This window comes from Excalfactoria chinensis, chromosome 8, assembly GCF_039878825.1.
Source record: "Excalfactoria chinensis isolate bCotChi1 chromosome 8, bCotChi1.hap2, whole genome shotgun sequence".
NCBI classification, from domain to species: domain Eukaryota; kingdom Metazoa; phylum Chordata; class Aves; order Galliformes; family Phasianidae; genus Excalfactoria; species Excalfactoria chinensis.
The window spans coordinates 4,911,503-5,055,681 of NC_092832.1; the positions used below are offsets into that span (position 1 = coordinate 4,911,503).

General features: G+C 36.9%; 2 long non-coding RNA genes across 2 annotated transcripts; both read right to left on the reverse strand.

Annotated features, from left to right (window-relative positions):
- Positions 1-9,795: 9,795 nt before the first annotated feature.
- LOC140255394 (uncharacterized) lies at positions 9,796-15,990 on the reverse strand. The gene is made up of 3 exons (XR_011904477.1): positions 15,884-15,990; positions 12,356-12,498; positions 9,796-9,905 (listed from the first exon to the last, which is right to left on the reverse strand). It is a non-coding gene; the product is annotated as an uncharacterized lncRNA (long non-coding RNA).
- A 7,694-nt stretch (positions 15,991-23,684) lies between these two features.
- LOC140255263 (uncharacterized) lies at positions 23,685-80,253 on the reverse strand. Its single transcript, XR_011904444.1, has 3 exons — positions 80,157-80,253; positions 39,671-39,799; positions 23,685-23,815 (listed from the first exon to the last, which is right to left on the reverse strand). It is a non-coding gene; the product is annotated as an uncharacterized lncRNA (long non-coding RNA).
- Between the last annotated feature and the right edge of the window lie 63,926 nt (positions 80,254-144,179).

Sequence of the window (144,179 nt, forward strand, 5' to 3'; positions counted from 1 at the left end):
AACTATTGTGAGGGATTCAGACAGAAAAGGGCACAAGATCTGTGGCAGCTGAAGATGGAAAAGTGATTTTGTCTGCTGTCTGGACATCTAACGGCAGATGAATATCCAATAAGACACTTCAACTATGAGCTTTGTTAAGGAAACGGCATGCTGTTTGCTCAGATAGTCTTTCCATTAAAGACAGAAACAACTTATTCATTATTCACCCAGTTATTTCAATTCATAGCTATTGTATACCTAGATTCTTATAGATACCTCTTGCCAGCAATCCAAAGAAAATCAGATTTTAACACTAGTATTTGATAGCATTTCACTGGAAACTTAAACAAGTACCGCTTATGTCCTCAAAATGTCATTCACCATTAGCTGCAGGAAATACTGGATCTGGAATTATACCAAAGATCTGTCCCAGAGACATTTTTAAACAGGTAGTAAAGCACTTACTCTGTAATTCGTTTCCGTGAAGCTGCAGAAAGTCAAGTACAGACAGATCTGTGGAGGACTGCAGTGTGCTCTCATTGAAAGTTCCTCAGGAATAAAATCCTTTTCTTTTTGATCTTTAGAAAAAAATTTTAGAGACTGTCAGGATATAGAAAGACGTATTTTCTGATTTTGACACTTTCTTAAATACGCTCCTAAGCTACCGCTGTCCATTCTAGTGCTTAAAAATCCTAGTGTATTTATTCCAATCGAACCCAAGTATCTTTCACTTCATTTTAATCAGAGAGAAACAATTCAAATGTATATGAGAAAAAAAATCAGGTGTTAAAACATGTTTAGGTTCTCTAAAGAACAAATCTAAAAAACGCCTCCCTTTTCTAGTTATCAAGTTATCCAATCTAAAAATAAAATCTTATCCCTTCTGCACAGTGCCCACACCCACACCCACTGAAACTTTTGTTCAGTTAGTGGTGCTTCATAAGCATTTATTACTAGATATGGTACATACTGAAAAACACTAGAGGGGCATTACGCAGTGCCCTAAGCAGTATATGCCTGGTAATACATATTACCAAATTTGCAAAATACAACTATAGCTACTACTCCTCAGTGGAAATTATAGCAGATTTTTCAGTGAAAGGATACTTTTTTGTGTGTGTTAGAATGTTACTCACCTGAAGATGACATCCCTTCGGGGCAACAGTAGCACACTGTCACAGGTAATGCTGAAGAAGCACTGCCCGCAGCAGCAGAGCATCTTCCTAGCGCTGCCACCAGGAAGCCCAAGGAGGTGCTTGCTCATCGCGTTAACAGGTTCCTCAACAGCAGAACTGAAACTAAAACTTAAAGCAAAAGGGAACTGCTGTTAGTGGCTGTGAATGAACACAGTTCATCTCGAAGAACTTTGGTCATATTACCTGTAGGCAAACTTTATCTATCTTATGAACGGGCTTTCTATCTTCAGTCCAAAATGTAGTGCTCTTCATCTTGTACTGTGTCTTTTCTAAGTAAAAACTAATAAAAAGTGAGTTAAATGCAGGATAAAAACGCTAGATTTCAAGTTTATATGAAATACACAGATGCATTTAAACCAAAAATGAAAGATATATATTTTTTAATATCTGACACAGCACATTCAGAATACGAACAGAAATCCTGCAAGGGAGTAACAACTGTGACAGTGCATGAGGAAAAGCACTGATAACTCCCTCTGGTAAACACACATCTAGCACTGACCAAGTGCCTCTCAAATTCATCCCCACACGGAGGAAGACATTGTTTTCCAGATCTTAGTAAATTCATGTCTATTTATTAATGTATTTTTCAATACAGAATTCAACACACGTAGAAAGGCCTGATGTGAGGCCAGAGTGCATTACTGCGATCCACCCTTTTACTTTATGATGACCACAGCTTACTACCAAATATAAATCACTTCCATATTTTCAAAATCTGTTCTGCATTTCCACTCTCTGTCTTGTTTGAGACTACACATAAATATATACATATTCATAATAAGATAGAGACAGCAATATTCCTATTATTTTCAGTGTCTATTTTCAAATGTGTTCGAACTATCTAACACGTAATGTCTTTTGTTTGATATAATAACAATTGCATCTGCCAAACTGAATAAGAGAAGACAGTATTAGTATAAAACCATCTTGGATGAGGTTTCAAAATCTGAAATTAAAAACAAACCAACAAACAAACTCAATCTCATCCCATAATATCCAGCTTTGGTGCATCAGGAGTAATTTCTCTCTTAATGGAGGTTACTTAGAAACCAAAAACCTTTTCTTTATTCCACACAGTTTATTTTAGAGGGCCATACTTACTGAGATAAATACAGAATGGTAGAGCAGGGAAAAATAAGCAATGAACAGAAGTAGTCATATCTTCAGAAGTCACAAAAGCATTAATAGATACGTTGCAGAATTGCCCACACATCCTGGCCTAACAACCACAGCAGTGGCTTTTGAGCTTAATTTTCCTTTAGAGGAGCCTTGTAATACAGCTTCTTTCATTCAGCTCTTGAATCATGTGTTCCTGAAAGGCCACAATAGAAACGCAGGAATGAAAAAAGGGTCACTCTCCATCCCAAACAGATAGTGGCAGGACCCTGTCAGATACCAGACACACAGATAATGCTGGGTTGTTATACAAGGTAAGCAAAATGAGAAAAGGGAAGGGGAAAAATAAAACCAAATTGGCTCTGCCCGTTAAGAGTCATATCAAGAGCTTCTTATGAGAAGACACAGCATCTTCAGATGGAAATGTGATTTTCAAGTTGACAGTACTGCTTTAATTAGATGGGAGTCTAAGGAAGAACATATCACTGGGAAATAAATAGGCTATAAGAGAAGAAAGCCACCACTGGGGATAACCATGGAAATTAAAGGAGAGGAAAGGAAAGAGCAAAGGCCATATGAGACGTCTATTACAAAACGTCAAGGTCAGTGCTACAAGTGGAGGCACAGACAGGTAAATTGATAGAGATTACGGAAATGATCAAGGAAGCAAAGTTCAAACATAAAGGAAATGGGCACTCTCGTTCACGTGTGTTCTGCCTGACCGGCAGAAATAGATTTTCTTTTGTCTTGAAATATTGTACCTGAAAAAAATTACATTGAAATACACTGTGGGATTTAGTGAATATGTAAAAAACAAACAAACGAAAATACAGGCAGCTACAGAAAGCAATTTTAAAAGCACTTTACATAAAGTTGTAGACTCTTTGCTCCCTATTTTAAAGAACCAGATTAAAAAAACAAACAACATTTAAGAAGCTCCTAATTGGGAGCCAGCAATTCTCTCTGTGTAGGTCCATATCTGAATATTTCTGTCATCTTTTCTCAAAAGCCAATTTATGGAAAAATTACTCTGGAGTTAAGGTAAAGTGAAAGCAGGCACCATGGTGCAGCTGCAGCAAGATATTCCATGGCTTCCAGTGGGAGTCCAGACACCCCACGCAGACAGGATGCTTGGGAACTGGAACAGCCCAATAAACAAAACAACCTTCAGCGTCAAAGCTGCGTTGTGCTGAGATGTTACTAACTCACAATAGTTTCTGAGAGGTTGCTCCGTGTAATTCTGCTATATTTTGCCTTCATAATGGTAATGATTTCACTGCTAGTTGTGGTCAGAACTCCCTTCTGTGCTACTTCTGTTTTGTTCTGGTTGTTTAGATAACTTTCTGTTGCATCATGTTTTTTGTTTGTTGTTGTTACTTCACTCACCTACACCCAATCCAATGAGCCTCTACAAAAGACATGCAATATGCTGGAGAATTTGTACTCGATATGTCAGGTTAGTAGGCATGTTTCCACACTGTATTCAATATATCTAGCATTAACCTTCCACTTATTAACTCAGTCATTAGGACATCTTTTTAACAATAGTAATAATTGTATAAATAATATACACAGGTTCACAACTGCACACTCGAAAGAGATATTTTTTGACTCGCTGTTAGAATAATATCTATCAAATTCTAACAATTATCTTCACTCAGCCTAAGATCTATCTTTCTTTCCTTTTGCTCTTCAGATGTTTAGTTTCTCCTTTTGGCTCTCAAACTGTAGGCACAGCTACATGGCTATTGTATTTGACCCGACAATTTAACAAGAACTCCTCTTTGAGATAAAAATGAAACACATTAAAACTGACAAGTTTTGAGTCAGCCCATGGATTTTTTTTCTCTTCTATCCTAAGGAGACAGTTTCAAAAGAATAGCCATATCCTTGGTTCTATGATTATAATAATCATTTCCTAGGGAGGATAACTTTATCATATCTGCTGTTCACCATTTGGTGGAAATTTATAATGAAGAAAAGCCAGTAAGAGCAACTAAAGAATGTCTATTTTTAATTCCAGACAATTAACAAAGTCTATTCTTAAAAGATTTATAAACTCATGCTCTAGTTGCAGTTGACTCCAAATGTTAGATTCTGTAAGGTCTTAAAAACAGAGCTACTGCTTTTACCTTTGTGGTGAGGTGGGAAATACGAAATCATCCTGTGGGAGAGAGGACTGCTGAGTGCTAGAACCACTGAGATTCACAGCTAAAGGAGCAGAACTAGTCACTTGTCACTTAAATTTGTCTTCTGCTTTCCTTTTTTTCTCAGTTCTGTCATCATTCTGATGCTTCTAAGATTTATCAGATTCTGCCCACTTACTATTCTCTCTTTCATCTCTCCCATTTTGTCCTTCCCTCAACTTCCCCTTACTTTTTTATTCCATTCCTCATCTCCTCTTTTATTTGTATTTTTTTCCCTTCCCTTTTGCCCTTCTCCACTTGACACCACACATGAAGCACTCCCCGAGCCTTAGCAAAGAGTCGCCTATTTTTACTGCCATTTTATGGCTAAAAATTATTCCACAATTATTAGGTGTCTGGACAGGATCTTCACTGAAACAAACTGCCAAGCCGTTGCAATGATTTCAGGATACTTAATGCTTTGCATTCATTTCTTAAGCACATATAAGGCCTGTTCGGTCAGCACTAACACGTGCACAACTAAGTAACACAAGCAGTAAACTAAGTTTACAAAAATGATTCCTCATTTTAATTTACGTATATGAAATAAAAGGAACTATTTCAGCTGTTATCCATCCCAACAGTGAAAAATGTGGAGCAAAAATCTATTGAAAGAATATCTTACATTGAAATAAAGATAATACGTTTGTGCAGATTAGGACTCTAATTACACATTTTCACAGGATCATAGAATCTTCCGGATGGAAGGGACACCTACAAGTCATTTAGTCCAATTTACCTGCAATGAACAGGGACACCCATAGCTCCATCATGTGCTTAGAGCCCTGTCCAACCTGACTTTGAATGTCTCCAAGGACGAGGCATTCCACCACCTCTCTGGGCATCCTGTTCCAGTGCTTTACCACAACCCATCTTAACAAACTTCTTCCTCGTATCCAATCTAAATCTCCTCTCTTTTAGTTTGAAACCATTTCCTTTTGTCCTATCACAGCAGATCCAGCTAAAGAGTCTTTTCCTTCTTTGTTATAGTCCCCCTTCCCTTTAGGTTGCTATCAAGTCTCCTCAGAGCCTTCTTTTCTCCATGACAAACAGCCCCAGCTCTCAGCCTGTCCTTGTAGGGAAGGTGTTCCATCCCTTGGATCATTTTTGTGGCCCTATTTTATGTTGTTTTAGTTTGTTTCTACTAGCAGTTTTAAAATGATGTTAACAATATTGCCATGAAATGAGATATCTGTACTGTTTGTTTGTGTGTTATTTTAAGCAAGCGCTTATGGAGTAGCTTGCATTAAATTATCCAGATGTAATGTTTTGCAAACAGCCAATGAAAATTATAATGAGTGTTCCTAGTTAGCTGATCATAATGCTATAATCATTTCAAGATAGATTTAGCAATGGATAGTATAGAAAAGTACTGCAGTGCTTTTGACAAGGATTTTCTGCTGCTGCTATTTCTTATTTTGTCATGGTTTTGCATATTTTTTGTTTATTTTGTTGTTTTTTGTTGGTTTGTTACATGGTTCACTCAGACAAGAGGGCAGAATAGATGTTTTTTTGTTCTCAATCTCTTAGTGAGCAAAAACAAATTTACCAAAGCTCAGAAGAAAAATTCTGGTTTAAACCAAACACTTCATTACCAAATGGGTTTCTCAGTACCGGAGAAACATTTGCCTTGGTTATCTGTGACCCCACTTCATCAGGATTCATTGTCTTCATCAGGATTCTCTGTGAAAGAAGACCTCTCTTATTATTTTCTGCAACAACAAAAAATGATGTAGACTTAACTGACTCTGAATGGTGTTCTCTGAAGTTACATTGCTGTCCTGAAAAAGACTGATGAAGAAAGTAAAATGTTAAAAAATAAAATGAAATGTGGATATTCTAAAAGCACTTTTTACTTGTTGATACCCAAAGTAATTTAAGAAGGCCTTGCTTATGTGGCTTCTCCCTGATTAAATTCTCTGTTTATACCTGGACCATTGGCAACTTCAGTTTGTGTTTCACAGACATGGCCCTCAAAGCCTTCCTTAAGGTTTCAGCTCTAGAATAATTATATTTAAAACATATTTGGTCCCTCCAATTTGTATGAGGTTGGTATGGCAGTCTAGTACACACTGGAGTTGTTTCACAAATGGGCTGGACTTCCACTCTGGAATACTGCATAGAAAATTTTCACCCAGGATGAATTTAGAATTTCAGTACACTACAATTAATCTTTTGTCACTCTTTCCCTAACTGTGGATCTATGACACCTACCTTCCGTCCTAATTACAAGACTGGCTGTAACAGTCCAATTTCACATGCAAAACTGCTGCTTCTGGATCTACTGTTATACTAAACAAGGCAAGGATACTTTAGAAACAGGAAATGATGACACATAATAACATGCAATGCAGTCTTTTTTTCTCCTTCTTTTGTTAACATGGGCCTGAGACATGAAGAGGAAGAGTCATTATCCCCTTAGCTGCAGGTTCACACTTCTTCTTATCATTATGTACCAAAGACTTTGTTGCTATGTTATTTTTTTATAAGATATTTTGTAAAAAATCAAAATAGAAACAGGTAGACTGATTATTTAAACAATTAAGACTTATCAGATTGTAGCAAAAATAAAAGATGCATCATTAATCACATCTATCACCAACTAACCCTCATTAAAATCCCTCTGAGAAAGGAGAGTACTATCATCAGGCCACAATTAATCATCACGGAGTTCTTTTGGCACTCCACCTAGATCACAGATGGTGATGGGAAGTAGCAGGATGAGAAGAGGAGGTAGATCAAAAGCTAGACGGCATCACTGCCTAGGCTTTGCAGGACAATGCTACAGGACAAAACTTGAAGACTATGATAACTCTGGTAGATCACCATGTTTCATTTTAGCTCTAACTGGCAACCTGAGAGAGTATATCCGTACTTGAATTTCACTCTAAGCTCCATCGGAAATAATCAACTACAATGAAATAAACAAACAAAACCCCAAATAACTAAAATGCCTTCTTCAAGGCTTGCTGTGCTTGCTAGAAAGAAAACAGTTTATGCACTTAGCATTTTGGAAAACAGAACTTAAGCATCAACTTTTCTCAGAGGAAAGTTATCACAGATAATGTGTAATCAGCAAAAGTTTAAGCTTTCTTGGACGTAGTTTTGAGAAAGATGAGAAGCTGCAGCCTCTGCTACTTCAAACAAATTATGGCTCTAAAAATGCATCTCTGTAGAGTTTCAAATAGGACAGACAACAAAAGGTGGCTCTACACATTGCCTACAATGATGTGGAATGGTTTTTTGAGTTTTAATTACAATAAAACTTCTAATTTAAAAGTCAGCAATTTCTGCCAACGATTAAGAGTTTTAAATAAAATATGGAATGCTGAGGTGAAATGAACCATATACACAGGGATTAGTGTGTCATTTTGAAATGATTTATTCATTTCATCATTAATAGTCTCACTGAATCAAAAATTTTTCAGCTGGTATACACAGTTCTGTGGCCTACTGCACTCTTCATCTGAAAACAGGGAAAAAAAAATCAAACTAAGAATTATTGATGGTCCAACCTCTATCAGCTTAGTGCTGCTAACTACTCAAAAGTGTAATTCCTTACCCAAATTGACAGAACGTGTTGGAAACCTTACTGCAGAAAATTCAAATCTTTCTGAGGCAGGAATTCATTTGCAGCAGACTGATTTTCCTTACTGTCCTAGTTTGGTTTCAGTGACTGAGTCAAAGGATCCACTTTGGGCCCCAGACCTGGCTTAGTCACATACAAACAGTGCAAAGTAATCGAACAGTGCATCAACATCAGAACAAAAGCTTTTTCTTGGCATTTTATGCACATCTAACATATCACAGATGTAAGATAGATATGAGATTCACTACAAAACCAGTATCTTGATAGTGCTTACTATATGTGGAGATGGATTTTTTTTTTCATTAGTCTGAGAATAAGAAAAATAACTGATCTGAATTACTATATTAGCAATAAATAGAATGCTTGAGAAAACTGAATATTTGAAGAATTTTTTCTACTCTTAGAGAATATTCATTTGATATACACACACACACTATATATATATTAAACAAAACAGACTTCATTTAAGGCAGTTTCTGAAGAGATTCATCTAATATCGTGGTAGATAATAGATTCATCAGATCTTCAGAAATACTTCTACACTTTTCCTGGACTCCCAGTAAAGTTTCCTGTTGCATCTCAAGGTTTCCTATAATCATGTAGCCTCTCAGATAACTATGATACTTCATCGTTCAGCTCACATTAAGGTGCAGTACTCCATTTCCTAACACTACGGATCTAGACAAGATCACAGAGGTCACCAAATTTCAGTTGGGTCGATTTTAATCTCACTAAATCAATCCAAATTTGCATTTTATGACAACTTCATGTCTTACACCAGGAGAAGGGACAGAATATGCATGATCTAGTACTATACTGACTCATAAAAGCATGTCATTTCTTTTTGTGTCACATTGCTGGGATGCTCTATCAGGTAGTATGAACCCTGACACCAGATTTAGTGTATCACTGTCTACCATTGCTTGTTTAATTGCTTAGTCTGAGCTCGTGTTGAAATTACATTAGAATGTATGTTGAAACTGTATGTCTTAAGGAATATTTGTGCAGAAAGGAGGCAATCTTATGATTTAGTGAAATCTTGGCTGATTTTTCTTTCAATATACTGAATTAATTATCCACACTAATAATAAATGAAGCAGTTCTTCCGCTCACATTTTTGCTTGTGTTACCCCTCATACAATCTCAGATTTTACCTCAGTTTTAGTGAGAAGAAAGGCTTAGCTAAAAGAAAGAAGAGAAAGGATCAAGAGAGTTTCTGTTCTCTCGTTTACTCAGCACAGCTGGAATTTAAGAACATATTATAATATAGTACAAATGCATGAACAAAACAAAATAAGCCACAAAATTTCCAGAACAGCTCTGGTAAAGATAGATGTTATCCTGAGGTTACCTCTCAAAAAGCAAGAACATTGGTGGAAAGTTCTGACCAGCACAATCTCTGTTAGATTGCTCATGTTTGAAAGTCACAAATCATGATGAACAGGAACAGAAGACACATATATACACACATTTTGGTCAGAGATCCAAGCAAATCCTACAATGACAAAGAAGGAAAGCAAGCTTTGACTTCTCTTCTGTAGCAGCCCAGTAAGCGACAGCTTTTCGACAAGCAGTATTCACAGACTTCCAAAACTCTCCACAGGTTTGCACTGCATCTACTGCTAAATATCATTTTTCAGTTATTACAAGCAAAAGACTTAGCTTTGCAGTGAAATCTCACCAACCTCTTAGCCTACAGAGCAAGGAATCCTGTGAAGATTCTTTTTCTCTCGTCACAAGCCCCAGATCCAAACCTCAGGCTTCTGCATTTGTTGGTAAGAGGAGTGTGTCTCTATATCTCACAACAAGTTTCAGAAGCGGCTTCCTGGAAAGAGCCTTGGTATGTTAAGTCAAAGACAAAAGACAGAGAAAAAAATGAAATATTAGCTTTTCTTAAAATAATCTCTGTCAGTTTCAGAAAAGACTGGGTAGGAAAGGAAGTGACAGTTCCAAAATACTTGTAACCCATTCCCTCTTCTCCCCAGGGTTCAATTGGTTTCCTATTTAAGTTGTTCCAAAAAGACCTTTATTTGTACTTAGAGCTTCTATCTAACATGCATAACCCTGAGTGGGTGCAGGCTGCAGATACCCTGCCCTCCTGTGCTGCTGCTCTCACAACACAGATTGTGGCTTCTCAGCCTCCAGCTCCACCTCACACACCCAAAGTGTTAACGGAATCAATAGGACTGAGTTAACCACTGTCATACTGAAAAAGAATCCATCTTTCTATGGTCTTGGTTTTATTTATCAGGTATTTTCCTTGGCTAATATTTATTTACACCGCAGCTGGCATAGCTCAAACCTGTTAGAGCTCTGCCTACATCTGAGACCTCTCCATGCAAGAAATCAATATAACGGATTCATGAAAAACATCATTCATCAAAACCAGCCCTCGCACACACAATACGGCAGCTGACAAAATAATTTTCTTGTCTCATCCTTTAGCTAACTGCATCTTATGCTGTTTTCCTGTGCCCACCACATCCCTGTTTTCACTAACAACAAAATATTCTGAAGAGCTACATTCAGATATTTTAGCTAAAACAAAATGCTTAATGAAAATATGGCTTAATTTTGGATAATAATATGGCTATTAAAATAGCTTCAACTACTTCTCAGTGAATGATACAAGGTGAGGTAAAACTTAAAAACTGATGGAAAGTAACAATCACGGGCATGCACAAATGTAATAAAAATCTAAAATAATTTCACATTCAGTTAGTTTTATTAGCCTTTGACCACTAAAATGTTAATATAATGATAATCAATCTTGAATCAATTATTAGGTAATTGCTGAGTCAATAGGAGTGTAGTTAAATATTGATAAGTGTCTAAAAGCTCTACCAGGACATATTGACAACTTGAGAGATGACTGCAGGCCTGTGCAAAAGGAAAGCTTGACTTGCATCGCTTTGATGGAAAGCAGCACAAGGTTGAGTTTACATTCTTATTACCACTGTTAGATGAACCGATCGATAGAGGCCATCTCTGCCCTGTCAGCATGGAGCAGTGAAGGCATATAGGTGTTATTTCCAGTCTTTTCATCTACAAAACAGCGCAGAGATGACCAGCTAATGTCCTGTGTGACAGAGGGCAAAGGACTTAGCAATCCAAAGATTTCTAGAAGAAAATACTTATGATGTGATGAGGGGAAAAGGAGGGGGAAATTTCATCTCCAGAAGGGATGCTGCTGCTTCTGCTTAGTTCTGTGTCTGTTGGTCACAAAAGTAGCACAGCAGCCTGCAGTCACACTCACTGGCTAGGCTTATAAATTATGAATTAAGAGTCCTTCTCTTTTGACAGACACAAGAAAAATAGCTCCAAGAATTTATACCATATCCACAACTACATAAAAGTCAAGACACATTTTAATTGCACCCAGTTTGGTCTTGTGATAGCATTTATCAAAGAAGTCACAATTTTGTTCCATGAAAGTGAAGCACTCACACCTGTGCTGTTCTTCAGCTCACAAAAACTCTTTGTTTTAGTAATACTGAGCTATTTGTATTCCAGCTTGCTTAATGAAGTCATGTCGTTCAGCAAATCTCCTTTACTATTCTGTTTGTACCTACAAGTGGATGAATAATTGGTACCTAGATACTAATATTCTTTGAATGAAACATACTCAATTATATCTGTAGCCAGCAGCAAAATGCACAGGAAAAGAGAACAAAACTATTTGTTGTTGGATTTGGGTCAGATAAGATGCATTATTATAGCAAGCTCCAGGTAGCATGAGCTGTTAAGGTTATGTCAGGAACGTCATTATAACTTTCAGGTTCTTTTATTTAGACAACTTTCTGAAACAGTCTCCCTCTCTGGTGATATTTTCCTACTTTGTACCAGCCTAGGGGCAAACTGTTTTAGCAAGTTTCAGCTAGTCATTCTTACAGAAAGATTAACTTTCACCTCTTTTGCAATGCCCCCAAATAAATATGGAAGTGAGTTATCCTTCAGCTGCTGAATGGGGTTTTCAGATGGGCCCTCTGAGGGCTTGCACATGACCAGCAGAACTGGCTTCCTCCACCTGCCAAAGCCAGCAGTGGATGATGTGGAGCCCTTGACAAGCCCATTGGGCACAGAGCACACAAAGCCTTGCAGAACTCATCTCGGGAGTTTCTGACAAGAAGTCTCCTGCTACTACTCTAACTACATCTCCCAAAGTTTTAAATTCTGCTGCTGGAAACATGCTCTGAAATCCTGACCAGCTCTGTAGATCTTGCCAGGTGAGGAGCCCTCCTGAAGCCCCAGCAGCCCTCACCAGCTCATCGTGACGCAAGACTCACCATGTCACTGTTTTTTCCAGTATTTGTCTCAGGAACACACAGCTCCTCTGCTTCCAGCTCCGTTGTTGACGTGTTGTTCAGCAAGTAGGATGAGCAACCCTCAGTGACGACAGCTTTTCAGTTCGCAGAGTTTTGCAGAACCTCTGACAACAAGAGTGGTGAAGGAAAAAGCAATTTCAGTGAGAACAGGCTGATGCAGAATCAAATCCAAGTATGCTGCTCACTGTTTAGAAAAAACATATATTGATTTATAAGTATATAATCATCTGTTTATCCTGTTGAATTTACTTCTGAGAGGGGGAAAAAAGAGAAGAAAAAGCTGTTCTCCCTCCCCATCTGCTTTTTCTTTTTGTTCCATTTCGTTTCTATCATTTATCTCCAGTTGAAGCTTCAACAATGAGAAAGGCCATTTTTGACTAAAAGGCTGTTATTTCTGAAATAGGAACAACCAGCACCCCCATCAGGACAAAGCGCTAGCAGGCAAGCAGGCAGAGGCCAAAATGGAGCACATCTTTTTAAACAAAGAAGAATTATTTTTTGAGACTGCTGAATTCATACAGTTACTCTGTTGTACCACAAGCTGCAAAGTGTCTACCTCATTTCAAGAATACAAATTATAGTCTGATGCAGACAGTGTGCTCCTAAGCTGACAGGCAGAGCAAGACACACTCATGAAGTATTATTTTGCTTTATCTGTGCAGATAGGTGAAAGACATACACCTGCACAATAAAGACACCCATATCTTATTTAGATTCAGAATATTTATGGGATTATTTTCTATCTGGAATGGGCTCTCTGCAACCATTGCCATCAACAAAGAAGGCAGTGTAATAGGGAAGAATGTTACTACTGCTAACACACAGATATTTATGTAAAATGTCAAGGACTCTGCATGACTAAGTAAAATCTTAACCAGTGTCAGGCTGCAGTTCTTAAGAACTGTGTTTGAAAATCCACATGTTACATGATAGTTTATGTTCTAAGAACAATTTAGAAACACGAGAAATTATAGATTAATGTCTCTTCTACTTTAGCTTAAAGTAAAACAAAAACAAAAAACTATAAAACTCTGTAGTAGATGAAAAGGTCCCATTTTTTCCACTTTTCATTATATAACAACTGAGTTCAGTACGCTCAGTTCAGGCAATCCATTAAGTAGTAAATGAGAATGGGTTGAACTCAGCCTTCCGTGGAGGTACTACTTATATTTACAGATACTAAGAAAGATGTAAGTGACTTAGTGAGGACACAAATCATTAAGCCTGAGGGTGAGATGTGGGGCAGGTGTGCCCTGTTTCCTGCTGCAGTCCTGTCATCTGGGGGCTCAAGGGAGGTGGCCGGAAGGCTGCGTACCATCCCTGGTGGTGGCATGTGGGATCCAAGGAGATTAAATGCCAGGTCTCATGTCTCTATAATCTCCCAGATAACTTTCAGAGCCAGAGTGAGAAGCCATGCTTATTCAGTGAGAGAATAACAAGTTCAGGCTCAGGACTCTAGTTGATGTGAGTTGATCCTAAAAGTAGGCGTCAAGGTTAGCAACCAAAGAACGTTCTTTAAAGACCATGGGAGGGTCATGAAATTTCTGATGCACATCTTATCAAAATGGGGCTGAACTATTAATCTCAAACATCTACTGATGCTGCTTTACGTGTATCTAAATCAGGAGATGTTAAGATATGTGAAAACTTTAGTAATGCCAGATAGCACATCATGAACTAATAATATCGAAGCACCCACGAAACAAAGTCTGACATCAAAATAACATCCATTTCAAGCCTCTCATAAGATCAATTTGACACAGAATTTTCAATGGTAGTCTCAAACAAAGAGCATGAAACACCCCACAGCCATTTCTTTTCCCAATATACGCTTTGTGGGTTATGTAGTTGTGCGTGCTCTCAAAAATCTGTTGTTTTTCTTTTATTTATTTTTTTATATATATTTATAATTAAATTCAAGTCACATATATCCATCTCTCACTTAAGAAAAAACAAAACCAATAAAACAACCCACCACTTTAGTTCAGAGGTACTGACGTTATTTAAATAGCAAACTGATCAACTGTGAGAATATTGTTTATTTCATCTAGCATATTTACTGTGCGTTTAAATGAAAAATCTGACAGCCAAAAAGGACACGTGAAACTTGAGTTTGAAAATTCCTAACAACTGAAAAGATCACCTTCAAATCTGACTTTGTCTCACACTCTTCATTACCATAAGCTTCACATATCGAACAAGAAAGTGGTTTTTAAATGTAAGCTTTAATACATTTTTACTATTAAAATATGCCATATGTAATGTGGGATATGCAGCTTAGACACACTACTCTTAGAACAGCCTAACCTTCTAAAATATTCTGATTTTTGAGTGCCTGATACTAAAGTGCTAGCACTGCATTAATGTAGCATTTTGAAGCTCATAGTGTTTGTGTTTATTACAAATTTATAAATTTCTAGAAGCGGGTCTGTACTCCTTTAGAAGTGTGAAGAAGTATTCTATATATACCCCAATACTCTTGCTAGACCTTTGCTTTTTAAAGATGGGCTGCAAACCCAAAAGAGGCGTGATGCATCTTCACAAGCCTGACAGGGATTTTGTTCAATATTTATGACCTTCAGATGTAAAAATGCTCTCTATCAGCTCCTGTTTTGCATTCGATTCAGCTAAAGTCACACCACAGGTCAACTAAAAAAGACTATTACTCGTGCAAAATAAATGAGCAGCTACCATTATATAGGGAAAACTTAGTACCATGGCGGTTTAAATGGGTAAGGTATAGGATTGACTTTTATGGGAACAGAAAAAGTCTTTTAAAAATGATTAATATGAAGTGATTTCATCTATTATGCTTACTGTGTTTGTATTGATAGAGCTTTGCATAAAATATCTACTACAGTACAGAAAGGAACGTGCTTCATCTGTGTAGTATTTGATTAATAAGGAGTTTTAATATTGCATTCAAGAGTATAGTTTAGTCCATACATCAGACAGTTTTGCTTTCTCTTACTGGTGGCCCAGTAGGGTTCTAGCCTTCTGCATATATACCTCCAAAATTTCTGCATATTACTACTCTTTGATGAAAAACACAAAGCTTGCTGTTGTCCCAGCTGCCCTGCTGCAGGTTGGTAAGCACAGCACAGCTGAGGTGCATACCAGTAACAAAGGCCTGTGGACACATTACCTTTTTGCTAGGATGGAGCCAAGGCCCAGGGGGATCCATCTTCCATTGGAACAATCTTTCTTTAATGTCTTGTGCTGATCTGAATCGCTAGCAGCAAAATCACAGAAAGCCTATTTCCTGAAGCAATACAAGGTTTATAAAGATGACTTCTGGCTAGTTTCTTTTAATTTACTTTCTGCTAATTGTACAGAGTATAAAGAAATGTTCTGCTGCTAAACAACACTCCATTTTGAGAACTCTTGCTCAAAAAAGAAATTTTTGTCTGCCTATTTTGTTTGAAATTGCCTCTTCTATCAGTCCAGGAAATAAATATACATAAGGCTTGGCATTGCTGGGTCACTTACCTGCTGGTCAGAAAGCTGCCCAAAGCTATTGCAGAAGCCAAGAGGCACAAGAGAGTGGTTGGAGACCTTAAAGCTGCTCTGACAGAAGTGCAGGATTAGTCCCATGCTTTCCAACAACATGCTCAACAACAGTAATGTCCAGATAAATAAGAACCTTAATAAAACAAAAAGTGGAAGTACCTTCAGGTCCAAAAGGAGGCAGGAGACACTGGTCTGCACAGGTTTTGCTTAGTGAATTTCAAAAAGGTGTTCTTTCTATTTGCTGTTAAAGGGAATCATTTCCTACAGGTTTTAGTGATAAATTACTGAATACATTAATTATAGAGTACACTGGAGCCTCTCAAGAAATACATACTTAAATAAAGGGCCTAAAAGCTAGGTCTGGGTGGACGCTACTGTCTCTTTTTGCCACACATATATTATATATTACCTAATAGCACTCCTAAGGATTTCAGATCCATTCCTAAGTCTTCTCAAATCACAGGTCAAGTGACTGAAATGATTTTACAGTTTAACAGTTGGCCATAGGGAAATCAATGCAGCCTCTTTTCAGCTGGGAGCATCTGTCATAAGTTTCCTGCTGGCAGTGAACAGCTCCAATGTAGACATACAACTTCATAAAGTTAAAAGGAGAGGACAGTAGGGCTCAGAATGCAATACTATGCTAAGAAAGATTCTAAACACCCCAGGAAAAGTCTGGTTTAGCAAATCCCTCTGTTAATTGAAAATGAAAATTCAGATTATTACCCCATCATCACTCTGCTAATTTTTTTAACAAGATGGATCTTCTCCAGGTCTCAGCAGAACATGAAGTATCTGTCACCTTTCTATTCATCACACATATTCTCACAAGGCACATTCAATCATTTATTTCAAGCCTTAATCATTTAAGGCTGTAAAATTGATTCAAAATAGAGGTCAGTGTATGGGTATATTCTGACTTCTGTAGAATACTAATGCAATTCACTGCACAGAATTTTCCATTGTAAATTTTAACTCAACTTGGAGCACAGGCTAAGCACAGCATTCCCAACCAAGCTAATGCTAGGCTTCCACAGGTAAATCACAGCCACGAGGTACAGCCAAGGTTTAAACTGAGAAACGTATAGAAAAGTTCACTTCAGGAGGTTCTTTTTCATAGCAGCCAGCATCCATGGCAGCTGTTGCGTAAAGTTTGGCATGGCAGTATTCTCTTTGTATACTGCAACAGCCCTCAGCAAAAACAACAACAACAAAACCCCATTTCCAAAGGAGCCTCTGCTTATTTTCTCTAATACCATGCTAAATATGCGGAAAGCATGCTGCAAATTGGTACACTCAATGTCTTCCTGCACTCCATGTTTTCCTCTCTAAAAAACACTATATCTCTTTCACCAAACTGCTTCAGTATTGGTTGCAGATATATTTCCCAGTAAGGAATCCAAGCAAGTCCTCCTCTAAGACTCACAATGGAGATGACGTTTTTCACTGGGGTGGGCTCTGCTCCCATAGCCACAGCAGCCTGCACACCCAGCCTGTGCCCCTAATGGCACAGCATACAGATGGAGACAAAGTTCCCCACTTAGCATCTTTGCACTCTCAAGAGACAGTGTACCGTGCTCCAAACAAAGCCCCCTGCTGGGAGCAGGCTGCTCGCTCTGCATCCCATTTCACCTCTTACAGACTTATAGCATCCCCACAGTGCTGCCCCGCAAGTTTCCAGAGCATATGTGCAGATACACTCATCTGGCCACAAGTCACCTACCTGATCCTATCAGATGCACTGCTGCTGTGAAGACCTGATGCCTTAACAAAGGCAAGGTGCAATGGAAAAAGCAGGAATTAACAGTGGAAGGCAAGCAGCCAAACTTCTACTACACACTGAAGTCCTACGTTTAAATACACTGTAACAACCAAATCATCCTAGAGATTCATGCCCTACTCACAAACACTTTAAATGCCATCAGGAGAGGCTACTTCTGCAGGCTTTGCCTGTGGTACCTCAGGAGTAGATAAGATCCCCAACTAGGGAACTGAAGTGAAGTTGGAGAGAGTGAATTATGAGCCTTCAAAACCAGGCAGCCCTGTCTGCATTCTGGGAGTCAGTCCTGCACTGAGCTTCGCTGCTAGCATGAAAAAAAGAAAGCCTCCAACAAATTGCATGTTACTTTCCTATCTTACTGACCACTACAGGGAATCTGGGCCACAGTAAAACAACGAAAGAAAAAAGAAGAGGGAATTGCCTTTTTGAACCATTCTTTCAGGATGACAGCAATATCTTCCTCATATTAGATCTACTAGTTTGCTTCTGACAAGGCTGATGCAGTACCAAAGCCTATCACATCTATGGTTAATCACCTCATACTCACTGAACCAGTTGGCTTGCAAATTACACTAGGCAGATCCCACTTGGCAGCATGCAAGCCCTTTCTCATAACTTAGTGAGCTTGATATCTTTTTGATATGCAAGTCAGATGACTAGTCTATAACTCTATAGAACATTAGTTCCTTCATTTAAATATAGATGTTAGAGCTGCTTTTCTCTACTGTATCTCTCTTGTCCCTCAAGATTGCCTCAGTTAGTTTCGCGGCAGCTCTACAAGTTTTCTGTTCTTTCTCGACCCTGATGTCCGTAATTTCCCTCAAATTATCCTGTGATCTTATTTTTTCCCTTTACTTTGGAATAGCCTCATAACAAATTTATTTATTTATTTATTTGTTATTTTTAGTGCTACTAAACATCTGGTCACATTAAGACATTTTGTTAAGTCAGCAGGAAAACAGCATTAAATAAGCATTCAATATTTTCTGTTTCATCCATTATTGCTGCCTCTAAAGTGACAGACGTATATTTTCTCAAGTCCTTCCCCTGCTTCTAGTAAAATTATTCTCTTTGATTCATGGGCAGTATGTTACAGTTGATAACATTTATACAACAGCAATCCAAAAAGAACTGTACTTTCTTCTTTAAAAATCTGCTTGATTTGCAGCATTAGATAAGATTATCTAACATGCTATTATATTAAAAGTAGATTAAAGAACATAGGCTAAAATGTAGAAGTCTTAACTGTCACTTCCATGAGCTGTGTACTGTCACGTAAGCAAAAACTTTACCTTAATCTACTCCCAGACAGCTCTAGATGGTGGCATTTTCATAGGGATGCCCTTTTGCTCTACTTGAGCTTTGTATATCAGAGAGATTTCAGTATCACTGTTCACACTATTCATTTTTCAATACCCCATTTCCCTCTTCTTTTAGCAGTGACCCACAGCATTATTAAAGAAAGAAAGAAAATGTTCTCTATGACACTAGCAGAACGACTTTTCATCAAACCAGACAGCAACACATGACACTAATGATGAAGGCCTTGACAACACACGGAGGGCCAAATTGCACAGACTTACTTGCTTGCACTTCCATGTTCTATAGGCGATGTATCCTAATGCACTGCTCCCATGAAATAAAAGTGTTTAACAACACAATTGGATTTTCTTACATTGGCAGGCCTGATTTTGATTCTTCCACTGAAACTCATTCTTGAAAGGCAATTCCAGCTTGGTTTTTACTACCTGTGCACAGAGAAAAAGGGAATGACATCATGAGTTACTCTGATTTTCAATGCAGATAAAAATCGCTTGCATCATGTCTAGTAGGTAGAAACAGCAGCTTGAAGAGAGCAGTGTTTTTGAATCTTTTGCTTACACCTGTTTATCTATATCTGTTTAACAATACTAACCTAGGGAGAGGAAGAAAAAGATTTAAAAGTACAGTACAGACTGGTCAGAACTTTTCTCGTAAATACATATACGTGTACATACACAAAAAAAGACATTCACATGTCTGCAATTAGCTGTCATCACTTTTATGTTCAGTAGTACCCATCCATTAGGGATTACTCTAGGCTAAATGGAAAAAAACTTTGGCTCTAGGTTGCTAAAACACATATAAAGGAAAAGAAAGGATGATCAGCAGAGTTTATAGGTATTTTTAAAAGTAACCTAACAAGATAGAAAATGGAGGAATTCCAATGCTATGCTTGACGTTCCTGTTTTAGCCCAACTGGTTTGTAATCAACAAGGTGAGACAGAAACAATTTCCTTAGCCTTTCAGTTCCCTTTGAACTTGCTGGATGAGCTGTACGCCACCATCACTCTAATGCGAAAAGAGACATCATCTGGTGTGAGCATGCAGAGCATACTTGTCAGTGTTTATGATTACAGAAGTCAAGCTGCTTTCAAGTCACATTCAAAAACGTTGGAAGTGCGCATCTTTTGATAGTCTGCCAGCACTGTATAGATATATAACCAGTATGGCTACATCACATCATAAAATTTTATTTCCCGTAGATTTGTCTGCCACAGAACATTTACTTGCTGTCAAAAGGTAAAAAGTATGCTAACAGCCCCAGGTTTCTCTACACACGCTGGAATTGCTGAAACCATCCCTACAGCTGCTGTTTTTTCCTTCTTGCAAAATTTGATGTACTCTGCTTTTGAGGTGCGGGGAAAATTTATCTTTAGAACTGGATTATTTTCATATTGGTATCTAGGGAACTGCAGCTTCTGGAGGTATGATTTAATTTGGGCTCCTCAGTGACACTCAGCCATGAGCCTGCCGCACAGCACTGAACATTCTGATTTTATTGCACAGAATCTGCATGGGAGCAACGCTACTGCAGTTTGTTAGATCTATGTGCTGTTCCAGGGAAGCCTGTCTCTGCAGGCAGGAACACAGAGCAGGCCCACTGCCAGCTCAGCTATTTCACTGTCACCAAATGTACAGAGGCTAAGAAAGTACCTCCATGACTATCGAGATACCAGTGATATTCCTTCCACGCCTTGTGAAAAACTGACTTGGCAGTAGCTTCAGTAGCCAACAGGTAAAATCAGAGGACAGTCCTGCGCCACCAGCTTGTGTTTCAGCAGGGAACCAATGCTCAATGCCTGCAGGACAGCCAGATGATGGTAAGACTACATATTTTGAGGTTTACCAGGGTAACTGACAAAATAATGAAGAGAATGTTCTAGCGTGGAATTGTTCTTGTCATGCCAAAGCTTGCTGTTTTTTTGATGTACTGAGTCATTTGATGGTTTAGGATTCTTTTAATACATCACAGTCACTCAGCAGAGATACCGTGATCATTCAGATATAACAGAAATATTTGGTTTTATTTTCTGGATCTGTCAGTGGTTTCTTGAGCAACTCTGTCACTATCAAAATCTCTGCAAAGCTGAAGCTATAAAGGGGACAACTTTCTTACACATAAAATTGTTTGGGAAGACCATCTCACAACACTTCTTGCTTGCAAGCAGGGGTCAGAACCCCATTTCTCCTTCTGCGCATATCATACAGTAAGCAAGGCCTGACAGGGAAAGGTTTTCCACCTCCACATGTTGTCACACAAAGAGGAAATCCACAGGTCCAAAAAGCCTGAGCAGGCTAAGATCCCAAAATAATCCTTAACTGAAAGATCACAAAACTTTGCTCATAAAACATAAAAGGATGTTGTTGATTATTTCAAAATACTGTTTAAATTCCAGCATTTTAAATGTAACCAGTGTCATTATCTTATGTATTTCAATGAAAGTCAATCTAAGCTTACACATCTTGGAACATTCCATTTAGAAAACATTGCATCCAAACTAGATATAGTTTATGAATTTGAAACTACTTATTAAAATGCTTCCAAGTAGGCTGTTTTTTGAAAAAAAAAAAAGAAAAAAGGAATAGTTTTAATGAACAGATTCTAGCATTCTTTTTTTCTTCCTGAAAAAATATCCAAACAATTCTAATCAAGTAATAAAGAACAGTTGTGAACTCCATTTGTGTGTCTTTGCTTACTCCCACATCCGTGAATGCTCCCAAGATTTCCCGCATTTTGAAGTTATGCATAATAGAGATCATGCTGCATCCTCATAGGTGCATACACAAACACCCCTCTGTCACACACAGTGGCCAAATACAATACAATACAGTCCACTATCAGCAACTGCATCTAAATAAAATCAACCAGATTATAGTTTTTAAATGATGAGTGTGATACACAAACTACTGCCAAAGACTTCCAATGGAAACATTTTTCCCAGCTTTATGTGGACTACTTCCCCTCCCCCCCACAATATATATATATATATATCTGAGTATTGCATCAGAATAAGACTGGCACAAAGATAGCAGTGATTTGAGTCTGCTGCATCATTTGTTGCAATATTTTTATGTGCAAGAGCTTTGGATGCCTATTGCCAATCCTGCACAGTATTTATATTCAGTCTGGTGTTTTTTTCATCATAGAAGTACAATAGCATGTACGTTATTCCTGCTATAAAGTCCAGTTTAAACTCAAACCGTGGACAGTTACATTTGAGCTGAAATCAACCTGTGCATCCAGGGGTTTTTAACTAGTCAAAATATTTCTATTTTTATTGTCATTGTGTCTTCTTTTTACAAATTCCTAAGTACATGCAGTATAAATATAACCAACTCCCTGTAGAGGTTTTGAGTACAACAGACATTTATGACAAGTAAATTGCAGAGAAAACATTTACAATGCATATAATTTTCATGTTAAATCAGACCTTTAAAGTAGAAAGTTGGTCTCTTTATTTATTTATTTTTAAAGAGTTTCAGAAATTCTACAACAAAAGGATGAGACAAGAGTGTTTCCCTTAGGAGAAATAAAGTGATAAGGTAATTGCACGGCTGCTGTGAACCATTTGGCAAAAGCTGCTTGCCATCTTTGAGATTATCCCTATGGTAAGCTTTACTTTTTCTCATAAACCTTTAAGTAGCCATTAGAGGAATAAAAAAGAACAAGCTTGGAGAAATATCAGTATTTTGCCATGCAGCCAAAGGAAAATTGATATATTACTGATTTATTCTCAGAAACTAATGGAAAGGAAGAATAAGAAATTAACCAAAAAAAAGGAAAATTATTCAACTGTGCTCTCTGTGATTGTAATTCTTAGCCTGGGCATCAAATAAGGATGCCAGAATCTTTTAGAGAATTGTTCTATTGCATAGTTTAATAATGAGGTGTTCTCCCATCTTTCTAGCTGGTAAGTTCAAAGAAATTAAAAATTCAAGTGTAGGAATAGCAGAGTCACTTAACTGCACTGGTACTTCTCAAATATTTCCCCAAGTTTTCATCTGATGCAAGACCAGACGGTTGAAAATCTGGATGACCACAGGCAGCAGCAAGCAGAATGAAATACAGAGTAAATTATTCAAGAATGGGATTTGCTTTTTGTGAACCAGGAAATTAAAAATAAACAGATAGCTATAGGTACCGGATAGTATGGATTTCACATTCTCCAGCAGTGTATAACATGTATTCTTAGCTCCAGGAACTTATGACACCATGCTATATACTATAGCTGGTCGCTCTTCCAGGCAAAAGCAGAAGAGCACAATCTATTAGACAGATATACCAGAAAAGCTGTCAGCACCTACCCAGCATTTTAGCCACATTGCTGCAATAAGATAATTGCAAATATTAAGATCTGTAGCAAATACAGATACAAACCTTGAAGATATCTACTCTACAGAGCTCAAATATTTTGCTGACACACCTGAAGCCTGGAGGAAAACATCATCTGTATTTATGAACAACTGTTTTTGACTACGAGATGGAAATCCCATTATGTCTTCAGCTTGGACTTGTAACATCAATGACATTTGTAAATACATCACTCAACATGTTGTGCTGAAAATTTTTCTGAGAAAATAAGATCTCTGAAATATTAATCAACACACAGTCACCTCAGATAACAAAGAAGCATAAAAAACTCATAATTGAATTTAGCTTCCTACCTCAAATAGCAGCTTTGATGTCATGACGATTGAATGCTCACTCTGATGTTCACTGTGGTTTGTGAGACTGGCTTTTCAAGGCCTTTGAGATGCAAGCAGTTTCAAGAAAGTTTACTCAATGTTGGGTGCTCCTGGAGGCTCACCTATGAAAACACCAAACAGTTTCATCTTCACATTCAACAGCTTGATCATAAAGCGCGATTCATAAATTACATTTCTGAGTTACAAATGTGAGGCATGTAGCACTGCAGAATTGCTTGGAATTACTTTGTGTGAATCTGAACCAAAATATTTTAATCTCAGGATTTCATACAGCAGTTATGCAGGCTTTATGGTTTTTATGGTCTCTCCACTAATTTTGTTAACCTAGAAAATTATACTAATCACACTTTAGGTTTCAGTCTAGGCTTGAAGATATACCACTTGAAAAATGAATACATTGTAGAGCAATGTAGATTTACATGACACTTGGTATTAAACAGATTATGGCAATTATGGGCTACTGTGACCTATACTTACATCTCGAAGAGCTCTCAACAGCAGCTTGTGTTAGATAGTGACACTTTGCACTTATTCCTTAAAATAACATGTGGAAAAAAAAACCCACACAGAAAAACCCCACAAAACAACGGAAGAAATAATGAGTGGGATTCACAGTGGAACTGCAGAATGCAAACCTAGCCCACGATTAGACTCACAGCCTCATAAACCAATTCTAATCATCACATTGACAAGAAAATTGTATGCTCTTGGAGGTAATGCTAGCATGAGCAAAGGTTTGCCTCTGTACATCTTGTCTTATGTGAAAAAGAAATTACTGTTGAAGTTTGAAAAGCTATTTTAAAATAAAAATAAAATTCTTCTCCAGAAGAATTCTTCTAATGACTATGTTTGCATGGACAAACAACAGCATTTACACAGCGTACTAATAGGAATGGATTTACTTCTGTCTCACTGGATTGCCATTATACCATGATTTTAATCTTCACGAAGACACCAGAAAATAGTATTTTCAAGAATGACAGCACAGCTAACATTTGCTACCAGTCTAATCCAGAATTAATGTACCAGAATTGTGTACAATAATCAGAAGAAAAGCCTCATTATAATGAAACAGAAGCTAATTAATGAAGTCTGAAACTATATAGTGCTAGATTACTGTCATAGTAGATCCTTATGCATTCAAGGATGTTTAAGAGCAGAAAGTCTTTACCATCAAACTATTCTTTTATGAATCTGCATTGCTTATTAACGTGTTTGCAGTGTCACACTGTAAGCTGCTTTGTCATCCTCGTCTGAGAAACTGATTCAGGTTGAAAATAATAATGCTCAAAAGAAGGAAAAAAGGGAGAACACTTCCCTGCACAGCCGCATGTTTCTCAGGCAGCAGAGAACCTCTTCAAAGCAGCATTTACCCTGTGACCTGCAAAGCTCCATGCCCTGTTCATGGCTTAGCAAACTGAGGAAGGAACCATCCAGGAGGGGATAAGATTTGCTGTCAGACAGTAGCTCTGTGCAGCATCCTCACTCAGGGCAGTAGCCCAGGGAAGTTGTGCTGATCATGACTGTATTTCTGCTTTGCATCCAAGATGCTAACAAAGGCAAATTTAGCTCAAGGAACAGATAAAGTGCTCTTATGACTTAATGGCTTTTTGCAATGCCAGACTGAGGAATATTTCAGTAAATATCCTAAAAGGTCTATTTCTGATAAATGGCCTGGATCTCTGTTCATGTCTAGTACGCTGCTTTTGATCTTTAGTACTTGCTAACTCCAGTAAGAATCTATGCCTATTTCTCTTCTTGTAAACCACCCATATGCAAGTAAAGGAAACAATATAAAAGGAAATGATGGAAAGCAAACATCACAGATACAACTACAGAGTTTTTTGGTGATTTAGCTTCTGCTGAAAATACACACATACTCCTTTCTACTTTACCATCAGCGATTAGAAAACATGCAGGTCTAACAACTTTGAGTCCTCACTTCAAATTTTACAGAATGCTCTTTGATTTTGCTTCATAAAGACACTGACAGGCTGCTTTCATTTGTTTTGAGGAGAATTAGGTACAGTTAAAAATGAAGCTACATTAGTAGCTTGGGCAGACAAATTCATTCTATCTAGGACTGAAAAAAATGATGAGAGTATACAGACAGACCTTGAAAAATCACCAGGAAACAGTTTCATGCATCATCTTTAGAATAATCATCAGTTGTTACTAATTTTTTCTGGAGATTTTAAACTGCAAATGCGGAGGTTTATGTCCATTGACTCAGATCAGTCAAACTTCCTCGAGGATTTTCTACAAGGGCCACACTTTCCCTCACAGTCTGCTGATGTTAGCAAGAAAACATTTCATCTATGACAAAGGCGAAATATCTGCAGAGTGTGTGCCTTGAGAATTTTTGACAGAAATATTGAAAACCAGTAACAACAAACAAAATGAATGCAAGCTTGTTATTTCTGTATATCATACGTCTTAATATTTTTGAAGTACATGGTTTGAATTCAAACCATTTTATTTGCTCTCATCAGTTTAAAATAGATAATGATTTTTATCTTGCTTAAGATAGGATTTGTCTAAGAGCTGTTTGGAAAAGCTCTTAGGTAAAAAGAAAGCAAAATTGCTATATTCCTACTATTTTTCTTCCTTATATGCTTGCAAAGGGCAAAGATCACTGTTGCACATGATTATTGCAAAATGCACTTCGTGTTCAAGAGATTTTAGAGCACGTGAGTAAGAATTAAAACTTGAGTTCTTTGTAAAATGAATTTCAGAGACAGGACTGGCTTATTTTTGTGTTCAGAAATTTAGTTTGGTTTCACAGAACAATTCAGATCTGAATTTATACATCTGTTTTGTTTTCATTTTCCAATCCCACTTTAAAAATTAGGAAATCCATCTTTTTAAATCATATTCCTTTCAGATAATTCTTTTTTTCTTTGCTTTCTTTCCTTTTGTTACAGTACTTATGCTAGAAAATGTCCAGGTAATTAAACCTTTACCAAAAGAAAGTCTTTGCTATCCTGCTTCCAATTAGGGGTAATCCCATGTGTAGCTTTTTATAATGTATCTGCCATTACACACAGGGACATTTATTCAATGAAAAGTTTCTACCGGAGAGTTTTTTGGGGGTAGTCACTTCCTTCTATTAAAACCTGAGCATTTCTGTCCGGTTATTATGCTCTCATTTGCTTGCATGCTGCTTCTTAATCTCTCTGTCTGTGCACTCGAACTCACTTATAATAAACCATTTTAATTAAAGGTCTCTATCTCAGTATTAGGTCAAAAAGAGGGATTCAAGAGGTGATACAGGTTGGCTAAAAATAGATTCATTCCATTATATTACTGTAACGTGTGTGCTGAGAATCTATGCTAAATTCAGCTTTTACATGACATTGTTTAACCTGTCAACTGGAACCCTATTGCAATGCAGTTAGTTTTTTCTTTTCTTTTCTTTTGTAAAGAACAGCTCTTTCTGGTCCTACTTGGTGAATTTAGTTGTGTTCTGTTGCACACCACAGCACTGAAAAATGTTAGTTTCCAGAGGAAATGGTTCTGAGTTCTTTAGAACACTTCTCTCTTGTCTGTTCAACATCACAATACTGTAACTGTACTATTCAGCTCTGCCTCATTTCACATCAGTTTCAGGTGATAGACCCGTTTTAACCATTCTGAGCAAAATTTTGAATGCAAGATATGTGGGAAGTCTCCATTACTTTACATGGTCAGATACACAATAAATTAGCAGAAAAATACCTTTATTATATTTTGGGCTGCAGTGAGTATTAGAATGATTCACTGCCTTAAATAATCAGTAAATATCTGTGACAATTTTCCATAGAGACTTTCTTGATTGTACAATCAGAGACCTTTAATGGCTCCCCAACCAATCAATATAGTGCTTTGCTATCCATGAGCAGGATGCAATTTCTAATAGAAAATAAATTTTACATGTTCACAGTATCTCACTTCTGGACTGCTATAATTCCCAGAGGTGTGCAAATGCTATGGAAATAATAGACATAGGTGGGCTTAAATGACATAAACCAAATTCATGGTAAAGGTGGAGTGCAAGTCTTTTTTGAAGCTTGTTCAAAGGGTCAGCCTTTATATAGAGGACAGTTTTGTTTGCTGGTAATGAGGTAAATTGTTATTTTATCTGTTCCCATTTGAGATAAGTTAGAAATGCTCTCTGGCTTACAGGAAGACTTAACTGACTATCTTATATACTAGATAGCCCCCATTTCTGATATTCCTGTTCCCATACTATATTGCATACAGCCATCTGAATGTTTGCTGCCACTCTTAGCCACAGTTAACAAGTCTAGATATGAAGTGGATCACAAGACACCTGTGAAACGTAAAGACACTGTGAATAGGCAAATCAATTTAGAATAAGCAAAAGTGGGTGTAGTTCTAGATACTTCATCCAGAATTAGTTCTCCATAATTTGCATTTTTTCTTAATTTTTATTTTTTAATGAGATCTGGATCAAAAAGCATGTATATTATGATATTTCATTAGCAGCGCCACTTGCATGGAAAGTGCAGGTCTCTAGGAGAAAGCAAGTATTTTGTAACACTTCAAGTACAACAACGATCTCTCATCCTATGCATGCAAAGCAGTCATCATAATGCAGTTATAAACAATCCAAGAATAATGTGGTTAGATTAGAAAAAAAAATGTTATCAGACAGTGGAGTAGATGGCATCAGAATATCCAGCTGTAATCTCTGCATGAAGATGGCATCACTTTGCAGCCCAGTTCTCAAGGGCAGATGTTTTGATAAGCACATTGCAATTAATCAACGTGATTTTCCAGTGAGCCTAAGCAAAAAGCTTTTCTGGTTTAATTTTTCAGTGCAAAGATTCTGGTCTAAAGATTATTACTGAATTGGTGTTACCTTTTGAGGAACAGATTTACTGTTAATAACCTGTGCAGAACACTGACATGTAGTTGAAAGAAAACATTTTGAATTAATAAATGTTTTCAAACAAACAAACAACAAAGCAACAAATACTGAAAGATCTCAAATAGATCTTCTTTCTTGCCTGGAGAAAGATACAAACAATTTAATGAAAAAACATTTCTTAAAAAGCTTTGCAAAAGAGCGCAAAAAATGATATGAATAATCTGATCAGGTTATTAACAGTATAGGAAAAAAAAAAAACATGTCTGGATTTACTTGGTGTTGTGAAAATTTGAAACCAGGCTGTAGATGAAAAGTAAACAGAGATGAACAAAGTCAGGAAATACAAAAGATGATGATAGACAGATTAAGTGTGATAGCCACAGTCTTTTTGCAGCTTTGGCACAGAAGATGATGTAAAAGGCCCTCCACATGTCAGCAAGAACAATTCTCTTTGTAGATGAAAGTGATAAAATTTAGCTTTGCACAAAACAAGCAAGTCTTCCTATGGAGTCTCACTGATTGACTTTGACCAGTGTTTTAGACAACAAAGACGCTGAAGACTGCAAAACTAAAAACTCTGCTTTTAAACACAAACAATCAAACCCAAACCAACCGAGCAACAAAAAAATCCCCACAAAACTGTTATCCTTTTTTTCTGACACTTCCTTAAAGGGTATAGAAAGTTCCACTAACTTCATTCCTTCTTCAGCCCAACCAGCACAGTAAGAGAAAGTCCAAGCCAGGTAAAAACAAACAAACACACAAGGCAAAACAGAATAAAAACATCTAAGTGAAGAGTCACAACCAGAGCTCACTTCTGCTGACAAACAGACATAGAAAAACATTCACAGGGATTTTTTGCGATCAAATGACAAATCATTAAATCCTGAAAGGCACTAATAACTCTTGATTTTGAGCAATATTTTACTGTTTTATTCTATTTCAGAGGGTGTGGTAATAATGTGGGTGCCAGCTGAAGTCTGGGAATCTGTGCCAAACTTGTGTGCATCTGCTCATGTAAAAAAAAGGATGGAATTTGGTTTGCTTACTACTGATGTTTCTCCATTTGCTATAGAAATAACACTTCAGGAAACTTCTTGTAACTACAGAACTCACATCCACACAACCTTGGAACATCTCCAGACTGACTTCCACTCCTCAAAATTTTCAGTAGTTCCAGATGGATATTTCAGATGCCTAATGTCTGTAGGCCAACAACCATGTCTTTTCAATATATGTAATCAACACCACCAGAGTACTACATCAACATTTCTGGTCCAGACAATGCATCTTAACTGAAAATTATTCTAATCATAGAATGGTTTGGGTTGGAAGGGATGTTTAAGATGATCTAGTTCCAACCCACCTGCTACAGGAAGGGACACCAACCACTAGATAAGGTTGCTCAAAGCCCCTCCCAGCCTTGAATGCCTCCAGACTGGGGGCATCTGAAACCTCTCTGGGCAACCTGACAACCATTCTGAGCAGCCTGAACAACCATCCATAGAAAGATGCAGGGACTAGATTTCCAAGGTTGCTGTGTATTTTAGCTCCAGGTAAAGTCAGCAAAAATTCTGGGTGCTCAATATAATTCTGAGAGGAACAAAAAATTAACCTTCAATTCTGCCACACTGAATGGAAGTGACTGATAGTTCAATCTCTACCCTTACATAAGGGGAGATGGTTCATGATCTGCACCAACCCTGCTGGCTTCACTGTATCATTGACTTTTTTCTGCTAGTGCATAGTTTGTATTGTATACCTGGTCTATAGCATATATTATCAGTAGAGAGATGATAACAATATAAATGTTTTAAAGCTTCAGAAGTTACAACTAAATCTGAACAGGATGTGTTAAAAAAATTCATTTACAATAATCTTTTCATGGTGAAATGATGAGAGCAAAATGGAGATGATGAGACAAGACTGAAAGAAGCAGACGTTGAAAAGATGAACAGTCAATAGTAAAGCATTCTTCCAGAATAAAGCTGCTGATGAATACAGCCCATAGTTGTGCCAATGATGGCTTGGCTCACAGCACTGCACTGTGAGAAAACCAGCTGATCTCTTTCCTTTGTGACATTATTTAAGGCTCCTCTCTGGGTTTTTCTTATTTTGAAGGAATTCTTGGTAAACCACAATCAAAAGTTTAGTTAGGATGAAGTTTCCACGAGAGCTCGAGCCCAGGCATACCAGGAGGCCCCTCTGGCTATCCATCTGCATATTAGCCAACAGTATACTTTTCAAAATCTGACTTTGTGTTACCAGTTGTCAGTACAGGTTGAATTCCTGAGGGAATGGTGCAGTGTCAGGTAGACATGCAGAAAGCCAGATTTTTTTTTCCATGATCTTATTTCTTTACATCTCCTGATCAGAGTAAGGCAGAATTCCACAACAGACAGAATATTGTCCTAATGCTTGAAAACACCGTACTCTACAAAGCCACTGCATCCACCTTCTACATGAGTAATGCCACCACCTCCAGCAGCAAAGGAAAAAGAAGTTTCTGAAACAAAACACAGCAAAAAACCTTTGGCATGGCATCCAGATGTGAGGTCTGCTTTGACACATCAAAGCATACATGGCAGTAGTACCATCGTGATCTTTGCAAGTCTGACTTTGTAATCTCTTCTCATACATTCTGCCTCGAACAAAGCTGTTTCAATACTGAGTTGGTCTCTACTCCATCTGAACTAGACTCAGCCTTCAAATGAATAGTACTGCTGTTTCAGACTGTGTAGCCATTCTCCTGAATGTAACTGAAGATACATTAGCTGGCATCTGCAATGCTTTGTTTCCAATTCACTTAAACATCTCCTGATCTGAATAGCTAACTTTTGTAAAACTGAATGTGCTAAATCACTGCAGTATTTCTAAACCTTCCATTGATTCCATCACATTGCTTTTGATAATGCTATTGGTTACCACATTATCCATCTTGTTCAATAAGGTGGAGTCTGCTTTTAGTTGTTTGGTGGGTCATTTTGTTTCATATATTGCTAGCACTGAGATTTCACGGCCAACCTTATGACAAAGAACTACACTGCACCATATTGCAGAATTACAGGCTAGCAGGACACTTTCTGATGTGCAAATGATCAAATGTTTAGTTTAAAAGGAGCTGGAGGTAGTCACCTGCAGTCACAGATATTTCCATATGTTTATGATATGTGTGTATCACGCACTGCAGAGATTCGGATGTCATTGTTTCTCCACCACTTGGCACTACAAAAATTTTATATTTCCATGAAAGATGATCGAGTAAAACACTTCTGGCATTGACAGAAAATGTAGCTATAGTGAGGCATGCGAAATACAGCTTCCAGCAGAGACCAGCACAGCATGGTTCTCAAAAGCCTGGCCAGAAAGACCCTCTGCAGTAATTCAACAGACCCTCCCACTGCATTTTCCACACAACTGTACAAACATCAACTTCAATAAGGCACAAAAACAATACCAATTTCAAGATACTTCAGCAGCTACTTACTCTTTATGTTGTCGTAGTAGACTCACTGACTCCACTGGGATCATTCAAAGTCTGAACTTTTATGCATTCTGCACAAACACCAAGCATAAAACACAGACTGCATTTTACAAATAGATCAGAGCCTCAAGATAGATGCTGATTGTTGAATAAGTTTTCTCCAGTGCAAGACTACAGGCGATCCTATGGAAATAACAACTTCCTCATTTTCATGATTTGAATAAATGGGAAGAAACACTCACACTGCAGATGGGAAATGGATCAATGATGTAGCTTGGTTTTGCTTCGCTGAATTTAATAAGTAACAATTACAAAATTAAATCCTATCCCCCCCACTTAGTGTCTTATAACCTCAAGGTTCAATTACGTCTCAGCTGATCAGTACCCCTCTCTAGAAAACACCTCCAAGCCATTCATGTCATGAACTTGATGACATGCTGACGATGCTTGATCTCAGCAGAGTGATATTTAAGGTAGCGCTGTGTGTAGCTCACTGACAGAAAGAAGTAGATGAGAATCGATGATAAACATACCTGATGGTAAATGGGCAAGAATCTACTGAATTTAATGTCCTTTTTTAGTGATCTCAAATGGACAGCAACTTACACACACCAATACCCTTGACTGTTCAAAGCAGAAGAGGCATCGTATTTCCAAATCAAGAATCACACACAGCGATGTTGCTCGCAAAATCTCCAGCCCCGTGATTAATAAAATATACTGCGTGGTAAGATAGTTTCCAATTTTCTTGGCCACCAACCAGCACTGTTCAAAAAATAAATATTTAAAGCAATAATGTTCAGTATCATGCTCTACCAGCCCACACTGCAGTTTTCTTTTACTGCTGTCATTAATGTAGAGCTTTATTTTCAGCTTCAGGTAATCTATTTGTGTGCATGCTCACCACCAGCCAGCCACCATTTTTTTCTTTTACTTTTTACTGTTTTCATCTTGAATTACTTGGATGACTGTGTGTCATTAATCAACATTTTCCCTTCACGTATACCAGTTCTTCTTCCTTTAAAACACACTTTTTACATTACATTATGACATATTATTCTGATAAACCATTGCTAGTTCTGAGTAATTCAGCTTTATAGAAATAGTTTTGTCTTCTTTAATATCCCTGAAGTTGTAATTACATTTTAAAGAAGCATAAATGCATATAAAGATGCCCTACTTTTTCAGCATAACATACAGGGAATACATCTTCAATATCTCAACTAAGAAGTCTCAACAGTTGCCTACAAAATTCTCCATGTATCCCACAGAGACAATCCCCTTCCTATCAGAATACAACATATTCAACCCTTAGATAAGACTGTTCTTTTGGAGCAGAAATGCCTTTTTTACGTTTGACTTCTCCCTCTTTCAGGTTTACGTTCCCCCTTGAGGCAAGCTAGCAAATTACATAGGAAAATTTATGTGATAAGTCAGTCATTTCTTATGCAAATATTATGTTCTGCTTCAGGGTGTATCCATAAGCTGCATCAGATATTTACCTCAGTTTTTATAACTATTCCTTCTCCTAGAGCAAAACACTATGTCTTGTAGAAAGGAAATTTATACTAAAGTTTATGATGAAACAATCTGCAGGCATTTTAAAAGGCATTATTCCTGGAATTAGTGAAGAGTTCTCAAGACTTTGCTGCCTAGAATTGTCTACCTCTTTACAAGTCATATTTGGCCACTGTTAATTACTTGGAAGAAAGAAATCAAGGTAATTTGCTCCTCAGGTTACATTAGTTCTACAGAGTGGCAATATATTTGTTTAACCCTTTCTGACTTCATTCACATTTACTTTCCCATCAGCAATTACAATTTTCATGGCGTAAGGCAGTAGGAATAAATCTATTATCTCCTCATATGTCTTACTATGCCTTATATATTTTGTCTCGTTAGTAGCTGACATAGTTCCTTGACCACACGTTAAAATCTGAGAAAAGCATTCAAAATAATTTTTGAATGATTTTTATATTGAATATACTCATTATTAATGCTGAGCTCTTCTGAAATTAACCTGATTTTGAGTTCCTAAAGTTAATGCTATGACTCAGTTTCAGATACACTGGGCTAAATCTTCCCTACATCAGAGCACTAAAAACATCTCAAGGACACGGTTCAGAATGGTGTGAAAGCAAGCCTAACTGTACATACATCCTTCCTGGAAAAGAAACACATCTGAATTAAGAGGGGGACAGACAAGAAAGTTTTTCAGATGTTGGAATTTCATTATGCAGCTGTTCAGGCATAGCCACTACATTGACTAAAAATTCCAGGGATATTTTGACTTCAAGGCAGAAAATCAAGGTACTTGAGCATAGTTTTTTTTCAGTATTTGAGAATACCTACTTTGTGCTAAGGACAAATTAGTTTAGAACTTATCCTGCCTCACATTGCAATTATTTTTTTCATCAGTTAGAGTAGCTGCCAATTTACCACACTCTGTGACCTGTATTAGGTTGGTTTAAAAGCCAATCTAACAGTAATAAGTCTTTCTGAGCAGGAAGAGTCTCAGCATTCACTATTCGGGGAATGGAGAGAGATCAACAGTCCTTATCAGATACAAATGCAAACCATTCTGACTCAATTCTCTGAGAGCTGTGAATGGATTAGTTCCCCCACAACATTTTATCTGAAAACTCTGTAAAACAAATAACGTATCATGTGAATGAAAAAAAAAAAAACAACATTCTTTTTAGTTTCTAGTTTTCATCTATCTTTTCTTTATGGGTATATCATTAAGTATATCATTTTTGACAATAACTGCCCATAAATATATGTATGATAGTAATGAAGCCAATACTGTACATCTGCACATAATGCAAAAGCAAATATATGGGGAGCTGAATGCATAACTGCATTTACAAAAGATAACCATTACCAGCTGCTTCTTACAGAAATCAAGAAATGAGAAATATGTACCAAGAAACAAAGCTTATCCCTCAGAAAGAAGGGTAATGTTCACCACATTATCTAATTCAGCAATTAGATTTGACATTCCAGGAAATGTTATTACATCACAAGTTGGAATTTTTTTCTCTCAAGGTTGAACAGTAAAATACTGTGAACGGCATGCTTACTGAGCAGCCAAACGATGTATTTCTGTATTATCAGCATTAGTAATTATCATTATTATTTTAATAAAATTCAGGAGCCTGCCTTGCAAAAACTAGGCAACACCTATTTACTTGGGAATTGTTATTGAGATGAATATCCCTGGGAACAAAGAACTCAACACTTTGATACAAGTGCAAATCACAGGTCTTCCTTCCTTCTCTCTCTAGGACAAATACATAGATCTCACACTTAAAAATAACAACAGAGAGCAATACCAAAGGAAAATATTTCACTGCAAGTCTAAGGAAATGATATAAAAAGCAAATAACCTGTGACAGATTTGGTTACTTAATGTACTACTTGAAGGTGCTCAGATCCTGAGGTAATAAACACTTTACAAAAATTCATACACAACAAAATAGTCTAATTCTCATACAAAACACTGTGCCTAGAGCATCAAGTGCTCCCTGGAGTGCAATAATATGTTTAATATAATTGTGTGCCCCGGTGGCGCAGCGGTAGAATTGCCGCTTGCAACACTGGAGGCCCGGGGTTCGAATCCCCCCTGTGGCACAAGTGGTAGAAGTGCCGCTCTGCTATACAGAGGGCTCGAATCCTGGGAGTTGGACTCGATGATCTCTAAGGTCCCTTCCAACTCGCACAATACTATGATACTATGATGATAATATAGTGGTGAGGTGAATAACTTAAGAAAAGAAGAAAAAAAAATGCAAAATAACCACCAAGTCAGAATCACTGAAACTTCACATTGTAAATACCCATAGACAAGGATGTGGAAAAGACAATGGATAGCTGAAATTACCAAATATACGTCCAGTCTGAACTAGAATATCCCATGGGAGCTTCAGCTGTTTCTCAAGAGGAATACTTGAATGTTTGATCACACATTTTCCTTTAATCAAGAGCCTCCCTACATTATATAATAAAAGTCAAATAGTAGGCAGACAAGTTGATGTTTATCTTAAAAGACAGATAAATACTCTTTTTTCATAATTTGATTTTCAGTTTTTCCTGATGATAATTCATCAGTGATCAAATACAGCTTAGCATATAGGTTATCCATAGCTTGTCTTCATTGATTGTTATTACTCTGTATGATGCTTCTAATTTGCAGAGATCGGAGTTTTCTGGAAGACCGTACCTTACACACAGTGTTAATGAATTTATTCACATTAATACAAAGACAATTAATGCTTATTTAATATCTGAGTTGTAAGTGATCTAACAATTGGATGTAGTTTCACTAAGACGTGTCTTCTACTACCTAACGATATGAAGATTACATTAGGTTAGTTTTTTTAATAGCTCTTGTAAACATGAAAGCTATGCCTATAGACTCCTACAGCCTCTAGGTTGATAAAAACAGTTCTGAAAATACTATGGACTCCTTGCAACAGAGGATGTCATAGATGAAGAGAAAAGAGTAAGAAGAGTTCACTTTTTCTCCCAAGCCAGCTTTGTCTGCACACAGAAAAAGACAAGGCCAGCCCTGGTCTTAGAGCAATAACTACAGTGACCTAAGCTGTATTGCCATATCATCAATGGTACCATGCTGCTACCTTTTTAAGCATTTTCATTTGTGCTAGTATTGTTCTTGGTTGTCTGCAAGTGAATCAGTTCTTCTGCACAAAAACTTCATACATGAAAACCTCTTTCACTGCAAAGGTATGGTGTTCCTAAGAAGTTCTCAGTTTAGTTCAATGCCCAAATAGAATCTGATGCTTAAGGAAAGTTTTTCATTCCAATCGATGCTTTTACTTGGTGAAAAGCAGCAGTCTGACTCAGGTTACCTATATTATTCTTTAGGCAGTGCCACTGAAGCTTAACAATAAAAAAACCAGCTGCGTAAATTCACACGTGCCAGATTTAAGGACAGACGTTTTTCCTATAAATGTCTTTCTGTTTGAAAATACATGGAAGTTTCAAAAAAGCAATTTTTACTCATGAGACCAAGCTGCACTTCTGTCAGAAAAATTCCCATGCACACCCAAGGAACAGCATCTACAGGTATTAGTTAATTGATCAACCTTTTGAAAAAGCATTAAGGGTAAGTGCTAGAGCTCTTACAAAGTGGACTTACATTTATTATAGCCCCCCATTAAAATTCTCAACTTGCAAGCAGAAAGAAAAAGAATTAAGCTAAAGAAGTTTGAATGTATTTTAGGAGACATCTCACAAGAACACAATTTTGAGTAAAAAGAAACGTGTGGACATGATCTAATAAGTATCTAAAGGAAATATAAAAAAAATCCTTATACAAAAAGAAGTTGAATAGAAAAAGATGATTCTCTTGAGAAAGAATTTCTAATTCATAAGTCTAACACAATAAATCCTCTGTCAAAGAGTTTATCTCACTATCAATTTCAAGACATTTACTATAGTTCAAATATTTATATCCTCTGCACTCTTAAGACTATTTTTATAATCAGACTTGATTGAAGAACATAAAGAGAGGCAAGTGTGAATAAAGGTAATTTCATTTCAGGTAAAGCATAGGTTGTTAACTTCAGGTATCTTCAAGACATAATAAATCCAGTTATATTTGGGTGGGTCTGGTTTAAGTGGTTTTTTAAAAAAAAATAATCTACCATTTACTTGGTGAAAATTAAACTATTAGACAATATTAACTTTTACAGGATTGAAAGTTATAAGGAACTGAAACTAGGGGAAATCAATACAGAGAAAAGATACCATCTTTTGAAATACAGTGTGATACAGAAATTCAGAAATACAATGTGATACAAGCTTTTTACAGCTGCTGGAATTTCAATACCTTATCAATTTTTATGGACTAACATTTTAATTACTGGTCCAATGACATCCCTTTTTAGGCTCATTTTTCACATCATAAGTTTCTTCCTAAACATGACAGATGGATATTAATGAGAATTCTCTGAGTTATCATGTTAATTGATTCATAAAAGAAAATAAATCATGATGCTATATGATACAGGTATTGAACTATATGGGCAGAAACCCTTTATGATTTGACTTTATAGCGGTGAACAAATGGAGCATTGCATTTTACTAGCAAACGTGGGTATTTCATACTCTTCCATTAACAATTCTACACATTCATGTTATTTACAACGGTGTGACAGCATATTCAAGGGAAATCTTTTTTATCTTTCATCTGTTCACTTTTTAATTTCAAAATAAGAAACACAGGCAGCTGCACAAGTCATGACTATTTTTGAAGCTACATCTGTTTTCTGCTCTTCCTTACTTCTGAAACAGGGAGGAACTCCTGGCAATTCTGAGCATGACCCTTGAAGATAAGCTTACAGGTATCTTTCTGCTATCTCTCATGAATGAAACATAAACTACTCCATAACACTGATGAGACAAATGCTTGAATGTGGATGGTCAATATACTCAACAGGAAGATTAATTGCTACTAATACTCAGAAAATGCATGTAGGCAGATGACTGGTGTTTCATTCTTATGAATCGCTCCAGATTCTCACTACGACTAGCAAAATCCTCTACTGCTAGAGCAGGGATATAACACAAATAACTTTATTCTTCCTATCAGGTCTTTATCTTGCTGCCAGAACTGTCAGTTCAATCAATCCACATCACTGGATTGCTCACCCTTTATTATTTACTGTAACTGAAAAACAGGTGGAAAGCACAACGATTTCATTTTTGGTAATGTGGAAGCAAGTCCACTAAAACCCAGGTTGAGACTGAAAACCTCTTAGAGAAGGCTACTCAGTAGAGTTACACTGTCTTTCAGCCAAAGCACACTTAATTGAGGCTCGTGCATGTTGAACTAACCCAGCCCAAAACTGTACTGCATTCATACACTGTCAAGCATTTTCATTTCTCTACATATCTACCAATTTTTTTTTTATAACAATGGATGTCAATCAGTTCGAGGTTAGAATTGCTATTTGCAAAGCTAGTAGAGAATGTTCAACTTTACCACCGCCATATCTGAAATAATCATCTATAAAATAAAACAAGATAGAAAAAACAATTAATTGTATAAAAATATGGGTATTACAAAGAACTGCTTTCCACTGAGAGAGAAAAAAAAAACAACCTCCTGAAGGCTGCAGATCTGAAGGTTGTTTTCAAGTGCCTCTGCTTTTCCAATGTGATTATGCCCTTCTATAAGCACCCCAATAAGAGTTTACAACCTTCTCCCTGGGACTGTAAATCCACTGCTTTTCTTCTCTTCTAAATTTTGAGCAGATACCATTGTTTCCTCAAATTGCACACAAGGGGATTGGAGGAATCAAGATTATTCTCAAGTACATCAAATTCAGTTTCAAGGGCCTTTATGAGACACAAAACTGTACCAAGGGATGCTTAATAGGCACAACAAATTCAATCCTAAAAGGTGAGAGAGCACTGCGCCAGCAGATAAGCAATGATAAGCACAACTACAACTGAAAATAACTGAAACAAAGGTGTGCTGTCCAAGGAGACACTGCTTAACAACCACTCATCAATATTAATACAATATATAATAGTTATTTTTATTTACCCATCTTTAGGTAAAACACTGACCTGACTATCTTCCAGCAGTTGCAGAGCATAGATGCCGTCTGCCAGGACATGATGTTTACTTGCTGATCCCTCCACACAGACACCAGAAATGCAAAAACCTTTTCATTCAGCAGAGCAAATGGGGTGAATCTAGGGGTGCACAAACATGTTCTGGAGTAAATCAAGAGGTTGGAAATCCTTGGAGCAGCTCTACACAAGTACAGCAAACCTTGTAACAGAACCTATTAGAAAATAATTTTTGAAATGAATGCAGCCAATCACAGATAGACATTTTGACTTTCAACTACAATCTAAAGAGTAAGCTAAAGCATTACATTTATGACTATTTAATCTGGTCAGACGCATAAAGCGTAACTGGATTTTAAAGTGAAATGTAACATGAAAACTACAACTCAGATAGAAATACTGAAGTCTAGAGGCCTTTAATGTAGCATGGCCTTAGTTTTACACACGTGCAACAGGGATAAATTTTCTTCTTCAATAGAGAAAATAATTTCCTCATTGCCTAGAGGAATGCAGAAGACAGTAGGCTTTACTTTATTATTGCACCAAAAGCAAATACCAGGGAGACTGATCAAGCAGCAGGAGTACTGTGCTGCATCTACTTAGGTAACCTGTGTCCACAGCCCCATTGTATGGACTCAGTGTAATCAGTGTACACAGGCAAAAATAAAACTTGGTACCAGCTTAATCAAAAGCGATATGTACTACTCATTACCTTGATTTAATAATAAAAATAAAAAGAGAGAATAAAACAAAACTAAAACATAGAGTGGAACCACAGTATCGGTAGATAGGAAATATCAAATAAACCTCAGTAAGACTGGGAAAGGGCTGGTAATCTTTCATCCAATTCCCTATGCTGATGTGACTTCTGTGTATTCTGTTAGCTACTACAGGTTTCTCACCACTCCAACCTGAATTCAGTCTTCCATTTCCCACAGTATGTCAGGTAAGAAATTATCAGTAATTTGAACATTATCAGTGTTCATCATCAGTTCCATACTTTTGTTAGAAACAACATCAGACAAACAAGACAATCACAGGTGGCTTATTCACGGTCTTGGCACACTGAGAGATTGCAATACTCTGCAATGCATAAATATACATCCAGACAGGCAATCTGTCAAGTAGAACTGTTACAAAAATGAATAACCTTAAGTACCTGATCTTTAACTAGTGCTACTAAAATTAATTGTATTATAATAAATTAATACTAAATGTATTTCCATACTTTCACTCAATAATATATGTATATATATATATATATATATATATATATATATGGAGAACAATGAAGAACCAAGGAAAACAGGTCTTTTATTTTAACTAAGTATCCTAAGAGCAATTTCAGTTGTATCATCATGGACAGTTGTACAGTTGTGAATTGTAATTCATCCTCTCCTATCTGGGTATTGAAATGGGATACATCTCTGGTCAGCATCTGAGAATTTCTCTGTGCAGAACTAGAGCTGTTAGTGCAACCCCAAAAGTGACACCATGTATTATAAAGATGCACGGCAATGTCATTTCCATTAGAATGTGTTACTGTGGAATTTCCTTTAAATCTACTGGATTACCGCTGGGGCAAAGTAACATGCATGGACATCACATGTACACAGATCTCTCCAAAAATGTCTCCTATTTACACGCATGGAAACTCTAACAGATTCAAAGAACACAATAACTATTTGATAGAGCAAATTCTCAGCTATAAAATACAACTTTTCAACGTAGTCACCATCATTAGCCATGCATTTTTGCCAGTTGTGAACAAGGGCCTGCATGCCATGCTTGTTAAAATCTGCACCAGAGGAGGTGGCCCACTGTTGCTGTCACCACTGCTGAAATACAGCACTGCCTCACTGTGCTCACATCCACTGTTTGGCCTCCATAAAATTTCAGCAAGTGTCCATGAATGCCAATGGGTTTCATTTTTTTCTGCATAGAGGAATTTAGGTGACACACCCTTGTTTCATACACACTTCCATATCAGATACCATTTGTCAGACTGCCCCTCTGCTACCATCAGTCACACAGCAACAAAATGTATTGGAATATCACCAGTAAGGTTCAACTTCCACTGCCATACCACCAACATCTGCTTCTAACGTAATGGACAGACATAATGAAATAGGAAGTACTGCTTTTGGAGAAGCTCTTCTATATTGTGTTCCGTGACATAGCTGAGCACTGTACAAAGAAACTAAGCTAGTTTCAAGGCAAGTAGGACTAACCAAAAAATTGGTAGGGTATCAGTCTGACAGAATATGTGTCAACATCCTCACTGGAAAGATAAAACCTAATACTGTTTGCAACATGCAGACCCCTGACCTAACTCACGACATCTTTTCATATGTCATCCACATCCCATCTGAGCCCAGTGACCAATAGAAATATTGAAAGAAAAGCATACCATACAATTTTCTGAGCAAGCTCAGCTATGATGTAATTTCATAAGCCTGTATAGCTTTTCATTTTTTTTTAAGGAAAAAGAGGAGTAATTTTTTTCTGTGTATATGCAGTCGTCATTTTTTAAATAAGACTAATATAGTCTTAGATATTGTGTGTCAGAATACAATCAGCTGAAGATATGGTGATTAAGATTCCTCAGTGCAAAGAATACATATTACATGGTATGTCTCTACACCTCACATTCTTGAAAGGAATCATTTACACAGGTGGTCTTTGAGCTGAAATACTTAGGTATCAGATGAAGGGGATACACACAGCCAGATATTCTGAAAGCATAAGCCAGCTCACCATTCTTTCCTGGCTATTATTAGATTTGCAGCACTTTTTGTAGTAGCAGCCTGCTGCTTCACAGCCAGCTGGTTATCAGTTTCAAAGCTCTCTCAAATTCTTTCTGGAGTTTCTTTGGACCTCCCTCTGGAAAGATTCTGTTTTCTTTGGACTTAAAGGACATCAAAAGATTAGATTGCATCAGATTTTTTAAGAGCTAGCCTTATTCATCTCTGAGAAAAAGCAGAACATCAAGCTACATCTGACCATTCCAGACTTCAGAAAAAGCTTTTTGAAAGTACTGCTAAAAAAATATTACCCAAGCATGTTCATGACCCTTTTCTATATTTATCTTTCAATGTATTTTGAAGGCATATAGAAATCTGGAATTAGGATATGAAGTCCCCAAATTGGAGAAATCAAACTGAGAGGAATTACATTTTAGGGTTGTAGTTACCCTGAATTGTATGCTTTTAATTAAGTCAGGGAACAATAAATTCTTTTTAGCTGAACTAGCAGTTTCACTCTAGTCAAATGTCTAATACACTAAATATACAAAAGCTTATATAGAAACATCATAATCTCTTTATGAACAGGCTCCAATAAAGAAAGAATAGGATGAAAAGCTTTCATGTACAGAACTGAACACTTACATAAATCTGTGGCTGCATGCAATGTATTTTAGCACAAGTAAATTGTAGTAGTGTAGACTTGTAGTTAGAACACAAGTATGGGATTTGAGAGAGCTCAGTGCTTTACCATTGTCTGCTTGAGAATGGCACGTCACATGGAATATTTCCCATGTTTTCTATTCAAATGACAAGATGTTAAGAGGAGAAACTCTTGATCTCTATCAATATATCCACAATGTACTTCAAAGTGGAGGAACCCAGATGCATGTTGGGCAACAGAATGCAGCCGTGTAAGTGCAGTGCTTTATCCAGGCTGTGTTCTCAAATTCATGATCAGTTCAAAACTCAAACAGCTGAGCAAGCCTGTAACAATACTTTTGAGGTATTCTTGTATAGTACTGCATAGCATCACATAAATATACCCACTACATTCCCAGCTACATCTGAGACAGTAGGTTCTGACTTTAGCCTAAGCATCCACATATTACCATTGCATAAATGATGGTTCTCAGTTTCCTAAAATTAGCACGTACATTTTTATTCTAATGTATAGATGGAAAATAAAGCAAAAAAGATCTCAAGACAGGCTCGCATGCACACTACAGACTGGGAAACAAAAGGATCCTCAGCATGATAAAGGATAGGACCTGTGAAACCCTGCAACAAGAGGTCAGCTAGGGAAGGAGAGAAGAGTTTGGATTAGATATAGACAGTGGCTACACACCCTGAGTCTCTTTTTACACGAGCATTAAATGAAACACTAGAAACTCCTGTCTCTTTAAAAATCAAAGAAGAGCAAAATTGTCCTTCTGTCACTAAAAAGTAATAAAGTTACTATTTTTCAGTTAGACTTGGCTGTTCTTTATGTTCACCAACCTATCAAGCACCGTACTATTTCACTCATACATATTTAGGAGGTGATATTTTATACATTTATTTGCACAAAGTATAACCAAGGGCAAGATTCCTCTGGTTCCACTGGCTTGTATCTGATTTAAGGAGAAAGTAAAACTGCCTCATTTCACTTACTCAGAGAATGTGTGCATCTGCCCTTAAAATTTAGTAAGTATGTAATAAGCTAATTTGCATAGATAATTTCATAAATGAACGGCGCTGGGTTTTTTACATATTTAATATAATTTCTATCCATATTTGGAATAATAACAGGAAAAACTGCTAAGTATCTCTGCTGTTTTGAATCATGAGAAAACAATACCTTAAATTCCATTATTGGTTATGCACCATAAATACCTAATGCAGCATTCTCACTTTAAATGTTCAAACCTGTAAAGAGACATTCTTGCATTTCCATAGGTATAAAAATGCCATTGGTTGTTCATACTCTGTGAGATCCTCTTAATACAACAGATTCATATGGGTATCCCCTGTTAATGCTAAGTGGCACATAAATGTCCTATGTATTAATGAGAAAATAAAACTCCACAAAACCTTTCCTACTTGAAAATCTTAAGTATGCATAGGTTTCAAACCACAAGCATGTGCTCATTTCTAATCAACCAATATTTTACCTCTTCAGGCTTCTCTGTTTCTAATTTTAAAATATGCATCCAAATCTACACATACAGAAACATCCTCTGCCATCCCAAATGTTCAGTTCTTTGTATTGTCATTCCCTAATAACTGTCTTAAGCATAAAGCAGTTTTAAATTCTGTGCTACAGAAGGTAGGCTGACTTGCAGATAACTCATCTGATACAAACTTGGAAGTATAAACCAAGCAATACAAATCCATCCTGACTCTTCTGAATGCCATGACTTCAGTGGGTGACTAAGGTGGCAATCTGGCCTTCACACTTCCATTTCATTAGGAATTCTTCAAATAAATGTTTATGCACTTAAAACTGAACTAATCGAAAACACTAGTGAAGGGTGACATCCCTTAATCTCTCTTTAGCACAGTGATTCTGTCTCATGTTGCCAATTAAAAACTCCCTAGTTCCTGTGCTGCTGCTAAACAGAAAAGTACACAATAATACCTGAAGAGCAGTTTAAGTTTTTATAATATATTTGACATGATATGCAAATACAGTCAAGGAAGACAAGTATTCCCTAAGTGACTTTCCTCAGCGATAAATACTGAATGAGATAAAGCTGTGCTCCAATTAAATATATGAAAAAGTGTGATTATTAATAATCATATTTCGACTCTGACACTAGCTCTTTTTTTACTGATGGCTCTGTTCATCTCTTGCTTGGGAGGCAAAACTCAATCAATCCTGGGATGGTGTTGTATAAGAACTAGCTGATGTCTGCCCCGAACCATCATGAACACAAGTAATGTTCCCTCCCTAGCATCAAAATACACATTGCACTGAGTCATCTAAACATAGAACAGAAAAGTCACCCATATGAATTTGCGTATCATCCTTCTTTGTACCAAATAATAAATGGGCTTATTCCATAAATGTGTCATCTGCTGCCAACGTAGTTTTTCCAGAGAAGTTAGAGTATTTTTAACACTCTTACTGGTGACAAAACTCCCTTCTTAGTGGTATCGTGCTTCAGGATGCTAACAATGCCATAGATTAATCCTTTAATGAAAAAAAAAAAAAAGGAAAACTCATCCTCATAAAGCTCTAGCTGTAACATGCAATACATCAAAGAAAAATCTATCAGCGTCCCCTATCCTCTGACATGGTAGCATCCTAACATCTCCACAACAGCTGTCAAGGACTTTCCAAAGCACCAATCAGCTTGGAGGTGTTTCAAGCAATGACAGGAGACAGATTGGCAGAATACAAGGCAGGCATAAACACTGCTCCTTGCCCTCAAGCGTACAGTTGAAGTGAAGCTGCTCTCATGCTTGCACAGATATAACTAATAATTAAATAACTACACCTCCTCCTGCCTCCTAAGGATCACAAGAGCTTGATATCTGAAACTGAAATGCAGAACTGCCATCTGTGGACAAATCTGCTGCTCTGTTTCCAACAGTGGGCAACAGCAGATTCCTACATAGAACTCAAATAAGAAGTGGGATTAGCGTGTACTTAAAGCACAGACAGATGGTAATTCTAGTTAGCACGACCATTTTAATGTACACTAAAGAGACGTATGCCGTCTTGTACCACAAAATTCAGAGAGGCTCATGCAGAACACTTTCTCATTCTTCAAATGCTGCAACAGGAATGATACTCAGTGTACACATAAAGGATTCTCTTGGGAAGGGAGAAGCAACAGCAAGTATAAAGAGACATTTGACAGCCCATATCTGGCCCAGCATGGTATGCTAGCTATATTCCTATAAATCAGATAATGCAAAAAACATATTTCAAATTTGTCATGGACAAATTGAAAATTCTATTTTAAATCTTTTAACCATTAAGTGCTTATCAAATCCACTTTCATCACGAAGAGGCACTAGCTGCATTCCACAGTAGCAAAGGAGAGAAACTTAGGCTTGCTCAAACTTCAGCATCTGAAAAGCTGAAAATGGAGCAATAAGTGGTACATGCAAGAATGCTCAAGAAACAGCTCATACCATCTGATTTAATTGGGTTATAGAATTAAGTCGTGCCAAGAAAGAATTTCAAGCTTTGCAGTCATTTTAACAGCTATGGATAGATAGTTTAAAGGCCATCAAAGTGGAAGCTCATGATAAAATGAGTCATAGAAATGAAGCTGCCAAAAAATGTGAAGGGCATACATAATAAGCATCTACTAAAGGCTGCCTGGCTATTTGGTATGTACCGTATGATCGATTGCTGAATGCAGCACTCTAAAAATGTAGAACAGAAAGGATAAATAGACAGGTAGAATCCTCTCAAAAGCTTTTGTTCCACTGAAGCTAATTGTTACAAAAATGACACCATGCTCTTCTTTGTTCTCTCCATTATAGCAGTAGGATTGTCTGAAATTTTATCCTGTTTAATTGATTTTTTTTTATTCTTATATAACTTAGGATAATGTTTTAATTTGGTGAGCTTGAAAGGGAAAGTGAGGTTAATGGCCTACCAAAATATAATCAAGACACTAATAAATTTTTTAAATGGGGTGGGTTAAGGAAATAGCAACATAAAATATATGGCCTATTTTTAGCCCCCATATGATTAAAAATGTAACTGCTAAGGCTTTCCTCACTGCCTTAAAACATGGCATAACCTTGACCCACTATGAGAGAAAGACACAGTTTTGGAATTGTTCTATAACGCCTTGTGGGATGTTGGAGGTGGTGCTGGAAGTCTGAGAAAATCATGAAGGATCAATTTTCTTTGGTCATCCTTTTTAAAAGATAAATATGGGTGTCAAGTGTATTTGCTTGTGATTAGGGGGGAACTTCTGAACTCAGAAATATTTCTTCAGCTAGGTCCACATATGACTCAGCTAACAGGAAAGGTTGGCTACATGCAGCTATGCCTGGCGGCCTTTGTGATCCTCTCACTACTTACAGTTGTAAGCACACATGTATACTATGTATTTGATAAAGATTATGAATTATAAAAAGAATTATAAAAAATTCTTCCAGTGCAAGGACACTGCAAGAGACCTGGTTCTGGCAGAAAATGCTGGAAACTTGAGCCATCTGAGACAGAAAATGCAGTTGTGCGCTATGTCCATTTCTCTTTTTTTTTCTGGAGACAATTCAGAGTTCAAAGAGAAATATCGTTTTCCTTTGACCTAACTTTAAGCATACCAAAACAAGGTCTCACTCTCCCAAAGATTAAAACTGCAAAATCCTGCCTTTGAGCAACATGCCCTTATACGTTCTTCAGAGAACAAGGTTTTAAGCATTTCACAATTAAATCCGTACAGGTAATATTCAACTGTGGAAAAGTATCTACTGAGGATGTATTATTATTATTATTATTTTTTAGCACACAAGGATAAGCTAAGATCACTACCAGAAAGAATGAGAAAGGAAAGCCATGCACCACAAAATCATCTAGAGCTGTGCTTGGGGATTCACATGAGGAGACTCGGGAGGAAACAGATCTTAGTCATCATCTCCTAGCACATTAGGGGAAAGAGCAGCAATGAAGTTCCCATGTAGCCATGACATCACCTGGCTGAAAGCAGGGATGACAGACAGCAACCACTGCCCTACTGGAGGGGGTCCCAGAGCTAACGGGAGGAGTCAGTGCAGGAGGCTGCATTACTGACCACCCAAGGGACAGCATGTATATATGGTGATATGAGCCTTTTGAGAAGGGTGCATCCAAAACACACCATGCTCAGAGAGTCTAAACGAGCACTGCCCTTGGAGCACCGTATGGCTCACAGGCTGCCATTTGTAATATTTTACTGCATGCTCCATTTGTGTGGCAATGGGTCTCATACAGGGAGGGTGATCTGCTTTATGTAACTCTGCATTGTGGAGGATTACAACAAAACACTTGAATTTTGGAGGCACCACATGCAGATAATCAGAAAAAATGTCTCTATCATTCATAAACAAAGAAACCACCTTGTTATGTACTACAGATTTCAAATCTCTGTGGTTTGTATAATTGGATTTGAACTGTTCATGTAAACAAAGAGGGAAGGAAGAAAGATATCTGAAGAAATCAAACAAACAGATCAACTAACATGCCGCAGCAACCAAGTATTTCCCTTGATAGCAGATGAGTTCAATGCAATTTAGATCCCATTCAGTAAGTAAAACTTTGGCTTGTGGTATTAATGGTCTCATAATAGCTTCCTGTCGGATATATATTACTTCCACTTTCGTTAAAAGTTCCTTTGATAACTTATTCATCACTTTGCCTTTTAAGAGTTACAATGCATTTCTTAACACATTTAGTATGCAAGTCCTTTGGGAAAAAGGTTTCTGACCCTAGGTAATTTGAACTCTCATGATTTACTGCACCCAAACTAGAGAGGGTAATTTCAAATGCACTGTTCCAAAAGAACTAGAAGAAGACAGAATACAACCTCAAAATTATTTCACCATCACTGACAGAATATTCTATTTTGACTACAAATAGAGTGTAAAGAGAATAGATAAAGAATGCTAAAAATAGGAAGTTGTTGAAGTGATTAACAGGAATACAAAGTATAACACTACATTATGCAGCATTTTACAGTCTGCTATATAAATATTTACTTTATACTTAGTAATTTTGATATACAATTTTATTTTTTTTTTCAGGAAACATATGGCTGAAAAAAATGCTGACCATTCTTGCAGTATGACTCAGAGAAAATGAAGGCCAATAGAAAAGAAGTCAGATTGATTACAGAAATAAGAAGCAAGCTCAAATTAATGCATTAAATTAACATGTATCGCACTTTAATATATAAATCCGTAAAACGGTTATAATTTCGTCTGTTATGTCACTTTGAAAAGGCCTCCAAGGGCATACAAAAATGAAACAAAAACAAAGAAAACCCAGAAAGAGAGGTAAAGACATCAAGACAACCTAAATTCCAAAACACAGAGTTTCATAGATAAGATTTTATGTTTTGTATTTCACAAAATGAGAGACTGAATAAATAAGATACTTGATGGATATATAGGTAAAATTTAACTTAAAACACAAAAAACATCCACTCTGGGGCTTCCTCTTTGAGGAATACTCAGCGGGAACTTGAAGAGAGACATTTGCTTCACAGTAATGAGTAAGGCATTCCTTAAATATCAGGACAGACTTATTCTCCAAAAGAGTGGACAGGCACTGGAATGGGCTGCCCAGGAAGGTGGTTGAGTCCCATCCCTGGAAGTGTTCAAGAAACATTCAGATGTTTACTAAGGTACTTGGTTTACTAGGCATTATCAGTGATAGGTGGACAGTTGGACAAGAAGATTTTAGAGGTCTTTTCCAAGCTTAATGATTCTATAACTTCATCCCTACGTGAAATATGAAATAGCCTATGTCCCCTCCTGGACAAGTAGTCTCTTATGGAAGAAAAGGTTTACTTATAACAGAGAAGCTATCACAACAGAAACATGAATCATTCCATAGTTTACCCATTAGTGATTTTAAAATTTCAGAAACAACCTTCAAATATATCAAATCGCATGAAGAAGTTTAACAAAACCTTACCTCAAAAATAAAAGGATATGAAATGTCTACTATATTACTATCATTTCTTCTTTGCTTAGAGCATACTGTAAGTCTAATAAACACAGCATGCAACTAGGCATGGAAAAGGCAATATGTGGCTGCATACCAAGGTTTGATAAAAAAGCTCAGAGTAGCATGTCGAGAGCACTAGCAACACCTCTATCCTTAACATTCATTCCCCCCAGTGCACTTTATACACACTAAATTAGGCCAAAACCACTCTACATGAATAAAGCTTCTGAGGAGACGTATATAGAGCAGGCCTCTTGGACATTCTGAATGAAATACAACAGAAATGTATAAGATCAACCTCAAACTCCTGTTATTATCAGCAATCATTTTACAAAATCTTTGACACGTGATGCTTGAACTTGCAGTCACCTTAGTGACCTGGCCCATGGGAGAAATACCACTTCTGCCTCCACTGCAGGGTACCTCTACACGCACATTTACTCCTGATTCAAATAAATTATGGGGGCTCCTGTGCTTAAAAATACTCTTATGAACAAGAAGGACCACTGAAAAAAAAACTCTTTAATTTTCAAAATAAATATAGATTAAGTTTTGTTTAAGAACTTTCAGACTCCCAGCTCTTGCTTTGTTAGAATATTTCCAAAGGGATTTTCCACTGAAAGGCAGATATGAACAGAGGCTCAACTTTCCCTCCCCACCCTGGTAACAGAATTCATACAGTGGGAAAAGATGCAGTCCCTCACGCCCAGCGAGCAGCAGAACTTCTAAGCCAACCTCAAACCACAATCTCAGCAGTGGCGCTCCTGACACAATGTATAAGTTGCTGTTAATCAAGTAAATCCTCAAAGGCAGGTTTTTAACTTAACAGAGACCTTAGGTCCTACCTTCCTTTCCAGAGTTCAAGGACTCTCAAGACCTTCAGTTGCATCTGTCTCAGAACTCTTCTGCCTCACCTCTTCCAGCATCTTTCAAACATGCTTAACTGGCGCAGCATACAGTACTTTAAAACGGGCTGAAAAAAGTACAGCCGATACATCTGTTTTTCACAGCTGCAACTCACATCTGGCTTCCAGCCAGTCTCTAATTAATTAATGTTCTAAGGTTGTTCTGCTCCTGTGGCCTCTCCAGCTGAAGGGTTTCTAGCTTATTGCTGAAATTCTTGATTTTTTTGCTTCTTAAATGCACAGCGCTGCATTTTGCACAACTACCTTGTAGCTCATTTGTTGCATTCCGGGCCTCCAGAATTATGCTGTCTATAAGTTTTACTAGCACGTTTTCACTTTCTTTCAAAATCTGTCCAAACACTCTGCATACTCATTTGTATAGACAAAGATATATACAGTTGCAACACCAACATCACCTCCTGGCATACCTAGTTGTTTGTTTTTAATATCACATGTTTTACTTCCTCCAGATATGGTATCATCCCAATTTGAGTTCTAGAAGGAAAGTTATGCCCTGTCCTCTGAGACACTGACATCCACTACAAATGCCTTCGGCACATGTGACAGGGCATAGAGTTTCCATACTTGAGAGATTTTCTCTGGCCAGGGAGGATGCTACTACTACTTTCAGCCTTGTTTTCTTCTGTTTCACAAAGAGACACTGGTTTATAATCTAGAAGTGAAAGTTTCACAATTCTAGAGGCAGGATTAATTCTCTTTGACCAAGACAGTACACAGTATAGCACTTCAATGAAGCATTGGCCAGGTAAACTGCTTTCAGTGAATCTGTTAAGAAAATGGATTCATTCTTCAACAAGAGAGTCAATGTAGTTCACTAGAAAGTGCTATTTCACATTTCAGGCACACCAGAACCAAATAATAAGTAATAAATAATCAGAACACTGTTTTCCTAAATGCAGTAAGAATTAAGTCATTTTTTTTTCCAATGAGTTGTTTTAATATTATAAGAACTCCTTTCTTTTACTTTAATCCCTTACTTTATTGCCCTAGAAAATACTACTTGACCACAGATGGTTTAAGCAAGGTACATTTCAGCATACTTAGTCATCTGTCAAAGCCAAGTGCTACTGTCAAGCATGTTCAGTACTGAACTAAAGGCCTTCCACTTTGCTAACCAACCTGTAACTCTTCAGGCGTTAAGCATTGCTACAGCACTCACACAACAGCCTGCAAGTCATGAGTCTCCACGGAGAATGGTGTAGGCGAGACCCTAAATTCATAAGGGTCAGACTCTGGCTTTTGAGCCACTTGTGGCTCTTCAGCCAAGGGGCCATGTTTGTAGCACAAAATTATGACTGACAGCAGGACTGAGCTTCCTGCAGAGGTACCCATAAGCCCAGGTCCTGGCTGCGACATGCTGAAGCCAGTCCTTGTACCCAGTGATCGCCTTGGCCCTTCCCTGCCCACAGTGCGCCTCACGCCATCAGGACAGCCACTGCAAGAAATGCTGCAGAACTGCAGCTCTTCTCTTGCTTCAGAGCACCAACCTATCCACCACACATCTGGAGCAGTCAGACAGGTAAGAATTTCAAAGCTTATGATTCAAGAATTGTGTGCTCACAACACCAGCATTTGCATACTGAGAGTTGGAGTTAAGTAACCAGTGTGTAAGGTAAGCTCACAAAATTCAGGCATTAGAATGGTCAGACATAGATAACCACCGGTAGCAGCAAAGAATAAGCAAGCAGTGCTTGAACTGAAGCATGAATTTAGTTCTTGTACTGCCAAAAGATTTTTGTGATATCACAGACAAGACTGGCATCCCACTCCAAGTGCCGAAGTCTAATATTTCAATGCATTGATGCATTTACTTCAAATAAATTACTATTAGACGAATACAGCCTAATTAAATAAGAAATGAAGGAGCAACAAGATCTTAAGAACTTACTGATGCTCTGCACCAAGGATACTAAACTGCTGACATATACTTCATGATTCTCCCTTTGTCATTTATTTTGAAAAACATTAGCATAAAAAAAAGATCTTCTGCTTTCATTAATTCATCTGATCTACATCCTTATTTCTTACAGGAGATGAAAATTCTTTAATTATGACATCTTAATCATCTGAGCACAGATTGTTTGAGATAAGAATCAGGACCACTAAACAGAGAATTGGACAAAATGCACGTTAGCTTGTCGGGTGGCAAATCTTAATGTAGATCCAGGTAAGGCCTGCTGTTTTCTCCAGATCCTAAAGTCTTTGCTTTCAGACTAGCCCACATCCAAAAGCTCCCAAGAGTCTACCAAAAAATCACTAGCATTTGCAAAATTCATACGGCATATTCAAATATAGCATGATATCCAGGCAGAAAAGCCATTCCTCTGAAAATTACACTATCTTGGCTCACCTAAAAGCTAAAGAATGGCACAAAAGTGACAGGACCAATTGCACCTATTGACAGGCAATTTTCTTGCAAAATGATTAGATTTGCCAGAGACTGTTTTATAGAAACCAACTAGTACAAGAAGAAACAATGTGATATGGGTACAGAGTAAGGCTCTGGGCTCATAAGAGGCTAATGAACATTAAATACTATATTTTCCCATTGTTGTCTTATGATCTGGGGTCCTACACATGGGGTTACAGGCAATTATTAAGATTGCAGTTCTGGGGGCTTCTCCCTCCTTCTCCTTCTGTTATTGCTGTGGTAATGTATATGGATCCTCTTCCCCACTGCAGGAACCCCAGGGCAGGATGGAGAGGTTGGATCACTAAAGGTTAAAGGCTTCCCATTCTGTTTTGTTTTCAAAATTAAAATCTCCCATTGGTGATCCTTTCTATTTTTATTTTTTTCCTTCTTCAGAGATGTGGTAAATAACATCTGCAGCCTCCTTCAAGTTAAGTTACTCATCTGCTTACATCCCTTCCCCACTTTTTATTTCCTTTCACATTCTAACATCTTAACTACATTCTGTTTCCTCCTAATGCAGGTTACTTAGTTCTATCAGCTTAGGACAGTGGTAAAAAAGACCAACTCATTTAATTCCTCATAACAGGTTAAATAAAAGAGATCACCTAGAGGTATGTACACTTTAAAAATAACTCCTAAACAATCAAATATCTGTAAAACTACATTATGTAAGACAAAGACTCCAAAGCAGTTCTTTATAGAGAAAATACTGAACCACAGAAAGCCTTTTCTGGGTTATACTTGTTATTGTTCATGTGATGTTTCATGCTTTTGTTTATCTTTCATGTCAACTTACTCGGTGTCTTAGACTTCCTCATATCATGTCTTCAAGGCTCCTGAAATCAACATCAGATAATCTGACAGCTTTCGGGAACTGGATTACCACCTTGAAGGGCAAGAACCATTCTCAGAACTTGGGTTTTCTCTCAGCAAGAATGTGAGGCAGATATCTATGCATGTATAATTTTCAAAAGCAAATTTTTTCCCAAATAGAATTCGCTGTTTCATATTTTACCTGTGATTTCAATGATCTCCTAATTAGCTTTGATCCTTATGTACACAAGTATTTATTTGAAGTACTTTTATGAATGACCATGATTTCTTCACAGTTTCATGCTGTGGGCTTTCTATTGCTAGTAGGTAATGGGAATAGGGTTAGACAACTTTTATATTTCCAGATCCCCAGATAAAAGAAATTAAAAAACAAAAAGCCTCACCTCACCCCTTCCTTTAAATCTGCTGATTAAATTCAGGTGTTGCGCTTGGAAAAATACTTGGTTGCCTATAAATTCCCATCAGGTCCTTCACTGAGGAGTACTTGAGAAAATTAGCATCTGAAAGTAACCGTGATTTTCTTTACTATTTCACAATACTATAAAATGGGCAGATAATATTTGAGTAGTTTCTATTCTCACATGTTAATGCTCAACTTTATGCTACTTCATGAGGACATAAAACACACATTAAAGCAAGAAACAAAGCACCAGCGTATACTGTCAGGAATCTGTCAGCCATTCTGCAATTTTCTGTGAGCTGTTGCTTCCAGCTTGGCTCTTGTAAGCCCTTTCTTGTTTTCTCTGAAGGGTCTTTCTAATGCAATTTCTTGGAAGTAGAATAAGAAAAAGCCCTTATCTTTATAACACACCTATTTTAATCTTTTTGATGCGTGGTAATCCAATATGCATGTAACCTGGGGCTACTTTCAAAAGAGATCAGCAAACGATAAGAACCATGTAATTCAGCATGACAATTTTAAGAAGGCATTTGAAAAGCTGGTTACTAGAAGGGTAGAAACTATACTTTCATCTTGGTATTGATAGAATGGATCAAGCTGATTAGATATAGATAAGTAATTCTGCATTAGTGGACCAGCAGCTTCACTGTAGCTGCCTTGAATTTTTTATATCCTTGTTTGTGAGTGCTTAAAATGTAGGCAATAATAGCTTGTTCTATCAATGTACATATACATGACGTATGTCAACTAGAAGTTCCCTTGGATATGGAGACAAAAAGTCTGTTAATGACAACAAATGCATTTATTTCCTTACAGAAAATTAACTATTTAAATGAAGCTAGCTACACTGGTCAGCACCACTAACACCGCTGTGTTTTCTGAACACAATTTGAGTGTTAGGCAGTTGAAAGAGGTGAGAAAACGTGTCACAGCTGCCAACACAAAGGGAAGGCAAAGAGCAAATTCTAGGGCTGTCTTTCTCCCTTGAGGAAGAAAGTAAGCAGAGGCGTCTCTATCAGTTACAAGTATCTACAGTCTTTGACGTGGATTTAAATGACAAAACCATTGAAGTACAGAAGCATCAGCAAATCCTATAGCTCCCAGGACTCTAGAAAGCAGCTGGTTCAGATCTTCAACCATCAATTACTTTTTGTTTTTCCCAAAGTCAATGCATTTAAAAATGCCAGCAGGCTTTCTTTTCTAAGGTAGGTCTGGTTGCATAAAGTTCATCTTTGGTGAAACACATGCAGGAAGAATCCACCTTGAACTGTATATTCTAGTTTGATATTGAGAGATTTTTGGGGTGGAGAGAAGGTTAAAAACAAACAATTCTTGAAAGTTTTGCAATAATGCTAAAATCCGCTGCTTCCTTCTAAAGCATAGATATGACTTTCAGAATCATTTTCTGAAGTTCAGCAACCCAAGCAGCCTTTAATAGCAACCTACAACAGCACTAATAGACAATATTTTGCACTAAAGAGTAAAATGTTTCCTTTATTTGCTATTAATCTTAAGGTCCTAACAAGAATAAAGAAAACATGCTCAACAGCCTCCTCACACCAGGAGAAGAGCCTATTTAGAGGATAAGGACCTATGTTTGTGGAGGAAAGAGATTTTAAAGTGTTACCTTGACAGTAATTTGCTGTTATTTTGAACTAAACAATTTTTTTCTCCACTGCAGAAAGCTGAAGTTGTCATAAATAATGCAATTTTGCAAGTACTATAAAAAGGAATAAAATTAACTTTTCTATTTCATTAAAACATGTAAAATAAAGGATTAGCCATTGCTGTCCTCTTGATTCAAACACTTAAGCATATCCACATCCTTATTTAATGCAACCTGAACGGGTGCTCCAACTTCTTGCTGAGAAAAACAGCTTATACTGCATTGCATACTTCTCACTGCAACATTTTCCTGAGTGCTTGTTGAAACTGAACAGTTTTTGTAACAAGTGATGGAAGACTTAAAAACAACATCAACAACAACAACAACAAACAAAAGCCAACAAATCAGATGTACAGATTTTGATATTAACTGCAGATTTATTTTAAAAGATGAATGTGTGCTCTGATTCAGAGTTGTCCCAGGCACATACTTTAACCTGTGCAATAAACAGGAATGCGCCCCCCATTTGTACAGATCTAGTTTCATTATTTTACTGTTGCAATAACTGAGGTCATTTCTGGGAAAAGTTGCAGTGAGAAAGAGAGGATATAACAACTTTCAGATACCTTTAGGTTATGCCCAGATAAATACAAGGCAGGTGTACATAAACCTTTGATTAAAATTGCATTAATTACTGAAGGAATAGCTGAAATACTGAAGGAGAATGCACATGAAGAATCTATTTTCAGATGGCCTAGCTAGGATAAACTGCTCCATAGAGAACTATATTGTAGTCAAAATCAGAACATTATCGATGCTAACACACATGACAAAGGACAAATGAAGGTCTAGCCACAATTGTAACAGCTTCCTCCCAGTACAGCACAAATCAGACATTTAGGCAAATCCTCTCTTTGCTGAGAACCTTCATGAAGATTAAGGAGAAGCATTTCTAAACTATCTTGTAGATAACGACAAGCGAAACAATATTTTAAAATAACTTAATAGAGTCGGGGAAAACACCTTCTCACCAAAACAAGCAGTTGTATGATTGTCATTGAATATAGAAAGAACCTTTCCATCGTTATTATAACCCTCCTTTAATTATTAACAGGCTGTCGTATGTAGTAAGGCAGTCAGTGTTGTCACAGAACTTTTTCCCAGAAATCTAAGTGCTGCAGTAGCTCTCAACTACAGACATCTAAACCAGTTCTAACAGCTTTTACTGGTTTCAATCTGCAATTTTACTCAGAACAGTGCATCGGTAACATGAATTCCTACTGGCAGCTGTATTAAGTTTACTTTGTACTTCACTGATACTACTTTATATACTCCTCTTTCTTGCTCAAAACAGGATCAGGTAGGAATTCTTAACAAGGCAAAATGGGTTTATAAATATTGTATTGGCATCTACGTTCATGTTCTAAGTTGCATACAAAAAGTCTCTTTCAATGACACCAGTTAGAGTGAATTATTATTAGTAAAAAATCTTCTGCCTGTACATAAACAAGAAAAAAAAAAACCTTTTTAACTGTACTTGAGTTCTCAGTGGATCTTAACTTCGCATGACTTGCTCTTTACAAATACTGAGTCATTAATTACCAGCTGTTAAAGCAGTCATTTCAGTGGCAAAGAAAGGATCTAAATAGAAATCACTTCTACACAACACTGAGTTCTGCTGTCTGCAGTTTTCACAGACTTTAAAACTGAAAAAAAATAATTTTCTCTACAGTGTAAGTGAACAGACTTCCTACCAAACAACAGCTTGAAGAGTTTTAAGACTGTTTCAGAACAAGTGCATTGGGATATCCATTGGATTCCACTCATACATGAATTCACATGCTCACATGCAAACAGGAAGTCTCTCCTTGACTCCTTTGAAATAGTTTATACTTCAGTGTTTAACTCATACAACTACAACCTTCCCATACAAGAAGGAAACTTCTAAATTGAAGATTTGCTCTCCGCAACTAAGGCTTTAAGTATCCTACATTCACAGAACAATACTTTGGCGATACCTACAGATTCTTCAGCTAACTCGAGAATCCTTTGCAAGTCTGTTGGTATTTTTAAACCATAAATTACTTTTCCCTACACTCATGTCCCTCTGTAGAATTTATAAGTATTCCATTCTTTAAATTTGAGTCAACCTAAATTATAATGCTATATTAAACAAACTTCAACATTTACCACCTTGCTCAAGTTCAATTTTAGAGTGCTTTATTATTAAGAAATAAAGGCTTGAAGAAAAAACTTCACATGGGGCAATTTCTTTTTAACTAATGTTGAACACATAAGTAGTCTAACAATAGCCATTTTTTCTTGCTTTTGAGGGGACAATACTCAAAACGCATCCTAAACAATTGTTGCAGAGGTTCCCCCAAACCACCACCACCACAGTGGGAGATGTCTCCCCAGGAGAAAATAGACTGAGTTTCTGTTAAGTCACCAGTGGTACTCAGTGTTAAATGACTGAGAAGTTCCCACAAGGTTCAGGAAAAAAAAAAAAATTAAATAAATAAAAAGAAGACTAAATGGGAAAAAGGAGAAAAAAAAAAAACACACACACACAAGAAGAAACAACAACAAGAAGAAAAGCAAGCTCTCAAACTAGCCCTACAACAGATGGGAAAGCTCCCGGTTGCAACCAGAAGTGGATTAATCTACACTCCAGTAACAGTGAGCAACACAGCACACAGGTAGCTCCAGACTAGCAACAGCCAAGATATTTTTCCTAAGAGAAAAACTCTCACTGGCTGCCTTTCAAAGATTTGCTATTGATAGAGACAGGAGAAAGCCCAGCGCGGCATCAGACAACTCCATTGCTCCAGACTGCTGGCATAGAAACAGCTTCAGAAATACTGCAGCAATCTATTGTACAGATATCTCTCCAAGTATTGTAATAGAAACACCTTTATTTTCTGATTATCTGTTCCAAGTACAATAGAAAAAAAACGTACAACAACATTATTAAACATTATTACATTTTATGCTCAGAAGTTTTGTAGGGAGGCCTATAAATTTACAACGCAATCTGGTCTGCAGTTTGGATGTATTCGCCTTAGAAGAATACCTTTTTCCCCCCTTGAAGCATTTACAGTAGAAATGGACAGTCACATTGCAGCCATTCATGCTTGCCTGTACAATAGTTTTTACACTGTGAACACAGCTGCAGTCAGAATTAGGAATTTTAAAGCATGATTTTTTCACGGTGCATTCAAGGGCACATTCTCTGTACTCCTGACTGCTCTGCAATTGGAGCAATAAAACAAATAATGCTCTTACTGTGAAGTGCGGATCTCATTTCTCCTGTATATCAGAACAGTAAGGAATCTTTTAGGGTATATAAAACTTTCTCAGTGATATTACAGACTTCAAGTTTTGAAGTTTTATTTAGTTGCCATGCCTCAGCTGGAATATGCTCTGTACAATTGAAATGACATAAAATACAAAGAAGTCAGTGTTATTAATAGGCAAATGGAGATTTTAACCAATGCAATTGCTGATAACAAGCAGCTTAGACACGCACTAAATGCTGCAATGTGCAACAGCAAACTGTTTGAAGAATGACATAGCTCAACACAAAGAGAACAAACACAATTTATGGCCTAATATTTTACATGTTAACTAGGACTGCTCTGTGGTGCTACTTCCTTGAAAATAAAATGGTCATTCGAAATTATATATGTACAGTTGTGTGTGCATGTATACATAAATATAAGTGTGACTGCATGTAAAAAGGCTAATGAAGCTAACTAGATTTTGCTCCTTTAATATAAGAGTTCAGCATGTAGTCTCAAATAAGCTGATGACAAGACTTTCACAGGCAGTAGTGACATATTTCCTCTTTTCACAACCAAAAAAATCCATGTAATTTACTCACTGTTTAAGTGAAAACTGTTTATATCAGGCTACAAGGCAACTTTGGGACAGTCTTCAATATGTACTCTCTTGTCCTTCCATATGTATACACACACACAAACGCATACACTCATGTATCTTTGGTCTCCAAGTACAGGACCATTTTATACTGGACCAATGGCTATTATTTTCATTATAGATTGACATAAATTAGCATAAAACTAATGTATACTTATTATTATTATTAAAGTATGGTCTAACACCTAATGCCATAACATTTCCAGCCATAGCCAAGACAAGTGCTAAAGTATTTATGGAATACAAAGAGTAAATACTAAAGACAGAGAAAACAGCTTAAGGAATAGATTGGAGGGTACTTTGTAGAGCATGCTGTCAGAAGGGATTGCAGACAGTTTCTTTGAAGCTAATGTACTCAAATTTCCTGGGGCTGGTGCAGCCTAAGGCTGGAGCATCATGTGAATGAGACATATTTCTGTCTAATCCTGCTGAAGACAGATAAGTCCGCCAATTGAACCTGTGCAAGCTTGACAGCCAACGGCACCAGCTTTGTAATAGCAGAAGACTGATGCTGATACACCAAAAATGGAACAGCACTTTTTGACAGCAAGAAATCAACGTGTTTGACAATAAATGGGAGGCAAGATCTTTTCCAATCAAACAAGATGTCTCTTCATACAAAACATCAAATCCACCTTGCTAGCAAAGCTCAAGATTCATTTCATTACTGACATTTTATGTTTCTTCCTTTCAGAGGTGTGTTAAAATTTAGAGAAACTTGAGTGACACTCCAGTATTCTTCATGCTTCTCAACAAGGCAATGTTCTCTTTCATGTCCCCCTCAACAGGGAGCATTAAATACAAATTTGAACCATAGTTGACAAAAATCTTGTAAGGTGTTTCATGATATTCAATATCCTTACTGTTTTCAGAGTTATTTTTCAGAGATTTCCTTATTCATTGGTGTTTAAAATTAATTTAGATAGCCTGTATTCCTCACTTTTACATTTAATTTACTCAGTTTATGCTCAAAACTCTGCATAAACAGGTTAATGAACAGGTTTAAAGTTCTAGCTCATTTTGGTAAGAGACAAAACTTCCATCAACTTTGGACAGTACTTCATAACAACAACAACAACAAAGAAAGGAATAAGTCCAGTGTCTAGAGAGGTTGGAAAGGTCTGGAGGTTAGGGAGAAATTCTCTGAAAGGCAAATGAATGCCAGCTTGACTGGATTTAAAAAACAAACAAACAAACCAGTCATTTTGAAAGCATAAGGAGAAGAAAAAAGGAATGAAGTGATATCACTTTACAGAAGGAATGTTTAGTAACTAGAAGTAACCAACCTTGGGTTTCAAAGCTGATGTCATCTGCATATCCATTAGCTTATAAAACACATAATAAGACGTGGTTTGCTACAACAGTAGGATAATGAAATAAAGTAGCCAAGAGGTCCTTCTAATGCTATACAAAGATTCTCAAATCAATTAACCCTCGGAAATTTCACAACTCTCTGAATAATAACACAAGTCATGAAATTAAGAAAAAAACCATGACCTCAGAAACAATAAAAAATTAGCTGAACAACACTGAAAGAACTTAGAAATCATGTATCCTGTGCTCTTCTGTTCCCATGTTTCAGAACACTAAGCTGAGGCCTGATTTTTGAGGACTTTCTCACTCCAATAAGAAATTACCTGGAAACATCTATCCTCATATTCTTTTGACAAATAAACATGGATTTACATGCAATGACCTGAATAAGAAGCATTTCCTCGTGATTAAGGACTAGTTAGCAGTTACAGTCCATAGAGAAGCCGATTTTTATTTCAATTTTATCTTAAATATAATCTATTACTTGCTTCTTTAAAAAGAGTATGCTAAATTGGGCCATGTTTTAAACAGTAATTGTATTCCAGTCTTGTTTGACAGAAAACTAATATGATGCACATCTAATTCGTTAAAAATAGAATGAAGAAAGTCAGTACAATGCAAATATGTTAATAAACATAACTGCACCAGAAATAATTCATTAACATCTTATAACTCAATACCTCAAGACTTCTTTAGAGAAGAACTAGAGAAATAAGCACTGGAAGTTTCACTCTGCCAAATCCCACTGTTTACCAGTAGAACTCATGTTTGCTGGCAGTAAAAATCTATGACAGAGTTGGATATCCAAGAAACAGTTTGTGGTGGTTCTTTTTTGTTGTTGTTATTTGCTTTCTTTTCAGAAAATCAAAAATAATAATTGAAATATGAGAATAGATTCTTTTTTTTCAGTACCAATTATTAGAAAGAAAGAGAACTCCAGAATGCATTTATCTCAAAAACATCTGAAATAAACCACCCTAATCACAGAAAGACCTTGGAGATTGCAACACTTAGAAGAAAATCATGCCACTACCGTAGTTTACCTTGAGTCACATTTTAAATTGATCACACTATAGACATTAAAAAATCTAGATGTCAATATGCAAAGATTACTGGTTTTGGAGCAATTGCAAACACTACAATATTCTATTCAAATCCTTTATCATTTTTAGTGAAAGGAGTCATATGTGGAACACCTGAAAATTTTGCCTCCCAGTTATGCTCTCACTAAAGTTAACATGGGTCGAACTACCTTGTCTATATGAAAAGCTGACTTTCTTTTTTTAATGAGTAGTCATTAAAATCAAAACCTAAATGATGACAAAAATATATATATATTCAAATTTGCTAAAACGTCTTCATTATCCACTTTGCAATCCCTTCAAAGCAAACACATGACGGTAAGATCAGCTGTTCCCATTACAAGAGCCTGAGATCTCAGTTTATGGTAAACAAACAAACTTTTTACTAACATATCCACAGCATAAATATCTTTTTATTTGCAACAGAAAACACCATAAACTCTAGATACTGTGAAACCCTGATTAGCTTCTACCTAGCTGTGCAAAAGAAACATATAAACAGCAAATATCTATTTTAATCTCCACAGTCAATATCATGTCACACTCATAAGCAATTATTATAACACTATTGTTCAACCTAAAAGAATCTGTAAATCTAATACAAGTTCTAGAAAGTGTTTGAGATGTGCAAAACACTGCAGTATTTGATGGCACAGGCTGCCTCTGCAAGCATTACTGCACCCAATATTAGAGATGTCGTAAGTGTTCAAAAAATTCAGGTTTTTCCTGTCTCATTACATGAAAAGCTGCATTGTGAATGCCCAAATAAGGATAATTTAACATCCAATACTGAAAATACATCAGAATAGTTCAAGGAAATGCTCCACTGAAAATGTATTTTTGCTATCTCAGAGATCCTATTAAATATTAGAGATCTTTCAAACATCATTTATTAGGAAACTACCATTACAGATGCTATCAATAATCCATCTAGTGCCATGTCCTGTCTCCAAGAGGGACTATGCAGATATGCTTCACAAGACATATAATGCCCTTGCAAAGTTAACTAGTGACAGGTGAAGTTTCTTCCTCTAGAAAACTCTCCAACATGCAGAAAAAAAGCATCCAAGTAAATTCTGTCCTAAATAACTTCATAACGCCATTGTGCTTATTTACTCATTATAGGATAGGGGCATAGCATAACATTTAAAGCCTTTAGCATATAGTAAGGAGGATGGAATGTGTGGAAATACTAGGAAGTCAGCATAATTACAATCATTTTGCTTGGTTCTTTCCTTCCATAATATCTGGCAAAGTGAAATCGATAGGCAATGTTCATAACATGCACAGCCCAGTCTATAAATTACAGTTTCACAAAGAGATCCCATTTCTTCTGAAAAAATAAACTTTCAGGACATTTTCTGATGACAGCACAGCACACAAGGTAAGTGAGGATAAAGTGATGGTGGGAGGATGGTAGCAGGCCACAAAGCACAGGTACTTCTTTGAGGACAAATTAGGCAAGACACGAGCATGGAGCAAATAATAGGTACTAAAAATTTATGAAGAGCCCCAAATCATAACACGTTCAATTTCTATCACACTGATTTGTTTTCAAAGCACAATCTCACTATGAGTGCAATACATATTAGTGTATAAGAGCCTGGATTTTAATTAGTATTACCTTGTATAGTTCATAATTATTTTTGTATTTTATGACTAAGTAGTTCAATTCAGTATCATTGTGTTGTTTACCAAATCAAAAATCACTGAAGTGTGATTATACAAAACTGTGAGTAATGTTTAGTAGCAATTCTTATATCTTGCATCTCCCCATAGAAAATACTTGTTTGTTTTACTGGTTATGAAATATGATTTTTATTTGAATTATAAGTAGAAGGATTTATGTCTCCACAGCAACTGAATTGACTATGCTTGAGCTACAGTTTATACTTTGTAAAGTAGTACTCATACTAAAAATGCTTAAGTATGAGAATTAATCTGGCTTCCAGTATTTAAAAAAAACATTATGGCCAACGAAGCTTTCACATATAACCTATCTAACATTCTGTTTACGGATCTGAAATACTTATGCACAGGTTTACGTGGATTAGGATGAAAACATAGCAAACACCAGTTTGCCATGATAAGTCACAAAACAAATTAGTATGTATTTAAAGTCACATATGCAAAAAAAAAAAAAAAAATCAAGCTTGTTCACATCTGAATTTTAAAATAAAAAAGAAATTGGAGGCATGTTATTCTTACACATATATATATTTATGTTTTAGAGAGTATTCTTAGTATGCTACAGCAGGCAGTTTTAATAATTACCATGCTACAGCATTTCACAAATAGTTCATCCTTTCTGGGTTGTTGATTTTTTTGTTTTCGTTTAAGAGAAGAATGAAGTTATTAAATACAGCAAGTCATAAGGAGAACAATATTAGACTATATTGACCAGGCATAAATGTACTGTACCCAAGGTTTCACGTAATTATCAGAGCCGTAGATAATAGTCTACATGAAATCTGTGTTAACTAGAAACATACAAAGTCAATTCCAGTATATTTTCATCCAGTGAATAGTGCAATTTCATCACATGTGATCAATATACAGAGTTATTGAAAACATATGAATGAGAAGTGATGTGAATATGTTGTAGTGATAGAATGAAATGCCATAAAACAAATTTGGAATACAAGTGGATAGGCTGCACATTAAGAAAACCAAATCTGTTTCCTAAGTTAGGATACAATGGTGGGGGTTTTGCTGATCTTCTAAATATTATAGAGAGAGGTAGGCTTAGGGATGCATAACTAGGTGCATTTTCTGCATTTCATAAAATAGTTCTACAAAAACTCAAGTCAGAGTCTGCTAGTCAGAAAATGGTACTCAATTTCCTTACAGCCAAGTAAAGGCAAACTGTTGAGAAAGCTGTTAAAAAAAAAAAAAAAAAAAAAAAAAAGCATCTATTGACTATAATCAAAACTTGAAAATCTGCAGCTCTCTTGCATTCTCACTGAGAGTTTTCTCATATCTCACTAGGATGAGCTCAGGACCATTACAAGTACAGTGGATGCACAGAAGAAGGAAAGCCCCTGAGGCATTCTCCCTGGGTATGAGATGCAGGTTTATTTCAATCCATCAGCAATTCTGTGAAGATTGATGTTCCAGAACTCTGTCCTTATCAAAACTAATGTATAAATCTCTGCAACAAAGATTTGGTTTCAACAAATCAGCATTTATGAGAACAGAAACTCTGAACTTCTAGAAATTCTGCAATAACTTAGTAGTTCTGGTGATTGCCAAGACCTCTCCCTTCCCCAGTTATAGCTATATGAACTTAAAAACTAATAAACCCAAGCTTTTGAAGCACAATACTGAATAGATGTGAATGGGCATGCAGCAGCGGACAGTTCTATTTCAGCCCTGCATCAGAAGGCATCTAGTGGCAGAAACTAAAAGAGTGATTAAGTTATAGATGACGAACCTAGACTAAAATACCTTTCTAGCTTCCAATATGCAATTGAGGCATTATCTAGTTGGAGATTACAACTAGACTGTATTATTAATAGTTACTCATCCTGTAAATGTTCACCAAATACTTTTTTAATCAATTCATACTTAAAAAAATAATAATAATCCCTGTAATACAGGTTCAGTTCCACCACTGCAGCACTGACCTCCAACAAAATATCATGCCTTGGAAGATCATTTGTCACAAATCACAGCGCAATAGCAGACCTTAAGATCTTATAATGTCCTTTGTTAGAAATACACAGTTCTGTCTAAGCTCCATCAAATTACTAGAGAAAGAAAAGGTCAGAGATTGCTGTCCTTAAGAGGAAACCAACATATTAAGTACAAAGAAAAATATTATTTGACAATGCAGAATAGGATGGTCTGCACTTATTAATGTAATTTATGAACCCTTACCCTGTGTTATGTACCAGGTTTTTAACTTCATCAAAAAACAAAACAAAAATCAAACAAACAAAAACAACAAAAAAACCCCACAGCATTAACTTGAGAACACACCAGTTACTTAGAATGGTAGAATCACTAAGGCTGGAAAAGACCTCCAAGATATCTAGTTCAAACTTCCACATACTGCCCATATTGTCTCAGTAAACCATACCACTCAATACAATATGTAAACATTTCTTGGTGACTCAACCACCTCTGTGAGCAGCCCATTCCAGTGCCTGACAACTCATTTGGAGAAGAAATTCTTCCTAATATCCAACCTGAGCCTCCCCTGGTGCAACTTGCGGCCATTCACACTAGTCCTGTTCCTAAGTTAAGTGGGAAAAAAGGCTGGGTATCACCTAATCACAACCTCCTTTCAGATAGTTGTAGAGAGCTATATGGTTTTCCTTGAGTATTTGCATAGGAGGTAACCTGACAAAACATCACAGAGAGATGCCCTCATTTTCAAGAAACATAAGAAACATGATTTATAGACTGATTGGAAAAATCAGAGTTACAATGGAAGGTTTAATTTCTTTGTAGCCTTCATAAAAAAGTAATGTTGAATGCACCTTTCAAATAGACTTCCTATTCAAGATATTGAGTAGAATTCATTCACTCTAATTTGAACCCTGATATTTAGGATCAGACCCTTCTTGCCTTTGTCTTTAAGGAACAGAGCTTGCCAAGTAGCTTCAAAAGCAGTTTGATCCACCATTTGTCTTTAATTGGCTTGGTAGAACAGCACAGAAGGCCGTTAAATACTTGAATCAGTATACTAGAATAAGTAACATATCGCTAAAAAGATTTATCTGAAAAATTGCTCTTTAACAATATTCTTTTAATCATTCCAAGATAATATCTGGTAAATAAAATAACAGAATGGGGAAAAAACCACCAGTTTTTAAACACACCGAGATTATTTGACATATGTAAGAGGTTCAAAACTACTGACCTCATTCTTTTCTTCTAGACTGTGATATATTCCTACCAACCGTAGTCAATGTCAGATCAATGCTGTTTTATTCCCAAGCTTACATCATCATTATAACTAATCTTTGTTTCAGTTTCCATAAGCATCCTCTAAAGATCAGAGGGAAAAAATCTTGTAATAAAAAGGAAATTGATATATTGCATCAACGGTTAAAAAAAAAAAACAAACCACCAAAACACAAAGAACAGAATACTGGGAAAACCAATAGGTTGATAGACAGATGGCAGAGAGGAAGGAAGAGGGCAAAAATAACCAATGCAAGAAAAGATCTAATGATTTGTTTTGAATAATCTAAGCCATTTCTGCTGCAATGAGGAGGAAAAAACAACAGCCTTTTGTAGCTTCATTTCTGAAATCAAAACTGGAATTTCAGTTTATGAGTTACATCCTTAAACAGGGGTAAATACATATATATGCTGCACATCTATGTATAAGATGTGTTTATACTAGAGAAGAAACTTTATATATGCAAAATTCAGTTTATACGACTCCCCTTCTCTAAAATGAATGTGACAGTTATGAGTCCGTACGTTTCTAGGTAATGGATCAGGAACATAAAATGCAAACATTCACAACAAGAAGCTGTTTCTTGTTATATCCTCTTCCATCACTGTAGCCCCACTTAAGATACAGGAACAAGCTCTTGATTGAAAAAAAAAGGCTATGCTTAAAAGTAAGCAAGTGGCAGCACGTTTCCCATTCTAGAACTCAAATGTAGCTAGATATAGCTATTGCTCATTCCTCTGAAATAACAGTATTTCTGACTACACTGTTCAGATAAATTCTGCCAAAATAATTAGGATATTGCTTTGGTGTTTCATAGTTATAGTGATTATTTCCTTATACGTGCATTGTATATTCTGCATTATGTTTTGCTTAAGTTTCTCACAGCTTGTATTTTCCTGTTAAAACACTTAACATTTTCAGTTGAATCAGAGAATGAGGTTTACCACATTTTTTTATTTGAGCTATTTGTATGCATTTTCTTTTTATCTGTTCTCCTGGCATTTATCACCCATTTTTAATGACTACAGTGTCCAAGCAGTTCTAGCCAGATTCCAATCAACTTATTTAAAAAATAATAATAATAAATCCATTCCTCACAAATAAGTTTTCTGAAACCTTTAAAACGAGTTAGGATCTTGTTCTCTAAGACTATACTTAAACCTCCCTTGCCAGCTTTCCAACACTGTTGCTCAGGATTCTTTCCAATAGCAGTGGCTATGTAACAGATAAACTGTTTTCTGTTTTGTTCTCCCCACAAGCAGCAGAACAATTTTCTTTCCTAGCAAGCTTGTTCCCCACTATTTTTTATGTTCAAAATAAAAGGTTTTTATACATATATATACATATACATAGATAGATAGACAGATATCGATAGTATGTCTTAGATCAGAAGTATCATGGAAAAAAATCATGGGTACCATTGATTCATAAGAAAAATACTTAATAGAAAGCAGTGTAATTTATTTCCATCGATAAGAAATCCAGAAAGTTGTTTTCATCATGATTCCAAGAAGTAATCTGAAAGCACACAAAAGCTACCCTTGCATATTTGTAGAAGCATTATTTGTAGAAGCAATACAAAACACAAACACTGTGACTGGGGCTTCATCACCTCTGAATATCAGTTCAGCTAACGTGGCTGAATCAATCTGAAACGCCATTATTTGTGGCACACTGTAGGGGTCTGCAGAGTGCTATCATGCTGGCTTGCTTCACATCCACCTGCTAGGCAGCAGGAATATACAGCTAGCTAAATAACCTCTTCTCCTGTAAAGTGTTAGAGGCTGGTGTCCTGTCTTTGATCTATAGGCAATCACAGACATTAAAGTTGTAGTGTAGTTAGTATGCTCATCACTCAGCTAAATAAAAAGCCTGAAACAAAACAATTAAGCTTCTGTATGGAGTGAGATAACAACAATAATAAATATTACCATTAAGAACACTTCAACAAGAGGGCAAGAACTACTGGGGAGAAAGGTGGCACTTCCCAAACGACTAACTCTACACACAGGAGTGGGCACATGTGTAGGTTGGAACTGAAAATGAGGGCAAAACAGGAACTCAAGGAGAATGCTCCGAACATGAGAGAAGAAATCCAAAGCACGAAACCAAGGAGAAACAAAGTTCAACCTTAGAAGCACTGTGCTAAGAAACAGCACCAAGGAAATTATCTACTGCAAAGAGACAGAATAACTGACACATACTTCATAAAGAAACAAAAAACCACCACAAAAATCCCATTCTTTTTACTCCAAGCATCAGTTATTCAGAGCTGTGGATACTGCTTGTCTCTGAGATTCCCAGACCTACCTCACTCTGACACCAGCCCTAGGTACAGCTGGGGAAATGGGAGGGTGGAGCCTACCATACAATGCTGGTGGTAGCTATAAATCCCATTCCTTTAACTGATGATTGATGTACAAATCAGATATGCTTCTCCATCCCCTCCAAACATAGTCATCCTTCATTTCTCCCTAACAGGGGACTATTATTGGCAATATCTGACTTAAACAATGTTTTGTTGTGTTTCTTTAGTGTATGAATTGTCTCTATTTCTGCATTCTTACTTTGGAATAGATCCTAATCCTGACATGCATTACCCTGGCTATGAAGAAGTACCAGCACATTATCTGTGCACAGACGCTTATAGGAAGAAGAAACCTACTCCTGATTGCCTGTATTAGTCATGACATACAGCAACTGAGAAGTACATTTCAACTTTCCCTACCTAGTGCTGATAATAATAATAATAATGCTATCAGCATGGAAATTGTAGTGAATTTATTTCAAATTCCTCATCTTTTTCAGCAAGCTGTGCATAATAAAGCATGTATACAGAATTAGTTGCACATTTCTCAGTATAAGGTTCTTTTCCTCCTTATAAGCAGGCACGGAGGCACTTTCAACACTACCTTTCACTTGAGTATAGGTTGTTTTATTCTGCATTAGTCACAATCAGATAAATTGCTTAGGTTTCCCTTTAATAGGCTTCTCATACAAATCAATTTTCTAAAAATCATTTTCTGGCTGTGGGTTGCTCAGATGCAATTACGGTTTAGCACCTATATTTACTTCTCTGAATTTAGTAAGGTCCTGATTTTGAAAGGAATCTTATTTAAGAATTGGAAAGCTTGATGATTTTGACACTTAAAGCCAAATCACATACTACTTATATATGCCTCTGCTGAAGCTTTTCTTGTATCTTTTTAGAACTGAGCCCTTCAACAGAGTCAAAGCACATCCAGCAGGTCATCCATTCTGGAATTTGTTGCTTACCAGCTGAAAACCTCTATGCCTTTATGATGCTTGAGAACAACAGCACTCCAGTAAACTCAGGTTTACTTTTTCAGTGTTGCAAAGTAGGGAGGTCATAACTCACTACACAATACTATAGAACTGAAACCAGACTCATTTACTGAAAGAGCAACAAAAGCTCATTATAATTTACTGACTCTTACAATAAGTGGTATTCCAAAGCTTTATTCTTAGTGGCAGAAAATGAAAACTTTCCATCATCGCTACTGTGGTATTTCCAAATAGATATTCACACCAATCTATCTACAGCAATTAATGCTGTGAGATCCCTTGGTTTAATTTTTTCCCCCCGTCAGGACTTCTACCATCCTATTACCAAGAGAAAACAGGAATATGGGAATGGACAGTTTGGCTAATTCCAGTAGAAAACAAGGGCAATGCTGGTCAATTAGTAAGGCCGTGAGATGATCATATTTCTCTATAATGAAATATTACTTCAGAAATAAAACATAATGCAAGCTGAAGTGGAAAACAGAAGCTTTTGAATTGCTTCCTACTTTCTCTAACATATCCTAACATTTGCTGAAAACAATTTGGATATATATGAAAAAATAAGATGGAATTACAATAGCTACAAAGCCACTAAAGCTCTATTCCCACTGGAAACAACATAGTCATCACATTTCTTGTAATGTTCTCTATGAATGCAGCAGTATGTCAGTGGGTCAAATAGATTTCTGCTCTCCTTAATGTGGTAATTTTATGTGAAATGACTATTATAATCAGAACTAGCACTCTGATAAAAGAACTACCTACTTTTATCCAAAGGCAGCAGAAGAATCTGAATGGACTAGTCCACACCTGTGTAAGTAACTGCAAGTAAATTACTAATGCTACTGCATGTCTGGGGGCGAGCAAAAGGTGATGAGAAAAAGGCTTCCTTACCTTACACTCATTGGTGGCAACTTAGAAACAAATTACAATTTTTTTGGACAGCTTAAAGTATATCCTGACCCAGCCTGAAATTGTCCACCTGTAACATTGCATAAAACATCCTAAACTTAGTGCTATCACCTATTGTATTGAGTGCACATTTTATGTATTTGTGCATTATATATTTATGCATTAATGCACATCTTTAAAATTTTAATTGGGTAATAATTATTTAAATATAATATTTAGAATGATGGAAAGCAAAGAAATACATACATTTTGGTTAATTGGATAAATAGCACTAATTCAGTATTAACTTGGAAAGATAAAAATTGGAATGCCTTTATCGATTTCTTTTTTCTATAGTGCAAAATATGTATAACAATTATACTAGCAATTGTTTTTCACATAACCTGGCTACATCTACATTATTTTTACTGTAGTTACACCATGGTTAATACACAGATTAAACCGAAGAGATGCACTAATTTTTACTGAATGTTACCAGATCATATCTCTTTAATCAATATTTCTTCTCATGCATAATATACAGCCTAAACTCTGTCACCCACCCATGAAGCTAGTCACAGGGGTTCAAATAGTAGATACAAAGTGAATTCTGAGCCAGAAAATCATATTTAAACTACTAAAACAAGCACCCTGAGTTAACACGACACAAGGAGATCAGTTGTGTTATCTTGCGGTTTTTGCCAAGTCTAACACAAAACCTTTTATGGTTTTAGTAAGAATTTTGTCCATTATATGCAATAAGTATATCTGACCATCATCTGTTTTGGCATACGAACAACTAAGCTAAACTTGAAGCTGAGAACAAGCTAGTAACCAAAACACCACTGGGGAAGCAGAATTTGTTATAAAGTCAGCAAATATTTGCTCTAAGCTACAGTAACATTCAACAACATCCTGCATAGGAGGAATGAAGGAACGTATGAAAGGGGCTTGTGGAATGTAGTCATCGCAAAACACTTTATTTGATAGTACTGGAGACATGTCTTCCATGGTGCACCAAATGTGCTACTGCATGAATAAGCTCCATAGATCTATGTTCATGCAACAAATGTAAGATAAATGTTTGAAAGCAGTAACCTCAAAGGTTTGTGAGAGGAGTATCTTAATTCAGGACTTCCAGAAAGCCCTCACCCAAAATGGAATGTTTCCTTTGGCCTCTCATAAAGCAGCCTATCATAATTAGCCACTATTTTTTCGGAGAAAGAAAGTATTATTTATGGAGAGTCTGACATGAGCAAAGATGTTGCTGGATTGTTATCAGTAACTGCACTACGGGCATAAAGGCAGGATTATCGCTTCTTGGAGCAGAGCAGGTAAGTGTGCACACGTAAGAAAATAAGAAATAAGCTGAAGTCAATGGGAGCAATTTCCAAATGAAAACTGCATAAGCTACAATTGATACTACGAGCTATGATCCAGGATCGTCATTAAAAATAATAATAATAATAATAAAAATCAACATCAAAGTTCCAGGAAAGCAAAAAGTAAACAGAAAAAAATCAAAATCAAATCAGTCAGAAAGGTATTATGGCAACCTGAACCATCAGTGTAGCTAATTACAGCAACTAGAATTCGATGCAGTCACAGAAAATAAAGCAATTGTGCTTCTTGGCACGTATTACTCACAGTTGTGCTATGCATACAATAAACAAAAAACTGACTCTATCACAGAGCACTATTACAAAAGCCAAAAACAAAAACTGGAGAATATGTATTTCAGGTAAAATTTCTTCCTTCACTACTAATTGTCTCCTGATTTCTTTGACACACTTAGTGCTAGAACATATAGATTCACATGTTACTGACTTCAGTGGATTGTTATGCAACACAGACTTTAAAGAAAGTGCCTTCAAGACAAGGCTGCATAAAGATGCATGATACAAGCAACTCAATAAGTAGTATTTCATTAAGATCTCTGCAGCCCCCTTATTTGCATGTGTTACTGTTACTTCTGCTCTTGCAGAAGAATTGGGACACTCATGAAGTAAGCTGTTATTTGCTTCCTCTGATGGTCATCCTCCCATTTCCACCCACTGCTGCATGCAGCTCAAATTCTACCCTGAGATGTAAAGTGGAGTAATACACAAAAAAAAATATATATATATAAAATTGATAGAGGAATGCCAGGTTATTGTTCTGACTGGAGAAGGTCTGGTTAAGCAGCACAGTATAAATTAGCCAGATGAGATACCAAGGAAAGCAAGAGTAAGTGAGATAACATGCCAGACAGAAAATTCAGATGCAGCAGCATGACAGGCACTAGTCTCATGTTACTACAAAATGACATCATCTGAAGTTTTAATTTTCTTTCAGAGACATTCAGAAAAATAGCTGTAAAAATACGCATTTTGTCACATACAATTGGTGATGCTGTGCACATCTGCACAGTACTGTTCTCTGCAGGTTTGTCAATACATTTGCATTTAGACTTGTCAGCCAGCTATGAATCCTACTTTAATATGCAAAGCAATTGAGGTACGATGGAGAGAGAAGTATAAGAATGAATGCATGAGTACCTTTCCAGAATTCCACTGAGTACAGGATATATTTATTCTATGAAGTTATTTTGACAAAATTATTTTTTTCTTTACACAACAGTTATATCCCACATGATTTGCTTTTCCAACAGAAAGCACTTCAGCCAATTAATGTATTTTAGTTAACAGCTTCATCTATAGGATCTGCAACTGTAAATAGCCCCCAGAACAACTACGTATAAGTTTTGTTACTATTTTTTAATGCTTATTCACATATTTTAGACAGCATAGCAAATTAGAAAATAACCAACAGAATAGCGTGGAGTGACTGTGCACCACCACCAATGCACACGCTGAAAATAAGTTTCCCCATTCCTTGATAGCTTTCTCAAAGAAAATAAAACAGACCTCCTCCCACACCCTGAAAAAGCATCACAAACAGCCACCGTTTAGTCAGATTTCTTTGCTGAATATCTACTAAGCTTGTTTGTATAAATCACACATTGAATTAAGTGAAAATTTTGTAACTCTGGTAACCAAAATTTGAGTACATATCTCAATCATGCACCTTGTTACTGACTTGCTTTTAAATAAATGCTTTACACTTCCGAGTATCCCAGAACACTATGAGAGCTGCACAGATACTGAACAGTCAACCCTGTTCCATTGATTAAAATTCAAATCATCACCCAAGTGAGGAAGGACATCAGGCTTCTTCCTGAGAAGACACGCTCCCCTTTGGATTTTATGCATTAGAGAGAAATGGCGGAGAAGATTCCAGGGAGACATGGGGGGCACAGTGCTAAAATGATAGCCAGAAGTCAACAGGAATTTCTACAATTCTGCCACAAGTGATCAATAGGTATGTAGTTTAATTTGTACCTAAAACCCATTTGGGTGCCATTTTCAAGGAAAGATGTCTACACTGCAGTAAATGTCAAATGCATTTTGGTGATTCTTTTCAACCCAAGAATGAGATCCTGTGTAAATGTTCATAAGCACAAGAAAAATAAGATTGAGTTGTTCTGAACTTTCTCCTTGTATTTAGCGAGTCCACTGTGCTCTAACCCATGAGCTTAGTTACAATTACATAAATGAAATCTTTAATTGCAGTGATAAGCTTCCAGTGCAAGGACTATTCCACTGTTCTGATCACTGTATTTTCCTGCAGCACCTCTTGCAGCTGTTGCTTTGATGGTGCACAACAGATTGCCCTGCCCAACCCTCCCCCGCTTGCACAGTGAGGAATGGTGCAATGCACATATTCCCCTCCTGTATAGATTCAGCACGGCAGGAGGAACTGATGGCTGCTTCAAGAGACTGCAGGAAGCAGAACACACTTTTGGCCTCTGAAAAGAGTAGCTGCTGGTTGAACAATACAGCCTTTGGGAACACTTGAGATGCTGACAAACATTTAATTGCTTCCAGGTACTTCCCACCTCGCTTATCATTGTCTTCAAATGCTTGTACAGAGTGAGAGGATGGAAAGACAAGAGGAACTTGTGCTTCACCCTCATTATATTCTGCAAATCACTGTGCTTTAGTTTGCTGTAGAGGTATCCAAATTTCATTTATCTGTTCTCTTACCCTAAATGGAAAAATATTTTCCAGCTATCTAACAATGAAAATAATTTCTTCTTTAGAAACCTTTGTTTAAACAGGTTTGAAACCATCCTTTTCCCTCTCCTATCCATAAGCATGTGCTTGTTTCTTGCTTCATTGGGGAAACTGTTTCTAACAGTTAACTGTGCAGTCTTGCAGATGCGAATGCTTTTGCTTAAATGCAAAGTTAGTGATGTGTACCTAAAAAATGAATTTCCTGCCTCAAAAACAAAGCAAAACAAAAAACCCAAAAACAGTGCAGAAAGGCATTTGTTGCAAAAAATGGTTGTTAAATACAAATAAGTGCTACCAAAGTGCAAGTTTTAGATGCACCCACAAAACACTGTGCTTCCTTTCTCTGTAGAAGCTTGGCAGACTGAGCTCCTCCAGACAACTGGGTACTACTAGGCAAAGAAGGTCAGTGTTGAAACAAGGAAGATACCAGCTGAAAAGCTTTTGATCTTTTTCAAACAGCTTATCTCTTTGCCCTACCACTGGTACATGAGTAGACATAAAATAGGGTGCAGTCTCAAACTCGCATTGAGCTTCTTATTGCAATGGCTTCAAACAGATTAGGATCAGATCCTGAATCAGCTACCTTTAACCTATCTGCAATGCTATACAAGTTCAGCTCAACTTATTTAAATAGTTCCTTCATTTGCTTCCCCTGGTACATATACACTGAACACTAAGATGTCATTAATGCTGGCACATCTAAACATAATTCATTACTAAGTCCCATTTCTCAACTGGACAGCTCTACATTTCCTGTGGTCATCTAATTAATGGGTATCTATTAGACCCATCTGCAAATCTTACCAGGTAATACTTTCACAAAACTAAATTGAGCTTGCCACAGCAGAAACACGTACCTTGGGGTACAATTAACTATATAGAGACATACTTTATCCAAAGCCTTAGGCACAATCAATAATGAGTTTTTTTACTGAGATGTTATGGGGTTATAAGCACAAGATGATAGGCTTAAATTACTTAAGTTTTGATGACCTTATTCTATTTGGATCCTAACTCTCAGCAAATATGGAGCTAGACAAAATTTTATTACACAATAAAATCCTTTACCAATTCTAAAATTAAAAACTCAACAGCCTAAAATATAAAGCACTATCTTGTCTGTGTAAAAATTTAATAGCTACAGTATTAATGAAACAATGTGAGGGCCAACTAATATATTCTCTGTCCTTCATTCCTCCATACACACAGGATTGTTCTTTGATTTGAGACGTTATTTTAAGCAAAAAAATAAAAGCACACATTCTGACTGGTTGAATAATGTAAAGCCACAGCTCCATCCCCAATTGGCACGATCAGTTGGCCTTTCTTTTCTCTCACAACAGTACATACTCAGAAGAAAACATCCACAACCGCAGCTAACCTCACCTGCCTTGGCTGATAACACATGGGATGTCAATTGCCCACAAAGAGACTCTAGACAGCTCTCAGACTAAATAAGAGTGGTTCTTTATAAGTCAACAGAACAAGGTAGAGAACAGATTCAAGCATCCAGAGCTCTGCTCACACTGCACTTCCCCTACAACCCATGGAGTCATTTCCAACTCTTCCACCACCTCTTACTTTCCTGGAGACATTTATTCAAGTGGACTATGGGAATTTTTAATAGAAGAGACTTCAACTGCACTGGCATGCCAGCAAAACTGTTCTTCATCCATTTAACACTGAAAAGGTCACGAGTAAATTGTTCCTATATTTAAACAGTTTTGTTGCAACCACAAAGAAATCGCATTGGAATATACAATTTATCACCCAATAAGTTTGGAACCAAACTATTATAAGTTAAAGCCCAAAGGGAATTCTCTTGCAAGACCATCACAAGGGGAAAAAGCCTAAAAAGAAAACTTATTTCAAATCTAATTTCAAAATTTACATTGTACATGCCCTTTCCAAGGTTACACAGCAAGACGCGTGAAAGCAGGAAATACAGCCTGGAGCACAAAGAAAAATGATTGGTACGTACATTAAGTGAACAGGCTATGAAACCAATTAGCAAATGTGCATTATGATGCATTAGGATGCATGCAGTACAGGAAGAAGACAGAACTGACTGTGTATAGACTCAAGCTGATGAACATACACAGCTTCATCTGGGCATCTGGCTTTATTACAGTGTTATTAGCTGTGGCCTGCCAGATGCAATGGCTTGTTTGCTGTATTTCCAGTGCAAAGGAAGTAACTAAGGGTTCCAATGGCATTAGTACTAATACAGACCTAGAAAAAAGAAATGCCTTTCAATTCTGTGTGTCCTTATCTAGAACCACAAACAAAGGAATACTTATTTATGAAAATCCCCAGTCCACCCCAGATGTGTAAATTTAAGTTAGTTTACTTTTGCATCCTCATCCAAGTATTAGAACAAATTAAGGTGTTCCTCTACAATAACACACCATTTGTTTTCAGTTGTTCCAGGGCTTTGAGGTTATATAGGGTAACAAGATCCTTCAACCAGATTAACAGGTTAACTACCATTAACTCTCAAACTTGACATAGAGCTACAGACCTAATTGAGTCAAAAACAACTAAACCCTTAAGGATTTTGCCAGGTTTAGACGGTCTCTGGGTAAGAGATAATACTACTGCTCACACTACCCCTATTTCCTTCACAGGAATAATTATGCTTACTCATGCCCTAAGATATCCCCTTTACAAGCAGACCCTTGAGATCATAAGTAGCTGAGCATAAAATTGAGCAGCCTAGAGGCTCCACTAATTATGGCAAGGGATCCACCTCAACCACTGCCATCCTCAGAATTAAAAGAACTTCATACTGCTGCTAGAATATAATTCAACCCCACTTAGCCACTGCTAAGAATTGAAGACTATGTAAAGTGGTTTTATAGGTTTTTTTTTATGTAGAATCAGAATGCTGCAATATTTATTGCCACCTGCAACACAAGCCTTACGAAGCACAGTTCATTCAGTGATGGCTATAATTCAGAATTTTTTTAACTGAGATACTCAGGCTCATTTCTTATACTTTCTATCTAAGCAGCAACAACACCAAACTTATTTCGCAGATTGTATGAGATATAAACAAAATTATTTAATATAAATTTGAGGGAAAGATTCCACACTGAAACAACTTTATTTTATTGACGCGTGCTTATTTTTCTGTACCATGTCTACATATTGTCTCATCGTTTTTATCTCATTTCAAAAAGTCAACAAAACGATTTGATCTCAGTATCTGTTGAGGGAAGAAAACAATAGGAAGCTGAAATATTTTACTATCTCCAGCATTTCCACAAGTACTCTCTTTGATAAAAGATTATGGGGTAAATTAAATATTTACAGTTCTATATGGACCAAAAAACATTTTAACAAGAGCTATTTATTCCCTTGGTTAATATCTACGTGGCAGATACTAACTTTACGTTGGAGCTCGTCTTCAGGATTTATTTGCCAATCATAAAAGCTGGCTTGTCAGTGTTAATATGGTTATGCTACGTATACACAGTACTTGCAAGAAAATTTATGCCATTCATTACCTATAATGCTGCGGTTTCAAAGCTTAGCAGCTTGTACAGTGCAGCAAAAACACCAGCAGTATGGAAGCGAGAGATAAATGCATACAGGCAAGGAAGGAAAAGATGCTTTGAGACTAACACATACTGGAATTAGAGCCAGGAGAGATGGGTTCCCTTCCCAGGCTCTCTTTATCTTCTTGTGTTACCTTGGAAAAAGGATGTCACCTCTCCAATTGTCAGAAGTTAAAAATAAGCCTAATTCACATCTAAGTGAAAGCACCTCTGAGCCACAGCCAGAAGAAACTTGAAGTGTCAGCAAGGCAGCTCTATTACACAGGTCCTAGTGCAACTTAAAGCTGTTCCTAGAGACCTCAGCTGTTTGTCCTTGCCTGAGGGCACCTGATACCACATCCTCTTCCAGCAAAGCAGCTAACTTTCCCCTGCTGCTTTGCCAGGAAGTGGAACAAAACAGACTCGGATTATCTGCAAATCAGATACACTAGCAAGAAAATCCCTTCAGGGGTGCTTTCTGCAGAACCAGTTTACATTTATTTATTTAGATTTTTGGCACCGTAAGAGTCACACAGACAGGTTAGCACTTGGACTATGACTTTAACCTACGCCTAAAACATACTGAGGTGATTGTTCAGTTCACATGATGACAGTCAAGAAAATTAAGTGTGTTTAGGCACACTTGTTGAAAACATCTTAAAGGCTTTGTAAAATTCACCCATGCCTCATTTGAAAAGTCAACAGGTTCAGAAATGCGTATAAATTAACAGGGGAGAAAACCAGATACTCCTGGCCATCAAGAGCAGCCACAGAGATGCGGCTTCAAGTGCGAGCTCACCTCTGTAGTAGCTGTAGCTCCTGTGTCTGAGGCGCATTCTGCCGGGGGCTAGTCAACTACCCTCGCTAGGACCATAGCGACACTGACATCAGTATGGAGGTACAGCAAATGGCGTTTATTGCAGCACAATAGCTTCTTAAGTACACTAAATTGGTTCGTCTACACCCCTTAAGCGTTCGTCAAAAGCGTGCGTCCAATTTACATAACAGAGCAGGGCAGGTCCTGCCACGTCACAACCCGTGTCCTTGCTAACGCCTATTACAACACACCTGCATCCACACTGGCTTCCTACAGGCCGAGCCAGAGCACAACAGCAAGCTGAGCCGAGCTGATCCTTTGAATATTATGGAGTTCTTGTAGAGAACAGTGGGGATCCACAGCGCAATGACTAATCCCTGTGAAAGGCTAAACTTGAGTGATTCATTCAGCTCTGAGATTCAGACATGAGTATTCTTAAAAACTCTTCTGAATTTAGCTTTTTATTTAGTGAGGTCAGTCAACTTTTGCACAGCAGAGGGAGAGTAAAAACTTAAATTTGATTTAAAGTCAGGCAGTTTCATAGCATTGCAGTAGATCACATCTGCCAACATTCGAAAGCTGCTTTATGGGGAGAAGAACAGAGATAGACCTTTCATTGAAATGGTCCATTGAACTCTATTAAAATAAATTAGTTTAAGAAGTTTTGTACTATGAGAGCTTTCTGGTACATCAAACAGAATTGTTTCAGTGTGTTTTTTTTGTTTGTTTGTTTTAAATTGCACCCAAAATATAATTCCTAAAGAGAATTAGTTGATAAATATTTATATATATAATATTTTTTTATACTATGCCTTTACTAGGCTAGTCCTTGTCAATTACCTATTTAACTTCTCCTTATGATAACATCTGAAGTAGGTTTGAAGCAATTTTGGTAGCTGGTACACTTTTGAAGTTCGAATTGAAGAGCATAACCACGTAGTAGGATTACTTACATCACTGGCTAGGCATTTTCAGTCCTCATTTTCCTTTATATGTAAGGGTAATTTAATTATCTTAGTAATATCATTAGTACTTTAAACAAGACAAGACTACGGTGTTCTACACTGTTCCCAGTCAAGCATTTTGTTGGGGAGCAACAGTAGAACAAGGGGCAACAGGCAGAAACTGAAATGCAGGAAGTTCCAAACTAGTGCAAGGAAGAAATTCTTCACTGTCAGAGCAACGGAACACTGGAACAGGCTGCCCAGAGAGGTTGCAGTCTCTCCTCTGGAGATACACAAAGCCTGCCTGGATGCCTACCTGTGTGACCTGCTCTAGGGAACGTGCTTTAGCTGAGGGGCTTGGACTTGATGATCTCTAGAGGTCCCTTCCAACCTTTTTCATTCTGCAACATTTCTTGAATGCCTTGTGGAAATTTGAAGTCCATTACTAACAGAGGTACATATAGTCCATAAAAAAGGAAAACTCATTTCCAGATGCAATACTCTTAGTGCTTATTTCTCAGTATCCTAGCAAGCATTTTTGTTCAAATACACACATGAAGTGAAGAATATAACCTGAAAGGTGGTGCTTGGAACCAGCACCAGCAATGGAACACAGCAGAGGACTTACCCTCTACTGGATGTGGTATGAGTGTGTCATATTCACCTGTCTTTCAGAAAGTGTAATACTCTCTCTCTACAATCTCTGGTCATTCTGTCCAAAAAGAATCACTGTACACTCATGGCTATTTCTGTTTTTCATTTGAGCTTCATCAGTCTGTGACAGATGTCAATTCCAGCACTTCTTTTTTTGCCTTTAGGGTTCCCTCTTGGATCACAAGATAAGAGAGAATAACCCACAACCCTGGGAGGAGATGAAATTCTTTTGCAATTTAAGGACCATCAAGAAATTCTGATATTCTCAGCAGGCTTGGGAATAGTCTGTTCTGATGAAAGAGTTCCCTAAGAAGTGACCACACAACTTGAAAATAACACAACAATCTGAATGCTTGAAAATGCTAGCATACACTAGCCAACAGACAAGCCACATAGTTTTTATTTGAACCACTTTCTTTTGAATTGCCTCCCAGCATCCCACACCGTTACCAGAGTAACCTGTTCAGAAATCCAAAGGTCCGCAGGCTCTAAAATGGAAATCATCCTACAGAACATAGTCAGGGCAGTCTTCACAGTGCAAAAAACTGTGATAAATCTATCTTCAATGACGGAAGCTTCAGAGGAAGTCAGCACATAAAAACTATGTTCTTCATAGTTAACCAGGTGCTCTTAAAGAAACAAGACACAGAGCTTCCTCCAAAATGTAAAGGAGGAACAACTGATCTTACCTTATAAACACACAGTACTAAATGGAAAGCTTGAAGAAAATGGCAGTTGCAATAAGGAATGAACACAATACTTGGTCTCGCAGTAATTGCATTTTTTCTGGTGAGGGAAGGAGTAAAACAAAGAAATAAACACATGCTAGCTAGCTGAAATTATTAGCAGGTAAGATGGTGTGGTTACATCCTATAAGTGATTGTGAAATAGCTTTGAATAAGTCTTCCAGGGGAGCAATGATTTTTTTATACCTCAGCTTCCACAGCAGTCGATATGATAGCTTACCTTTTATGGCACTGTGCCTGCTGTGGCTCAGCCACAGAAGTATTCAAGCTTATCTTTTCTCCAAGGGTGATTTTTATATCGTGGCTTAGAATGTTAAATAAAATGCTTTATTCAGTTGAGACTTCACATGCAAGTACACTTTCTGTAGACGTGCTTGTATGCCACAGCTGACATTGAAACTTTTACATTTAGTCAGTGAGGAGTAAAATGTAAAAAAAACCTATATATATACGCACACATCTGACAGCGACACAAGGTTCTATGCTGCTTGCTGCCCAAAAGAAATGTTTTTAGCATGTAAACAAGCTGATATTTAAAGCTACTTCCAAACAATATTAATGGCACATTACTGAAAAACATCCCAAAATGACTTCGTCCTTCATGCAGCGTCCTTCATGCAGTTCAGTGACAAAACAACTGCCAGTAAAGATTTTAACAACACATATGCTCAGACTGTGCTAGTTTCTGTTAGATTTGGCTATTGATGCAACAGGTCACGATGTAATTTAGAAGCAATTAAAAGGTAATGAATGTGCTGAACTGAAACCTCTGCCTGGGAGGCTTTTTCTGTGTACAGGGGAAAGCAGATAGATTTGTGTCCTTCAGTAATTTCCGCTGGTGAAATGGCAAACCAAAATGCTTCTGAAATGGCCCTCAGATGTCTGAAGGACAGCCTGTTTTTGTGAGTGCAAGCACTGCCGAAGCGCTGTGGTACACCAGCTTAAGCTCCTAAACTAAAGGCAAATTAAGACAGTAACTACCAAGTATTCTCTCTCTATAATGAGGATTTCGGGAAAATGAAAACTGATATTATCCTTTGGATATTACTCTGTGCGCACATACTGTTGCATAGCTTCCTGTAGGATTAATTTCCTATTAAACAAAGTAGAAATTATCTGTATAGTTAATGACGGTGTATGTCAAACACTGATTAAAACAATTACATCCTATTTAGCCACAGGTCTACAGAGTGGTTTATTCACATTTGAATGATTTACTCGAAATCACATTTCATGGTTATGCTTTCATTAAAATCACTGGTCCATGTTCCTCAGAGCACATTGTTGATTTGCCATGTTTGGTCAATTAGGCGCAGAAATAGCACGCTTATCTTTCCACACCTTCTAATTCAGGCACACACCTTTATTACTTGCTTAGCCATTTGAGAACTGCTATTGGAACTGATGGATTAGCTGGCTTTGGACCTCTTCTGGCCAGGAGCTACTGAAGTCAGTCAGCATTTTGAGTATCAAAACTAAGCTTCAAGGAAGCAGTAAAAACTATTTTCTTATCACTCACGCACATTTATTTTAACATGACTGAATTTCCTGCCTAGTCTCATGATAATTTTCCTGCCTAGGAACAACTAAAGAACAAGAGAATTCAAGGGAAAGCACCTGCCTTTACAGAACACACAAAAAGCAATATTCTCAGGTGAGCCAGAGCTTATTTTAGCTGTTCTTGGAATTACTGACATTATATAAAATAGACCTAATTAGAATATTCATTGCGATATGGCCCATGTTATGGCATGTGAGTTGTTCACAGGTAGATTTCTTGTGATGTATTACGCACTTGTAAAATAGCTTAGGAAAGCTGGACAACTGAAGAGCTGTGCTCATTTTGCTGTTTATAACACATGATCTCACAGAGCAGGGCAGAGTCCAGGCCACATGCAAGATGGCAGCAATGCTGCCAGCAGCACTGGGGGCAGCTGAAAGCCTACTGCAGCCTGGGCCTCAGCAGGGCCCAGGAGATAGAGGGGGCTAGTGAGAGTACATCCAGTGTCAGCACCTAGTAGTGACAAGCTTCTCCAGCAAGAAGTATCTTTGTGTGTTAATAGTAATAAATCTTTGTCAGAGACAAGTAATAGGTATTAAACACTCATGACCAAATATACTCCATGCTTATAATTAAGAAAGAAATGCTCTTAAAATAGCTACTTCTGAATGGAAGCATTTTTAAAATAACACAATATGACAGCCTACAAACCTAACAAATGCTTACCATTTTGGAAATAAAATTAAAAGCCCACCAGCTCATCCTTCAAAAGCAGATATCAAAATCATTACAGTTCAATACTTACTGGTTTTGCGGAAAATGGGTAAGAAAAAGAAACACATTCTTCATTCTGGAATATTTTTTGTGCTTTCAAAGGTCATGAAAGCATAAAAAGCTGTGCATGTTTTGTATGCTTTATGTTTTCTAAACATACAAAACATTTAATATTCTGTTGAACACAGCATTGACACTTGAATGAGACAGTTACAAGAGAATATTTAATAGCCCATAATAAATTGAGACTTGCTATGCTAATTTTGTGTGCCTATAAAACAATCTTATCACGAAACCTTCACTATTCAGTATATGCTACGGGATTCATTTAAACTGCTTATTCAAAATATATTCTATATCACACACACAAATCCTTTATGAGCCAAGAAACACTGAGGTACTCTCATAAAAAACAGCTTGAGAAGAATTCACTGAAGCTCCTTCCAAGTTAACATATTTTTCTGATATTAATAAAGATGGCAAGATAAAGCTTAAAGAGGAAAAATCTGTACAAGGCTACTGTCATTCAGAGCTATGAATTCTGTCTCAACTGCTATTTCCAGTATTTCCTAGGCTAAGAGGGAAAAAAAAAACAAATGCCTGGGGGTGGATTCCTAGCTTGCATTTAGCGAAACTGTGAATTATTTCACATGGCAGAGGATAACTGCACATGACCCCATTTAATGTGATAAGACACTTTTTTTTTTTTTTTAAAAAAAGCAATTTATTTCCACCGCTCATAGAAACACAGTGAAATCCTATTAGAAAAAGTGTATCAGGGCTATGTGTAGTAGACAGTTTACAAATACAGGTATCCTGGCTCGACAGTAAAGGTTAGCTCTGTTACTTAGGAATACTGAGCAGTCGGCACAGCAGCCACCAACTCTCTAGGATGGAAATTTTAGTAAGAACACAGTCTGTTACAAATTAAATTGCTATTTTGACAGGACATGCTTTCATGTTTTCAAGAGAAGAAGAAAACAGAGAAACCAGGAATGAACAAGTGACAGTGATTGACTTCATAGAGGCATTTCCAGAATATGATAAACATGATAAAGAACAACCACACTATGCCTCAAATATGCATCCAGAAGAAGTTATGCAATCTGATCAGAATCAGAGATCATGCATGAACTTTAATCCTGCCAGTGTAGCAATCAACACTGCAATAAACTGATACACTTAAAAAATTATTCCGCAAGAAATGGAAATAAGCAAAGGAACTGGCTAAGTGTGTCTGAAAAGCCTCTAACAAACTCCTGATCACAGGTTCTGCAGCAGTGACCTAAACTTTGCATAAGTTAAGTAGGTAGTATTAAGACTTTCCAAATACAGTGAAACTGCTGAAGCAGCTCAAACCAGGGGGGATATGACATGACACAAATGAGACAGCTGAGTATGGAGCTGAGAAGTCAGCTCGGTCAAACAAGCTGCCAAACAACTGGAGCTCATACCTGCATCTTTGCACATACCTCTTCCCAAGCCCTGCTCCAAATATTGAATAATTGTTCGTCTATGCTGCATTGACTGAATTCTGAACTACACAGCTTCCCATTCCCCAGCCCAATATTCACCATTCCTTATTCCAAGCAACAAATTGTACAATTATGCAAGTAAGCCTGAAGGATGTAAATACTTGAAAGCGCCCGGTTTTTGATATTAAGCTCCATTCTTTTTCCTGGAAAGTTTCCTCACCATATTTGATAGCGAGTAACAATCTGGAAATGCCATTTAAGAAGCATCAAGTATGGGGAGCAAACTTCACCATATCTGATTTTGTCATCCTAGCATGACACACTGTCTGAGCAGGCCCATTGATATGCATTTCGACAACACATCTGTAGACTGAATCAGAATAAGTTTCTGAAAATGACCCTGGAGGAAAGAGTAGCAGTAGCAATAAAGAGATGTAGACCTTTATAAATGGAAATAACAGAAGGAATAATTAGCATAGTGATCTTGTTAACTTCAGAGCACGCTGGCCTCTTTCGTTAAGAGTGGAAAGAATAATTGCATTTTTACAAACCTATAGATTAAATAAAAATAGCTCTAATTTACAGAAAGGCAAAAAATGGGTCCTTGAAGTTTTATAAGTCTCCAGTATTAAAGCTGCATAATGTGTGCCTCTTGCTGCAGACATTCAAAGTGATCCTTTTTCATCTGTGCCTCTGTGTATACTGCAGGTCTGATCTAAAAGCCACTGAAGTATGAGTCTTTCCACCAACTTCTGCAGGCTTTGAATCAGACCATACATTATCACCGCACAAAGCAAAATAGAACAGACATTCTGGACAAAGAGTAACAAGCGAGTGATGAAGCAAAGTGAAATAGCCAAAGGGATTAATATAACAATTCCACAAACAAATATGCTGTAAATTAGTGCTGCCGATGAAATCACTTTGGGTGAATTTTCTTGAATTCAAAAACATTCTGCAAACTCTTTTAAAGGACACCCATAGCCCTATTTTTGAGTATGCATATAATTCACAAGGATCCTACCTGAAGAGTTAAATGCGTGCCAAGGTTAAATTAAACATGCAGTTGTGCACTTTGCCTCGGATTCAATAGGGTTCTTAAAATGCATTTACTCTAAGTGCATTGATTTCATATGTTTGAAGTTAAGAGCAGGTATAACACACACTGGATCAGCAGTTGGTAATCCATTTTACTGGGGCCTCACAAATACCTTCTCTTCCCTTTGACATGCAAACCTGCTTCTTGTACCATTCCCCAACCCATTTTTTTTTTCCAGTCTCCCAGTTCACCTGTCTGCAGTTTCTCTACTTGCAGATCTTTCTGGTTATTCTCATCCTCTCATTCCCCCTGCACAGCATTCACACTCTCTCCTGCAGAGAGTGGGAGTGCCTCTAGGGCCTCACCTTGTCAGCCATGTGCCTCTCACTGCCTGGGAGCAAGTGTATTTGAGCAGAGTTCAGGAGCTCAAGATTTTGCCAGTTTCAAACAGATGGGGAACATTAAAGCATCTATAAATATACATATCTTATATCTAAGCCCAGAGCCCCCAGTACAGAAGGGATAAAGAGCTGCTAGAGCAAGTAGAGAGAATAGCCATGAAAATAATCAAAAGGCATCTCTCCTATGAAGGAAGGCTGATGGAGCTGGGCTTTTTCAGCATGGAAAATAGAAGGCTAGAGGGAGACCTCATTGAAGCCTTCCATTACTTGAAGGGAGCTTATAAGCAAGCAGGGAATTGATTTTTTACAGTCCAGATGTGGTAGGACAATGGGGAATGGCCTTAGACTAAAAGAAAGGAGATTTAGGTTAGACATTAGGAAAAAATGTTTTCTGAGAGGGTGGTGAGGCACTGGCACAGGCTACCCAGAGAGGTGATGAATACCCCACCCCTGAAGGCATTCAAGTCAGTTTGAATGGGATCCTGGGCAGTCTGATCTAATGGTTGGCAACACTACCCACAGCAGAGAGGTTGAAACTAGGCTCCCTTCAACCTGAGCCATTCTATGTTCCTGTGATATAATGGACTTGTCTCAACAATTAATTCAGTTAATTTGCTAGACATGAAAAAGCAAAAAAAACTTATGAAAGATGTAAATCAATACCAAGAATTGCTTATTTATTTATGTGAAATGCAGCATTCACAGAAGTTATGATGATATGCTTCAGTAACAAATTAATTATCATATGATAACCTGCATACCACTCCAGTAGCTTCAGATGGGTGGTGAAAAGTATTTTCCATGCATATCAAAATTCAGAGCAGCATTTTCCTTCTGTCAAAGCTGGGGCTCTACTTAAAGAATTTAAATCCTTTACTATACTGGGATGCCAATACCCTCAATATGCCATTCCCTTCAGAAGTCAAGAGTTCACATCTCCCTTCTGATTTAACAATAACAAATGAAGAAATTGTTCTGTACTTCAGATACAAGTCCAAAAGCAGTTTCTGTGCTGATACTTGATCCTGCTTTCAAAATAAATCTATACAAGATAAACTCCTTTTTTTCCCAGGTCTTTTATCTGTTTAGTAAGGGTCACCGTTTCCTGCCTTAGCAGTGTACATCAAACCGTACAACTTTTCAGAGAGGATTATTTCTAGCACATTACTTCCTAGAGCATAACTGCTCTGTAATATCCCTTAACAATCAATTAAGCCTGAAACAAAGTCTGATATAGAGTTAATGGCTTCAAATCTTTCCTCAAATCTTTTGGGTGAACAAGTACCTTAAAACTCATTTATAGGCTAGGGACATTTGAAAAGCCACAGTAATGGCAATATTTAATATTAGATCTTAAGAGTAATGCTAACTTGAATAGCACTGTTCTTCTGGCATCCTGATTTTTGTTCATTGAATGGATTAATAAATGTCAGGGACACATTTAATAAGATTTACATTAAGCTATTTTAAAAGCTTTTCTGTCATTCAAACCGTACTCATGAAAAAATGTATCAGAATTCTGCTTTGCTATTGTATGATACTAACATATCGAGAAAAAAAAACAAAGTAGCAAGGGGATTGGAAAAGTCTGTAACAACTTAAAACCTTGACAGAAACACTTAGTATATTATTGGATTTTTTTGCATGTAAACAGTTCTCTTCCAGACAGACTTCTCAGGGCAAGAAAATTTTCATACACAAATATTTTCAGATATGAGCTTAAAATTCCCACTACTTTCAAAATACCTGCATCCACACATCATGCAAACAGAACAGGAATATCACTACATGCCCTGCAGCTACATGCATTCCCCATGGACTTCAACAAGTGTATTTTCTGAGTTCAAAAGAAAGTCTGAAATACTGGGGATATATGTAACAGGAATTCCAACTATTTTCAAAGCCTGGTACAAGTTCAAAAGAATGTACATCGCCTGCAGATGGCAGCATATTATCACATTGTCCCAAAGGGAAAGTCATTCTTTGGATTTTATGCTTGATAGTGAAGATATTGGCGGCGGAATCAAAAGCCTTATTTACAACACAGGAGAACCAAATCTCAAAAGCTTTCATTTTGTTCATTATCAGAAGAGCATGGATTTTAATTATTATTTAATATTGAACTACTGCATTTCTAAGCAATTAAATGGTTTAATATCATTCCTTATTCTCACAAAAGTGACACTACACCTGACTATTCAGGCAGGCAGGCAACAGGAAGCATCATGAAGAAACCTATGCATTTTACCATACTCTTGGTATTCCTTGAAAGAACAACAATCAAGATATGTTTTTTTTCCTAGAAGACAGGCTTACAGTAACTAGGACATACTGAGTGCACACAGATTTTGTGCACTTGCTGAGCAGTATACGTCTAACTTTCACAAGTGGGTTAGACCCGCAGACATAAGGTTCAGATACTGAGGAGTGGAAGAAAACACACTTTTCTCAACATTTTACTCCAGTTGGCAAAGTCTTAAATCTTAGTGTGAAATACTTAAAAAAACCAACAAACAAACACCATTTCCAAAGCAAGCTTCAATTTACAATGAACTTCAAACTTTGCATGGAACTCCTTAAACGGAATCCATGTCATTCTCACTGATTTTGAAAGGAGAAAACACTGCAAACCTAGCAATGCAAAGTTTTCACAAAGAGAAAGCAAGAAATGCACAAAAGCTACTTGTCTCAACTTTGCACCTCCTTTCACCAGTAACACTCCCCATTCAGCACAGCTCACCCCACAAGGAAACATCTGAGCAATCACTACTTAGAAAGACTTGTAGAAGTCAGCATCTAGTATTTCACTACAAAATTGAAGAGAAAAGGAAGTAAAGAGGTTGGGTGTCTCTGTGAGCTCTCTAAAATGCAATCATGTTACATAAAACATAAAACATATTCTTTTCAAGGAGATAGGAGCATATGCCTGTTTTCAGAAATTGCAGAGAACCTTTGTCATTCTATTTCATTATCCCACGTTAGATTCAACAGCTCACTTTCAATTTTTCACTTTCAACTTAAAGCCTTAAACTAGTTACTTTTACTCCATTTCCAAGGGTAATGTGGATTTTTCTTTAGCCTCTTTCCACTATTCCTGTCCAAGTTCCCTAATAAATACATTTAGTCCAATTACTCTCCCTTAGCAATTTCCAGTTCTTTCAGGTAATGCTTACTGTTAGATGACAGACATATTTGAGACATTTCTTTTGCTCTCCCCTAATTTCTCCTCAGAGCAGTCAACTCCATCCTCTGATTTGCATTCTTCTGAAACTGCCTCTATTTGCATTTTAAAGCACAACACTGGACATGATAACCTTTCTTACTTCAGATGAGGAAATATTCATCTTGGGACATACCAGTTAGTTGGCAAGTAAACATAATTCATTGCAATAGTGACTTGTCTTATAGGAAAAGATAACTCCTAAACCAAGTTAACCAGATTGAATGAAAATCCTTTAAAGGATAAAGTGGCATAGTTTCCACAAAACTGAGTCTGTCAAAGGCATTAGTAAGAGCAAAAAGTTAACTTGGCCAGTAGGTAAGATAAGTTAGAATTGTATAATGCAAGAAGGTGTATTTTACAAAACTTCTGCTCTATCTGACACTGTGCTTGAAGTTCTTGGCCTGAAGGAGCCATGGTACCCGAGGGAAAACTCGCTACTGAATTATGTGAACACAGACATAGATAAGGACTGCCTCAGACTATTCCCATTAGTCTGAAAAATAAACCTACAGTAGTACCTCTGTCCAGCAGATACTTTTTCTTGTTCTCTTTCTAGTTTCTGTTTACAGCATGGTGACGATACCATACATTCATTTCACAGTGGTTCTAAAAAGGCAAAAAGACTTCTGAAGCTTTCAGGATTGCTGTTCAATAAAAAAAGACTGAGGGTTCACTGCGTACAGTTAGGGAGAGAAAATGTTGAAGATTTGCTCCCTCTGAAAGTTTCCCAGTATCATACTGAATAAGACAGATGCATCAAAGATTAATTGCTAAAGAGCACAGCACTACAAAGGCCTCTGCAACTTGTTCCCTATTCTTAATATGTAAGCCTTAATGTTTGTATATCCCGGGTGTTTTGTACATTTCGGGTGCTAGATTTTTCTATTTAATTGTTCTTGTAGTCATTCTGCTTACAAAGTCTATTAAGTGTTATTACAATGGTACGCCCCACATATTGTGTAGTAAATAGGGCTGACCATGTTCCCATGTCTAAAGTGATACCCACACTTAATTACTCCTGTTATTAAAACAAAATAAGAACATTTACCAAAATGACACTGAATTAATTAACTGCTTTAGGCTTTCCAATCTATTTGATAGAATAGAATAACTAGTGTTCCAACTCCTGTACTGCCCAATACATACATATGCATAAGTCTAAATCACTGAGCTTTATCATTCAATAGGAAAAAACTGGGGCATCTGATCACATAAATTTATAGATTCTTCATAGATTTTTCACTTGTCTTGGACATTACATACTATTCTTAGGGGACCAGATTGGAAGAATTGGACTACAATGCACCTGTACAGTCTATATGTACACATCTCTACCTAGTGGTATGTACCAGTGCATAACTTTTCTCCTAAAGGAGCAAAGGACTTCTCCTAATGGGCTTCAATTGATGTCACAAATTTCCACTAATTCCTCCTGAGCTTCTGTTGCCAGGGAAACAGAGGCAAGAGCATGTGAGATGGGCCCTACTGCCCTTTGCCAAGCTCTGTTTGAAGTGGCAGCAGCTCCCACCTGGAGTAAGATGTTTCCTGCAGTTCCACATCCCTGCTTCCCATGACATCACATTATTCAACTTTCATCTTCACAGATGGAGCCCTGCTGGAAGGTAGTTGAAAGTTTAGGTGAAGGCACCACTGGACTCTATACAAAGGGCCTCACAAAAGTGAAAATGTAGAGGCATGGCAAGGGCAATCTGCATACGTGGGTCTCTTGTTATGTATTTTACATAAGAAGCAGATGTTTATTTACAGATAGTATATATACGTAACTGATAATTAGCCGATGCATATTTATGGACCTTCATGTACTTAGAAGAAAAAGGAATTTTTATGAGAGAGATAAAAACTAGCCTCAAGTGCCCTCTTATTTTTTAAACTGGAAATACTGCCTAACACAGGCTACCCTGTAACCAAATTAATTTGAGCTTTTCCAAGCCCTTAATCTGTTACACTCATAGCTCAATAAATAGTTATCAGATTAGTTTCTTCCATTTAGCCTGCTCATTCACGCATTTTCTTATTTAACCCCTTTCTAGATCTTCCTGTAATTATGAATAAACATACCATTATTGACCACCAAATGTTTCAATCCCTCTTCTCTCCAACTGTAGTCCCAGAAGTTGCCAATATGCTCTTGACAACTGATAAACATTTTGTTTGTGAGAGGCATTCAGTACCTTTTATAGGTAAGTCCACAGCTTGCATTTATTATTCATTTTTTTCTCAGAACCTGTCACACCTTTCTTAATGCACAAGAATGCCTTGAAAGATTTTGTTATTGCTGTTCTTGCAAGCTACATCACTGACACTTCTAATCAAGCAGTACAAGTGATATCACAAATTAAATTTAGAATAATAGCTTAGATTATGAAAAAAATCACACTGAAGTATTTTGAAAAGAAACAGAATGGATTAGAATTGTTTTCTGCAAGGAATTCTTCCTCAAAATCAGATTTTGTGTAGCCAACTGCTGTGGGTGAGTATACTAGAAGAAAATAGAAAACACTAATGCCAGGAGCATGTATTAAACCACATCCCTCCAGCTCTAGCATTGACAGCTTTGTCCTTCAGTTTTAAACTTTAGTCATTACTATTACCAAAAAAAGAGCTAAAGGTGTGGTAGAGAAGAAGTATCATCCCATACTTCAGCTTGCTATTTTCCTAGGAAACTTGTACAAAAATAATTTAGAGCACCTTTTTAATTGCAGATTTGGATGTAAAATGGCCTAGGAGCCTAGATCCATCTCCCTTATCCGTACATAGTCTAATATGCACCTTCCCTATCAGCAATACTTTGCTTCCTTAGGTAAGGACTCAAGGATGAAAATGATCATGAAGAAAACAATCTCCTCTAAACACCCTTCTTAAAAGGCTCAACAGCCTTCCACTTTAGCATCTTCTGTTAAGCTTAAGCACATTGTGGGAGCACACAAGTCAGATGACAGGAATGGGACTACTGCTTAAAGGCTGATGGCACTTAGGTTTCTTCCCCTATGGAGTTGCCAAGTTGCCATCCTTGAGAACCTTCAGACCTGCCAAATACTTCTAACTACACCTTGTCTCTAGTATCACCTTGTGTCCATAACCATAGCCAACTAAATGACCATACCCAAATTAGCCAAGCTCTGTTTTTAAAATCAGTCAAATTCTGTAGGCTCCCACTGCACCTACTGGAATGTGACTGGAGAACCTCTTAATCAAGTTACCTTGTAGCCAAAAGTTCAAGAACATCTATTTATTTTAAATTTAAATAGATCTTTTTCCTCCCAGCCCAGAAAAGCAACAGCTGAAAAAGCAAACACTTACTGTAAGTGCATCAGAGATTTAACAGTTGAACATTTTTAGACCCTCATTCATAGTAGTAGACCTTTCCTTTATTCGTTCCCATTTTAACACATCTTCTGAAACAATTCCGGGTAAGTGGAATTGCAGACAGCTCTTCTGAGGAGTGTCACTACAGTACTTTGCACAATAGCATTAATATTTCCTTTTCTCAGTTGAGTAAAAAACGTCTTTTGATGCATCCTGAAGGATCACATTTATCTCTCTTATAGCTCTGTCTTATTAGTGCCTCAGAGTCATTTACAAAGTTCTTCTCCCCCACCCCCGCTTCTTCCAGATGATGAGCTTCATGCTTAGAGCAGAAATCCCTATTGTTACTTTCAAAGGGCATGAATTTGCATTTTATACAACTGAATTACAATCTCGTTGCCATTATTACAGTCCTCAAGTTCATCTAGTACTACTTCTTGATATTTTCATCCATCTTTGCAGTGGTAGACATCTACATAAGAAATACTCATCTTCCACTCAGAGGAAGGCCCCAGTAACTGTACCATTCAGGCTGCTGCAAGTCCAATAAATCTTCAATTTCTTAACAAAAATAGAAGAATTACAACAGAGAGCCACCCTCAAGACTTTAGGATTTGAATAGCCTTGAAAAAAATCAAAACAAACAACAAACCAGCCATAGGGCAAAACAAAGTCCTATATGGAAATCATGTGACCTTGAGACTCCCATATTTAAACACATACTCCTATATTTAAACATATTTAACCGTTGTGAATAAAGCTGTACATTTACACCCTCCTTGCTCATATTCTATTTTTAAGAAAACAAGTCCTTTAAACCAGATCTATACTTTCTTGCACTTGTTGAATACTACCTTATTCCAATGAAAGCACCACAATTCTACAAAGCAAATAGTAAAAAATAGTAACTAATTATACCCATCAAGTTAATAGAAAATGACCAATAGATTTACAAAGCAAAGCAGGAACAAAATAGCCTTGGTATTGGAGAGCAGTACCAATAAGAACACTAACGGTCAGCCAATGGGTTTCCCCATATTTTATTAGCTACTTTATTGTTTGGCTGAATTGTTATAGAAAGATAGGGCTGGAAAAGACCCACTGCATAACTGTGTAGTTCTTTGCAGTTGTGGATAGCTTTGAAACAGGCAGTTCTTTCAGAGGGCACTGCAGAACACCAGGGCATGTGGGATACCCCACAATAACACAACATTAGCACGTACTGCAGCAGAACTGCCATGGTGAGCAGCTGCCCGGAGTATCGGTGTAACATGTAGGGTAGTGCCTCACCTTTGGGGCCCTCTGATAGCAGAGAGGGCCAGAGAGTGCCATGAACTTTCCCCCATGGGAACAGACAAGGTCAGAAAAAGACAACATGCTCAAAACACAGCAGTGTAGCACTAGGAAAAGATCCCTATATCCTAAGCACCAGCAGAAGAAGAAAAGGTGAGAGAAACACTCCACTAATTGAAAGAATTTCATTGAGAAGACCACTCTATTTAAAGGGTGCAGTAAATGATAGTGTGATCCAATGCTAACATTTACATAAGAATTGCTTCAGAAACTGAATTTAAGAATGAAAGATCCCAGGACGAAAATTTGAATGAAACAAAAAATGTGCCTTTATTTCTCTGCTGTGCTGAAAGCACAGGAATTCAAAAGGGAAAAAAATACTGAAACGTGATAACAAAACGATTGCGGTAGAAAATGATGGCTGGAAAACTAGCACAAAATATTATTAAGCATAGCTTAATGGTGGCAGGCATCAAGGACCTCCAGGGACCAGACAAGTCCAGCAGGCTCAGCTTTTCAATGATACAGTCACTGGAAGCAAAGAAAAGGTCTCCAATCTATCTTAACCAGAAGCAGCATATATTTAAACTGAATAAAGCACATTTCATCCAGATCTTTTGTACTTGGCATTTATACCTACTAAATTCATCAATATCAAAATCTAACTTTGTACCCTTTTTCAGGGACTCTATTCCTGCTCTGTCCCTAGCTACATCAGAGACAGGTATTTAAACCAGTAGTTGAATCATCTGATTTCAGCCTGCAGCTCTTTTAATTTGTGTATTCTGCCTCCAGGTACAGATCCAGCCTGCTTCTCTTTCCAGACATGTCTGGATAGCATTCCTTGCTACCACTTGCATCCTCCCTGAGGTGCAAAGAACAGGTTAAAATTTGTTGCCCTTCTCAGTACGCCAAGAGTCACTGAGGGAGAGCCAGAAAGTGATCAGCACTCAGAGGCACTGTCAAAACAGGTCATTTCTTCTCCTATGAGAGCCCTGCAGATGTACAGCTGTCCCACTTAAGATCTGCTTTTTAAAAGCAGAATGTCTGCATACTGCTGTTATGTACTAACAACATAAAAAGTAGGAGTAATATCAACTACATGTTTTTGAACATGAAATAAATCTAGCCATTTTCTCTTCAAAAAGGAGAGCTTAGGCCTGTAGGCCTATTTAACACCTGATTAAACACTATTTAACCTCACTGCACTGGCCAACTACTTTTTGTATACGAAGAATTGTGGCTAATAATGTCCCAGTTAAACAGTAGTCATTGTCATTCACCATCATTAGGCTAAATTGGTTTCCTGGGAGATATCCCAATAAAGCTGCAATTCTGATTAAATGATTAGCAGTTAAGATATGCAACACAGGGAAGGATTCGTGAAAGAAGAAAAACAGTCATGTCTTACCTACAGAACTATTTCCAGAGAATCATAAAATTATGCGCATCTCAGTACAGAAATTGTAACTACTTGTATTAAAATATAAATATATATATATATACACACACACACACTATCAGGCAGTAAGTAGCATGCGTGTAAATCACATTTCTTTCTAAAGCCAGTGTAGTACTTACCTCTCCAAAGGAAGGCATAAGGTACACAGTTATTAACAATTTGAAAATATACATCTAGACATTAATTCATCTCTGACTGAACTTCATTTTATACCAATCCAATGTCCAATTACTAACTGTTCTTTCCCTCTAGGCTTGGAAAACCAAGTCATGCTACTAGTCAGGCTGCCATTGGTGAAAAACTTAAGCAAATGACAGAAGCTTCCACTATTACTGAAAGTTTTCGAGTTTGGGGTGTAATATCCATTGCCTGTATGAATGGCAATGGATAAGCCTGAGATTCACACTGCAGTGTCTAACTGGAGTGCAACTCAGTACAACTATCATCTGAAACAAAATGCCAATTCATGTCCAGCATTTTAAATATAAGATGAAATGGTATTTTTAATTTGTTTTCTTCTCCATTCTGAAAGCTCTTCTTCCATATAGCACTATCTGTATCTCATTTGGATTGCTCAGTTTAGAAAGAGGGCAAGAGAAAAAATGCCAGGATGTTAGGAGAATGCCTTTGGTATAGACTGCTTAAGAGAAAACAGAAGTTTAATTCTGCTGCAGCCCAGCAGGACCTGACAGTGCTTTCCCTTACCCAATCTTTCTGTTCATGACATCTTTATTATTATTTATGTCCAGGTTATTACTTAATTACCTGCTTCACAAAGATGTCTGTGCTGAACAGTAATAGTATTGATCGATCTGCAGAGGTTTATTTCAACAGTGCTATACATTAGAAGAGTATTAATGAGCATTGCTACCTGCTCATTTGTTACATTCTGTTGGTATCTGTCTAATAATCTGCACACCTTAAACTGCCCTATCAGCATCAGAGAAACACAGCAAGATTCTCATGCAAATTCATGTACGGATTTCTGTCCTATGTTTCATCAGCAATAATTGCGTAATAGATATATGTCTGAATTTTTAAGCTCATTAGAATATTTTTAATGTGAAGTGACCTTTTGTATTGATTGTATTTCCTTCTGGTCCTAGCTTTAAACAATAGCTGAAAGGACTAATGAGTTCTTGTAGCTATTACATCAAGGTAGGTATTCCTGGTTGAACGGATCTTCTCTTCAGGCTAATAATACAATTAGAAAAAAAATATGGTAATGCACCTGAAATAATCAAAAGACTGACTTAGGGATTAGCCTTTGGGGTAATGTGGCTATGCTTTATATGGATAGCAGGAACAAGATAAAGATGTAGGAAAAGAGAGCGGGTTAAGACAAACCAGTTTACAGGTACAAGAATCACTTCAGAAATTCAGGGCAATAGCAATCTATAGAAAATTACCATAAGATCTATTCACCATCTTGCTTAAGTAATTGCATACTTCATTCTTACATCACTGGGAACTGCATGGAGATTTATTTGTATCACTATTTTTTAAAGAACACTTGCTCTCATTACACTTCTTAATTATCAAATATTGTACTTGCATTTAGCAGAAGCATTTGGAACCTGTTTGCAGCTTAATGTTTGCTTGCATCTCGAGAAAAAAGGTTCAGTTCCCCATTTTAGCCCTGATACCTATTTTATAATCACATTTCCCTTTTTCAGCACCTTTTCCTTTCCTCCTCCTCACAGAACAGATTGAACATATTCTGATTCTATATTCCATGTGAAGTTAATATAGGCAGAACATGTGACACTTCTGTGACATTTTACTACCATTTTTCCTTAGGCAAAGTTCATCCCTGTGCAAAGGGTCAACATAAGGCTTGTTCAGCTGCTACTAATAAGAAACTTGAGGATGCAGTCTTTGTGACATTGTTCTGCACAAAAAGAATTTCAGACAAAGCAAAGCATATATTAGCAGGACAATTTAAATTACCCTGGCTAACAGCCTCAAATACATTATTATTTTATCTATGACTTCATAGTTACCCTAGCTCAGCTGACACACTTTCTATCAATGCACACACCTTAAACTCATGGCAAAAACAGGGTAAAAATATATATACATATCCTGAATTAATCCACCAAAAAATAAACATTCAAGTTGCTATTTAAAAATACTCAGCACCATAAACACAGTTTCATTAGATCTCAGGACAGTAACTGACCCCCTAGAAAGATGGTATGATGTGCTTTTTAAAACACCAGCAAACATGGCGCCACTGTTGAATCATTTAAGCTATTTTCTGGTTGTTGTTCATTTCCTTGGTATCAAAGCTAACAACTGCCTCCCCCCCGTCCTCCCAACCACCACCCCTCTTGCATCCCCCCCCCAAAAAAAAAGAAGTTGTAGAATAGCCAGAATACACTTGATTTTACTCAGTACAGCAAAAAAAATGATTGGAGAAACAGCAAAGAGTTTGGTAGAAAAAAAGCGCGATTTTACAGCTTTGTTACAAAAGTAGAAATGAGACCTATCAGGAAAAGATTCTTCTGTGCAGTATTAACTTAAGTAGCAGGAGACAAATTAGTTGGCTGTGACTAAAGCTTCTAATTGCAAATCATGATTAGGATTAGTGTTTCATGTTAGCTGTTAGTAGAGAAAGAAGGAAAGTACAGAGGAAAAAACCTACATGTTGAGTAATGATATCAGCTAAGCATTCCTTCTTCAGCCCACGTTAGGTTTTTAGCAGCTTGGAATAAAGTGGAACATTTCTGAGTCCTAAACACACTCTGTGAATGCTAGTGACATCTTTCCATGTCCCCATTAAGGTCCAAATTCATCCCACATATAGCTGCAGAGTTGCACCAGGGCTAAATGTGACCAGTGTCCAATTACCGGAACCCTATAATATGTTACATTTAGAACAATATTGTCGATGTTCACTTGTACCAAAACAGTAAAAAGTCTCCGCAAGTCAAATAGATGTTATCATAATAAAAACACAGTCTTGTGTTCTGCAAGAGCAAAGTGGCAGCGTATGTTATTAGACCTTAATGCTACATAATGCTGAAGAATTCCAGGGGGAAACATGAGGTTTACATCAGTGCAACAGATTCTGCTACGGAAAAGGTTTCACCACCTACAAAAAAGTAACAGCAGATCATATTTCACACTAATAGGATTTGATTTTCATTTCCCACTGAGAGGGTCTAATACAATCCTGAGCTTATATTGCATTAAACAACACCTTACAGCATTTGTAATATAAAAACCTATCTTAAATCACTTCAGTGCATCTGAAGAATACACTGCACATTATACTCAGCAGATGTACTGTTGGTCACATTATTTATGAGTGCTTCATTTATGACATCATATCTCCCCTCAAGCTCATATTGGCAATATTAAACATGTGCCAGTTTTGTAGAAAACAAATAGAATTGTTTAAAACACCATGTTTTTCCACTCAAAATGAAACTGTTTCTTCTTTCTAGACTCCTACAAAGCAACAACCCTGAGTTTTCGCATACTACTTTCTTAAAGCTTGTGTGTTATTTAGTATAACAACTTTGGCCAGCAGAAGTTAACACCACCTTGTTTTCTATTGTGGCAGTAATCAAATGTTTTTATTAGGCTCATTCTTCCTGAAGAATCAACACGCATACTCCAAAAGGAGATGCCATGTGGAAACGCATATGAAGCAAAAGGTGTGAAGCAACAAGAGGGTAGCGGATGGAGATGCGACTGCAATAACCTATAGCCTTAGGGTTCTACTCAAATTTGGTCACACACATTACATTAAGATTCCTTCAAATACAGCTGTTGAATAATACTAACATCTAGGATTTCATGTTCAAACATTGGTAAATTGTGTTTGTAAAAATACAGAAATGCACAAAAATTTTGTAGTTTTGTCTCTAATATAAAGAACAAGGCTTTGATCTTTCACCTTGAAAATAGCACTGTGATTTTTGTTTAGTTTATACTGTTCTCTATAACAATTTTTAACACATTTTCTTGAAATATCGCTCATGCCAATGTGGATAGAGCCTGTATCTATAATATCATAGAATGGTTTGCACAGGAGGGGGCCTTTAATATCATCTTGTTCCAACCCCTGCGCTATAGGCAGGGACACCTCCCTCTGGACCACCAGAGCCCCATCCAGCCTAGCCTTGAGTGCTTCCAGGGAGGGGACATCCCCAACCTCACTTGACAACCTGTTCCAGTGTCTCACCACTTTCACAGTAGAAACATAGCAGATACACAGCTGTAAGAGTTCAAATTCAAATAGAAAGTTGTCTTAAATTTTAGAACAAGTCCCGCCACTCTTAAATTTATTGTTTGCTAAATATCACTATTTCTGTCAGCAGAAGCCTGTTTAAAAACATTAAGTCAGCCTAACCCTGGAGATCAGCAACAGAAGTATCATCATGTTCACATATCTAATTTGAGATAAATGGGGACTAGCAAGTGAAAACAGACAGTACCACACCCTTTATTTCCAGTGCTGATCAGCTCCAATGGCATAGGGCATTCTGGCATGGAAGTAGCAATTTAATAATCATGATTATTCAAAATGTTTTCCCTTGCAATTATGTTTTTTGGAACTTACACCTGACTTGGTTTGGAGGAAGAAATTTGATTTCCTATGTTCACTTCAATGTACAGCACAACAGTGAACGTGGCAACTCCTTACAGCTTTTTCACTATTCCAAGATTTTCCTCAAAACAAATGCTGATGATCTACGACATCTTGTTTTGTTTTTAATGGTATAGTGAAATAATATTAAGAAAATATCTTCCCTGTGTAATGCAACAGTTTAGTGCCTTGGCTGAACAATGGTTTAGAAGTGAAATGACAATGTGATATCTATCAGTTTAAAATAGTAGATGTCAACATACAATAACATGGGAGGGGAAGCAGCCACAGAAGTATCATCTGAAGACTTAACTAACATCTAAACAGAGCACAAGCTACTTTGCTTTTCACATTTTGCAACTTAATTGTGAATTTACAATAAGAACTAATGGTAACAAATAGGTACCTTGCTTCTCTAGGGAGCATGGATGAAGCAGCAACCTGCTCTTAGTCAATACATTTCCAGACTGTATAATTTTGCATCTTAGCTTCAAAGAAAGAAATTAATTCTCTAGTGTGATATTTTTTTCAAAAATTACAGTTCCTGGTGGAGAAAATATCCACTAAATACAAGCAAATATGACAGGAGGTAAAGAAAAACAACAACAACAACAAAAAGCCACTGTAATCACAAAAAAATTATGTTTACACTTCAGGATTTCAGTCTACATTAATCTTGTTTCATCCCTTAGCACAGTTCTTCCAAAGTGAAAATAATACAGTGGTGTATTTGGAACAGTGTTTACTACTGCTTTTATGAAAATGAAAGGACTTGGTTATCTCTTGTTTTCCTGTCGTACTCCATACAGATTTTTCCCAGTAATTTCCCCTTGAACAAATACAGCTTTGTTTTTGTTTGTTTTTCCCTAACACAAAACAAAAACAAACATCCCTTGTGCTCCACAAACATGTTTCTACATCTTAGTAGTGCCAGAGTAGCCCAGCTTTTAGCAATAGTTATGGTGACTGCCTTTAGCAATAGTTATGGTGACTGCCTTTAGCACTAGAATATTCCAAAAACGCTGCTTCAAGCTTTGGAGACTAGCTGTGATGTTCTGTCTTTGGACAAGGGATGTGAAAAGGAGTAACCTATTTACATTCATCTCTACTTTTTTCTTTTTAAATGTGTCTCAACACTAAAGTGGGAACATTAAAAAAATAAAAATAAAAAACCAAAGGAGGGCACTGTAAAGAGAACAGAAGTTTTGGCTTTTTTTATAAATGAAACTGGCACACACTGTTCTTATGGCACTCATTGTTAGAACACAAGACTTTCTAGTATATAAATACAATCAGAAACTTCCTGGTTTTCATTCTTCTTCTTCTTTTTTTTCTTCGTCTTTTTTTGCCTACCTGTACTTCTTTATTTTTCCTTCCAAAGAAAGAAAGATGACCAGAACAAGTTTTATTTTTCTCATGCAAGAAGGTGAGCTACCTTAAGGGCTGAATAGTACATCAAGAGCTGAAAGAAGATGGATTACATAGCATTTCTATATCTGAGGAACTGAATTGCTGTTTAACAAATAAATCTTTGTCTAAATATTTCTGTGGCCCCCTTTGTTGGCATCTCAGTGTGTCTGACATGCACAATAAAGCTAATGAGTTTGGCAGCCAGAAAACCATTCTTGCACAGAATCTATAAATACCCACCTGCCAAATAGCACAAAATAGGAAGGATAATAACTTCTCATAAGAGACCATAAAACAAACAAATTCCAAGTCCATGTCGATGCACTTCAACACAGGAAGGACACTACGTGTTCATGATGAGTCAGGTGTTGCTCAAACTGCAAGAAAACCTTTTGTAAGTTTCTTTTCCTTAACGTACCTGATGTTGGAACTTCAGAAGGCTGTCTATTAGTACACTGCTTTAATTGAGTTTTGAAGTCCTGCTCTCAAGATAAAAGGGAGTTTTCAGTACAGAACATCTGTCTACAGATTAATTCAGATCTCTGCAGTGAGCACTCAAAGCGTGCTTTTACTCACTGTTTAGCCACGGGTGTGAGCAACACCCAGAAAAAGAATCTAAGCTCCATATCCTGACAATATGTACCTCTTCATGTTAAAGAAATGTTTGCTTTCACGAGGTTACTGGAGAGAAAATACTCAACATGAAAATCAACAGGCAACCTCAGCTGTGGTGTGGGTAAAGGGAGGATGTCAGAGATGAGGGTCCATGCCAGCAGTGCCAGGGGATGAATCAAGAAGAATCATGGGAAAAGAGAAGTCCCCCACTGCCATGTGGCTGCTCCACACACTCCTTTGCCTGCTCTCAAACTGCTCTGCTTCCCTGCCAGGTAGCAGGTTTCCTATCTAAAATACAGATTCTGCATATTAGAGTAGAGCTGAGCTGACACCATGTTAACATCCTTAGCCTGCTCTGATGAAGTCTATATAAAGCAAGGTGATTACAGTACAGACTTTAAACCACTTAAAACAGTTTGCCTGTAAAGAAGATCTATGCCTGCTGTATTATTATTACTTAATTTATTTTTCTTCACTTTACTCAGGAGTTACTTTTATATCAGAGCAACATGGTGAATTTTACAGGATTTTTTCCCCCCCTCTTTTCCAACACCTTGTGTTACTGACACAGGCCAAAAGTTGAAGTCTCCTAGCTGTAACTTACCTCACAGATAAATCAGTATCTACACTGACATGAAAACTGGGAAACATGCTGCCAAAAGGGACTGAGGTGGCACAGAGCTTTAACTGGATGTGGGAACGCAATCAGCTAACAACTTCAGATTTCATCAGTTCATTGAAGAACACAAATTCCTTATGTATGCACACAAGCATATAAAAAAACCAAACAAACACAAGATGACAAACTTTTTCCTGGGAAATTTAAGACAAGTAGCAAATTTGATGATAAAATGAGAGTGTGCCCTTGTGGCCAAAAAGGCCAATGGCATTCTGGGGTGCATGAAAAAGAGCATGTCCAGCAGGTCGAGGGAGTTGATCCTCCCCCTCTATTCTGCCCTGGTAAGGCCTCATCTGAAGTACTGTGTCCAGTTCTGGGCTCCCCAGTACAAAAAGACAGGGATCTCTTGGAAAGAGTCCAGTGGAGGGTCAGAAAGATGGTGAAGGGCCTGGAGCATCTCCCCTATGAAGAAAGGCTAAGTGAGCTGGGTCTGTTTAGCCTTGAGAAAAGATGACTGAGAGGGGATCTGATCCAGGTCTATAAATATCTGAGGTGTGGGGGGCAAAGTGGCGAGGCCAGACTCTTTTCAGCAGTGTGTGGAGACAGGACAAGGGGAAAAGGCCAGAAACTTCAGCATAGAAAGTTCAGCATGAATGTGCACATGAACTTCTTTATGGTGAGGGTGACGGAGCACTGGAACAGGCTGCCCAGGGGGGTTGTGGAGTCTCCTTCTTGGAGATATTCAAGATCCACCTGGACGCCTACCTGTGCAAACTGGTGTAGGGAACCTGCTTTGGCAGGGGGGTTGGACTCGACCTCTGGAGGTCCCTTCCAACCCCTGCAATTCTATGTTTCTGTGAAAATAATTTTTTTTAATTAGATTAAAACCATGCAAAGTAATAGTGCATTTCTGGAGCTACCAACTGCCTCACTCAGTGCACTAGAAAAAAGCACTTGCCATGTGAAGGCTGTACAGCTGCACTGATAATTTCATGATCTGTTTCACTTCTTACACAATGAAACATTACCAGATTCCCACATGGTAATACTTGAAAGCGCTACTCAAAGACAGGCAGAGATGTATTACAGCGTTACAATAGTTCAGTGACCCCGAGTGACAAAAATAACGTAATATATGGAATTGAATGACTTTTCAGTACTTTTCAAGTGATGCTTTTACCACTAAAAGACAAATAAAAACCTCCATTTTCAGTTACTTTCAGTTTAATTAAGAGACATTTTTCAAATCAAGTGCAAGAGGGATACAAATGTTCCTATATGAACACACTACCTATGAAATAAATGTGCACATTCACTTGGGAAAAAGAAAAAAGGGATAATAGCAAGGGCAAAAGCTAATACTTCACATTCTGGGGAGAAAAAGGGAAAGGTTCAATCTTCTTCAAAAACTTCATGTTTTGTTATGTAAATATAGAGACAGAAAGCAGATTTTCGTTCAAGAAAATTGTTACATATGGTGAAAAATACTATAGTTGCAGTAATACAAACAACTTGAAGGATGAATCTAAGAATAGAATTGTATATAACAAGTATTGCAATTTCTTCCATTTTGACTGCACGGATGAGCCTGACAAGGCACTTTTGTTCAATCTTTCTTTCTTCTTTTCACTGATGGGGCACACCCAAACAACTTAAGTACTTAAGTTTAAATAATCATACTACCTTGCTGCAATCAGAAGTTGTATTTCACAGAAGTCATTGATTGAAATGCAATTAGTAAAACTGTACCCTGTAATTACCCTATTAAGTTGTGAAAGGCTTCAAGAATTGCCTTAGAACCTTGAAATCTGGAGCTATATAATATATGCATCATTTGCAAGACATTGTATTAACTGAAGAATAGCATGAAAAACCAGACCAACACAACACTTACTGAAGCAGGAGTATCAGGAGATGGGAAAAAGTAAACGAACAAACACAATGGGAGGAAAAACAGATAAAACAATTCTGTTAACAAGTATCCAGAGCCTATATAGGATTTCAGCACAAGCATTAATCAACAGTTTGTCCTGTCACTATCAGACTGTGTAAAAAGTTTACCTCCCTCCTGACTATAAGCTCTGCTCAAGTACTTTCACAGTGCCTTCTGTTCTCCAGGCTGAACAAGTCCAGCTCCCTCCAGCCTATCTTCAGAGCTCCAGTTCTCTGATCATCTTCACGACTTTCCTTAGGACCTATTCCACGTGTTTATTGTATTTCTCTGGAAGAAAAATCCAGAGTCCCTCTGACAAGAACACACCTCTGTTCTGCAAGATCCCAGGTTACCTGAAATTTAGGCAGCAGCTCTAGGTCTTACCTTCCACAAGTCAGAAATCTTGCTACATATCTCCTTATAGAACATATTGTGAAAACTTATCATGGCTAGTTAATTTTCTTAGAATATACCTACCAAGAATAATTTCACCTAGATGGTCTTAGCTTTAACATAAACATTTCTCATAGCCCCTACCTTCCTTAACAGAAAAACAGCAACTGCCTTCAAAACCAAATAACAAAACCAAATAATTTGGTCTGAACCAAATTATTTCAGCATGTCCCCAGTAGAGATATTGCCAAGAAGGATTTTTGGCAGTATATCTATGCCCTGACTAGGATTTCTGTTGGCCTAGGAAACTATTTAGGTATCTAAGGACTCTATTTTTTTTATCCTGATTGATGCAGGTACAGTGGGAAGGCTTTCAAGCACAGTACCACCAGCTGCAGCATCTAATTAACACAAAAAGTGACACAATGACATTAATTATGAGTTACACAGTCATCCATTTCTATACTTGAAATATTTAGAAACTACGTAATGTTGCTATCCCAAAAAAATTAAACTTCAATTAAAAGTATTTCAGTTTGAGTTATTACTTTATAAAGTCTGAATGCCAGCTCTATTAAAACTGAATAGCAGCAAAACGTCACCTCAGATTCCTTTTAGTCCATTCACAGGAAGATGACAGGTAAGGGCTCTGAGTGAAGAGCCTGTATATTCAGGTAACACTCCTGGCATACTGCCAAGAAGAAAGGCAAAAGACACATTGTCTAAGCTCCAATATCACTGTCACACGCTCTTTGTTGCAGTGCCAGTGATGTTTTAAAGAAAGATTTGGCTTTTTGAACACCATTAATAGGCTTCGTCAGAGTTTTAATTAGTAAGAGATCCAAGCAGTACCTGACAGCTGGCAGAATCTCCTGTCATGAGTTAAAGTCAACCTAATTAAGATTCTGGAAGGAAAACATATTCTTTCCAGCACCCTCCTCAGTCAGGCTCGGTTGGAAATGCAATATGGAACCTTTTGCCTTGACAATAGCATAACCTTGGAAATACAGCAGTTCCAAACAATAATAATAACCGAGTGATTTATTCATATGGAAATGTAGTAAATCTCCTGCTATATCTCTGAAATGTATTCTCCCCCTTCCCCTTAACAAATGTTAATACTATTTAGGATTATTTATCAAACTTGAGATTTGGCATTTTATGTCTGAGACATTCTGTGCTAAAAGACTCATGGACAGTGGCAAAAAGTTACTCCTAAAAGTGGACTCAACATTTTTCCCCCCTCCTACCCTCCTTCACAGCCATAAGCCTATCTTGCACTGCAAATTGCACAAACAACTACAAAAACAACAGTCCAACTATCCACCTACCACAAATATTTCCCCAATGTGGTTACACTGTTGAGTACCACATCTGTAAGTTTCTTAAACGCCTCCAGGATCGATGACTGAATCACCTCCCCAGGCATCCCGTACCAATGCCTTATCACTCTGTCTGAGAAGAAATTTTCCTAACATCTAACCTAAATCTCCCGTGGTACAACTTGAGGCCACTACCTCTCATCCCATAGCTAGCTAGCAGGGGGAAGAAGCCAACCCTCCACCTCACCACAACCTCCTTTCAAGTACTTGTAGAGCAATAAGGCGTCCCCTAAGCCTCCTCTTCTCCAAACTGAACAGCAACAGTTCCCTTAGCCATTCCTCGTAAAGGCTTACGATCTCTCACTAGCTTTGTTGCCCTTCTCTGGACGTGCAACAAGGGGCCTCAAAGTCTTTCTACTAGTGAGGAACCCAAAACTGAGCACAGTACTGGAGCTGTGGCCTCACCACAGCTGAGTCTGGGGAGACAATCACTACCCTCCTCCTGCTGGCTACATTATTTCTCATGCAAAGCAGGACACTGTTGGTCTCCTGGCTACACGCCAGCTCGCATTCAGCCAATCACTGACCAACACTACAAGGTCTTTTTCTTCTGCAGTCTTGCAGCCCCAAACCTGAAGCTCTGCATGGAGTTGTTGTAGACAAAGTGCAAGACCCAGAACTTAGTCTTGGATAGCGTACAATCATTTATGTCTTGACAAATGTAACAAGATCACAGTCACTCTAGCAACTACAGATTTTTGTACTCCTTTTAGACAGTTGTAAATGACTGCAGAAGCTACAAAGCAGTCAGGAATCAGGCCTGTGGTACTTAGACTGATTACAATGAACATGACAATAATCCCCCTCTTTGTAAAACAAAATCCTACAAAGCGTGTATACACAGAGGTTAAAGCCTCTTGGAGCAGCTGTTAAGATGCTGCTTAGACTACTCAATTATACTAATAAACTGGCAGCAGACTCACAGGTGATTTGACTCTGCATACAGAAGTTATGTAGTACAAAGAATAAGAAGATTCTGATTTTAATAGGGAATTTAAGGCAGACCAGCCAATACAAGCTGCAAACACTCTCAAGGAGGAAAACCTCTCTTTCTGTTTCTCCTAGTCGCACCTAAGTAATCTAAACTACAAACATAAATGGAGCAGATGACATCTCAGGCATAGCAGGAAACCCCAACAGTAAGTGCTGTGAAAAAATGTGCAGTATGTTGCCATTTCATACTGTGGTAAGACCAGAGACAGAGCTGTCTGAAAAGTACATTGCAGTATTATGAATATTGGTATTTAAAACTGATTTAGTCATATTTATCTTTTGGAGAGTGCTCTCATCTCTCCACTAGAACAGGCTAAGAATGAGCTGCAATTTATTATAAGCTGTTTTTCAGAAGTTCAGAAAGCTGCCTACAGGACCATAACCAGGAATGCTGCATTTTCTTTAAGCTACCATATTCTATAGACAGGCAGTCTCCTTGTTTTATACTTTCAGTATTACATGTTCCCTCCCTTAAGTCAGCTAATTTTACTTCTGCCTTTCTCATTTCGGATCAATTTCCAAGTAACAACCCTAAGTCCAATGCAGTTAACATCTCATTTTTGCTTTTCCATCACCATGTTTTCCTCTGCAAAAACAGAGTACACAATTTATTTCCATTATCAGGACACTTTCCTTGACTTAAGCTGTTGTGGCATTCACACTGAGAACATAGTTAAAGCATTTCTACTTTCATTCCAGCCTGGCCACAGGCAGCCGGCAGGCGGCAATATCAGTCCTCCCAGTTTCAGTCTGTTTCCTTCCCCCACCCTCTGTCCATTTTAGGTTGCTCCAGTTTTCTCTGGGCACTGAATACCATCTGCCAGCTTGAACTTACCACCACCATTGCTCACTCAACTTTCAAACACCTTATCTTTAATGGACTTTGACTGTAGCTTTAGCAAATAGTCTTACCAAAACATAAATCTTCTTTCAAAACTAGCTAAAAGATCAAAACTTAGAAGACTTTTTTAAAGACAGTGCAAGAGAAAATACATGTTGCATAGCAATAGAGATACATAGCTGCCTCTGACCAGTTTTTGAATAACTCAAAAAAAGTATCAGTCACAATCCAGTAATAAGAACAGAACAGCTTACCCCACTCTGAAGATAGCCTTCAAGATAGCTTATAATAAATGAAGATAGAAAACTCCCCAGAAGAAGTATTCTAAAAGTCTTTCTCTCTCAGCTGCCAGCTCTTAAATAAGGTTAGGGTTGCACAGGTTGCTTGCACTTGTACTCCCTGTGCTGACCATGCCTCATCACCAGGTGCTCAATCACTGGCTCAGACTGTGACCTAATGTTTCCCATACACATGGAAAAGCTTAACAGTTATTGGACAGTGTCCTGATTGGAATTTTCTATTCTTTACATTATCTCTGATCACCTCCAAGTCTCAGTGATTGAAGTGACACCCAAACAGAACTGTAGCATAAGGGATGGCAAGCAGGAATTCCAGGTAACACTGACAAGAACCATGCCAACATGCTACAGATCTCATTCTGCAGGGCTGGTGGGCTCCCCTGAGACTCAGTGATTATTGTACTGTATCAGGACCAAGGATAACCTCAGAAACATGGAAAAAAGATCAGGAAATATGTTTGAAGAAAGCCATCTTTAGCCCTTCACAAAGGAAAGAGAAGCCCCCCCCCCATTTGAGGTTAAATTAGACCCAGGTGGGGCTGGGCAGAGTCTTTAGGGCTCACTGGGCCCAGCCCTGCCCTTGCAAAGTGATTGCCTCAGGTGGGGTTGCACGTTACAAACCACAGGTGGTGATTTCAAGAGTTCATTCAAAGTACAAAATCCTACACTAAGTCCCAGCCCAAAAACTCTCAAACATGGAGCTTAGCTTTCATCTTACAACCTTGTTTTTATTTCCATTTATAATTTTAAAAAGTCAGAAATTAATACTCTTAAAGTAACCCTAATCTTAGTCCAAAATGCTTGCTGAACACCTTGCCTACAAATTGCACATTCTGAATTAACTTTCAGTATTACTAAGGCTGAAGCAGCTTTGCAGTGGACAGGAATAACTGTGGGAACAGAAGTATATATGGCACACAAATAAGTCAATATTCAGTTCAAATGTAGCCACAGAGATTTTCTATAACATCAATCAAAAACGAAAGGAATACAGTAACCAAGAACAAAATGTTAACTGGTTGTCAAGTTCTTTAGCTCCTTAACTTCAGCGCTGTCCTGACAATTTCCATTAGCCAGGACTTGGAGCTGGGAATATTTGGTTGGTGTCAACAGTTTTACAGGCATATTTACATTAACTAGATTTGTATTGTAACATTTAGGTTTGTGATGAGATATAAACTAAAGACAAGCATGAGCCTAAGGTAAACAATTTTCTAATTTAAACTGTTCCAGTGTAGAATATCCTTTCTTCTACAGGTTCTGGTATGTTTCACTACTTGATAATTTGTTATTCTGCCAAAAATTGTGGACAACAATTAGTATGTTAGAGGCCTTTCCATCCTGTTTTACTTGATCTGTTCACCTGAAGCAGCATGAAAAGTGAGTACATGGAGTTAAATTTTTCTTGATCCCTGAGGCAATCAGTGTATTCCTTGAAGTATGAAATTTGATTACACTTAATATCTCAGCTTGCATAGATCTGAGTGTCGTTTGTGCATATAAAATATTTCAGCCTTGCAAGAGATCCTGCACAGCATTTGACTTTATAACGTGCTCCATCAGCAATTCTACAGGTGGGCTCTGCTATCTGAATGCCAAAGGATCAAATTTCATCATGAAGAGAAACACATGATAATGGGACAGCCTGGTGAAGCTTCAATTGTCATTGCTAATGCAGCTCCTGTTCTAGAAGTAAAATATATTTATACTCTATCCTCAGCAGCTGTCAATGCTAGTTCTTTCAGGGACACTAATTTTAACCTCAGAAACTGACAAATGATTTTATACCTGGCAGGAAGAGCGAAACAGTCAATGAAACCTAACTGAATAAGAAATCACAAAATACCTGGGATGAAGAACATGTTTTTAATTGCTTACCTATTTCTCAGCCTAGTGTCTGTCTGTGATGGATGATGTGACAGAAGGATCCTCACTAAATTCTAAGTAAATTAAGATTAGCACAAGTGGCACTGCATTTATCTTATTCTGTAATAATTCTTTGTTTCTTTTTGCTGTCATCCTTTGGTTTTCTAGTTTATGGCATTATTCAGTGCAACGGCTAGAAGATTCATAGACTGGAAGGAAGAGGTGAAGGCCAAGCATTCCTAAGACACACAGATTAAGTGCACTAAGGAGACAAATTATGATCAAAATATGTTTTTTATAAATGACAAAATATTTCAAATTACCCAATGCAGAAATCAGTGTTTCTGCTTGTAGCACAGTTTGCTTTCACATATCAGACAAGAGAACGTGCACTAAGAAAGAAAACTTGTGGGGTTTTACCCCACAAAGTGCCTTAGCTTGCTGCTCATTAGAAAGGGGAGTAATAACAAAGTTAATCATTTAAGCAACAATGCTTAAGTTCAAATGGGTGCACAACTGCTCTATAATTTTAAAACATGATACAAGTGCTATGTGCTACTCCAAAGTATTCCAGCAAAAATGCTTGGGGTTGTCCAGCAGCATATAAGTGCCACACCACACATACAATTATTTACCAGAATTACCTGGGCAGTACTAGGTAAATATTCTGAGAGAAAACTGTACTGAGTTGATGAACAGCACATACTATCAGAAGGTTTCACTGTTCACTACCAAATTAAACTATATGCACCACATTTGAGAATACAGCATTAACACAGATGGCATTGTAATTGCAAACTCATTTATTTAGGAAGCACATTCAGCGCTGTAACATTAATTTGCTGTAGTACTACAAGAACACCTCAAGTATACGAATAATTATTTCTCAAAAAGCATGCTGTCAAGGTTGAGAGAAATTAATTTGGAAACAAGTGGCGTATTCATGAGTATGTTTCTTTTTCTATTTCTATGCATCCAACACAATTGTAATAAGTACTTTTGAGGAAACAACTGACTTGGCCATTCAATCATCCTAAGTCATCCTGAAAGTAATGCCTCCTATTTATTTTCATCTACATCAGACATAAAGAGTACAGTAAAAACATTTGAAAGAAAAAAATCTCAGCTAGAAAATTCTGTTCTTCAACTGAGTCACCAGCATTAGCTGATTTGCACAGATAGGCAGATAAAGACTGCCTTCATTCTGTGATGTCACAGCTATTCACAATCATCCAGAACATGGCTTATCTTTCATGTTACTGTCAGTATTGCTGAAATGCACTACCCACCACCTCACTATGTTAACACCCACCTTTTGGTCTCCATAAACATTCAGAAAGCACTGATGAATGACAACAGATGAAATTGACATGACAGTAAAAAGATAACAATGTTCATATCAGGTACTGACACTGAACAACTCCATTGTTAATATCAATTTTTCCTTTTTTCTTTTACTTTTTCAGCTTTCTCACTTCTGAACACCTGCTGTATTAACAATCTTATTTTTGCAAGGCTGCAAACCTGTGACTGTGTACATGTGTGAAAACAAAAAATAAACTTGCAGGGGACTCAAAATGTGCCACTAGATTAGTACTTAGTTGGAGGTAGTTTTGTTGAATTCATTTGTCCATTTTTCAGGCCATATTTCAGGACTGTAATCAAGGTTCTTGGAAAAATTGTGCTATGTAGCTAGGCCTAGCATTGGATCTGAAGACAAAAGATGTGTAGATAGAAGCAATATGGAAAAGTTCTGGGCACATCCATCCATAATACATATTAATACAAAAAATGGATGTTAATAGTGCCAATTTGGCAAATCATCCAAGGCTTTGCTTAAAATAATATACTTAAGTATAGGCAAATGTGTATTTATGTATTTTTAAATTGTTAGTCAAGTCTTGTATGTGTCTCTTAGCACCTGTGAATTTGATACTGTAGTGGTGATGAGGCTTTTTAGATGATTTGTCAAAGATTATAAACTGCAGCATTCAAAAGCTGGAGGTAGAGAGTTAATAGACTGCAAAACACTTTGTAAACATGCTTTCATAACGTTTCTGGAAAACAAACAAACAAACAACAATCAAAAACCAACAGATGAATAGTGATAGTGACCAGTAAAAAGCTGAAGGATTAAGAAATCAGGATACGATTTAAATCTGTTAACTAGAATAAAATGCTTTAAGATTTCTCTTCATGAGATTGCTTTTTACAAAAGCATAGCACAGGGAACTTCCTCGTGGACTTTGAGAAAACCTGAATATTCTTTGTCAAGACTTTTAGGGGAAAAAGAAAATAATACAAATCACCCCCTACTTCACAGTTGCAGAGATGTTTACTTTGTTTTCATAAAATATTATAAAGTAAGGTGAAATTTTATAAAAAATTAATTTCCACCGAAATAAATTATATTGTAATGGTCACCAAGATCAGGGGTTTATAACCCCTGAAAGATTTATGATCAAGTCAGATACAAGAGACCTAGATGAGAATTCATTGCCACAAATGTGACTTGTCTCATCTGAAGTAGTGGAAAATTGTCAGCGATAACAGATACAGCAACATAGTTCAGGTCCTATTGGTTCTTAGACTATATTTTAAACATCATTAATTTCTAAATTTAAAAACATAAATGCAATTAATTAAACTGGAATTAACAAATGTTTTCTCTGTTCACAAAAGAGGAGCTCACTGTAGACAGATTTTCCTCATATCCCTAATCCTGAACTGTAAAGAAAAGATGGAAACTTTCAAACTGGGTGGCACAAAACACACAAAGCCCTTTGCAGCACACATCCTTTTAAATAAGACAGTGAAGAAATGAACTTCATAGTATAGCGAATAGGCACATTTGAGTCATCAGTCATCAGCAATGCTGATTTACCTAGTGGCTGCAATCACCTGCTTTTACAGTTCAATCCTACAGTTACATTTTACTTAGAAATCTAAAGCAATACTAATTTCACTGAGACCTCTGGCCTTACACATCCAGTTCCTATTCATTCTTTAGGGAAATACAGTTACTGTATCCACCAACTAAAACACTAAAGAGTCTGAAATATTGAACAATGAGAAGAAACTATTAGCAAATACAAACAACTGGATTATTTTCTTCACTGTTTGTTGCCAAAGTGCCATCATTATGATTTGCTACACCTCTGCAATTCAGCAAAAGTTGAAACTCAGTGTAATTCTAAGCAGGGTAATTTTCTAAGCGTAGCAAATTATAAACATATTGGTTGAAAGAGAAAAAGATAGCAACATTTTAGCTGGCTGCAAGACTGTCATAGTCAAGACAGGGAAATTTTTCTCAGCTCTTACAGAGAACCAACACAAACTAATTAGACTCCTAATGTTTCTTATATAAATTTACGCATAAAGGATATATTTTCAACAAAGTTCTTGAAGCTTATTATCAAAATCATCCAGCAGTGGATTATCCAAATGAAACAATTTTACATATTTTACATGTTTTTCTCCATGCTATTGTACACTGAAAGAATACCAAAACCTTACTGGTAAACAAGGCTGAGGTATCTAAGTACATATTTAGATGCTGTTTGTAAATATTGCTGGGTAGTCTGTCTATTTTTAAAGCCATAATTAGTATTACAATGAACATTTTACACCATGAGAATTTATTTACTGAAAAATGTCTATATTCAGAGGTGTCTTTTTCCGATCAATGTTTAAATTGTTTGTATTACAGAAATACTCAGTAACGATATCTGGGAATCTCAAACCTATTAAGATGACAATTTTTCTTGTCATAAGGACAGTATTACAAACCAACTTTTGTATCTGACAGCAAATTGGATTTTGGCTAGAAAATTTAAGGCAATAGTATTCACATGACACATACGTACATGTGTTCCCCCGTATTTCATCTCTGATGGAAATATCTATTTGGGACTGAAACTCATTCCTATTTAATACAAATGCAACAATTCAGACTTTACTGTTGAAAGAACATGAAAAATAAGCACTGAAGTGGTCATTCAATTGTGTAAATTTTAATTAGGGAACTTGTATCAATTCAGTACAGCCAAACAAAATAATCTGAACTTGTCTATTTGAATTCAAAAGGGCTTCTAGGGCTTCTTATAAAAGTTAAGGTACCACTGGCACACAGGGCTGGAGGCACCAATCAAAAATATTTCCGGAGACAAAAAATCTAAAACAAGCTGAAATGGTTGTGGTCTGTAGTGAAGAGATCTTGGATATATTTTCAGTGACTTTCACGCTAATTTATTTTCAGGCACTGGGCAAATCACTTAAAATCTCATGTTTCTATCTATGAAAATAATCATTTCTTCCCTTCTTTCTTTCCTTTTGTTTCTACCCTTACAGCCCATCCCCTTGCTTTAAGAACAGTTTCTTAGCTCATAAACTTACCTGTGCATATGCATATATATGTATATCCTCATATATACACATGCTAATCTTAGCATATAATATAATTAATCCCCACTTCAAATGCCAACAGTTGTGTATGGATTCTAAGCACTATCAGTGACAGAGCACTGGAACTCTGTTTGCCCAGAGAGGTTGTGGAGTCTCCTTCTATAGAAATATTCAAGGCCCATCTGGATGCCTACCTGTGCCACCTCTTGCAGGGCACCTACTTTAGCAGGGGCCTTGGACTAGATGATCTTGAGGTCTTTTCCAACCTCCACAATCCTGTGATTATACGAAACAGGCAAACCTCCACATAATCTGACTACCATGGTGCAAAGTAATACAAAAATAGAAGTCTGGGAACTTGCATAGGGAGACACATGCACATGTGTGGGCATCTATTTTGTATGTTTAGATAGTTACCCTATGATTAATCTGAATTTCAGTGAAAAAGGAATGAAACAAAACTCATAACACAGAGATAGCTTAATACTTCTGATTTTGAAAAGGGCAAGTGAACAAATCTCTTTCACTTCTGTGTTTCAATACAAAGACGTGCAACGTATGAAGGAACATAATTTACTTTGACACACCATCATTATTTGTTAAGATAAATTAATAAACAGCACCTTTGGGTGTAGCCAATTCATTCAACTCCTGTCACAGTTGATTAGAATTTCCAGCTGAGCTGTAATAAAACTGAGACTACATTAATCTATGATAGTTTCTTTTGTTCACTTAATGCAGAACAATTACCGCTTATTCATTCTACCAATCACAATTTTCTCATAAACAGCGAGCATTTCTACCTCTTGCTTACAGTGTTGAAATGAAAAAGGCCATTACTCAGTTTTTATTATTGCCCAGGGCTCTTAGTTACTGTGAAGAGGAGTGGCTGTAATTTAAATATGTAACACAGTCTAACTAATCACATTTGTTTGAAAGATCTAGGGTTAGCAATATTAAAAAAAAATAATAAAATCACAACATAAAAACTTGCTATAAATTTGATCTTAGAATATTCTACTTTCTAAATAATCATATTCCAGTAGTGTATGTATGCTGCAGACAACTTCTCATCAGCTTGAGTATTACACATAAGAGTCGCATTCACGAATCATCAGCATTCCTCTTCAGTAACACTGCCCTTTGCAAAATGCTCACAGGTCACTCTAATTTAATTTCTCACTTTTTGTATACTGTGAAAACAAAAATAAGTCAGATTGATCTTTTAAACTGTCTTTGATTGCCATCATTCAGGGGGGCACTGCAGATTTATTTTCCAGTTACAGCACATTACTGCCCAGCATCCCTTCTTCTCTCTCATTTTACTGCTACTACATTTTGGTTCAGGTGCAGGAATACTCTCCTACAGCAGACATACAATTATGTTAATCTGTACATTCCACAGGGACTATAATTGCCTTTACTTTGTCCTATCTAATGCTCATTAGAGAGGTATGATATTCCCTTTTATGGTTACTTCGTATCATTTTAGCAATTTCAAGAATAGGTTATTTTTATACTTTGCAGTCATTATTTGTTACCACAAAGATGTAAATATTTGATAAATATAGTATCAAAGCCTAAAGGGTTAAATTAAGCCTTACTTGAACTTAAGAGGGTTTCTGAAAGTAATGCCTCCTATTTTGTTATGTTGGTCTACAATGTTGGAAGCAGATGGTGGTGGTGTGGCAATAGAGGCTGAACCTTCCCACCAATATTCTGTTAAATGTGACAGATGGCAACAGAGGGACAGTCCGACGAAATAGCATCGGATATGGAAGTGAGTAAGAAGCAAAGTTGTGTCATTGAATTTGTAATACAAAAAAATTGCACCCACTGACACTGCTCATAACGTGATGAATGCTGATGGAGACCATACAGTGGATGTGAGTGTAGCAAGGTGGTGGGTGGTGTGTTTCCATAGTGGTAATAATAGGTCAGCTCTTCTGGTGCAGAGTTTTACAAGCATGGCATACAGATTCTTGTTCATCGCAGGTGAAAGTGCATAACTAACAGCAATGACTGTTTTGAAAAGTACTGTTTTGTAGCTGAGAACCTGCTATCAAACAGTGTTACCGTGTCCTTTGTTGTAGTTTCCACAAAAATCAAAAGGAGGCATCACTCTTGGAATGACCTATGTAGTAATAATATAGCCACTGACTTCACTCAATCCAAAATTTCATTTTCTTTCCATTATTTATGCTTAAGATCTTTATCTGCTGAAATTGTCCTGCTTACACAACACAGGCTTTACTATAATAGAGATCCATGGCGTGAACACACGACTTACTGGCAGGAGTCCTATTGCTGGCTGATGTTCCTACTGTGTCTTTTGATAAGTTACTGAAGCTTATTTTAGTAGTAGCTGTGGGTACTAAATGCGCTTGAAAACCTAAATATTTTTTATAGGAAGCCCAATTATGTTTTAAATCATCTAACTTCAGGTGGCTTGGTCTCCTATAACACTTAGAAATTCAAAGGAACAGGCTCATATTTGCATTATAAGGATTAATCTGTTAATGCAAGACAGTTTGGTAACCATTACTATCCAACAGAACCACTTACACATAAAATTTGTCTCGGATCTTCTGTGGAGCCTCCAGAACCATAATAAATAGCAAGAACAATTATTTGTGATCAGGCTGTTTTCTACACTTCAGACTGATTATGGATAAACCATAATAACAAACAAACAAAAACAACAACAAAAAACAACAAACAAATGCAGCACCCCCACTTTCCCCCCATTTCCCTTAATATTTATCAGAATCATGTTAGCTGCCTAAACACTTCTAACTCAACAAAACATGCAGCACCACTTTTAAGAAAGCCATAACTCAGAGAAGCCTAAGCATAGTTTGCAGTAGGTTTACCAGACACAGCTCTGTACTAACTGCAGGCATGGAGGAAGATGGCAGTCATTGCACAAAACTGTCATAGCCTGGAAGCAAAATCAAGGGAGTAAAGCTTTCCAAACTCTCCTTTCCTCTTGCAGCTGTTGCTCAGGCAATTTTCTGCATATGACAAAAAGATCACTTGCTGTTCCCTCGGGAGCAGCACTCTTGTGTGTCACACACCTAGGTCAGCTCTGAAGCCTCAGATGGTCACGGTCTGTGAAAACAGCAGTGTATCATTTTGATGTGCTACTGTAGTAAGTAACCAGCGTTGGGAGCCCTGGATGTAATGAAGGATTGAAGAGATGTTCTTTTTCTGTATCTTTGCTAGAAAGTCAATAATTCATGGCATAGGTACTTGAGACCTCTTCTCTTCATTTAATTAAGAAATGGAGAAATGTGAGGAGTGATGGATGGAAAGGACTTGATCCCAAACCCAGTGAAGTCAAGGTAATGACTCCTTATAAGATGGGCATTGCATTAGACACTAAATGCCACGTGGCTGTACAGACTGCTGACACAATCACAAGAAATATCAGAAAATAACTTGTCCTTAATAGACAAGGAAGACTACACAGAGTTAACAGTGTTCAAAAAGAAAAGTAATCAAAACCAAAACCACCAAAAAACAAGGAAATTTTCATTCTAAGTCTGCTTAAGCTTCTTCAGAGTATCAAGAACTGTATCAAGAGTATCAAGAACAGTATCAAGAACAGTATCTTAACTGTATCAAGAGGCAAGAAAAGAGTCTACTATAAGGTGGAAGGTTTCTATCTGCCACTGGAAAGAGATGCTTTGTGTTAAGAAAAAGATTTTTTTAATTATTATTATTTTAATTCTAACCCTGTTCCTATTATTAAACCTTCAAACAAAGGAAAACCAATAGGTTCTTTGAAAAGCAAAGACTATATTAAAGAAAGATTTCACTTCGCAAGTATACAGACTGTAAACATGAGAAACAAAAGGTAATTAATAGAGTAAAATACAAACCAGCACTGATAAGAAATCTCAAGAAATCTCACGCTGTTATTTTAATTATTGCTCTCCTGGAAGTAAAATACTTTGTGCAAATGAGAGGTACACAGTACTCATCTGTTTTACAGATAGGTACTTAAAAACAGCAATATAGTGATTATGTAAATCCTAGCAAGGGCTATTCTGATAAGACATGGTGTTTAATATGGGCAATGAATGATTGACAAGGAAGGTATCTGCACAACTGATCTAAAGAAAATATATGCACTTCTTTTAATATACAAAAATACGAAGTCTACTTATGCCATTTTACTTAATTTTTAATATTTCCTTTAAAGTTGAACAGACATGTATTGCTTTTCCCTTACTCCATACTTTATGAGCATATAATGTAAAAAACAAACTGCATTACACGTTGTTCAGTGCACTTTAAAGACAAATAAACAGGGTTTAGGCAGGCATCTAATATTCTGCTCGTAAAATAGATGACAATCTAAACTCAGCTGTGCTGTGCATTGTACCACATTCAAATGTATCTTTGAATTCATGAACCCTAACCCAAGACAGCAGTATAAGCTACAGATTCAAGATGCAGTGGTTACATCAAGATGCACATGGCCTATAGTTTCAAAATCTATTTCATGTTGGAATTATTTGCTCTCACCATTGTGCCAGGATACACTGTCCCTTTGAAAGTAATTATTCATCAGTTTGTGAGACACCGTGCCTCGGTAAAATTAAAAATAAATCTTCTCACTCCTCTATTTCTTCCCCAACGTGCACCTGCCATCTCTTTCTCCTCACTTTCCTCCCTGCCCCAAACACCTTGTAGTCTAAAAATACAGACAGGGCTTGAGACAAGACTATTAAGTTTGTTAATAAACTCTCCTAATGTTCAGGCAGTTCAACGTTATCTATGAAGAAATATATAACGAATGCATACAGGAAGTATGTTCTTGTAGGTCTTCAGACCTAACAGATAAATCTGATACTAAAAGGTCAAAATTTGGCTGCTGTGAATAACATGAGGCAGACAGTGAAAGATTTTTCAAGCCACCTAAATTCTATAACAAGAGGAGCTTAAAAATGTTTTTTTTTTTTTTTAATATAAATATAACAGAGCTATACTAAATCTTTTACTTTAAAGTATTAACACGACTATAATTAGTAGGTAAATATATAGCTTAAATATCACAGACATTTGAAACTGTTCTGCCAATACTTGCACTACAAAGAATGCCAAAATAGCTGTAGATGATAGCTGTTATTATTCAAAGAGTTTGAAAGGAAATCTCTGTGTGATTACGGCTAATATATTACTAAGAACAAAAGGAAAACCAGTACTTGTATGCGTTTTGGATCCATCATTCTTCTCTCTGGTACTGCTGAGAAACTGGCAGTTCCATTGCTGAATATGATACCTAGAATATAACCTCAATCAGAAGAGACAATAACAACATCGATTTCCAATCCAGTTGTTAGTTTTCCAACAAGCTACTGGCATAGCAGCTGTTATTTTTTCTCTATGAAACACATGTTGACAATGCTCTCATTTTAGTGACTGCATCTTATGGTTATATATTTTTTAATCATTATTAACAAGAACACATCTTACAGCTTCCTCCTTTCCTTATTGTTTTCATTTTGTACAATATTCTGCATTTATTTATCTTAATAGCAGACTTTTTTCTCTTTCTTTATTTAACCTTAGCTTGAGAGGAACAAATGCTTCTGCAGTCCAGACAAGAAGCCTGAATATATTGATACAGTGAGTGTAAAGTCCACCAGGTAACCTGAATGTATAGATTATGCCTTGTATCATAAAGTACTTCTATCATTTAGTACTTATCCCTAAAAGCTGTACTAAATTTTAACAGTACATCACAGTTGCAAATCTATATTTTGAAATGCTGGGATGGTTTCTGCTACCAAATAAGTTTTTATCTACGAAATAAAAATATGGTTTAACAAGCCAATAAATATGGGCTTTCTTTGCCTTTGAAGGTTATGAGATTTATCTCAACATAAACTGTAAGTTTGTAGCAATGATATACAGTAACTTACTACAGTTAGGTGTAGCTACCAATATTCCAGAGACCTGAATATTTATATTACATGAGAACTCTTTGTGGATAGATAAAAAAAAAACAATATAATGTATCACATACCAGGGGGAAAAAAAAAATACAGCACTATACATTTCTCCAGCACTTCAAAATAAATGTATTCTATTTCATATTTCAGAGTGATACATAGTGACCATCCATGGGAAGAAGTATATGTAGCAAAAGTTATTTAAACTATTATTCACTGAGAACTCACAGGAACTTCATCTTTTTACTTATTGTACTCTTATATCAATGTTAAAAATGGTCTGCATGCTCAATAACATTTCTCATTCAGCAACCTCAGTGTGTATGCTGCAAAGATGAATGGATAAGGTGTTTAGAGTTAATGATCTGTATCATATTGCACCAATTTAGCTAAAGATATATAATCTGAAGCAGTTTCATTTATGTTGACTCTTACTTGAGAGCTACATTTTTGAAAGGCCATCATGCTATCCAGACAAGTTAGAAGATGAAAATAAATCAGACAATGAACACAACTTTCTGTCATAGATAAACTCTAGAAAATATTTGATACTTTTACTTCTTATATTTTACAATTATATTAGGGTTATGTAACACCAAATTACAGTCACACTACTTTTTCTCACTTCAGTTTTATTTCTACTATGGAAACATTTGAAGCTCAGTACTTTGCTAGCATACACAGATATTTTGTATCTGAGTTTGCATGCATATGCATATCCCAAATAAATACATTTTATTTCAGTTACTTCTATGCATTCCCATAAATAGTCTTTTCATGTACATAAAATGAGATTCACCTCAAAGTAATGGCTACCAATGAGACATGAAGTAATTCTAAATAAAAGAACCATAACAAGTCTTAGTTAGTATATGTAATATATATATAGTATATATACAGTACATATGATTGTATATTATGTGGCCTTTATAACATGAATAAATTACTACGTTACCTGAGCTCAGTGGTGTTTACCATTTCTTGTTAATGCTGCCTTTTGGGATTAATGTTGTACCTGAAATCAACTAAGAAAAAGTTACAAGTAACTGTATTTCCTTACTTTTTAGCTAGTTTAACAAGACCAAGTGCTGGATTCTGCACCTGGGGCTGGGCAGTGGTGTGGGAATTACAGGCTGTAAAGCTGCTCCATAGAAAGACATCTGGGGGTTCTTGCTGGCAATGAGTTCAGTGCTACTAGCAGCATGCCCTGGCAGTCAAAAGGGATAAATGTACCCTTATGTGCATGAGACTCAGCACTGCCAGCCAGGCAAGGGAAGTTGTCCTGCTCTGCTCTGGTGCAATATCACATTGATATTGCCACGTTCTTTACGGCTGTTGTTCTTTATTTAACCTGGCAGGTAGCACCACACAATGATCTCTAGAGGTCCCTTCCAACACCTCCAATTCTGTGATTAGTTGATAAAACAAATTCCCAGCTACAGAATGCTGTTTTTCAACAGTCACCACCATTAGCTATGCATTTTCACCAGTGAAGAAGAAGATCACACTGCACTCATAAAAATCTGCATGGCTGTCTGGAACATGGCCTGTCTTTCATGTTGCTGTCACCACTGCTGAATAGCACTACCCACCCTCCACATTGTGCTCACATTCATTGTTTGGTCTCCAGAAACATTCAACAAGCATCAAGGAATGTCAATGCAGACTATTGTTTCTGCATGGAGGCATTCAGTGACACACCTTTGCTTCATTTGCACTTTCACATAAGAAGGGGTTCTGCCAGACTGCCCTCCTGTCACATAGCAACAAACGTAACAGAATATCATTGGGAAAGTGCAACCTCTACTGTCATACCTCTGCCATCTGCCTCTGGCTTCGTTGGCCAACATAATAAAGCAACAGGCATTATTTTTGGAGTAGCCCACTTATGAATGATGCAGAAGCAAACGTTCACCATCTGCCAAACAATGCCCAGACAGTCCTGGAGAAGCATCTACCTGCCTGGCCAACTCACCACCATGTTTTCAAGTTTTTTGTATGATGTCATATGGTATGGAACAGCCTTTGGCCAGTTTAAGCCCTAGTTCTGTCCTCTCTCAGCTCCTTGTACCCCCCTCAGCCCTGTTGCTGGCTGGACAGTATGAGAAGCTGGGAAACTGAAATGTCCTTGGCTCCATACAGCACTGCTCAACAACAACTAAAACATCCATCAATATCTGTTTTCTTCTAAAGCTAAAACACAATACCACACCTGATACTATGAAGGAAAAATCTGCCCCATCTGAAATAAGGAATACATACTTTTGTTTCAACGATGTTTTTTGATTTTGTTCACAAATATTGCTGTGCTTACTGATTAACAATGTCAGGTTACACTTGCATTACATAACAGGTGTGGTTTTTTTTTTTGCCCAAGGAACACAATCCTCATGCAATGCTTCACCAACACATTTATGTTACAGTAGAATAAATTCTGTTTGATTTATATTCTACTAAAAACAATGTGTGTGGTATGTTAAATTATGTTTATGCTATTTTTAAATACTTCATAAAATGTTAAGGCTTTATACTTGAATGATTTGATTAAAACCCCAGTAAATGACTGTAGGACAATGAGGTCATAAGGAGAGGGGGACACTTGCAATGCCAGAAATTCAGATTAGGACTTTGTTTTGTAGTGATTAGCCTTGGAGCAGACACTTAATATTAGGTTAGAACTTCTATCTGTCCACAGTGAAATCAATCTAGAAAACAGCTGACAAGCAGCAAAGAAGAAAAGTAGTAAAATGAGCAAATCTATATTCTGATTTCTGAGCTTATACACATAGAGCCATTAGCAATTCATATTGAAAATTTTATCATGCACAGACATCCTTAATATTACTTACATATGTTACAGCTGAGGGAGAGAAGAAAGAAATTTAATTTGCCCACAGCAGAAGGATATTTCAAAAGCATAAATATATATTTTTTACTAAAAATCTTGGTATAAAATGAAATGAAATATTTATATCTATATAACTATATTACCTCGATGGGCGGGGGATTTTTTGTTTGTCTTTTTTTTTCTTCCAAGAAATATTATACCAAGGAATATATTCCTATTGCAAGATTAAAGTCTATTCCAGTCTATCACTACAAATACTGGCTAATTTTATCTGAATGCTACTCCATCATCATAGTGTGGCTCAATAACAATTATATACATAAACACAGCTGTTGGGTGGCATCTAGACTACTTTCAACTTATGTTCAGTGACTTTTTTTTATGTCAAATATTTTTCTATACCACTGCAGCTTCCTTCATGAAATATTATAGTCAAATCATCACTGGCTTTCTACTGCTTCTAATTTTAACTTCAGCTTTAACATTTTGTTGTTTTTCCACATAGAAAAACAGACTAAATAAAAATCGCAACTGTTCTTCATGCAAAGACTTTTGGAATTAACAATTCCACCCGCCTCAGACTAAGATATTCACCCCTCCTCCTCCCCTCAAACTGGTGTCTCTTATCTCCTCTCATGGTCATGACATCTGCAGCCTAGTGCTTTAAAACCACTACAGGTATTCTACAGATCATCTTCTTGCATGCTTATATAACACAGTTTATACAGCCCTCTATACCCCTCAATATCTTTGTTTTCCACTGCATGAAATAAATGTTTCTGATTCTTATTACAATACCTCTCAATGCTGGTCTCCTTTTCGCCTATTGTATTGTTTCCAGAGCAACTCTGAATGAAGTGATACTAAAGATGTATGATATGTACTTTCCAAATTCTCTGAAAAATATCTTCAATGTTCCCTTATACCCAATAGTTCATAGCTTTACAAAGAAAGAGTCCTTTTTCATTCTTTTTTCATGTCACTACACAAAACTCACTTATTCAGTAATACGAACAGAAATCTGATTCACCAAGGAGAGAATTACAGCTTCTGCTGGATAGCCAAGAATTGAACATATCCAACTGCTATCACTAACATGTCTTTCAATCCTCAATTCTTCTCTGTCTCACAAGATTTTATGCCAGATTTCAACTTGCAAATCCACACAGGGACTGTAGTTTTTAGTATATTCAGAAAGCACATATCATTGCCTGCTATGAGCCCTGGATGGGTTCCAGTTATTGTATAAATATATTGTTTGGAAGGTTCATATATGAGCAATCTCTTTTTTTTTTTTTTTAATATTTTTTTTCAATTTTTATTTCAGCAACACTTTTTCTTATCATTTACTAATTATCATCAACATAAAAAATTACATAAAACTTCAAATTTAATAATTTACCAGTTTCCCAGCAATTGTCATTTGAGATAAAAACACTGTGCCAAGTTGGCCCACAGGTGTGATGGTATAAATCTAGAATTGCTTTCTATTTTTACTTCTCTACCCAATGGGGCACCAGCACCAGTGAAGAATGAAGTTCCATACTTCACACCCACAAAATATAAAATAAAAAATCAAGGAAAAAAACATAACAGGCAGAAGAGAGCATAGACATATGTAAATAAACACATAATGAAGACAGAACTGAAGGACTACATTATTTTTTGACTTGTCATACTGAGATGTCTCTGGTTTAGGGATAAAGATCTCCCTTTCCATGGAATTGCACAGAAAAACAGAAGTTTGTCTACTTGGTAAATATAGAAGGCTAAGCGCTGGGCTAGGAAGCTAATTCAAGTTCAAGATTAATCTACATTTCCTGAAATAACCATTATCACAGTGGTATTCTTTTTATATATATTTGCTTAAATAATAGATATAATGAAGTTAGCAATAATTTAAAAGCCTTTCTTGTAAGGAGAGGATATTGTGTTCAATCCTGGGAAAGGGCACATGAATGCCCAAGAGAGGAATATCCTACAGAAATCTCAATAGGAGGATTGGTAAAGTAAAGCTGAATTGGGAAAAAAGAACACGCCTTAAAGATTGAAAGAGTGTTTCAGATGAAGAAGCTAAAAACAATCAAAGAAAATTAAAAGTTAGAGAAAGAAACAGCCTGAAGGAAAACATAGCTGCCTGCTATAATAGATTCACTAAAAGACATAAAAGAGGAAGAGAGAACAAAATAGAGAAGCACATGTATAGACACAGCAAGCTATTATAACTCTCTTGTTTTATAGGTTTATCTTCATTTCAGGTTCTGCCATCTCTCATTTTTACACTGAATTAGTCATTTTCGATAAAACATAAGACTGTTTTTCACACCCTTGGCCAGATGTACCTGTGGCATTGGTACTTAGAACTTAGTACATTAGTACTTAGAACATTAGTACTTAGAACTCTGTGAACTGAAAGAGGTGATACACTGAGGTTGTAAGCACCACTGCTCTCAAGGTGCTAGCCTCTCCCTGCCTACAAAGGAGATTGCTGGGAGGCTTCACCCATGGCTTTTTAACCATCAGCTCTTCAGTAGAAACCTGTAATTCTGGAAACTGCTGTGCTCTCTTTGATTTGCAGGAATTTCCTCAATTCTTTCTTCTGTATCCCTCCCACTGCTTAACACAGAGCGGTACCAGTACTGCAGGAGTTACAAAAGAGGACAATACAAATGCACTGACTCTTAACCATGCTAAATGTTTTCATATCCTGCTGCCAAAATGGCACAAAGTAAGTTTATACCAGTCAACATCATCTTGGATCCTATTAGTTGCAAATAATACAATGGGCTTCCCCAGGAAGTAAATAAGTAATACTTAGGTTTTTTGTTGTTTTTTTGTTTTGTTTTTTATCCTTCGTTTAGAAGTAGACAGGAAAGGGAACATGTAATTTCAGAAATCTCTAAAACATATCCTAATTTTTATATTGCCAACTACACTGCTTTGAAAAAAAAAACACCAACCTAACTTCTATCAGAACCAGAGGGCTTTAAACCTTTACCTGTAAACGAGTTTATACCTGACTTCACTATTTTTAAATGTATATGCCTCTAAGGTAGAAATTGTAAAATCTTATATTATTACTAAACCTTGTAGCTAAAGGGGGGAAAAAATTAGAACTGGACTTCTGCATTGGAACTTTAACCTATCAGAATTACATCAGGCTCAGGTTTTCACGCTGACAAGGGATACGCTATAGCATGCTGAATAGGATTCTTTATCTAACAGTGACACCTGAGAGTGTTAAATTACAAAATAATTTTCAAGTCCAACTCTTGGAAAAACTGCCTCCACTTGGGTTAGTCACAGTTCACAAGCAGGATCAATTTTACCATTTTAAACTTTCAGTGGCACCATCTTTTAATATTAAAAAATATCTGTCTCCTAGAGCTTTTGTCCTATGTTGTTGCTAGAAGACTTACACTTTAAATGTCAAAGTCTGTCAGGAATGAAAATGTTCCTGTGGGAAAGGTGAATCAACTCTTGTATTAATCAGTAAGGGAAAGAATGACACAGGAAAGCCTTCAAGTTTAAAGAAAACTAAATTTAGGACTATTGATAAAATAAATGCTGAGTTACGATGCTTGACTTTAACTTCTAATAGTCCATTACAGGACAGGTCATATGGGCAAAGGTAAGAGTGGAAGAATTTATTTATGGAGCCATTAGAAAAAAAACAATAATGTTAATAAAGTGAGCTGGCTTTAATTAACTTCAGCAAAAAGAATCACAAACTAACAGAGCAAGTACCATAGTATGAGGTGAGATTAGCATTTCTTTTATGTAAGAGATAAAGTTTTCATTACTTGCTTTTTGTTTCTTTGTTTAAACAATTTAATGTTTCTAACAGGCCACTCAGTGTTTCTCAAGGATGGACTCACCTATGAAAAGAGGCTCTAAAGGAATAAAATTCAAACTACATCCACATCATTTTCCCATTGTTCTAATTTCTTCACTTGCTGATTTTCACTACTAGCAGTCATAACATGTAGCATCTAGACAGCTATGTATTGATATGACTTCACTGTAAGCACTGCACAGCTCCAGCAGTTGCTTTTGTTAATGCTCTGAACTTTGTACCTTAACATTTGCTGAAAGCACAATCCCATCCCTCAGCCTACACCTTAGATTGTAGCTCAAAAGACCAATTTAAACAGTTTTGTAATTATATTTAGAACTGAACCAGGCTGCAAGTACCACAGAAGCAAGGATTTATTTCTACCAGTTTCCTTAAGGGAGATGCAAGAAGGCAAGGTTGGACAGGTAAGGGCAGAAACTTCTTTAACTGTTCCAACAGATCTACTAGAGCTTGTTTGCTGGAGCTGCGAGTTACAACAGTGACCTTCCCAATTTGAGTCATCCTAATCTAGTAACCTGGCCCACCTCCCATATGCAATTCATTTTTTATCCTTTGCACTTTGGATACTTCATAATGAATTGGTGGAACAGATCTACAAAGTGCCTTAGGATGGATCAATTCTTTGCCAGTTATCTGTTTGTCCTTGGTCTTTTATTATAAAATTGCTATCTGAAAAGAAGGGAATAAAAGCACGCTTTGAGGACCTGGAATATCCTGTATATGACAATCATTAAGCTAAGTAGTGCCACTTCTGCTGTCAATAAACAATTACAATGGTAACAGTGCAAACAAGGGCAGAAATTCAGCTGCATCCTCCAGTGCCTAGGTAGTCACTTTGTGAAAAACTAGTCATGGTACACGTTGACACAGATTACTCGGGGTAGATACTAAGTAGTGTGATCACACAGGCAACCAACAAAGATTTGCAGTCTCAAGATGCATGTAACAGCATCTGGGAAGTCATTTGTGTATAAAATTTACAAGCATGCTATGAAGCTATACATCTTCCTGCTCCTCTTTTTAACCTTACAGAGATTTGAAACACTGATAGACATTTTACATCTTTGCTGCATTGTAAGGCTTAGTACTCACACAATACTGCAGACCATAGCACCAGTCACCGAGTTCACAAGTTCAGGCTTTCAGCCTTCACAGGTTTTGGCCCAACATTCTGCAGGAGATGAACTGTTTGACAAACCTGCTGCTGAACTAAGAGAAATATGCATTTAAGTATTTGCCTTAAAGTAAGGAGCCAAATACAACAACAACAAAAGAAGATTTTTCTAGCTAATACAAGGTTTAAATGTGACCCTGACCTCAAAAAACCCTCCCAACTGATTAAACATCCATTAATTCAGTGTTTGCCAGAGTATAGTACTTATGGCAGGTATGAAAGTACGTAACTGGACTATTCCCTAGGCTCATATATTATGCAAGCAGCACACAACAATGATTATAAGCTAAAGATCCTTCTGGCCCTCCATTATTTTATGGAAAGAGAAGGAAGAAAGGAAATTTTAGTCAGCAAGTTTAGTCGTGGCCTGACAAATTACCTCATCCGTGGCCACTAACATACGGTAACCAAACTGAATTAATTTCTTTGCCACCCTGATCCCTTTTTCTCGTCCAGAGATCAAGGTCACATTACATCAGCAGAACATCGACCAGATGTGTATTACTCTTAATGAGATATCCTAATTTTTATTCTTGAGGCAGTAGCCTCTAGTGGCCCATTAACAATAATATATTATAAAGTCTTTCATACATTCCTGTTATCCACAGCTCCTACAAACTGCCTTTGCACAATGCCGTAATAGATACAGCTTAAGCAACTGACCTTTAAAGAATATTAAATAGCTGTGTGGCTAAAAGCAATTATCTCTGTGACTATTTAGATATACCTAGGTAATTTTTAGTATTTGTAGTGCAGGTAATGATCCCTCTTGGTGCTCTGATGTACCAGATCATGGCTAATCTATGCTCACCATTCTGTGTTACAAATGCAAATGAGTTTGTGCTGATATAAATACAAGACAAAATGAAATTAATGTCTTGTTATTTTCAAGCTTATACACGCACAGCTACTTGGAACTGTCCTTTTTTTTTTCTATTATCTAATTACAAAACCTTGAGGGATAAGAAGAGGGAACTAAATGCATGAGAAAATGGGATATACATGCTCCAAAGTTAGTCATAAGTTTGCTGGGCTGCAGTTGCAAAGACCACCAAACTCTATACCAAACTCTATAAACCAACTCAGGTTGTCATTAGTGAGCATAGCATATCAAGAATAATAAATAACTAGTTACAAATGGCAAAGTGCCCAAGGAGACCACTGCAAATACCATGTAAATGAACCTGTGCAAGAAGCAAAGTTATTTTATGTATGCCAAACTTAAAAACAATGGAAGTGAAGACAGCGAGCCACAACTGAATGCCCTTTGCTGACCCTCAGTAGGACCTAACTTTACTGTCACACTGGTAGAAGTGGAAAATGAGCCCTATTTCTAAACAGCCCTCCTGTCCTTAAAGTGAGTGTGCAATTCTGTGATACTTTAGCAAATGTTCATGGCTCTTTCTTTAACGACTTCTAGATATGAGACAAAATTCTAACCAAATAATAATTCCAAGTAATATGAAGGCAAGCAAGGTGAAATGGAATAATGTCATTTTATATGATCAGCTACAGTAACATTAATTCAAAATAGCATCATGTAAAAGGTTGCAAACATTGTACAAAATTTTATACTGGGTAAGAATAGTAAAATCTTGCTGATAACACAGAAAATATGTAGCATGTAGTTCTGTTACAAATGAATCCTCCCAGTGTATTGACTGCAGCCTAAAACTTCTCTGAATTCAGATTAAAAAGGGATAACATTTTTCAGTGCTCTGCATTCCAGTATACATATTTTTGTCTAACTTTCCAGGCAAACGCTTAAACAACTTGTGCAATACACAGAGCTACGTATGATTTTAATTTCTTCAAAACTTCAGAAATTAGCACTAAAACTTTTCAACTCCTAAGCAAGTTCCTTCCAGAATAATTGAGCTTTAAAAACCCTGTGGAAGGATATGTTCAAAATTGCCTGTTCAAAGAAATTTATGATTTTATTATAGCTGCATATTGACTATTCCTACAATAACCTGAAGGCAGAACCAAACAGTTTATTTATTCAAACTGCAAATGAAATTGGGCAAGAAAAGTAATTAGCAAGCAACAAAAAATAATGGAAAAAGCAACATAAAAGCAGTTGTGAATTTATGTGGGTTGTCAGATAGTTAGAAAAATAACAGCTTAGATTTAGAAAGATCAACTTTTTACATACAGCCCACAGTATACACAGATTAACCATGAAGTTAGTTTTGAAAAAGCCCAGAAACCTTGATTTACCCTCCATGTAGCCCAGCCTCTTTTTCCTGCTTCTGTACAGAAACATTAACTCAGGAATAAGAGGTACCCCCATGCAGGCTTCAATTGGGGATAGACTCAAACAGCACTTTTTTTTTTTTTTTTTTTTTTTTCCTAAAAAAAGCTAACTTTCATAAATAAAGATTCCCCGTATTTGTTTCATGATGATAGGCCACATTTCTTGTCCATGAAAATGCACCTACTTGGAGCTGCACTGCTTGTGATGGGCTAGAGTCTGCTCCATTTTACTCACCTCTCTTCTTTTATCAACCCTTAGTTAAAATCCTTCCCCAGGTTGGCCACAGTTATGCATTGTACCCAGGAAGAACTGCTGATTCCCATTAACTATCTTAACCTTCTGGTTCTGCGTCATTTCTTAATCGCTCCAATCCCAAGAAGGGTTTCAACCTCTTGACTAGAAAACAGTTCCTCATATTTGTTTTGTTGGGAGAACAAGTCCAATATGCTTTCTACTGTCTATCTTTTACCTAAGGTCTTCAACCTTTTTATTCTAGTGCTTAAACCTGACCATCTTAACTGTTCCTACATGTTTAGCATACCTAATTTCCAGCTCCTTTTGCCCCACTCAGTGTTGCATTTGAAGTCTTGTTCTACTCAGAAGGAATCATAGAATTTCTCAGACCTTAAAGACCATCAAGTCCAACTGCAACCTAACCATACTACCTTAATCATCCACCACTAAATCATGATCCTGAGCACCGCATCCAGAAAGGCAATGTAAGGTATACATGGAGCAAAGAATTTACTGTTAATTCATTCTTTTTCTTTAAATTATTTGAACAGTCCAACAGTTTAATTAGCAAATACAGTGAAGTCTTATTATTAATACAAGTAAAATCGTTTTATGAAATCTTTCTAATGTCTGCTGCTTTGGTGTCATCCTCACTGAGGCGTGGCCTGCTCCCTTCCCTACTACAGGGTCACACACCAAGCAACTGGGCTGCTGGCCATTGCCCAGCCTTGTGCTCACAGGGCTGAAGGTGCAGCTGGGAAGGTCACAGGCATGAGGCTGCTTGACACAGGAAAACCAGCCCTGGCCAACAACAGCACAGACAGCTCCTGGGGACCTTCTCTGCCACGGTGAAAGAAGGCCTGATATGCATCAGCAGTGGTTTCTATTTGCTGAATCATGCTAGGACCTTCTGAAATGACACTGTGTCTCATTAGGACTATTTCATTTTCCCTGGTCTTACAAAGTTAGTAATTTACAGCTTTACCCACACTTCCGTCTATCCCCAAGATACAATCCTATCTTTCTAAATATTTTCCTACTGTTTAATGTAGCTATGAATTTTGCAATGTTGGAGGTAAAAGCACAAAGAAACAGCTGGATTATCACTTTGGCAGTACATTTTTGCACGGTCACTTTGCTCTCACTGCGGAAAGAGAGTAAATGATGGCTATTACTATTTTAATGAATAAGCTCCCAGTGAGCATATAATCACGCTTGCAAAAATAAAAGGGTAAATTCTTATGCTTATTTTGGATGCTTATATGCCTTTTAACCGAATGCTCCTCCTATTATACTAGTAGGGCATATAATTTGTTTTGTCTTGTTTTTTTCTTTTTCATCTGAAGCAGAATAGCCCCTAATAATGGAAAATCCAGACGAAAGCTCCCCATGCATTTATGAGTTGTAACATCAGACTTTTCAATAAGAGCTATGATTTCAGTATAAACCATTGTAGATCTTCCTGTCTTTGATTTTCATAAATTAAGCTCTAGCAACCAGATGTGAACCAACGTTCAAAGTCTTGAAAATCTGTAACCAAGAGAATCTGAGAAGACTGGAAAGAAAGAAGAGATCAAAAATATTTGCTTCTGACATTGTTGTATGACATAATTAGGTGCAGCTCTGTGACTCATCACCTGTCTATACTACCCCTTCTATGTCTATGCTGCACATAGAAAGAAAGGAATCAACCTGAATATTTTACTTCACAAGATGTTTCCATTAAAAGACTAACTGATGGAATAAAAAAAAAAAAAAAGAACAAAATAAAAAAAGCAGCAGAACAGAAGTAACACTGTACAACATATGGAAAACTGCAGTATTCTTCCTGAGCAAAAAAATATCAAACACTTTTTTAATCTTTTATCATTTCATATCACAGAATCATAGTATATCCTGAGTTGTAAAGGATCCACCAGGATCAGAGCCCAGTTCTTGGCTCCACAAAGGAATACTCCAACCTCTAACCCCGTGTATCAGAATCACAGCCAAACACTTCTTGAACTCCAGCAGGCTTGGGTCTAAGACCGTTGTCTTAGGGAAAACTGTAACAACAAAAGTTCCTGCTTCAGCTTTCCTGGTATTAGCCAGAGCTATAGCATGGGCTGAGGCGACATTCTTTCCATTTTTGTACATGTGGGTTACCTTCATTTGCTTATTTAATTACTAGAAACATACCTTTAACAAATGAAGGAACCCTTTTTCTTTCTGTCACTGCTGATAGCTTTAACACACTTTTGGATTCTTATGACACACACATGATTTATGCCAAGCCATTTGTATAGTTTTGTTGCTATTGCTTTTTAAAAGCACAATTGATCCCTTTGCCAAAACCCTTCCAGATGGCTTCAAAAGCCTTCCAGCACCAGATAGACACTAGGCCATTACCCTCCCTTCCTTTTTCAACAATAAGAAGTACAACTAATAATTTCTAATTGCTTGTTAAATGTCATTCTACAGTATTATTATGTAGTTTGTGTTCCTCAGAGATGTCTCAAAGGGTAAACAATTATCTACTTCAAAGTTCAAAGGGTAAATGGCTATTTAGCTGGTAGTAAAGAGGTGCTGTCATTGAAAGAACAGGAAATTTTTCAGTCACCTTTACATTAACCACAGTGATGTGTTTATTTTTGTTATCCTTTTTATAGGCACTGGGAGGAATTTGCTGTTGATTTTGTTATTTATTAGTGTTTAACTTAAAATTCCACATTTTCTTTTTAAGGGCATGAGAAATCATTAGCTAACATTTGAACTGGCAAACTGAGAGGTAGGTGCCATCTCTGGGTGTATATGCAGGACATTAAAGCAATTCTTACACAAACCAACCTGGATGACTTGAGAATCATAGTACTGCAGGGAAACTAGCTTCAGTTTAGTTCATTTTAGTTGTATGAATAAGCTTATTTGGTTTCACTGATACAGAGGTAGCTTCAGGAGGCAAAAGGTTTTCAAAACAAGGCTCTGGAGTGCACTTAAGCTCAGCAATATTTAAAATATGAAAAAATAGACTGCACCGTGATTTAGTAGTAAATTCAAGCATCTGTACTCTGATATAGTGTTCTGAATCAGGCTGATAAAAACATTAAGAAGGCTCTAACTGGTGATAATGAATGCAATCAAGCCATTCTAGCGAATTACATTCTGAATAAATGCCAATTACATGATTAGAACATCATGGTGAACTTGTTTAATGTCAATGTCACATCTTTATTATGAATGCAACTAAGTTTTCTTCTTTTTTTTTTTTTTTTATTTTTCTTTTTTTTTTACGTGACTGCGAGACATACTGCATACACAGCACTCCATTAAGAAATTAAGAATCACACAATTGCCTCAGAATAAGATAGTTAAATTATGACATCTCTTTTTGCTTAAAAAAATCTTCATATATTTGAAAAGTATTTTAAATATTTTAATGTGCACTCTCGATAGAATATGATTTGCAAATCTATTCTTAAAGACAATTAGAAACCATATAAAAAAATGTTTCAGTTTGTTATTACTGAGCTTGCATGGCCTTTAAAGCTAACTGGTGGCATTATGTCCAATCAATCACATCATAACCTGACACAATGACTCAACTATATGTTTTGCTGGAACCATGGCGCTCAGTTCAAGATCGCTGGCATTGAAGAGCATCAGAATACAGTTTAAATGTGCCATATTAAAGTAATGTCCTGTTCAGATTTCCTCTTGTATAACCTCAAAATTCACTACAGAAAAGATTATTTCTTTAAAACAAGAAAATAAGGTGAGTTCTACTAAATTTTACTCACATGGGTGAGAAATACTGTTGAAGAAACCTTGCAGGAAGTTTTATAAATCTTCATTTGAATTAAAAATTTGTCCAAAGAGAAACGGAATTATTAAGTAGAAAGCACTTACCTAATAGCAGAGGGAGGGTGGTCAGGCACTGGAATGGACTGCCCAGGGAGGTGGTGGAATCACCGAAAAAAAAAAGGAAGAGAGGGAAGTTAAGAGAGACATAACTCTTAAAATGGTAAGTATGCTATGCAGGGTGTTTGTTTAATTCAAAACATTTGAATTTTACTTCATTTCTTCATTTTCAAGTGAATTGGTAATATATCCTCTTTTGTCACATAGGTCGTCAACTCATTTTTATTTAAACAAGGGAATCCACAGGTTCAAGACTGCCCCTGCTCTGCAGAGGCAGGACCTAGAGTGACAATTGAGGAAACTTTCAGAGGCAAGACCAAAACCACTTTGCGTTGTTTCACAATTGACTAGCTCCTGCAGCAAAATCTACCTATGTCAAGTGGGACAAAAACATTTTGAAATTGTGGAGGTCCTTGCCTGAGGGAATTATCACAGCAGAACACAATTTCAAACAATGTGATATTGCTTATGCAAGCTGAGACACAAATATCAAAACGATTTCTCCAAATAACATACAGTTGGAACCCGAAGTTTTGAAGACTTTGAAGACTTTTTATAGAGAACTTGTGTTACGTTTACTATCCCATCAAATTTGGCACATAACAACAGAGCGTAAAGGAATAATATCATGCCACGGGAGCAGTGTGAGTGAAAGACTATAGAATACAGCTTTTATTTTATTTTATTTTTATTATTTTAAATGGTTCTCTATAGCTAGTACTCTACTGAAAAAAGGGGAAAAAAAAACCAAAACAGTACAAAATTAAACAAACAAGAAAATTTACCATTCGTCATGACTGACAGGAGATTGGAGCACACAGATACTAAAACAAACCATTACTGGATAAAAAGTTAAAAAGTACTGGCTACATTTCAAATCTCCAATATTCTGGAGAGTGCTTAAGCACATGCATATGCTAAATATCTACCTATTCTTAAAAATACTTAAATTGCTGCTAGGATTAAAGAGATCCATGGAAAATTGACAAAAATATCATTAAAGAAGCATTTATTACAATAAATTAAATGCAGCTCATTTTGTTGTTTCCTTACTCCATTCACAAACAACCCCAACTATGCCTCATTTTTTCTAGTAGCTCTTAGTGGAACAGTTGTCATTACTATCTTAGAACACAACCAATGGAAACACCCAATATATTCCTCAGTATTTTTTCTCTGTGATTTTGTCTTGCCAATAGTAGTGATCCACATTCCTGAAAATACATTCAATGCGGCAGATTCCTAATTTGTCCTCTGTTCAGTAAATCCAAATGCACTGAGGTATACTGAGATCATTTTGTTTTTGAACACTGCAACAACCTTCTCCATTGGAAGAAATAGTGTTTGACTTACTATAAAAAGACCTCATTTTGCACTTTTAAGAATATAGTAAAATGGAACAGAATGTATAAAAAGGACAAAAGCAGAAGAAGCCTCTGCCCATTTGCTTGTCTGAAGATGAGAAAAAATTGTCTTAGGAAATTCTGAGACATAGTATAGCCATAAAAACCTGTGTAGAACTAGGATCAATGTGGTTTGCAGAATTACTCAACATATATTAGAAGATGTCTTTTCATATTTTATATACTCTCAGTTATTAGTGCACATGATAGGTCAGAGAGTAATAGCACTCCTTCAAGCTGCAGATAAGATAAAATAATAACTTCATTTTCAGATTCTATAGGAAACCTTCCTAGCACGTAGGACTAATAATTTTCTGTCACGCTCTAAGGAATAGATGGACTTTATTGCTTGTCTGTGGTCATTTTTACCTGGTAATCAAATTTAATACATTGTCACTTAACCTTCAGTGGTTACTCAGTCACAGCTAAGATCACCAATGTTTGGCAAACACATGGAAGCAAAACGTAAAAAGTAGCTCCTGTTCGTGGCATTTAAACTCTTGTGAAATGTAAGAAATCATTTAAATAAAAATAAAAAATAAAAATAAAACAAACAAACAAACAAAAAAATGCTCTCCTGGTTACACAATTCTCAACAAACCAACCATACCTGTAATAAAATACCCAGACAGTATCTACAAAAGTAGTCAAGTGACATGCGAAACAATAAGTATCAAAAGTTGAAAGGAGTCTCAAAGAGAGAAAGAAAGTCATTAAGATAAAATTAAAATCAGTGGGAAAAGAATACCCTCAATAAAATAGATTTAATCATAAGGTGGATTGAGATGACTGTGAAAGTTGATAATGAGCAGCAATAAGATTTATAAGTAAATTAGGTATAATAAAAAGGTGTTAATTTTTAATAAGATGAGCTCTTATTAGAGACCAAAAAGAAATTCAGACTTTTAAAGTTTTATATTTCATTTATGAAGGCTTCAGAATTTAGTCTGTACCTGACTCAATTTTATAGGCCTTTTGTGTATGTGTGTATGAGATTATAAGGATGTCTACTGGCTCTGCTAGTTTGCAAAATAGTCTCACAAAGTAACACACTGCATGTTGCCTTTGGTTAATCACTCACAGGTGCATGAAGATAATTTTGCTTCTAAAAGATGTGGATATTTATTTCTGTGTATTTTATTTAGACAGCAGATGTTTCCATACAGTACTGCTGTTCTACTGACCCAGATCTACAAGTAATTCACTCATCTTATGTCAAGCCTGGGAATCTTTGAGGACTGGGCATTTAAGCATGATCTCACTGGCAATGTTTCTGTAAGACTATCCTATCCCATATAGCAGTTTGCAAGCCACTTCAAAAAAGGTGCACAATCTATCACTGAGCTGTCAATACCAAATGTATTAATCTATCACCACATCCAGTACTCACACCTACCAAAACATTCTGCAAAACTCTACTCTGAAACCAAAACAATGGCAAATAAAAATATGAGCACTCAATAATATTTCTACAAATAAAGAAATTAATAGTGAGTTGAATTTCAGTAACCAGATATAAGATTTTTCCTGTTAGAGATTGTACACAGAGGAAAAGAGAAAGAACATAAAATCTTGGTGGTCAGAATATGACGTTGTTGAAAGTGAGTAGCCAAAGGTGAGCACTATCCAGAGAAGGTGTCATAATACAAAAATCATCTCCTTTCCCATTTCATGTCTCTAAAGCTGGCCAGGCAAGCAGTGTTTATCAGTATCTATCAGTACTCACAGCAGCAGAGAATGACCCATGAGAAACGATGCCTTTGGAATCCATCTGTAGCTCACTTTCTCAGACTTCATAGAGAATGGTCTGGGTAAAGCTTTTTTTTCCGCACATGTTGCACTAGTGAACAGAAAATATAAAAACATTACAATAACATTCTGCAGAGATGGAAAAATGGATTTTACACTAGAAATAATTATATCATATAGAAAAAGATTTGCCAGTTGGGCTATTCCTGCAGTATCTGCAGTACTGTTATGAACATGGCTTTGAAGTCATGCCATATGTAAAGAGAATATCAACAGTTTTCTTCATGCTGCCCAATGCTACATCCAGCTTACCCTTCTACAGAGGCAAGATGTGTCAAGTAGTAACAAATCTTAGAAAATTTTTAAAGAGATGCATTGTGAAAATACTTCATTATTGATTAATAAATGAACTACAGCACTTAAACTGCATTAAAAAAACAAAACAATCTTTTTCTGCTGATTCAGGTTACAGTATTCTGTTGTGATTATGTGTACAATCTATTTCTCACATTAACATGCTATCTTTGTATTCTAGCACTAAACAATAAAGTCTCCCCAGAAACAATAGGTATAGTTACTATCACTAGTAGATTAGCACTGATGCATTTGGTGTGCAAGCTTAGTTATGATTAGTGGACTTAAACAGATCCTGTTCCTATCTTTCATTAAAGACAACTAAAACTATATGTCAGGGTAGATGCAAATGTGCATGCAGGTTTGCAAGGCTAAAGATAAATAATCTGTCTTGTAACATGCAGGTCTCAAGTATTTCTGTAAGCATACAGCCATGGGTGCATTGGAAACACCAGTCAAACATAGACCTGGATGTAAGCAGCATATTAAATCTCTGGAATGTAACTGCATCCTGGCCATAGATATAAGTTTTCTGCCAGTTTCTCCTCCAGAAAGTAACCACTGAAACCTATTCTCCCATATACAGTGCACAATGAAGAGTTAATAGGTTAGGAATTATTATTTTTTTTTCCTGTTACAGATTTATCTATAGGTTAAGGCATATATCAGCCTCAGATAGGCTCATTATATTCTTAAGATCAATGAAAGTAAAGCACAAGTGCTTTAAAGCACAACAGTTTTATTCTGAGATGTAGAAGTGAGGCTGATAAAGACTGCATAGGAAAAACATTTTCATGTTATGAATACAATACAGGAAGCTAAATCTGTGATTTCAAAGCTAAACCATTTGACTGTTATGCATGAGGTATAGATGTGCAATGTGAAGAGAACAAACACTGAACACCAAAGGTGATCTTTAGTGTAGTCCTTCAAAATTCCATCACAAAAGAGGAACAGATCACAGAGCAAAATCTAAGCAATCCAAAGCAATCCCATTTCATTTACTCTTGTTCTTCTACAGAAATTGTATTTGTCTCTGTATATTCATCATATTGATCTTTTAACAATATGCACAGAAACATAATGCCCAAAAGTTCTGTCATTGTGACTAGTCATTTTCTGCCTTCTCTAGATTTCACACCTTGAGAAAACAATTGCATCAATGATTCATTCCATTAAACTGCCCTGCAGACGTCAAGATGTAAACATCAGCAGCAAGATAAACTTTTAAATAACAAAATTTGTGCTTAAATACTAAATAAAAACAAAAATCAATAAAGAATCTGGAAGTTGAGTATAAATTTGCCTGCTTAAAATAATTTCCTGCCACCATATAAAATGTAATGCTGAACTTCTTAATCTCATTTTTTTCCCTAAGACTTTGAATGAAATTTCTACATACTTTTCTTCTTACGAGATATTTGAACATTCATACACATATAACTGTGAAACTGGATCTATTAACAAGTCCCTCAGACTCTCACAATATGAAAAATCTGCAGCTTTCTTGGATGTTGTGCTGCAGTAAATCGCTAAAACTTGAAATATGGTGAGCTTCCTTAAAAATAAACTATGTGGGAAGCAATCTGAGAAGTATCTTGTTCCCAGATTATTGGAAAAAGCTCAGATTTACTCTAAAGAAATTTACTTAAAGAATTGGCCAAAGAAATTTCTCAGTGGTTTATAGTTATCTCTGAGGACTTGAACTAGAAGGTGAAAAATGGACAAACAGAACCTGTGCTAAAAAGAGAGAAAGAAAGAAAGAAAACAAAAAATTAGAGGCCAGGAAGCTAACTTAACTTCCCCCAAAATTCTGCAATAAGTTATCCAACTACCTGCTTGAAAATAACACAAATAATCAACGAATTGTAAACACCTCAAAAGTCAAACCAATTACATTTCCTTCCGCAGCATGCTAGTGGAGCTTCTATTATTGAGATGCAATAAATGAACCTTCTTACATCCTGACTTTGGGAAAGTTTTAACAGCATCTCACTTGACTTTATAATAACAGTGTTACAAGCACACTGACCAGGTAAAATAGAGAAAACTCCTGTGCAAAAACTGGTTGAATAACCATATCCTGAAACCAGTTTTTCATAGCATTTTTTATCAAGACAGTTAAAGTTTACCTGGCAGAAATTCAGCTGGCTTTGGATTTGTCCGGCGCTTTCATTAATAATACTAATGAGTTAGCTGAGCAAGTGTACTTGTCGATGCAGAGGATGGTGTGACGCTGGGAACAACTGCAAGTATCTGGTAGAATTACAAATTAACTTAGCAAACTGAAGATTCAGGTAAATTGGGGGGAAAAAATGGATTATGTGTTAAATGCAATATGTGAAGTGGAGTATTAACTGCACAAGCACATGATGAGGCAAAATGAGGAGCGACAGTTTAAATAATTTCTTTAAAAAGAAAACATTAATTTAGAATGGATCACATGCCAATATGAATGAAAAAAATCATAGAAGCCATAATATTTCTACACATTCCAATATATATCTAAAAGCAGAACAGCTGAGAAATGTGAATCAGTGCTTCTGCTAGTCCTGCTAAAGTCTCAAAACAAGCTCTCCATCTAGAATGTGGCACAACAGCCTGGTCAGAAAACATAGAATACAATTGACTTAAGATGAAGAAATGATAACATATAAATAATATTAAAAAAAAACCTAGAAACCCTGAAAGTTAAGGGTAGGAGAGAAAGTATCATTCCTAAGCCTTACAATATTTTTTCCTTCCTGTGCACTGTTTCTTTTTTGCATTGGAGCTCAATCACAGGTCATCGACCTTTAAGCCTTCTATGCTTAATAGTAGAAGGCTTAAAAATATGTTCAGAGCATCCATGTGGTATATGAGGGAAAAAGATTAAGGTTAAAAGGTGCTTCTAGGAAAAGAGAAAGAAAATACAAAATCAGCAGCCAGAGTCAATTCACACACATGAGACTCAGACATACAAAATTCATAAAAATGAGAAATAAATCAGGTAAGGGACACACAAGCTATTAAAGACAACGAGCAAATTCTCAGCTTCACTGAAACAATATAGAGTTCCACAAACAGCTTGACATTTCTAAAGCAAGGACATATTCTTTAAAAACACGATTAAACACATAAGTTGACTTTCATTGCTCTCTGTTTGAATTTCATTTTTGGTGAGCTACTGGTTTCCAAGAATGGCCTTAAGTATGCCCTAACACTCACAGGACATTTAACTACTAGTCATTTCTTAATGCTCTCATTGGAAGTATTACTATTTACTATGAATGATATTCCACCTTTTAATGAGTCAAAATGGGTCACACATTTATGTTTGTGCACTTAAATCTAGTCAAGCTGCAATGATACAAGGAGTACTTCAAACTAGATTAAAAGCTTTTAAGGCTGCTCTTAGTATTCAAACCCACTTTAAATGTTCACAATCTCAAGAACAGATTGAGAAATAGATGTCCAAACAAGTGTGTCTTTTGTTTCTTTGCGTAGACAGCAATCTAGTAGCAACTGAAATTCATAATGAAATGTTCTAGTTCCAGTTCCAGAGAAACAAATACATATCTGGAAAGAAAAAAATAACACCAGAATTTATTCTAGGAATGTGACACTGAATGTGGTACTGAAATACCACTGTAGTTCTTAATCATCAGGACTTTTAGATTCTTCACAGTCCAGTGAATAACTAACATTTCCACCTACATGAACTAAAATACAGTTATGTTTACCAAGGAGAACGTGCCAGTAGAAATTGAGAAACTAAAGAAAAAAAAAAGGTAGAAAGAGGTATAAATTAGCTTTTACTCCTGCTTAGGAAAGCTTAAACAAAGTTTTTCAGGCACTAGAACATTTTTTCTTTAGCTCCATGTAGTTTTCCTGATGTTAACTAAAGACTAATATCCTATTAAAAAAAATAGCCTGTCATTACTCCATGCTCACATATTGATACTCAATAATAGCAGAAGGCTTCTTGCAGAGTCATTTAAAGTCTTAGAGAAATAGGTATAATTTTAACCTACATTATTCTTTATTTTAATGTGGGCTTCCAAGTCTTTGTTTAGAATGTACCAGAAACTGAATAA